The sequence below is a fragment of the Gigantopelta aegis genome, chromosome 4 (genome assembly GCF_016097555.1).
Source record: "Gigantopelta aegis isolate Gae_Host chromosome 4, Gae_host_genome, whole genome shotgun sequence".
NCBI lineage: Eukaryota > Metazoa > Mollusca > Gastropoda > Neomphalida > Peltospiridae > Gigantopelta > Gigantopelta aegis.
This window is the reverse complement of record NC_054702.1, coordinates 70,831,073-70,975,251: the sequence shown is the minus strand read 5'-3', so window position 1 is coordinate 70,975,251 and position 144,179 is coordinate 70,831,073. Positions and strand designations below refer to the sequence as shown.

The following is a 144,179-nucleotide window of genomic DNA, read 5'->3' as shown; positions in this document are numbered from 1 at the left end:
GACAGCGGGTTAGTTGTTAGTTGGTTAGTGGTTAATGAGAGAGAAGAGGGTGTAGCGGCCTTAAGAACTCGCTCTGTGTTGGAGCCGGTACGTAGCTGCTAACCCTGTACCTACCAGCCTGTAGTCCGGTGGCTTATAACCACTGCGCCACCGAGGCCGATGTTTTGTTTTAGAATAACTTTTTGCACGGTAATGATTTAATATACAATAAAGAGTTTTAAAACGTTCATTCTGTAGGATTGGATGAGATCGTCTTCTAGTTCTGTCACGATTCAAACATCTGAAACTGAGAGCGACTGGGAAATAATGTCACCAGCATCTGTTTGATATAATCTCGTGCCCGGGGCCACGTCGACGTTCAGAATACAGAGTCCACTGTAAAGGACGTTTGACAAGACGACTTTTTAAATATCGAAATCATGTCAAGTTCCAGTGGAAAAAAAAAAGGTACTCAGAGCCACCGGTTCGGGTGTCAGGAGGAAACTGGGGCTATAGAGAATATGACGTTTATTTTTATTGCACTCATCTAACTAGATATCAACAAAAGCTGTACATTATCTATACCTCGTACCAGTCTCCACTAAACATGTTTGTCAATAAGTTTAGTACGCCTTGGCGTAAAACGAAAACTGTTCTGAAAATAACGTAATTGTGCTATTTTTATATGTAATTTGTAAAAAAAAACCCCACAATAAAAATAGAACAAAAATAAAACCATCATCACTCCCCCCCCCCCAGCCACCACCACCACCACCACTAAAACCCTAAATTTAAAAAACCCCAAAAACCCCACCCAAATAAATAAATAAATAATTGATCACGATACAAATAAAGCAATAATACATAACGATAATAAAGAATGTCGTCTGCCCAATGAAATTGACACATTAATATTTTCTTTATTAGTTCAACAAAAACCGTTTAAATGGAGGTTGGGACGGCGTATAGGTGTGTTGTAAACATGTCTATCCCGAGATATTAAATAAACGTTTACAACAAAATACTATTCTGCTAAGTCACTGCGGATACAGAAGAAAAAAAAATTAAGTGGTCTTTTGTTCTGGGTTCCAAAGTACTAAAGAAGTAATAACATCTCGACGCAGTGATACATAAATAACCTGTACTTTGACCGATGTACTTGATAAAAAAACAAACTGTGAAGATTTTCACAAGTCAAGAGAGAAAAATGCCTTAGAAACTGAATCCACGCTTAGAAATAGCGCGTTCATGTACAATACTTTTCTTGTTTGAAAACATTCAGTCAATTAAATCTTCCAATTGACTGCTCGAGTTGTCATTGGCATCTGCGGGAGATTAACATGATCCAAAAAGACCCCCGCGTGTGCCTGTGGAAGACACAAACGCCAAGCTTGGGGAGATCGTCAGTGGGGAGTGGAGAATTTTTTTCTGTCTCCTTGGCTGCTCCTGAGGGCCTCAACCAGGGACGAAGACGGTTTGACAAAAGGGATGGATCGCAGCAACTTGTTCCTGTTGTGCTGATAAATCACTCTAATTCTCTCCTATTACTAAAGCATATCCATGCTGATGAGTCAGGTTACCGGTCGACTTGAGTTTGTCAACGATCTTAATCCAATCTACAATGCTTTGACTGGTGCTCATGTCTGATGGCCAAACAAAGGATGGCCAACAGACTGTAAAATTGGGGGACTCGTTCAGTTATTTTTAACTGGTACTACTGCAGTTTACGTTTTTTTCCAGGTGCAGGGTAACGGAAGTAATTGATATCGTCTGATCCCTCTTTATGTTCTGTGGTATTCTATAGCTTCTTACCGACTACAGACTGTTGTGTTAATTAATACACGTACACGTACACGTGCACCCAGACTCATTGATGCTGCACTAACAACAGAAACAAGTTAATAAATGAATATGTTTCAAAACACGCTACTAGTAATAATATTACTATTACTACTACTACTTAAGTTTGTTTTGTTTAACGACACCACTAGAACACATTAATTTATTCATGATCGGGTACTGGATGTCAATCATTTGATCATTCTGACATATAGACTTTGAGGAAACCCGCTACATTTTTCCATCATCAGCCATGGATCTTTTATTTGCACTTCCCCACAGACAGGGCAGCACATACCACTGCCTTTGGTATACCTGTTGTGGCGCACTGATTGGGTGGGGGAGAGCAATCAGAGAATGGGTCCATTAGTGAGGGTATTCGATCCTGCGACCAAATTACCTCAGGCGAGCGTTTTACCGACTGACGTAAATCCCTGTATCAATACACTACCAGTAGTATTACCACCATTAATATTACTGGTACTATGAAAATGAGAAATTATATAAAAAGTAGTAATTGTTTTAGTAGTAGTAGTAGTATTAGTAGTAGTAGTAATAGTAGTACTAACAGCTGCAGTAGTAGTAGTAGTAGTAGCAGCAGCAGCTGCAGTAGTAGTAGTAGTAGTAGCAGCAGCTGCAGTAGTAGTAGTAGCAGCAGTAGTAGTACTTGTAGTAGAAACACTCCTTTAATTATTTATTTTTCTTATGATAGATATAATAACTTTTAAATGTGTCTGGAGGTGAGTGAAATTATGTTTTAATAAATATATTTTACTGTGTATATTTATAATATACTAGTATATCATGTTGTAACCTACAGGAACACACTTGATATATGTAGTTACCCTCTAGGAATATTCTATTATATTTTCAGTTGAACACAGAGAGTCACTGTGTAATCATTCCAACCAGAGTCACTCACTCTCTACTTTCACTCAAAGAGTCCTCATTTTACGGGTTGAGGTTGTAATAATTAGAAAATACTAATTCAAAGTAACGTCCGACATGGGTAATTCTCTTTTAATGAATAATGTTCTCCTAGGGACCCACACGCAAGGACAATATAGTTGTGATCAAATTGGCAGCCTTTGTCACGTGACGGCTCTTCCAAGACGTCAACCACAGTGATCTAATCCCAGCACGCCCCCCTAGAGACGATTCGTGCCACAACTAAGAGTTGTCGTTCTGGATTTTTGGCTCCAGTTAGACTAGGCAATTTGTCTGTTAATTTCGCATTTCACTTCATTGTTCTCTTTTTGTAACGAAGAAGATTTTAAACGAAAGACAAAGCTAAATCTGAGAATAGATATTCCTGTTTTGGGAATATTGAGTTGTTCAGTAAAGTAATCATTTCACTAGGTATATAAAGCAACTGCATCTAAAGTTCACTTAATCAGGTGGTCAGTAGGAGATCCTAAAACAAATGACTGCTCATTTAGCAGTTAAGTTTAAGAGCTGTACTTTTCAACACTTTGGATAATAGATTTATAACTCTAAAGAATAGAAGAGAACATAACAGATTCGACGTGTACTTTCTTGACTTTACAATTACCAACTTCTACTGCTACGGTAATGCCATATTCTAGACACAGTGGTAATTACCAACATAAATAGTTTTGTCAAACAAAGAATTTCTCTGATATATTCTTCCTTCCTTCCACAGTTACATTATGGCATAATTCATCGCCTAGAATGAGACAGTTTTAATGTTCATCTTCCAATAATATCAAAAGACATATAAAAATGTCTGACCCAACCACAGTATCCAGTTTTAACGAAGGCAACAGACACTGCCCTGTCGACCCTTTGAGTTATAGTAATTTAAATGGTCATACACGGTACGTAACGGTCAAACTAATATGTGTGTTTGTGGGAGTCGCATTGAAGGCTGGACACAGAGTTTATGACTTTGTTCATCGTATCTAAATTATTCTAGCCACAACTGACTAATATTTTGTCATTTGGGGATTCAAACGTAAGTGTTGAATAAAATAAGATTACATTAAAATCTGTTCTGAACGTCTCGAGTCCTGTTAAGCATTTACTTTTCATACTCCTTTTTCTTCTTCTTTGTGCTTCTGAACTTCATATTCCAAATAATCATGTTGTTCTTTACATAACATATTATTGTAATTTCTTTGCTATGTTCAAGTAAACAAAATATATTATAGTAAAACGCTATGAAAAGCCTTAATACAGACTATTATCTGATGGCAATCTCAAACATATTGCATGTAAATGGTAATAAATAATAACGTTTAAACCAACCATTCCCGATGTTTACTTACGAATATCGCAAAGTCACCCATCTTCTCACCTATAATTTTTTTTTAAACTTGCAATAATTAAAACAAACATATCTTAAATAACAACCAGATTCAGAAGATTTATAACCCTTTTCTTGTGTCCAGACTCTCCAACAGATCACATGGACGAAAAGAAAGAAAAGAAATCTATCTTCCAAGGGAACGTATGACCTTTTCATCTTCACACATCCGACATTAGTCATCAAGGCATTGTTACGAGCAATGCTACACAGTTTAGTCCATTAAACGACGCATTCAATGCAAGTGTCACCTAGTAAAGAGCGGAACTGCGAGACACCAAATAGCTTATTGAATTCAGCCAAAACCCCGAACCTGATAGTCTAGAGGCCAGGCAGGCCAACTGGTGTCCCGTCACAGGCAAAAACAGAGCCTAGATGTGTTTTATTTTAAAACTTACGCTCACGGGAGACGTGTAATGCCCTTCGAGCAGACTTTATATCAGATATCAGCCAGTTTGTGTGAGCTTTTTGTTTACCCGTGACAGGATTTTAGTTGGCAAAACACTGAAACGCGGCAACGTATCTCATGATTTGACACGAATCCTTTGTGAAACTTTACTGAAAGCAATTGAGTTATAATTACTAAGATTTGCAGTAGTGTGGTTTATAAAGAAGGAGACGTGGCGACGTGCGGCAGTCTTGTAGATATGAGCTTCCTTGTCACATACTGGACACACAACGCTCGGCACTGTCATTTCTCCCCAATAATGATTATTTGGATTGAAATTTATGATGTATTTTGCTTACTCCATTTTCCTGTCAGCACTGGCAATGCTTTTGCATGTCTTCGACTTTTTAAGCATTTCCAAATTTCCAAAATTATCATAGATTGCTTTTATACATCTGGCTATGCACCGAAACCCTTAAATTATATACCAGTGACCTATCCATATTTTAATATTAAGACTTCTCTTTGCGTTTTCAAATTTCAAAAGGAGCATAGATTCTATCTAGAGATCTGGACCCATATTCACAAAAAGGTGTAAATTTCGTCTACGACTAGCACTTACGTCTGCCGTAGATTTACGTTTACGTGCAAGAAGCACCTTATTCTCAAAGACGGTCGTAAATGTAAACGTAACTTAGTTGGACGTAAATCCACGATTTAACACTCTCACTGGAGTAATTAATAAAAACACATTAGAAACGATGGCTACCGGGTAAATAACAAATGCGCAAAACGCAATTTTGTTTGTCGTCTGCTAACAGTAACATCGCGAACAGTGGGACCATAGTATTTTAGTATTGGTGGTGATCCGCGTTTTGGCACGAACTTTAGGACATTTCTTAAGAAGGAAAAGATAACTCAGGAGAAATTGGCCGAGTCGAAAACATCCGTTCGATCACCAACAGAAATATGTTCAATCCGTGGGCGTTCGCCATCGCAAACTGCTTCATTTATTGGAAATGCTGCTAGTTTCCGTAAATAATAGTAAATAACGGCGATCGTGCTTGATTTAGTATATGTACACGACTTACGTGCAGCGTTAGTTGCAACCTGAGGCACTCTTATATTTACGTCCAACTTTACACGTAACTTACGTTTTCGTTGTTTCGTGAATAGCTCTTCAGTCGTAGATTTACGTTTACGTGTAAAACTAGGCTTACGATGTTTTGTGAATATGGATCCTGGCTAGGGACCATAATCCTTAAATTAAATACCAATTAACTAACCATCTTTGCAAATTAAGATTGCTAATCCCTACCTATGGTGTATAATATGTATATATATTATTTGACAACACAGTCGTAAACCTGCTGTCAGAACTAGTGCTATAGGATTCTCCTGATAGCGTATAGTCCTTCACAGTCACATTTTGTCGACACAGTAAAGCGAATGTATAAATGAATGGATATTTAACGATACTAAGCCTGATTGGCGTTTCTTTTATTGTTCAGTATATAACCGGTGTGTCCTAGTCCAGTTCTAGTCGCCATGCTCCGAAATCCCTGATATCAGAAGAAAAAAAAGGGGAAAAGAACAACGCTTTGTTTGGTGTCCATGCGGCTAACACTGCCGTGATGACATTAAATATCACTTGACAGGTCATCTAAAATCGGCGCCGATTCTTTCAGACATTCAACGTTTGCCAAACATCTTACACGTCTTTAATGGCGCACTAAACCCTCATAACATTTTACTGGCTAGCGAGCGCGGTTACAGGGTGTAGGTAGGAAGCAGGTATAAGATATGGAATGCCGATTTTAAGCGAATCGGGTCACAAACAAAAGATAAACCAATATTGTGTTTGAACGAAGTTACATAAAGATAATAAGCGTTGTAAATAAAGTGTGAAATCAGATTTTAGAACAACAGATCTCCAATGTCAGAGACAAGACACGGGTTAAGTGCAAATGTTTGATAATGATATAAGTGTACCAGTTTTAAGGCACTTAACTTGTAGTTTATTGGAAGGCTTAATTTATTTGTGGTGATTGATAACAGTGATATCATTTAAAAGTGAACATAGAACTCGTTGTAAAAATGTTCTCTGAAGAAGATCGCCTTGACTGAAGGCATTCGGTAGTTTTCTTCGACAACCTTTCCTCCTGTTCTGGCATTGTTCAGTGTTAACCGCTTTTTTCTTTCCTTGGATTCGTTTACATTGGACTTAACCCTCTATGAATTTCACGCTATAAATAGCTACTTTCTGGATGGTATAAATCATCTTAAACTGTTTTTGTTTTCGTTTAACTTACATGTATTGTCATTTCATGAAACGATCAACGTTTTACATTTTCCTTAATCTGAGAATACATGTTGGTAGATTTACGAAAAAAATATTCTAGTCTATTACATTTTATCTATTATTTTATCAAAATATTCAGCAATAATTGCTATTAGTACAACAATCGTGTGTGAAATAAATTTCAATTCACTTGCTTTTTGTTTCCAAAAATTCACCAAAATACAACAATTGAATGGAAAAAACCTATAAAAAACACTCGCATTTATTATAGATATTTTAAAACTTTGTTTGAAATGAACTTGTCATAATAAAAGTTGAACACTGAGTTGATCATATACTACAAGTAGCCAGATAACGAAAGAAACATGATATCGACTCATGGGCGACGTTTTCCTGTTTGTATCAAATGATCTTGTACATGTATTGGCATTGTGTGATATGAAATATTTAATTGCTTATAAAAAAAAGAAAGAAAAAAAAGAGAGACATTGTGCTATAGAGATGTAAATACCGTTATTATACTATGCTGAAACATCAGTTAGAACAATTAAAAAAGAACAAAAATACTACAAAACCCCCCACCAACAACAACAAAACAAAAACAACAACAAAATCTCCATCTTAAAACATCAAAAGAAATCTGAAGATATAAATGGGTTGAAACTTTCAAAAAGTTTTCAGAAATTCTCTTCTATCTGACTTGTCCAGATGAGTAGGTTTAATCCACATCGCTTGTTGCCCTTTGAACTGAAAGTAAATCAGCAAACGATTGTTATTTGTGGTTTTGCATTACAATAGCAGCAAAACACCACAACAATCCAGTGACCTCGTGAGCGATTCCAGAGATGCAGCGGTAAAAACATATCGGCCTGGTAGTAGTGACGAGCCATGCGTCGAAATGGCACACAGATCAAAGACGAGCATCGCCATGAAAATTTTATAACACTGCTTAATGGCCCTAATGCCTGTTACGTCAACGTCCCTATATTATTTGAAAGACAGCGCCCGCTGGTCAGCCTGCCAAAATGATGTATTTGTGACATTTGAAAAGCGACGATAATGAGAGTTTGTTTGTTTTTCGAATGTTTCCTGCTATGGTGTTTGAAAGTGTGATTTGCAGTCTCCTGTTGTTGCTGTGACCCATTAAAAGGGCATTTACTACTGAGGGTAGATCGTTCGTCATGCTCGACTTGTATCAAAATGTACTACTTCTAATTCTTCTTCTGGGTTAGTATTAACAGCTATAGCCTATAAGCACAACAAAAACAGTATGATCGTAATCAGTTTCGACATCATCATCATCATCATCATCATCATCATCATCATCACCATCATCATCCTCCTCATCATTATCACTATAACAGCTATAGGCACAACAAAAATAGTATGATCGTAATCAGTTTCGGCATCACTATCATTAATACCATCACCATCATCATCGTCATCAACATCATCATCACCAGCAGCATCAGCATCATCATTATCATCACTATAACAGTTATAGGCACAACAAAAACAGTATGATCGTCATCATCATCATGATCATCGTCGTAGTAGTAGTCGTCGGCATTGCTGTTGTTTTCTATTTAGATATTGCATGTATGTTATTCAGAAGATGTTGCCTTGATTAAAACTCGCTTGAAATCACATACGCATTTGTCTTTGATTTCCTGGTCAAACAAGTGGAATGACACAAGGTTGGGTAAACAGTTTAACAACCATGTACCCATTCCACATGTATCTGTGACATATTATTTATACCAGTATAGAGATTTACTTCCATACTAAATGCAAGCAGTTTCAGTCCAAACTTTAAATTCCATACATATGTTAAATTACAGTCAGTCAGTCATTCAGTCAACCATCACCCAATAGTCAATATGTATGTTTGGTCTGTAGTGTTGTCAAACATTCATCCAACGTACCATTCCTGTTTGTGGGATGGTGTGTATGAAATATTCCTTGCTACTAATGGAAAAATGTAGCGGGTTTCCTCTCTATGACTGTGTCAAAATGATCATATATTTGACATCCAATAACCGATGATTAATAAACCAATGTGCTCTAGTGGTGTCGTTGAACAAAACAAACAAACTTTATTATCAGCCAACCATTTGGCACGTGTTTACATCCATTGACGGTTCAAGCACGTCTGTCTTAGGCACATCCTCAGAATTTCTCGGCGGATGTGTTCATGCAGTTCAAACTTCATACCATACAAACTAGGCATAATAATAATAATAAACATTACTGAGCTCAAAACGTTATCTCTCTCTATATTTTACAAGTTTTAAAACATGGTTTTTAACTCCATACAAGTGGAATAACATAACCATTACTGAGCTCAAAACGTTTATCTCCATGCGTATTTTACAATATCTAAAGCGTTACTTATAACACCATAGTTAAGACTAGACTTTAAATTGGAGCGTGGGAATTAAACTAACGTATCATAAATCATGGGCCACCCCCCCCCCCCCCAACACACACACCAAGTCACTGTTCATTACTTTCATTTATACTTATTGTCGTTCTTATATCCAGTTAATGTTCAATCACGCTGTCCAGGGCACGCACTTCAGCTACCTGGACAGAACAAGAGGATTAGTTGTTAATTTGTTCGTGGTTAGTGATAGAAAAGTCTTATACCTGCCTACCCACTAGGCCGGTGGTAGTCCATTTCCATTTCAACTTATTGTCGTGCTTATATCCAATTAAGGTTCAAGCACGCTGTCCAGGGCACGCACCTCATCTACCTGGACAGGACAAGTTGTTAATTTGTTAGTGGTTAGTGATAGAAAAGTCTTACACCTGCCTACCCACTAGGCCGGGTATATATCCAATTAAGCACGCTGTACTGGGCACACACCTCAGCTGTCTCTCCAGGACAGTGGGTTAGTTGTTACTTGTGAGTGGTTAGTGAGAGAAATGAGGATGTAGTGTTCTTACACCTACCTACCAACTGAATCGTTAAACTCGCTCTCGTATGTGGGAGACGGTGCCGGAGTGACGCGAACCCATTACCCGTCAGCCTTGCATCCGATGGCTTACCCACTACAACACCTAGATCGGTGGCAGTCACTGTTGTCCTCAGATGGCCTTTCACAAAGTATAGTCTTGTCTTATCAGCAGGTGTCTCGGCGATCGTTTAGATATCGGCACACACTTTTGTTACCGTTCAGTGATTTCCACGCTTCGGTACCAACAACTATGGGCCTTTTATCCAGACCGTCGTAGCGCAAAAGGTAAACAGCGTGTTATCTATCAGCACTTAAAGGCGTTGAAAAGGTGGTACAAGACTTATTTACCACCAGCCTCGTTTATATGGAGTGACGAGTAGACTCCTTATATTACCGTGTTGCTTCGTCGAGCGCCTAAACCCCCGTAATGGCTTGCCCAACTCCTATCTTGATCGGAAGAAAAGGAGGGAAGATTAAAATAATTCAGGTGGGCAGTTGTCGATCTGTTACAGTAACATTTCAGCATCATCAACAACAATGGATTGCTCTCTTTCCTCCCCTTTTATAGCTGGTCATACAGAGATGATGATTTTAAAAGTGAGATTTGCGCACACTGATAAGAAAATGTGTTCTAAAAAAAAAAACACCAAAAAACCCCCACAGTTTGAGCGGATAGATTGTATAGCGTTTAATGTGTGTACGATTTTTCAACTTGTGTGCGTTAATTAAAAAAAGAAAAAAAGAAAGAAAGAAATGTTTTATTTAACGACGCACTCAACACATTTTATTTACGGTTATATAGCGTCAGACATATGATTAAGGACCACACAGATTTTGAGAGGAAACCCGCTGTCGCCACTTCATAGGCTACTCTTTTCGATTAACAGCAAGGGATCTTTTATTTGCGCTTCCCACAGGCAAGATAGCACAAACCATGGCCTTTGTTGAACCAGTTATGGATCATTGGTCGGTACAAGTGGTTTACACCTACCCACTGAGCCTTGCGGAGCACTCACTCAGGGTTTGAAATCGGTATCTGGATTAAAAATCCCATGCCTCGACTGGGATCCGAACCCAGTACCTACCAGCCTGTAGACCAATGGCCTAACCACGACGCCATCGAGGCCGGTCTTAAAAAAAAGAAGAAAAACAGCCTGTGGAATGATATATATGGAACAACATATCCACATATCACTGGTTTCAGTGCTTATGTATATCAAACTATGCTTAAAACAATAGGTTGTCTATCCAAAGCGAGAGTTAATGTTATGCTAGTCTAAAACTACCAACCGTCACTAGGGAGTTGGCCAACTCGCCGATATCTCGACGTCTACGACTGCCCACTCGCTAGTCTGAGCACTATTACAACGCGATTATCGTCGGATACAACTCCTACCACCAATTAGGAAAATTACAACGCCGCCGTCGAGTTGGCCCACCTCGTTGTGACAATTGATAGTTTGATTCTAGCATTAGTTGGTAGTTATTACTGTAATATAAGTCTATGTGATGATGACTTTACACCTCACCGTCGAACTGTTAAACCTCACTCTGGTTTTGAGCCGGTACCGGGATGCGAACTCAGTACGTACCAGCCGGGTCCCGCCCATTGCGTTCAAAACAAAAACAAAAAAGCTAAGTTATTATTATAATAACATATGGCAAATTTAAAACAGGCTGTTAACCCATATATTGTATTTAACCACTGTTATATATATATATATATATATATATATATCAATTATTTTTGTTAACAATAGAAACCCCTGATGATCAAGTTTGTTAATTTATCAACATATATCATCATCCATGTAATTATATTCATATTGCTATTGCTAACTAATACGAGCTATATTACGTAATGCTATATGCATGTCTGAGTTATATATGACAGTTTAATAGATAAAAAAATAATTGTAGATTAACCATTGATATCGCGGTGAGGTCTTTAATAATGTCTATACCAGTCAAGATAGGTGAGTTTTGTTCATATTAATTAAACATCTGTCCTGCATTCAATGCGTCTTTTGACAAACGTTTTTTTTCGTAATTATGACACCGCTTGGCGTTAACACAAAGGCAGGTTTAAATCCGTTCGTCAGTTATTGGAGTACTTTTGTATTCTACGAAGCCAGAAAAAGAATAGATATGCCACTAATAAACCCCTGCAGAACATTAACGCTTTACGTGGATTTAGTATAATTTCACAGTCTGTGATCATAAACTGAAATAACGGCCCGCAATGTAAGATCTAGATTTGAACGTACAATACCGTCCTTTACATATATTGCTTTCTATATCTGTTCAAACGGATTCACGCAGTGCGGATATCTAATCAAATGGAATAGCGCATAAATCACTTCGAGCTTTGAACCATGTACAGTATTAAAAAAAAAACCCCACACACACACACACAACTACACAAAATCACACACGTACATACGCACACGCACACACACATAATTATGTTTGTTAACGACATGTCAACGCTTTGCGTAAGTAAAGACTTCTAAAAAAGAAATAATTTACGTTATTTAATGTCACTTCGGCTATTTGGTGTCTAAATCTGGCTATTTTAACATTTGGTCGACAGAGAGAGAGAGAGAGAGAGAGAGAGAGAGAGAGAGAGAGAGAGAGAGAGAGAGAGAGAGAGAGAGAGAGAGAGAGAGAGAGAGAGAGAGAGAGAGAGAGAGAGAGAGAGAGAGAGAGAGAGCAAACAGAGAAAGAGGGGCGGATAGAAAGATAGAAAGGGAGAGAGAGAAGGAGACATGAGAGAACAAAATAGCAGTGTGAGAGAGATAGAAAGAAGAAATAAAAGAGCAGAGGGAGTGTGTGTGTGAGAGAGAGAGAGAGAGAGAGAGAGAGAGAGAGAGAGAGAGAGAGAGAGACGTGCTGCAAGAGATCTTTTATATGTACTTCCTATAAACATGACAGTACATACCACGGCCTTTGATGTACCATCCGAGGGGCGATGGCGATCGATCCTACTGCTGACCGTACTCCAGTCAACTACTCTGCCTTTAAGCTACATCCCGCTCCTCTTGGCTTCCGTGTTGCCAAGATTAATTTGTAGCACACGATAAGATGATTATAGTGAAATATGAGATGTACTGTTGCCATATACTATTACTTACGCTTCTTTAGTACTCGTAACTGTAAACGTGTTTTGTACATACTTTTTGCTCAGATAGGATAGCACGCCGCATGGCCTTGGATATATACTAGTTGGTTATACAAGTTAGAACGGGAAACGATCCGACGACATTTCACACCCTAATCTCTTTTAACTACAGGGGCGGGAGTTAGCTCAGTTGGTTGAGTGCTCGCTTGAAATGCTTGCGTCGCAGGATCGAACCACCTTGGTGGATCCATTCAGCTGATGGGGTTTTTTCTCGTTCCAACCAGTGCACCACAACTGGCCGTTGTATGTGCTTTTCTGTCTGTGGGAAAGTGCATATAAAAGATATCTTGCTGCATGAGGAAAAATGTAGCGGGTTTCCTCTGATGACTACGAGTCAGAATTACCAAATGTTTGACATCCAATAGCCGATGATTCATTAATCAATGTGCTCCAGTGGTGTCGTTAAACAAAACAAACTGTTTAACTACATGAAGACAGGCCTCTGTATTGTTTTATTAATAATATTTGGGTTTTTTTTAAAGTATTTTATTCTCTATAGTGTCTGTCTGTTCGAGTTGTACACTATTGTACAGAAGAATAGCTTGGGATAGGTTGACAATACAGAAAAGACCAGGGGTCAGTTGCTGAAAAGTTAGTTAGCTTAACCAAAGGTTAAGAAAAAAAAAACCCCACTGAATTAGTACAAAAAATAATTGAAAACATAATGTTGAAGTTAGTACTAAACCAAATAACTTCCGAGTGGGTTAAAGTTCGAGGTGCACCCAACTTTTGATAGAGCAGTTAATAAACCAAGTCATGTTATTGGTGATAAATGTAACTGTGTGCAATTTTATTTCATCTAGTACCACTGTGTTAAGTAGCCTTGTCCTTGAAGCATGTATGGAGTATCTGTAAATAAAAATATTCAAATTTTGTGCGGAACTAGGGTAGTCATAGACGCTACCCGTTATATCTAAATGAGCAGCTTGACCCCCAATAATTTTTGATTCACTTTAAGGGTGATGGGTGATAGTATTTATATCCGTGGTGTATATGTCGATTGATACGCTGCATGTAGGAGTTTTAGCCACATATGTTACTATTGTCGTCTATGGGATTTGATTTGGTGGTATAAACCCTGAAACTTGATTTACAAGAATCAAAGGTATCGATACATAATTAAACCTAAAGTTCATTTTGTATGATGAAAAAAAAAATATATTTGAAAGGAAAATATTTGACTAACCCAGGATTACTTTAACTATGCTTTGAACAACAAGGCCCTGATTATTATACAGAAAGAAAGAAAGAAGTGTTTTATTTAACGACGCACTCAACACATTTTTATTTACGGTTATATGGCGTCAGACATATGGTTAAGGACCACACAGATTTTGAGAGGAAACCCGCTGTCGCCACTACATGGGCTACTCTTCCGATTAGCAGCAAGGGATCTTTTATTTGCGCTTCCCACAGGCAGGATAGCACAAACCATGGCCTTTGTTGAACCAGTTATGGATCACTGGTCGGTGCAAGTGGTTTACACCTACCCATTGAGCTTTGCGGAGCACTCACTCAGGGTTTGGAGTCGGTATCTGGATTAAAAATCCCATGCCTCGATTGGGATCCGAACCCAGTACCTACCAGCCTGTAGACCGATGGCCTGCCACGACGCCACCGAGGCCGGTGGTTTGATTATTATACAGATGCCTCGAAAACAAAAACAAAAACAAAACGAAAACCACAAAAACTGACTTCAATTAATGAAGAAAAAAACCCCCACCTATCTTTTCTTTTAATTCCTCAAATTTACATATTATGAATTCAAAATAAAAACAATTACCATTAAAGTCGAGTCCCTGCGTTTATGTCTGTGCGCATGCATGCGTATGTGTGTGTCCGCACGTGTCGTTTTGGCTATTGGGGTGAAACAAAGTACAGGCCATCTTATTTTAAATGGTGTAGTGTCTTACACTTAAAACGTTTTTGCACCTGATCGGATTTCTTTTAGATGATATTTTCCACACGACAATGTGGAAGTCGTCATCTATACATCAACTAACGAAGCGTCACCGTTTTGCGTTCAGCGCTCAACAAAGAGCAATTGTGCGATGGTTCCGAACGCGAAAACACAAACTAATGTATACCTGTCAAGTAGTTTTGATGAATGGAGATAGAGCCGGCAGATATTCAATGAAATGGGTTTCTTTTTAATTCTCGTGCATTCTCGTTGCTGCGAGATAAGAAACAACTGGTGAAGCATTTTTTCGTCTCTTTTTTTCATGAACGTTTACTGACCTTGAATCAATACTGTCTACACATTTAAATTTTGATTTCATTTTAAATTTAAAGAAAATTTAAATGCAAGATTTGTCATGTAATCAGTTGATGTCTGAAAACTTGATAATACGATTTGAATTTCAGTCGCTATTTCGATATTGTATTTCTAACGTCGGATGGTTATTTTAGTTATTAGGTGCTAATAACACCAGTTACATGCGTAAATTAGTGCATGCATGGATTAGTTATCGGTTCGTTCGGTGCAATAACTTTCTGCTTATATGATTGGCAAGCGCAGGTAATAATACATGACAGTCCCCTTAATATAATTAGTATAATTTATGGTATAAAAATATCAATTTAAATATCAGATAACAATAGGCTAGCTCATACCATTAAAGGTTTTTTGTTTGTTTAACGACACCTCTAGAGCACATTGATTTATTCAGCATCGGCTACTGGAGTCAAACGTTTGGTAATTTTGACATATACATGTAGTCTTGAAGATGAAACCCGCTACATTTTTTTAAAATCTTTTAGTAGCAAGGGATATTTTATATGTGCTATCCTACAGACAGGATAGCACATACCACGGCCTTTGATATACCGGTTGTGGTGCACTAGCTGGGACGAGAAATAGCCCAATGTGTTCATACCCTTAAGGTTAAAGAAGCATTGTAAGTGTCGTCAGTTATTCATAAAGGTATATTAAACTACCTACCAGTACTAGTGGCTGGATAAAACAGCTCCACTAGTGCAATAAGTCAAAACGTTTGTTTTGTTTAACGACACCACTAGAGCACCTTGATTTATTTTAATCACCGGTTGTCAAACATTTGATAATTCTGACATATAGGCTTGGAGGAAACGCTCTACATGTTGGGTTTTTTTCATTAGCAACGAGGGATCTTTTATATGCTTTTTCCCATAAGCAGGACAGCACATACCATGGTTTTTGATATATCAATTGTGGGACACTGGTTGAGATGGAAAACTAAAAAAACAATAAAAAACCACCAAAAACCCGAACCTTTTAGTACGCCATTAAGAAAATCTGAAATATGGTGTACTCTACAGATATTGAAGCACTGAACCCTGTCGATTAAAAAACCAATTATCTTTTGCTGTTTTCGAATATAAAACGTGTTGCCACGCACACTCGAATTCACCGCAAGATAAAAGAGCAGAACGATAATAAACGTGTAACATGTTGATCATTAGTTATCTTCGGAAACTGAAACCTGGGCCGCGATATTGTTGTGAAATGTTTTTATTTTCTAGTTTCATTCAAAACTAACCAGATCGTGAACCATCTCCACTGAAAACCTAATTAATTGATTAATGGCGGCTGTCTCTATTCCGTGTTGCTAAATGGTGCGTGCTGAAGGCATTCAAATAGATACCCGGAGTTCACACCATGTGTTTTCCTCCGAGCTTTCGCCAGGACGGTTGGTGATGATTGTTCTAATTTTGTACAACATAATAGATTATTGGCACGCGATAGTTTCAAAATTGTTTTAATTTGAAATAAGTCTCTCATCCATTCAGAGAAGCTGAAGCCTTGGTCAGACTGAGCTACGACGTCGTGCGATGGGATGATATTCTAGACATCTATGATTGTCACCGACTCGGCTACAGTATTACAATCTTAGTTGTGTGATCACACTGGAAACGATGGGTTTGCGACGTATCTGAGACAATCTTAGGGAAATCGTACGACATCGTACGACTTCACTACGATTGTCTGCCGAGAAGCTGACATCATCGTGGGAACACGATTAAAGTCGTGCGATGGTCGTGCACAAGATGTCGACGCTTCTGAAGTGATGCCTGTGGACCCCAGTATATATACCCTGGTCAGGTAGATAATTTGTGAAATAAATCTCAAGTTGAACGCACGACCATCGCACGACCATCGCACAACATCGTATGAAGGTTATGCGACGTCTTTAATTAATATTTCCAGCTGAGAACATATGAAAATGTCGTACGATTAGCCGCGACGTCGCACGATACCCTACAATTCCAGTAATTGCAGCCAACTTTTTGAACATGACCAAAAACCGCCAAGACGTTGTGCGAGGACCCCCGATGGTTGGGACGTCGTGCAACGTCGCACGATTAGGCACGATTCACCCCCCGATGGTCCGCGATCACCCGAAATTCACCCATCGCAGGTGGTCGTACGACGTCTTAAGGCCGGTGTGACCGTAGCTTAATGAGATTCGCCAGTGTCCCACGACTGGTAAATCGAAGACCGTGATATGTGCTGTCCTGTGTGTGGGGAAAATGTGTACAAGAGATCCGTTGCTGTTAATGGAAATATTTAGCGGGTTTTCTCCGAAAACTACCAGCATTAACAAATGTTTGACATCTAACAGCCGATTATTAATTAATCGATATCTAGTGGTGTCATTAAATAATAACAACAACACACATAAACACACACACATACATACACACACACACGCACACTTATATAACTTCTTTCTTTTTACTTATTTTCGTGCTTATAATTCAATTAAGGTTCAAGCACGCTGTCCTGGGAACACATATCAGCTATATGGGCTGTCTATCCAGGACAGTGGGCTAGTTGTTAGTTGGTTAGTGGTTAGTGTGAGAGAAGAAGGTGTAATGGTCTTACACCTACCCACCGAGTCGTTAAAACTCGCTCCGGGTGCGAGCCGGTACTGGGCTGCGAACCATGTACCTATCAGCCTTATGTCCGATGGCGTAACAAATATTATTCTTTATTGCATTAGGCCAACTGGCCCTTGAGCATACAAAATAACATTAAGTAAATACATTATAAAACAGGAGGTGTATATATACATGCACATCATTATATAAATGCTAACAATGTAATAATAATAAGAGGATAAGCTAATTAATACAACACAATTAAATAATTTAGGATATAGACACGCACAAATAATATTAATATTATACATGAGTTATGCTGGAGAAGCTTTAAATTAATTATATAATATATTATTTCGGTTTTGAAATGCTCTATAGCAAAACAGAGCTAGTATCCTCAATAACTGAACACTTTCACTGTTACATAATTGAATAAATTTAAACATACTAGGATTTCTTGTATAAAATTCAGGAATATATCTTCTACGGATGGTATTATAAACAGGACACATAAGTATAAAATGGTATTCGTCTTCAATAACGTTACAGTTATAACATACTCGGTCTTCGAGTAATACAGCATTTGGCTTTTCCCACCTTCCGGTTTCGACAGATAGCCTATGTGCTGATACACGAAGTCTAGTCAATGCAAATCTAAATTGTTCAACATACACACAGTCAAATGACCCTCACTCTAGGCACTCTGATCATGTCTTGTCTTAAAGCTGCAATCTCGCCTCACCATAGTATAGCATCGTTTTACTAATGCAGAATACAAACACACCTACAGTTTTAATGAACTCATGCGATATTGTTGTCAACAGTGATCGCCAGCTGCCTTCATTCAACACAGTGTTAAATTGGAACAGGCTTTAGCTCAGTCGGCAAAGCACTCGCTTAAGGTGTTTGAATCATAGATCGAACCCCGTCAATGGACCCATTGTCTGATTGAGTTTACCCGTGTCCCAACCAGTGCCCTACGACTGGTATATCAAAAACCATGGCGTGTGCTGTCCTTTCTGTTGGAATTTGCATATAAGATGTCCTTTGCTACTAATGAAAAACATTTTATGTTAGAACTGACATCCAGTAGTCGATGATTAATAGGTTAATGACTTCTGATACAAAACAAAACAAAACACACGCACATACACACACACATATATACACACACGCATGCACACATACACACGCACATACACACACGCACATACACACACACTCTCTCGGTGTGCGAGGGAGAGAGAGAGAGAGAGAGAGAGAGAGAGAGAGAGAGAGAGAGAGAGAGAGAGAGAGAGAGAGAGAGAGAGAGAGAGAGAGAGAGGAGAGAGAGGGAGAGAGAGAAAGAAAGATAGACAGACAGACAGACATAACACAAAACGAGTTAAATTAGAGAATAATACATTTTAGGTCACCTAGATTAGCGACAAATAAATGACTCCTATCAACAGAGAACCTACATTAATATTAATATACAGAATCCAACTAATACAGCATTCCACTACATGTATACGTATACTGTGCATAAGAATTTCACACCAAGCATGTCAAAATTAAAATAATTGGGGCAGGTTTAAAATAATGGTCAGGTTCCAGTGATACCTAAAAGTAACACTTACTAGCGTCCAAGGCTTCTACTCTGCCGTTTATAATATATGCTTAAAGTTGGTTAAAATTTGCCTATCGTCAATTCTTTGTCATTCATTTCATTTCTCGCTCTGGGTTGGAGCCGGTACCGGGCTGCGAACCATGTACCTACTAGCCTGTAGTCCGATGGCTTAACCACTGCGCCACCGAGGTCGGTGATTCTTGGTCAGACCTCGATCTGACTTTCTGTCCACGATCAAATCTGAACATATAATGTATCTTAATTTATAGCGAGCGAGCGCGAAATTATAGCTAATCAGTTATAATGATACACCAAACAGCAGACGTGTGTCGAACCAGCGCGTGGCCAATCACGGTCACGTGACGATAATTGAAGACAAACAATCGGTGCTCCGTTCAGAAAGGAGGAAAGTAAAACAATATCGACAATTTTCGACAAGTGATGTCTTTCAGAAGTCGAAGCTCGCGCGAGTGAATCACAAATCCTTTTCACAACTTGACTAAAATTGTTCAATGTGCTGATATGATATGATATATTATAATTGCAAAACCGTAATTACCCATTTCATAACACGAATTAAAGGCGAGAACACATTTTTGTTAATTGTTGTTAATTTAATACTTTTCCTAAAGACGTGAAATGAGAAGCACAAAACGGTCTCATTATTAAAGTACAAAGTAAAGGTTTCAAGACATCGTTTTATTTAGAGCTGGACTATTTCTATTTCCCAAGGACAGCGTGCTTGAACCTTAATTGGAGATATGCATGTCAAATACTTATAAGGAAGTAAGCATGTTTATTTACATTTTTTAAAAACTAAAATTATTTGATCATCATAATTTAATATTATATGTGGAGTTTTTTATTTATTTGTTTTGTTTTTGTCTTTAGTGGTGTTTTATATAGAAAAGATGCAAATCCTACTGTTGACAATCATGAAAAAAAAGAGCCTGGAACCTAAGCAAGTCTAAATAGCCGCACACGGGTGAGCACGAAATTGTAGTGTCCACGGGGAAACGACATTTGTCATTAGATTCTCAGCGGGACTCGGCAGCTGTCATTTGACCACTTTCAAAACAATATCAGCCGTACGAAATTTAATTTGGCTATGATTCGCGCTTTGTGAGAGCCGTGACATGCATGAAAACCTGCTAGTTGCCTGGCCCGGCCCGGGGAGGTTAGTCATCAATTACCGACAGGTTCCATGTCGTCTGGAGGGTCACCCCTTGTTTTAAATTAGTACAAACTGGCTAATTGTGCACTGTCCCCAGTCTGAAGTTGAAATGGCGGCTAGGAACATGCATAGATCTGTTTTAACACGGCATTGTCACAGAGAGAGAGTGGTATAAACAAAAATAGTATTTTTGTGTCTTATTTTTCCTCTCAAAGACACACTTAAAAGTCACCAAAAGGATTATTTTTAGCGTGTTTTTACACTAAAATATTCCAGTCAGGTACACAACACATGTAATTGGATCTTGCCAGAGACGACTGTAAGGCACCAGCGACGACTGTAAAAAGGACCGGAAACGACTGTAATGCACCAGGGACGGCTGTGAAGGACCGGAGACGACTGTAAAGGACCGTAGACGACTGCAAAGGACCGGGGATGACAGTAAAGGAACAGAGACGACTGTAAAGGACCGAGAAAGACTCTAAAGGACTAGATACGACTGTAAGGCACCAGAGACGACTGTGAAGAACAGGAGATAATGGTAAAGGACCAGAGACGATTGTAAAGGACCGGATACCAGTGTAAAGGACCGGAGCAAGGTTTTGATTGAAGAATAACAGCCTCGTGTAGAACAAGGGAAGGGAGGTGTTCGTACAATTTAAAATCATATCGTATAATAGCACACTAATAATACTATTAAAGACGTTTCTCCTTTCAGGGCGTCGATACAAATGAACGTCTATTGACATACTAGTATATGCATGGTAACTCAATATAATGATCATTGTCGACTAGTTCAACCCTGCTTCATAAGTAAAACGTAAATTACGGCCTTGATTAGTGATCATCCCTCCACCAAAATACCCCCTAAAAACACACAAAAAAGCCTCCAAACAAACAACAAACAAAGAAACAAGATAAAAACCTAACCAACTAAACAAACACAAATATTTTTTTCTTCATGATTCAATATCTGAAACTGTTATTCTTGGATTTTAGACGTATTTTATGTTTTAGGCCTTTTCGAAAATTAATGCTTTTATTTCTTTTGTAGTGAAGGTACAGATCTGTATTCTGCGAACATGTTATTGGAACTGATATACATAAATGTGAAGGATCTTTTTTCAACTTAGAATGTGGTTAATGAACTGACTCAGTTAAAATAAATTCGAATAATAGCAGCACAGTGTTTTAGCTGGACATATTCCTTAGTCCCCCGTAAATATAGGCGGGACGTAGCCCAGTGGTAAAGCGCTCTCTTGATGTAAGGTTGGTCTAGGATCGATCCCCGTCGGTGGGCCCAATGGGCTATTAATCGTTCCATCCAGTGCTATCCTGTCTGTGGGGAAGTGCATATAAAAGAGCACTTGATACTAATGGAAAAAATGTAGCGGGTTTCCTCTCTAAGACTATACTTATACGACAAAATTACCAAATGTTTGACATCCAATAGCCGATTATTAACAAATCAATGTGCTCTAGTGATGTCGCTAAACAACAAAAAAACTTTTTCTGCCTTAGATATCACTGAATTAAAATTTAACAAACGACTCATTCTGAATGGAGTAACGTCAATCTGGTATTTACGAGGCAATGAACAACTTGTTAAAACGGTAGGCTATAATGTTTGTTTTTGTATCATAGCCATTATTAATATCTGACAATTAATTCTGATGACATTTGTACCAACTGCTCTTTACAGTTAGACTAGTTATTGGACAGATTTAGTTTTCGATGCCATTGTTTGTGTGTCGCTTGCAACAGTTGACCCTGTTGGTGTTGAAAAGTCAACCAAATGCCCGAACACTGAATTACATTCCATGTCAAAGAGTAGCATCAATTGTGTACGTCATCTCGACTTGAGATTCCTATTCAGTAGGACTGTATTGTCAATATTTATTTATTTTTCAAGTAAATATACTATACAATCGCCGACACAGCATGGGTTTTTTTCTTTCTTTTTTATTTTTTCATTTGTTAAAATACTTCATTTCATTTTTGTTATTTATATATTTTTTTTCGTACTGGGGCTATACATTTCATTTATAGTCTATTTTCTAGTTCAGTCTTTATTCCATTTCAGGTTTTTTGACCATTCGTTTCGTTTATTTTTTTAACTTAAAAATTGATCATCCCTACTATGATGGCGGCAATTTTGTTTCCTCGTTGTCAACTAATACTTTTATGGGTTCACCCGGGCTTGCTACAGTTAAATGGAATGCGCCAGAGCCCATGTGACCGCTGACGACAACGAAACGCTGATCAAAGATTTGTCCTATTGTGGGATGTTTTATCAGGTGCAGGAGATGCCACAAGTTAATCAAACATGGTTCACGGAAATAATTTGAAACTGTCACGTGACCCTCTTTGATGATGGCGCTGATCTGACCCAAATTCCTCCGCCTTTCCGTTGCTGTGAAAATTCGACGGTATATTTAATTATGTTGTCTGCACAACCGCTCCTAATGGTTCCGTAGTGTTTGTTCATTTTATTTTCGACCGTGGGATATGATTTTCGCGTGTTTATTGCCCTGTGAGGTTTAAAGTGTCTTTCCGAACTAGCACATTATCTCCACTAAATCGGTCCATCTTCGCTAACGAACTTGCTGGTAGTTGTATAGTAATGTTAATACATGAAGGAAACATTTTTTTCTTCTCGTATTGCTGCCAACATTTGTACTAATCGACGCCAAATTCTCCTCTAGCGTGCTGCATGGGAATCAATTACTTTGTTTCGTTGAACACGCAACAGGCCTTAATTTGTGGGTTATCCGTTTACTTGAGACGACTATTAAATTATGTCATCACCTTAGTTTGTGTTTTCCCACATTTGAGATTCACTGGAATCTTCATCCTCAGTGTCCAGTGTTGGACGGAAGAGCTGGTGATAGTCAGAATCTGTGCTCTGAGTTACCATCCGTGACTAGTAACTGTGTCAGTACAGCTCTGTGCTACAGTCATTCAACCGGCCTCGGTGGTGTCGTGGTTAAGCCATCTGACATAAGACTGGTAGGTACAGGGTTCGCAGCCCGGTACTGGCTCCCACCCAGAACGAGTGTCAACGACTCAATGGGTAGGTGTAAGACCACTATACCTTCTTCTCTCTCACTAACAATTAACAACTAACCCAATGTCCTGAACAGACAACTCAGATAGCTGAGGTGTGTGCCCAGGACAGCGTGCTTGAACCTTAATTGGATATAAGCATGAAATAAGTTAAATGAATGAATAGTCATTTATACATATTGTTAACACTACATTCCGACTCTGACCGTACAACGTTCTTTTAACACTTTTAACAAATAAGACTTTATCGTATCTTTACCGGCCTCGGTGGCGTCGTGGCAGGCCATCGGTCTACAGGCTGGTAGGTACTGGGTTCGGATCCCAGTCGAGGCATGGGATTTTTAATCCAGATACCGACTCCAAACCCTGAGTGAGTGCTCCGCAAGGCTCAATGGGTAGGTGTAAACCACTTGCACCGACCAGTGATCCATAACTGGTTCAACAAAGGCCATGGTTTGTGCTATCCTGCCTGTGGGAAGCGCAAATAAAAGATCCCTTGCTGCTAATCGGAAGAGTATCCCATGTAGTGGCGACAGCGGGTTTCCTCTTAAAATCTGTATGGTCTTTAACCATATGTCTGACGCCATATAACCGTAAATAAAATGTGTTGAGTGCGTCGTTAAATAAAACATTTCTTTCTTTTATCGTATCTTATTAATACTTTCAAAGATGAAAGTTTGTTTTGTTTAACGACACCACCAAAGCACATTGATTTATTAATCATCGGCTATTGGATGTCAAACATTTGGTAATTTTGACATATAGTCTTAAAGGGGAAACCCGTTCAAAGATGAATTCACCTCTGATCTTAACACATTTAACATTGTAGTAATGTATCAAATTGCAGTCAATTAATGTTTCACAAATTTGCAGTTCCTGGGATACCTTAATGAAAAGTCCATTCCATATCGGATGCAAGTGTTGGCAGGTCATTGTGACACACACGTTGTGTATTGAGGAGCATGGCATCCAAAAATCATTCGGTTAATTCGCAGACTTTAGAAATGGTTTCTGTTCTCTACGTGATTGCTATCTAATGCAACAGGTCATTTTGACCTTGCACATGTAAGTTTCACCAACTGGGCTGAAACCTTTAAGCTGACAACCAAATCCTGTGCATATGACAAATGTGACAAGATATGCTCATCTTGAAAGAAATGCCAGCTATTTTAACTTTTTTAAACAATGATTCACGAGAAATATGCTCTCAAATCTAAGTTTTTAATTCCGTTCTTGCAAGCAAATTCGGATCTGTACACGATGGATTTGGTTATCTTGTATGATGATTCAAGAAACATTTCTGTTGCTGCCTTTGCCATGATATTCCCTGAATTCTACTGTTTTCCATGGTGTATTATTTTCCATATTGTATGTAAACAACAACATATGTCATGTTCCGTGAGACTCCATGTAGCAGTATACATAAAAGCATAATATCAGGTACAAATTCCGTGAGACTTCATGTAACAGTATACATCAGGTAGAAATTCGAAGTACTGCCATGCCTGCCATTGTGTTGATACGTAGCAGGTCTTGCTGTAATAAAGTGTTCTTGTATGTGATTATGTAATTGGATTTTGACCTAATCTCTGCGCACTAGATACTACTATGCTTGGAACGTGTACGAGGTGTTAACAGAATTAGGATGCCACTGTTTTGTCTGAATCTGGTTGTTTGAACTGGTGCATATAGAAATTTTTGCCACTTATACTAATTTCCTTTGGTTGTATGCACCGTTAGTTGAAACGTTTAGTCTTATAACAACCGGTGGTCACTAATGGATAAGAACTATATTATATATCAAAATAATAATAATAATGCACTGTACTGGATCTTCATTTGACCAAAAAGACCTATTGGTGATGGTAATAATTAATAATAATTACACAGTTCACAGTTTTGTTTGGTTTAACGAACCAGCATAATTATGGAAACCAGATGATTAAGAAAGAGAGGCTAGCATTACCTGTGGCTTTGTTTTTACCCGTATTATAATGATTAAGCGATGTTGCTGAATGTAAATAATGAATTCTGAATCAGAATTACTGCTTGAACTTTAGAAATTACAACTGAAAATCTTAATTTCAGTTGAATATTTCCAATACACAATTTTGAAATTAATTTGCTTGCATCATTTACCATGATATACCATAAATTATATTATGTTCTGGGTATATTATTTTCTTTCTTGTATGCAAAAAAACCCAGAAAGTATTATATTCCGTGAGACTTCAGGTAGCACTATACTCCAACTTTTAATAAACTATTTAATATTGCCATGCCTACCATTGGTTTATTTTTGTTGTTGCTTGGTTTAGACACAATAAGTGCTTGATGCAGGGGTTTTAAATTGTTTTATCAAATTGTCTAAACTGACATACGAGAAAAATAGTAACACACAAAACTTGGAAGGCGTAGCTTGACATTTAAAATTATCCAACTGTTTCATCGTTTTATTATCAGCATGTTAGTGCTCAGGACCACTCTCACAAATTACTCTACAGCTAGCTAGGTACTGTCGTTTTGTGTAGGAACTCGTATATGTAAGATCTGTTAATGAAGAAACCTAACATCACTGAATGATAAGAATTTATATATATATATATATATATATATATATATATATATATATATATATATATCGAATGTTTGTTGAAATGTACTTCTTATATAGAAATAATATATTCAGAGCTCATTTAATAATAATAATAATAATAATAATAACCTGATAATTTAATTTTTGATTTATATATTATATTTTATGTTACATACATGTAACTCATTATTACGGGGTGATCATCCCTAAAACAAATAAACTATTTTGAATTGAATATTTTCAAGACTAATAATAGCATTATTATTATTATTATTATTATTATTATTATTTATTGTCATTATTACTATTACTAAAATTAATAATGCTATAATAATTATTATTACTTATGATGATGATGATGATGATGATGATGATGATGATTATTATTATGATTGAATATCAGTATTTTAATATGTATTAAGCATACGCAAACATAGCTGCAGTTTCAAAGCTAGTTCTAGAAGGCAGATTTAATAAGATGAGATGTCCATCCACGATAGGGCAAACAACGTGTAACTGAGAATGTATTGTGTTTGACGTATTGTCCGTTTGTGACTTTATTTCGATGGTAACTAGGTTATGTCCTTGACCGTACCATGTTTAACAGTCTTCACACCAAACGGCGATGCTGAATCCATTGAGGAGGACCTTAGTCAGCATTCGCTGTGCATAGACGGGGTGGTTTGAGACTTAATAAAGCGATTATTGTGGACACTGCAATTTCTTCAGTGTGTTTCCTTCTTTTATATTCTTGTCAGTGTTCGGGCATTAGAGAACGGTTTCTGAGGATCGCTTTATCGGGAAACGTGAGGCTAATCGCATATTTATATTATTCATGAGTCACTTTTAGCCCATTGTCTGAGTTGAAAATTAGGCAGAGTGATGCTCTCTCAAAAACTAGTTAATTTAACGCTGCTGAATTTTAACCACCTCGGATTCGTAATCCGATCGGGAAGTCAAGTCGTGAATAAATTCTCTAAACCTTCTTTCAGTTGGGTCTTAGCCATTGTAGTAGAATGTTGTAGTCCGAGTTTACACGCACGAGGTATACTCGCGAGCGCATACCTTTTAGCTGTGGTGGTATACTGTCGACAACAATGCTGCAGTAGCTATCGTCTTCTTCTTACGTTGGCTTTAACCGATGTCGATAACAAGCGCAAAGTTTCAGGTAGGAAATTTAAGTTTTATATTTCGTTTTTTCTTTTCTTCTTTCTTTCTGGAGAATTGTTTTCCGGGATCATCATCGTCGTCGTCGGCGGGGCACTAGTCCAATGATCCTCTGCGAGTATTGTTTGCGTGAGAGTCTGCAAGGGTGTGCTGCTGAGAATCGAGGTTTTACCCGTCTGGGTTCGAGGCCGGTGTTTCTACAAACTTTGAAAAGAGAATGTGTGCTGTGTAAATTGACAGCGAAGCTCGTATTGTATTGCTCGTGGTACGATGGGTTTGCGTCTCTGTTATGCTTTCCTAAGGTATTTCACTTAAAATAACAACACAATCCTATTACCCTGGCAATAATAATGTTTACTCTAGAAGATTTATCGAACAGCGTTTAACATTAATTAATTCTGGAATAGAAAGATAAATTCCTGCATATTCCATTTGTTACTGTCGTAGAAGTGTGGCGGGGATTCTTTTTTGTTGTTGTTGTTGTTGCTATCCAGTCTTTCTATGATAAATGTTTGTCGTTAAAGTGAGCAAATTTCACTCTTATCATTCACGATTTCCGAAATAAGAGTTTATCTTTATCAATTTGGAAGTATCCATAGGGGTGCAGCATTCATAAGCGAGTCTATTTTATACTGGTAAAGAAGACTTTCTTGTTTTTAATGTGAAGTTGATTTATTGACACAACGACCAGTTTTTTTCTTCTCCAAAATATCTTTCAAAGGATTGGGTCTTAGAGATGTCTTTGGATTGGTACAAATATCCCTCTTTGTATTCATCCCGTTCTGGCTGATGATGTTTTTGATGTTCGGAATAAAAGGAAAAGTGTTAGAGGCATCTCTGATGAATGGTCTTGATGGATCACATCATATCTTTTCACTGCTATTATACTTAATATCGGTCGCTGGAGAAAAATATCGTAAATGATTGTTTATTGCACTGCTTCAGTTCCGCCAGTTTGACCCACATCAAACTAGTTTTGTAATTGTAGTAATTTAGTATCGTTTGATCTCGTGTGAGGGTTGCGGGGGTCCTAATGTGTTACATTATATCACGTGTTCCGTGATTTTTAAATGTTAATGCTGCGTGACAATTCATTATTTTTTATTAACAACGTGTTGGGAGTCGGGTCCAATTTCATTGATGACGTCACGTGCTTATAGCTGCCTTGCAATGATGACATCACTCAATTATTATGAAGCTCGTTTTACAGTGGATAATGCCAGGATGCCAACATTTGACGTAGATTTTAGTGTATGGAATTCAGCCGATATGAATTCCACATGCGATTACCCGAGAAGTCTTTCTTAACAGAGACATTGTTTGTTATAGTTTCACACTGAAAAAGTCACGTTATAGCAATTATCGTAATGAGTGATTTGCGTAATGTATGTATCTATTTAAATAATGTATGTATCTATTTAAAAAATGTTAAAGAAAATTAAGCAGCCAGGTTAATAAAATACTAGTAGTATATTCCGTATAAGGTATCAGCTCATCGGAAACGAAGGAATATCCTTTCAGGAATTTGGTTCATGTTTTTTGTTTTAAATATTTTAGCATAATTATATAATGTACGTAAATACACGTTATTAGCTAAACAAAATGGTTATCAAACAATGTAATCATAATTTGTCAGCTGCTGGAGTAAACTCGATTAAAGTGAGGTCATGGTCCACAAAAACGTTATATCGTGTGATGTATCTAAAAATACTTTCTAGTTCAGGGTAAGTACGTAGAATATTAATGGAAACTAAATAATGTGTGTTAACTTCTCCGGATAGTTTGCATTTGTTTTATAAAATATATAAAAAAGACCAAAACACGTATTGATATCTCTTTTTTTTTAACAAATTCTATTATACAAACTAAATAACAGACAAAAATGCTAAACAACCAAAATAGTTTGGATTGTTGTTTTAGAAATTGAAATTCACTAAACGATTTTTTTTATACTTTTGATTATTAAAGACTATATATATATATATCATTTAAAATGTTATATTTCAAATATTTGTTTTAATTGTCTCATCATTTTATTTACAATACGCTTTTATCATCATCATCATCATCATCATCATTATCATCATCACTCACCGTCATCGCCGTCTGAATAATGATGACGATAAATGACAACATCATGTTATTATTATTTTGGAGGAGAACAAGTTACTGTACGGAAGATCAATAATATGTATTTTCCATAATAATACATGTGCACAATGCATCCAGTTTGGGCGGGACGTAGCCTAGTGGTAAAGCGCTCGCTTGATGCGCGGTCAGTCTAGGATAGATCCCCGTCGGTGGGCCCATCGAGCTATTTCTCGTTCAAGCCAGTGCACCTCGATTGGTATATCAAAGGCCGTGGTATGTGCTATCCTGTATGTGGGATGGTGCATATAAAAGATCCCTTGCTGCATTAGGAAAAATGTAGCGGGTTTCCGTTGATGACTACGTGTCAGAATTACCAAATGTTGGACATCCAATAGCCGATGAATAATTAATCAATGTGCTCTAGTGGTTTCGTTAAACAAAACAAACTTCTTCTTCTTGCATCCAGTTTGTAATGATATACAGTGTTGTTGTCTTTAGTTCAGCAGTTATTCTTTTATATTCTAAACAACATGGATGGCGATGATAACGATAACAATAACAGCAGCAGCTAGAACAACAAGAACAACAGCAACAACAAAAAACCCTACTTCTTTTTTTACTTACATATGATCTTTTTCAAACACAAAGAAAGAAAGAAATGTTTTATTTAACGACGCACTCAACACAATTTTATTTACGGTTATATGGCGTCAGACATAATTATGGTTAAGGATCACACAGATTTTGAGAGGAAACCCTCTGTCGCCACTACATGGGCTACTCTTTCCGATTAGCAGCAAGGGATCTTTTATCTGCGCTTCCCACAGGCAGGATAGCACAAACCATGGCCTTTGCTGAACCAGTTATGGATCACTGGTCGGTGCAAGTGGTTTACACCTACCCATTGAGCCTTGCGGAGCACTCACTCAGGGTTTGGAGTCGGTATCTGGATTAAAAATCCCATGCTTCGACTGGGATACGAACCCAGTACCTACCAGCCTGTAGACCGATGACCTAACCACGACGCCACCGAGGCCGGTCAAATGTTTTCAAACACAGACTAATTAAAGCACCACGTCACCATTCGTTACTTGTAGCAGCGTAATGTAATCCGTTTTAGGAGATTTTATCATTTTAAATACAGAAATGCCTTTTTGGAGATTCCTTTGGTGATTACAAGTAGGTTGACCTCTGTAGTGTTTAAATAGTCCATTGGTTTAAAGTTATTTGACATTTTAGTACTATATGGTACCCACTGTGCAAGTGGTATGCTGCCACTTATATTATATAACAACAAAATGAGGTGGCGCTCTAGCATGAGGGTGGTTAACTAAACAAATGTCTTTGTCAACCTATGTTGGCTTTTTTGCATGGTAGTTATCAAGTGAGAACACTTCTTAAAAATATCAGTAACTTTGCCTTCTTAATATTTTGTCCACAGAATATATTCTGACACAGAAACTATACTGAAATGCATACAAAAGTGAACGATGGCATGCAACCCCAAGCAACATAGACTGCCTTTTAAAAACCTAATCTGGTAACATGGTACTGAAACTCACTTAGCCACAATGGAAACAGTGGCAGTCATAAACCTAGCAGAAAACCGACTGCAAGGAGGCAATATTTCTTTCGCAGCACAATTGCTTTATGAAGAATCATTGCAATGCTCACACAATAATATCATTAACGCAATAAAGAGAGCACATGAAAAGAAATTTAAAATCGATGGCCATCTTGCCCTGTTCATCAGGACGTTGTTCATTAAGCGAGGGAGAAGTCGGTTTGCCGGCGCACCGTTCTAAAGAGAACTGTCAGATGCTGAGGCCGCACCGGCAGAATTGCTTCTTATCATTTCAACATTAATCGCAACTAAATCATCAATCAATCTCGTTAATCTTTCCACAATGGCTGACGGCAAGACACTGTCACTCAACGGCAGCGAGAAAACCCTATCTTTGCCAGTTCCGGCAAACATTACTAATTTTCTATCTTCATGGCTTGACAGTTTGGTATTGTGTTCTCAAAATGGCAAATTTTTACCGGGTGGACCAGGCTTTTTTCCCACCGCTTTGTACAACAGAAACTGATTTTAAATTCAGGATATAAAAAAACCCAGTTTGATTTGTTAAATTGACTGATATAATATGTGCTCCATATGTTTAGTTTGCCTCTATAAAGTCTAGCAAAATATGTTTTGTTGTGTTGTTTTTTTCGTTATTGTTGGATTAAGGTAGGAGGTATTAAACGTTAATCAAAATTGAAGTTATTGAATTTGTAATATTTTTTATCAAGACCATGTCTTTATATATTTCTTGGACATGGCCTGTTGCAAAAAATGCAGTTACAAATATGTTGCAATTTAAAAATATATTTATTGGTTAACAGGTAAGATAAACTAAGATAAAAATTTAACTTGCTAATCAAAACAAATTGTTTTAACACGACCGTCATGTGCATAGGTTCTGGACTGCGCATGCGTTCAAAATGGAGTAAAAATAGGACGTTTGAGTAGTTGCAATCTGACAGAGTAGTAGAGTGAATCAAGCAGGAAGCAGATTGTCTGAAAAATGGAAAATGTGAATTTTGACTCATTACATCATTGTTCTTGATGATTCGTCACCAAATGTGTGTGTGTGTGTGGGGGGGGGGGGGGGGGATTGTTGTTTTTGTTTGTTTTTGTTTGGGGTTTTTTTTTTTTTGGGGGGGGGGGGTTGTTATGGTTTGTTGGTGTTGAAGGGTTTGAGGGGTTTTTTTTGTTGGGTTTTTTGTTGGGTTTTATTTTTGTTGTTTTGTTTTTTTTCGGTGACGTTCTTGTCATCCATTATTGTATAAGTAGTTTCCTTCTTGACATATCCGCATTGTTATCACGAAGAAAACCTAATTTTAAAATAAAACGAGTCCAACCAGGAAAAGAACATCTATCAGAACATATCCTTAACATCGTTGTATAAAAAAAACCTACAGTTTATATAAACGTCTTTACTGTTTGCCTTTTTTCTCTTCATTCACCTTCTGAAAGGCTCTCCTTGCGATGATACCAGATTTACCTGCAGTCATCAATACTAAATACTGGGGCTGGTGTTCAAGGTAGTGTTTGCCTAGTAAACGTACCCAGTATTTCCCTAATACCCTCGGCGAACTTATGTACACAGAGTCGACCCTTCCCGCTGTACTCTTAATACGCATCGTCTGCTCCGCTTTACAAAAGACCGAGGCTTAGGCCAGATCTGATAAAATGGCTCTCTCCCTTTTCCACGTCGTCGCTGAAAGGTGCAGGGTCTGTGATAAATCTAACATCAGTTTACAACATGGTGTCGCGTTTCCACGACATCAATGTCCGAACAACGTGCGAAATCAACACTTTTCATCTGGACATTTTACCACCGGAATGAGAACTCGTTTGACGGAAAGAACGAAAAGGGGTGCCCCACCTCGGTGGTAGAGTAAAGTAGGCCGGTCGCTGATCATACAGTAGTCGAGTTACGTCACGAGGTATCGTGGGGTAGAATGTTTCATACTGAACCTACGTTAAAACTTTGTTTTGTTTAACAGCACAACTAGAGCACATTGATTTATTCATCATCGGCTACTGAATGTCAAACAGTCTCAGATGAAACCCGTTACATGTTTCCAACAGCAAGGGATCTTTTATATGCACTTCCCCAGACAGGACAGCACATACCACATCCTTTGATATACCAGTCGTGGGACATTGGTTGGAACGGGAAACACCCTGAGGGGGTTCGATCCTGCGACCAAGGCACATGAAGCTTTCATTCTACTGGCTGAGCTAATCCCTGCTGAGAAAAAAGTTTGTTTTTGTTTTGTTTAACGACACCACTAGAGCACATTTATGTATTAATCATCGGCTATTGGATGTTAAACATTTGGTAATTTTCGACATATAGACTTAGAGAGGAAACCCGCTACATGTTTCGCTAGTAGCAAGGGATTTTTTATATGCACCATCCCACAGACAGGATAGCACATACCACGACGTTTGATATACCAGTTGTGGTGCACTGGCTGGAACAAGCTTCTGAGAACAAGTTGTAAACTGACATTTTGACTAGATGGTGCTCTTACGGTTTTGGCGAAAATAACCACTGAATCCTTTCTTGTGCAATGATACGATTTTGAATATTATACCCGTTTTATTACATTGATTAAAATATATTTTGGAAATATCTACGAATTATATGTGTCCCATTACGGATACATATCGAATACATTATTAAATAATATTTTATTATTCAACTTGATAAATTATTCCTAACATTCGCATTACCGCGTTACATATCGTAGATATCTGATATTAATTTCGCCAGACCAGTCATTTATGTGAAATTAGTTAGTGCAAAAAACTATTTATCAATTACAGAAATATAATGAAATGTAATTTAAAGAATGAAAATGCAACACTGAAATGATTTTGTATTAATCAAAATGTAATTTTAAGTCTTTTTCCAATATGAAATATACAATGTTAAAATATGCTTTGTAATTAACAGCTATCCATACATTATGTTCTACTATACCTCTATTCAGTAAATATTACAATATTACTTGTCTATATGTCCTTGTATTGTAACAATATTACAGATGTACGTAAAAGTACTTTTATTTTTGTTAGGTTTTTAAAAATGTATTTTATAATATTCATCAAACAAAAATTAGTTAACTATAAATAATATAGCAAATAGAGCTGCCAGTAACCTACATTTAATTCAAGTACAAACCGTAGAAGGTATTAGTGTTTAGAAAATGTCACACACACCATACATTAATTTAAACTTTCAAAGTAGTTAGTGTGTTTATAATCAATGTTTCTTAAAAAGTGAGATGTGCATTTGTTTTGAAAATTAGTACTTACTCTTAGCACATTATATATATAATTGTGTGTTTAATCTATAAATAAATATTCTCTATTTATTACTCAGTAAGAAAAATGGATTAATACGTACATCTCATGTATACTACTTACAGAAAACAATGGCAAAAAATGTATCTCTTGTGCTAAAACAACCGGATATATTTTTGTACTTCTTGTAAATTATTAAGTATATCACAACTGTCCGGACTCTTTTATTTGTGAATTAATGTGGGAATTACTTTCTCTGTTTTATTTTTGTAAATATTTTAATGTCTTCTAAAATGAATAAAAATGTTTACTATATATCCTGTTCTTTTGCTGTTTGTAATTCAATATTGTCTACAAAAAAATGTAATTTTAACATTTTACATTATTAGTGAAAGGAAGTTATTGTCTATTCCAATAAATATTTTTTCATTTATTTTTGTTTCATTTCCTTTTCAAACTTTTATGTTTATACATTTATGTATATGTAGTTTAAAGATAGCTGGGAATACGCCCCTTAATCCAACATTTCATTCAAATCGTGATTTTTTTAAATCATTACTTTTGTGAATGAAAATATCAATAAAAATGCATACAAGATTATAACTGAATACCGTTTTACTATATATATATATTAATGTCAAGACATTTATGCATGAACGCAGAACATAGCCAAACATAGGTCAACATGATAAATACGTTTCATTTAAATATAAATAATTAAAACAAACTATTTTCGAAAATGTGATACCAACATATCTGGTTGTCACACAGTTTATTTGTGAAACGTATATATTTTGTAATATGCAAACTACATAAATTGAAACTTTTGTAAAGAAGTATTTATAAAAGCTAATACACATTCTCTTTTAATTGTAAGATTATATATATATATATATATATATATATATATATATATATATATTCGATTGAAAATAAAATATGTCAACAAGAAATAAATAATATTTGTTAAGCATTTTTTAATATATATTTTCAAAAGCACTTATTATTTTTCTACACTCGCGCAATAATCAGGCTTGTCACAAAAACACGATATCAAATCTGTCCATTTCGATTTAAAACACATACATTGTACTTGAAAATGAAAAAAAAAAAAAAATCCTGAAAACCCCCAGAAAAAAACAATCATTATCTTTTCTCAGTTCATGGCCTTTCTTGATGATGCACCGACAAAACCAATCTTAATACTATTTTAATACAACGATACATACAACAAGAAAGCGACCAAACACCAACTGAATAATATGACATAGAAAAATACGTTTATAATTTCGTCTAAAATCAGGGCTGTCTGTGTGTGTACCATTAGATCCAGTAGGCGTGTTGCTGCCTCTCTGATCAATGGCCCGACTTGACCATCTGTGTTTACTCTTGATTCGTGACCACGAATAAGTAGCATTGTCTGAAGACGTTCAACAAATTCTGGGATTTCTTTCAATGCTTTTATTCTAATACGGGATTTTCTTCCTGCTCGTCTCGCTAATGTGGCAGTTCTTGTCTACTTGTGTGACCATAATTCACGTCTTAACAGTTTCTCCACTGTTTGCGGCTTCGCGGCTACATTCGACAGCGCATGTGTCAATTTTCTTCCTTCCAAAGCAAGTGTTCTTGTTCCAAGATCAAAAGATCCACTGGCAATGGAAATCCGATAATGCAATTTATTGGAAAATTGGTGTCTGCAATTGGCAAAATTATTAATTAGCGAGAGTTGGAATTTGGAGACGGTGTACTAACGAAATTATCCACAAAACTCTAACTGTGCTCTGAACGCTGCAAGTGACTCCGCGACTAATTTCAGCTATCGTGATAAAATTGCGTTCTTTAGGGTTCAAATATCACGCGCAAAAAGTTCAAGTATTTAAAAGAATCGACAATTTGGGTTAGAAAGTTATTTATCAAAACGTATTTCGTGAAAGCATAAACTTGCGCGGTGTTCCATTAGACGAAAGGTCTGTGGCCAAGGAAACATATAAATCATCGCCCTTAAGTGTTATATTAATTTTCTTCTCTTGAAACGAAAAGCGCCTCCATCAGAGTGCTGGCCTCGGAGGACTTCAGTGTGCGCTAGTTAGAGAGCCGCGTAATGGTGTTCTTGCCAGGCCTTGTATTGACTTTCCCACTGTTTCAAAGAGACCCTTTGTGTCCGCCAATGATCTGCAATAAAGAAATCCAATCAGTAGGAAAATTAATTTGAACACAATGAGCGGGAGACAATTACCAAATATATCTAAAAGATGCACGACTCACAAAACTGCCCCGAAGTGAATATATTTTTTGGCAGGCAACTCACGTGCGTGACTGCAAGTATTTTCAAGACGTAACGAAGTGTAATGTATTTAGCAGCAGAACCAAGTTCATTACGGCAACGGGAACGTACAACTGCGCAACCCAGCAACTGCTATTGTTTGCGAGAAAAATCATTTCGGCTCGAATTGACTCGCGCCTCAAAAGAAAGCAAACTTCCCCTCTGTCCTTCCACGGCCACACACCTCGTGGTCTGCACGTGCAAGACGAGAAAGCGGATTTCGAGAATATCTTTACAAACAGAGCTCGGTTTAATAGGATCTACGGCAGTGGATTAGGCAGGGTGTCAATGGATCATATGATCATAGCTTCGGAGTTTGTGAGGACGTGAATGAGTCTTTTCCTTGGTTCATTGAAAGCGCGAACAATGCCGAGTCTGAATGCTTGCTCGATTCAACGTTTTGTTACATTTGCAGTCTGGCTTTATGGCTTTCGGGCCATTGACTTCCTCCTTTGGGACAGCGGAAATAAATAGCAGCCCACAGTCGCATGTTGACCGGTGGATGTATCAATAATAATTGACACTTCTCAGACGAAAGCTGAAGACGTCGAAGTCGTCTGCTTGGGACAACCGCACGAGCGTACCGGTTGGTTTTGACACCCAATAACAAAGACTCGTCGAGTTCCTTTCAAAGGCCCATTTGTTGGCGCTATCTGAAAACTTTACCGTACACCCACCCGGCAAGAACTATTCCTCGGCTTTCAATTTTCTTTCCAGTCTGTTTATATCCCGAACCATTCAAACTATTGTCTTTGCCTTTTCCCAAGGAAGTTGAGTACGTTAACGCTCTCGCTAAGTGCTTTCTTTCTTTCTTTATTTTTTATCTCCGTGTTGAAATATCTGATATGGTCATTATAGTTTCATGCTCTGCTGGTTACAAATAGTACATTTACTGTATCCGTTACACTAGTATGCCGTTCTTGTCTGAACGTTTGATTTGTAAAGATTTGTAATCGAAGGTCTGGAGAACCATTCATACACACTGACGTAGGATAGGGTTGTTCTATCAAAATGCCTGAAATTTAATATAGTTAATGTATTATAATTGTTTCATCCCTTAACATTGGAGCATCGTAATAACCCCTTGTCATCACTGTATAAAGAGGAAATTTTCAAATGCCACCGACAGGATGGGGTTTTTTAAAATTAATTTTAATATCACATACATTTTTTTTAATTTAATGCTTTCTTTTAAAGCATAGACATCAGTTCCAAAGATAATTATAGATATTGTTTGGTGTGTGTGGTATATTGATTTGAATTAAAAGTATTAGAATTGTTTTATCATTTAAAATTGGAACATCGCAATAACACCTTTTCATCAGTGTTCAAAGAAAAGAACATTTTTAAATGCCATCAACAGGATGGGTTTTTAAAAATAAGGCATGAGGATCAATTCTAAACATAATTATAGCAAGTTTATTATTCATTATATTTACTTTTGTAGTCGAACACCTATGATGTTCTAGTTAGTGTTTCTGCAATATACAATATCACAGAGACCTCTGTCCCTCGTTACATGATCCTAGAAGATAATCCTTCCCAGCTCACAAATGAATGACCATGTGAGAATTTTATTCACGAGCCCCAAGCCCGTGCTATAGGCAACAGCATCATTATACTTTCAGTAAGCAGAAACCAGCACGGTATTGAAGAATACAACTTTCCTATAATATATGTGGTGAAATTAATATCACGGTTCTTACTGCCGCTTTACAGCTATTCAGTTAATTATTACTTGTAATACCATTGTCTTAATATGTCAGTTCCATTCCTCGTTTCCTGAAATCGTGTATAGTCTCAATTGTTTCTAGCTGTTGGTTTCAGCTTCATGTGAAGTCAACCAGGTATCTGGTATGTTCTGTTTTCATGAATGCATTTTAATGGAGTGCTATTTTGTCACTAGATTACACAGTATATGTTTGTTTTACGTGCGAACCGGAGCTGGATGCCATTAATTTTATTTATATTTTTTTTTATATCTCACTCCCTTCAAGCAGGGATTAACATTTTGTACATGTCCGTCGAAAGGCTAAACATGTCTTTTTAAAATCTAATTCTAGCTATTCACAGTGATGCCACTTTATACTTTTTAAAAAGTATTATACTTTTTTCTTGGAAATACTACTTTTTAAATACTTTTTTTACATGAAAATACTTTTTTAAAATACTTTTTTCTTCAAAAAATAACTTAAGAAATCCAATTTGAAATTTGACCATCGTAAGATTTGTACCTGGCTAGTCTTTTTGTTCAGGAGTGGTTTGTTCTTTGTTGAGTCGAGTGTTTGTAGAGCTCTCTGATCCTGCTGCTCTCAGTGACCAAGTCACAGGGTACTGAAATATGCAGAACAGAGTGTTCAACAATCACAAATCCACACAACATGGTACACACCATTCCTTGAGGTTGGCCATAAGCAGCAAACATTAGTAGGAAAAAGGTAGCGAATATCATATGGTTACCTATCGGGGTAAGTTGATAAACAATTATACTTTTTTAGTAAAAAAATTGTTACCCATTTTGATACTTTTTTTTGGACAAGATTCAATACATTTTTTTTTTAAACTGCAGAGTGGCAACACTGCATTCACAAACCATACATGTATATGAAAACTATCTGAAAGGCAAATGTAATTGAAATATTGCACTTAGAAATGGAAAATTTAAATACCTGCAATACGCAACCTTCATTATCATTTGCATAGAATATTAGATGTTCTAAACATTATTAACCTAATATGAAATGTCTTATTATAAATTTTCAAACATATACGTCAAACGTTACATATATATTTAAATACACAGACTTGAGTTTTCATTTTTAAAATATGAGCGTTTTCGTGGTGACTAAGCTGCAGGTTATTTAATGTACTATGAATGGCAGGGTTTTTCCAAGTGTTATTGATTAAGCAACACCAATTTGTTTGAACGCTCAGAAATACAACATTCTTGTCTAAAGTATTGCAAGCCGGATGATGCTACTTTAATCCATCTTTGACCTTAACAAAAACCAACTTTGAATATGGGTTGACTGTTAACCTTTTTAATCCCCAGCCATTATTTATTTGTAATGTCCCGAAGGAAAAACTGTTTTGTCAATACCATGCCAGGCAGTCGCGGTCCTGACGTTTGCCTGGCGCCCCAAAAAGCAGATGAAATAATGTTTAAGGTAAAACAGTTCGACAAACTTTCACACAATCCTGCCATGATGATCTTATGACTGTCTCAAAGAGCGTGGCACGGTTTATGGCTACGCTTTTCTTTCCATTCAGAATGCAACTTAGTTGTTTCGCTTTTTTAAACCTTGAGCAAAAGGCATTACCACCCAACTATTATGAAAGTTATGGCTTTCAGAGGCGAGAGTGGAACGTTTATGGTCAGAGTTGTCAATACAGATTAAAGGTCAGTCTCTTTTATTGAAAGGGTGGCAAAGGGAGCACATATTTCTACCAAAGTGAGGAACAAAATGTGCTGATCTTTAAGCATTTAAATCGTAATGATAGCCTGAGATCGAATCCTGCTTAGAACATTTTACAACCAAGTCGTGTTCACGCTGACATGAATGTTTTCCATTCACGACTTATGACAAAAAGCATTCAATGTGTCTTTTCTCTGTTAGTCTCTCAGTATAGCCTTTAGAAAGATATGGTATCTCTCTAACATTAAGCAAATATATGTACACATATCAGGGTTTGTATTTCCTGTTACAGACGAGGCTCTAGATAGAGATTCATGAAACTAAGCACTATTTTACCAAATGCCCATTGGACTTTGCATTATGCAGAAATACGGCCTTGGTCGTGTACATGTATTACGGTTATGTCGTTCGGATTTAATGAGTCACCATGTTAAATCAGTAATGAAACTAAACTTCTAGAAAGAAGACATTAATTTAACTATTGTTCTTTGACAAGTTTACCTCTGTGTCTGTTTTCGTTTGTTTTTACTTCTGTTCCCGTTCCATAGAAAACTTAAGGTTTTTCGATTCTGAAGAAAATTCTGACACTACACAAAGTGTGAACAGTAGTTAATGAGATTAATGCGCGATCTGGTTGCCGATTTCATATAGGTCAACATGTGTGAAACGTGCTCATCCACGTTATGAAAATATGTCAACAAGATTTCCCTCGGAGGACCCAATCTGTGATTGTTTTCCCCCGTTCAAACCAATGCCCTCAGATTGCTATGTCAAAGACCGTGCTTCTAGTATATTCTGCTCTGTCTATGGAAAGTGCATACGAAAGACCCCTTGATGATAATGAAACATATAACTGGTTTCTTTTAAAACTGGTCAGAATTGTCCAATGCTTCACATCCAATAGCCGATGATTAATAAATAAATGTACTCTAGTGGTGTCGTTAAACAAAACATAGTTTTTCATAGCAACTTACCCATGTTTCACAGTTATGGTCCTTGAACTTAGGAGATACAAAATAAAAATAGTTTTCTCGGAATTTTGTGAATAGCTTTATCATGTACTGTTACAGATCAAGTCTGACGTTCATAGCGATTTACTCCTTGGCCATTGGACTTAGCAGACACGGAAATGGTGTCGTTAAACAAAATAAACTTTAACTTTGTTAACCAGATCTGGTCAGGTCAGGTCAGGTCAGAGTGTTTAACATGCACATTCAGAGCAAACTGTTGTAGCGCACGCCTGTCCTGGGTACAGGTGCCGGCCTCGGCCGGCTCTTCCGTCCAGGACAGGAAAACACAGAACTGAAATAAATTATATGTTGTAATGTCGATCTGCATTGTCATAATATATTGCGTAATCCTGGTAATAGACCACTGCAGTGTTCGATGGGTCAGTAGATTATCAGTAGACGTTTGAGCATAAAGGCAAATTGTCGTTAGTTGCAATAAATAAAATACCTTTGGTTTTAGTCAAAAGATAACTAATTTCGTTAAGTTTTCAATTCCATTAACACGACAGTAGTACTAGAGGGGTATATACTGATGGAAAGAAATAATGGAACACATCGTATTTGAGACCAAATTTAAATCACAAGCAAATTATACATGCCTGTATAATCTATAAAGATGTATTGTGGAAATGAATATTATACTGTGGGATTGACTGTCAGAAATACAGTTAACTTTCTAATACTGTTGGGGAGGGTTTTAGTTGCAGTTAATATTAGCCTTTACTTTTTATATGCTTCATTATTTCTTTCCATCAGATATTTAACAGAAAAATACTATTTCCTTTATGTATTATATCGCTACTATGACTAAATAATTCACTCAAACAAAATACAATCTTTAATCGATAACTTACGTATGTATATAAAAGCTAATTCGATTGGTTGCTTTTTCCTTTGGGTGTTTTTGTTTTATTTCCGTTCTTTCCTTTTTATTTCCTTCTTTTTTTGTTAATAAAAGATCTAAAGCATTATTAACGTTCTTTGATTAAAACACGCATCAAAACAACGTGACGCTTAAATTATCAAATTTAACTGCCTGTTGTAGCCAAGAAAACTCGAGTTCGGCCGATCCGGAATTCCCCGAGGCAAAAACCGACAAGGCCAGACTCTGTCACGTTGTTCTGCCGTAACATGATTTTACGTGTGGATGCGTACAAATCAGTATCTGTTATTAATTTCAATAACACCATGTCCCCCTGCTCGGTGAAGGGGAGTAATTTGATGAGGGTCAATGCTGCCTCGAATACCAACCCCCAGGAGATGGTTAAATCACTTTACTTCTACGCGTACGCTCACAATTTCTTTCAATTTTCTTAATACGAGTCTCCGAGCGTTCGCTTCTGTGACTTGACGAACGTTCCCGAGTGTTATTATTGCATGCTAAACGGTCGACGTATTCACTTCCGTCAAATTATAATATCTATAGTATGGTACACATGTTACGCATTATATATCTGTATTGTACTATACTTTTCCAACATCTCGTTACACTGTGGTTTTACATAATTGTATGAATAATATTTTCATATTTCTGACACCCAATAGCCGATATGTATTTTTGTACTGGTGTGTCGTTAAACAGTCATTAATTAATTTGTTACGCATTACACAACATTTTGCGGTGGTACACAATAATTATGTCAGTCATATATAACTGTTTATTCATAAAAAGGCTTAATATTTTAAACATGTACGCTATAATACAAAGCTTTCATTATATTTTTTTCAGTAAAAGCAATATATTTAATTATAACGAAACATAAAATATGTATGTATATGAAATTAAATAAGAGCATACAATATACAATTTAAGACCTCTTGTTTATTTATTTCGTTTGCACTGCGTTGGTATCCAAACAATTCGATTTAAATTATTCTAAGAGAAAGCTTTTTTGATAGAAAAGAACTAAGATTATTACAGGCCTTTTAAAAACACATATCTAAATATACAGCAATTAACTTAAGTATATGTGTACAAGTAATATTACATTTGTCTTGTGTTTGGTAAATAATTATACTAATTATTTCTTTTTCTCAAAATGACGTGTTGTTTGTTACAAATTTACAACTGAAACAGCTATACAAAATGTATGTCTGTCTATAATGCGACATTGTATATTTATAGTTTTGTTTTATTATTTGAAAAATAATAATTTTGGGACATATTTTTATTTACAGATATCACAGTGTATTGTTTAATAATAATTCCATTGTTTATGCAAAAATAATGAATATTAATTAAGGTAATAACTTGCAAAGGTCTTGGGTTTTTTTCCTCAAAATAAAATTTTAAATCAAAGTCTTAATATTTTTAATGTCACAAAAAGGATCTATATTTTGCCTTCCGCCATCATATACCCCCCCCCCCCCCCCCCCCCCCCCACCAAGTAAGAATATCTGTTTGTTTGTACAGGCCTGACTGATGATCGATACTCCAGTTGTTAACTAGTCCGTTTGTTTTGTCTTGAGTTTCAGTGACGTTGTTGTCGTATTATGTCATGACGTATACATGTCGCGCTGTCCTCGTTGGTCAACACGTGGGCACGACAAGCAGCATGGTGTTTACACTGGTGTCTCCAAGGACACGCGGTTGTCAAAGAAACCAGCAACTGAGCATAATCACATGCATCTATTCATGAGACAGTGTATTGACCTCCACTCAAAGTTTTACCTTCACGGTACCTTTGTACGCTGTGTGGATGGAGGAAGCAGTTACAGAATGTTTTCATTTTACATGATTATTTTAATGTTATACGAAATTGGATCTATCAGCGAAGACAGAAAATGAGAAACATTTTTATATAATATTAATTTTTACATTATATATTTATATTGCCATTTTGATTACAGTCTAATATAACGTAACATATGTGTAATATCCAAAGGTTTTATTTTATTTTAATATTGTTCGTAATATTGAAATAATTAAACACTATGATTCAGTTGGATCTATTGAGCACTTTCTTATTAAAAACTTAAATTATATTTGCATAAATATATATTTTAATGTGTTGTTTTCATCCTTGTTTATCTTTATCTTTTTAATATAAAATAAAAATAATGATTTGAGCTGACAAATTATTTGATTACCTTGAATATTTTTATTTTTTGACTACCATCACCATACATTACTCCGGTTGGTTTCTTATTCTTATTTATTTAATATTTATGCAGAAGCATATTGCGCTAGCTGTTTGGACTAGATCGTGCTGGTAACTTCGTGCCCACCGTGCCACGAATTACTGAATCAGTTTGCTGTTTACGGTCAATCTAAGTATCGTGATTAGAAGACATTAGTTCACAACAAGCCTAGAATAAATTTAAGATTCGGGTTGCCGATTTATGGAAATTTTCATTCATTCGAGTGGTAGGCGATGTTATAACAAGTGCCGAAACGAACTCCGCAATACAGGCGCTGTATAAATGCATAACAATGGTATATTTATTAGAATCAGCTGTGAGAGTCCGGTTATGTCGTATTGATTTTAGTAGCCATGTTTTATTTATAAGATGCATGTGTGTGAATTCTTATGTGTGCGACAGACTTCCCATAATATCACCATTTGCCGATCTTTGCTCATTTAGTTCACATCCAGGAACGTGGCAAGAAGGGGAAAGTCGGTAGGATTTTCTAGTCTGTTATTGTTGTTCATTTGTACGTTAGTATATATTTCTACAGCACGACCGTCATATTACGTTATGCGCTTATTACGTTATGCGCGTATTCAGTGTTAGATTTTTAATTTCTGTCCTGGTGTGTCGTTAAACATTCATTCAATCGTTAATCAGTGTTGATGTTGCAGTATTGTTTTATAGTGAATAGAAAATAATAAAGAAAATGTGGCTTATAGTGACTAATATTGGTAAATACGCTTTGGAAATGCATGTGTTTTGAGAAGTACACACACATCTTGTAAATTTATATAGCCTAAATGTTAATAATATTATAAATAGTTTAGTTCACAGATAGAATTATGTAGTATATTATTTATCTACCTGCACTGTATTCTTCATTATTTCGGTTGTAAGTATTTGTCAGCTGTAAACAACATTAGCATAAATCATAGTACATGCATTGTTGACAAATCGATAGGGAAATCATACCAAAGAACAAAAGAAACAAATATTAATTTAATTTTCTTTGTTTTTTATTATTCAGTTTCAATCCCAGTAGTTGTTGTTTTTGTGTGTGTCTATTAACATTATTAGTTTCGTGTCCACATTTCAGACCGGTTTTGAATACTAGCAATTCAATTATTCGCGTTTCTTGTTCTAACAAAGCAGTATTATATTTTAGTAGCTTAATATGCTTAGAATGTTGTAGGATTTAAAACGGTTTTAATTAGAACATTATAAAAATTATTAGTAATAAAAATAATTAACATTAATTTAATTATTATTTTGCATTGATAATTTTGTTATTATAATTCAAATGTTTATAGGTTTGATACGTTTGTATAATGTACCAATCGAAATTAATATGTAGTATAAAATTAGTTTAAAGGATACAATATTTGAAATATATGTAAAACTATCATTAGCTTTTAATTAATAAAGTAATTTAATTATGAAATTTATTTATTTATGAAATGTATTTATTTAGGAAATTTATCTCTTTATGAAATTTATCTATTTAGTTGTGAAATTTTGTTTATTTATAAAATATATTTATTTATGATTTTCGATTAATAAATTTGTTAATCACACACGTTATATATGTATCATGAACGTACATATTTCCGTCATTAAAACAGAACATATTTTAGTACTAATCTTTCTATTGCTCATGTTTTTAAAACTAATTATAATTGAATTATATTTTGTAGGTTTTGTGGGTGCATAAATAAAAATCTCTCTCTCTCTCTCTCTCTCTCTCTCTCTCTCTCCCCTCCCTCTCTCTCTCCTCCCTCTCTCTCTCTCTCTCTCTCTCTCTCTCTCTCTCTCTCCTCATCTCCTCTCTCTCTCTCTCTCTCTCTCTCTCTCTCTCTCTCTCTCTCTCTCTCTCTCTCTCTCTCTCTCTCTGTGTGTGTGTGTATGTGTGTGCGCGCGCACCTAATAAGTCTAAATAAAAGAAAATATTTAGTACTTGGAGATATAATGTTAGTAATAGTACACTAAACTAAATTCTTTATTATGTATATGTGTGTTAGGAAATTTTAAACTTACTTGCATATTATTGTAATGTATTAGTGCAGTTTTAAGTGTCCCACTTTCAAAATATGTTGGGTTTTTTTTGTCAAGTTCGTATTTGTACTCTGTCTTTTTTTTAAATTCCTACAAAAGCAAAACTATGCTTTGTAAAATACACCAATTTATTCTGAAGAAAAAAGCCTGAACAATATCAACCAAGTCAGGATGCTTACTACTTTTTCTTCCCCTTTAAAACGTAAAATTCAACTATCATGATTGCACTCGACAGATGACATTTTATTGTTTAAACTTTTGTTGTATTAGTAATAAATATTTAAAATGTTAGATTAGTACCTGTGATGTTGACAATGGGATTACAGGATGATTCAATAATATATATTATATATATATATTTTGATTTACAAATAAGCAGAAGTTGTTTTACGCGTTATCGATGAAAACGCGAGCGAGTAGCCAACAAACGTCTCTGGAGAGATTGGCTGTGTGGCACGAAGATGGTGAAAAGTTATAATCTTTACTAAAACCCCATTACGACATATCAGTACCAGCAGCACTGAGGTCCTCTTAAGGTTGGCGCATTTAAAACAAGACAAAAACCTCTAAAATGTGTGGATTTTAAATATTTGTCTTAATTCAAGCTTACAAAATTTACAGTACTTGTACTTCTTTAAAGAAGCAATATCAAATTAAAAGTTTGTTTTGTTTAACGACACCACTGGAGCGCGTTGGATGACAAACATTTGGTAATTGTGACACATAATCTTAGAGAGAAAACATTCTACATTTTTTCATTGGTAGCAAGTGATCTTTTATACGCATGTACATATACGCATGTACGCATGTCTTTCATACACAAGGCGACAGGCGAGTGCTTTACAGAGCAAAATTATGTTCAGATAATATTAGTACACGTTATATACTATTTTAACATAATTTATTTTGTGATAACAATTTTTTTATTTACAAATTCATTTGCATTACAGCTGACCCCAATGACAACAATTTAAGCAAAGAAGTTTTTTTTTGTTTGTGGGTTTTTTTTTTGCATCGCATATTGACACTAATCAACGCTGATCCACGTTGTTTATGTGATGATGCTATACAATTATATAGCTGGATTGACCTGATTAGTATTGCATTAAGCCGGGATCCCTTTGCTTAGCAGTTTTTATTGTACGAGGGGCGGGTTATAGCTTAGAGGTAAAACGTTTACTGGACTTGTGATGGGTCATAGACGAAATCGGCCCCTGCGGTTTTCATTGGTTTTTTTTTTACATCCAAACCCGTGTGTCAAAAGTAGTATATCAAAGTGTGTGGTATGTACTGTTCTGTTTATGAAAAGTACCCCTTCCTGCTTTTCAATAGAAGCCTGTGTGGAGGTAAACGTGTTTCATCCCTTATTCAAGTAACAAAATAAACCAATGTTAGAGACCAAACAACAGTAATATAAGATGTGCTGAGGTGTGGTTAAACAAATACTAGTATTCCGTTTCATTCTTTGTTCTACTGTTATCTCAATGCAATAATAGTGTTGTTGTTGTTGCTGTTGTTGCTGCACCACAACTGTTATGTACTGTCATGTCTTTTTGCTTATGGTAAAATGTAACGGGTTTTGTCTGAATGTTTGACATCCAATAGCCGATGATTAATTAATCTATGTGTTCTAGTGTTTCCGTGAAACACTTCTATTCAGTTCGTGTATTGCTTTAAGCTACCGGCCTCGGTGGCGTCGTGGCAGGCCATCGGTCTACAGGCTGGTAGGTACTGGGTTCGGATCCCAGTCGAGGCATGGGATTTTTAATCCAGATACCGACTCCAAACCCTGAGTGAGTGCTCCGCAAGGCTCATTGGGTAGGTGTAAACCACTTGCACCGACCAGTGATCCATAACTGGTTCAACAAAGGCCATGGTTTGTGCTATCCTGCCTGTGGGAAGCGCAAATAAAAGATCCCTTGCTGCTAATCGGAAGAGTAGCCCATGTAGTGGCGACAGCGGGTTTCCTCTTAGAATCTGTGTGGTCCTTAACCATATGTCTGATGCCATATAACCGTAAATAAAATGTGTTGAGTGCATCGTTAAATAAAACATTTCTTTCTTTCTTTGCTTTAAGCTACAAGTTTATCAGCACAACATATTTACACAGTGTATATAAACACACAGGAGAATTCAGTTATTATACAATGAATCACATGCTTTTGATCTAACATATTAAGTAACAATACATTAAATACGTACATGCATGGAAGTAATACATTCACAGTTATAACATATGCGTCTGAAAAGAAATAACTTTTATAATAGTAGACAATAGATGAGTGCCGTTACTTGTATGCCAAACAAATATATTTACCAATATTAATTAGACAAAACAAACGTTAACGTTGGTAACAAATCCTTTATGCTGCGGCGAAACATACAGATCTGCAGTTTTAAAATGGTATGACAATGACAGACAGATATTATTGCAATTTCTCCGCGATTCTCTGTTATGTAAATCATATTGTGATTCCAGTCCATGAATTATTTGTATTACTTAAACAAAGAGTTTCGTCGCAAAAACAGATAAATGCTCATTTTGAAATTTGTCTCGACTTTAGTTAAAATCTGGCTAACATCTGTAACAGACATCATGTGTAGACAGAAGTTATTGACGGGATCAATGTACATTATCTTGATTCTCGCAACTCTGTGTTCAAAATATACAGGTTTATAATATATTGATTGCGTCATTAATTATTTCAAGTACAGAAAGTGCCTTTGATAATGGCCCGTATTTTGTTCGTACCGAGGGTCATTTAAACATTCATGAACACAGTATGAAAACGTCACCAGTGTGCAGCACCCATCAGTTTTACTTCATTCAAACAGTCAAACACCGTTATCTCGACTTCAGATATATAGCCAAACGTGTTATCTCGATATTGACAGTATCGAGGGTCTAGGGCTTAAGGAACTGTAATACAAAGTCTCGCATGTTTTGCTTGACAAAAAAATTGTATTAACCCTTTGTAATGTTGGCTTTTTTAATCATTCGCCTGATATACATAAAGAATAATACATGAGTGGCCGTTGGATACCATTTGTCTCACTACGAGCGAAAGCGAGTTTGATACGTTTTGAAACAACGAGTTGTGAGATAAATGGTATCTAACGGACACGAATGTATTATTCTATTTCTTACATATCCTAACACAAACAGGTTTTAAGCAAATTTTAACATCTTTTTCGACTGAAAGTTATTTACAACCGTTGTACTTGTAGCTAACTTGCGCGTCACAGACACATCATTGTCAGGTTAACTATACGTCACAGTGTAATCTATTTCCACCGTGTTGTTTTTCATTGAATGTATGGCACTGGTGACCTAGTCATCACCTAGGAGCATCCAGTCATATGTCTTGAAACTGTTAACACACGTACGTGTGTAAACAACTATGTGCTATGAAATATAACGCATGATGTTCTCACCAACCGGTGTGTAAGAATTATAATTAATGATTTTTTAAATATTTATTTGGATATATCATGTGTCTTCCAAAGGCGGCCTAGGATAGATCCCCGTCGGTGGACCCATTAGGATATATCTCCTTCCAACCATTGCCTTGCGACTTGTATACCAAAGGCTGTGGTATGTATTATCCTGGTTTGGGATGTTACATATAAAAGATCCCTTGCAACTAATGGAAAAAAATTAAGCACGTTTCCTTTCTAAGACTATACGTCAAAATTACCAATTGTTTAACATCCAATAGCCGATGATTAATAAATCAATGCTCTAGTGGTGTCGTTAAACAAAACAAACTTTTCCTCTTTAAGAGTATACTTCAAAATACCAAAATGTTTTATATCCAATAGCAGATGATTAATAAATCAATGTGCTCTAGTGGTGTCGTTAAACAAAAGAAACTTTTCCTCTCTAAGAGTATACGTCAAAATTACCAAAATGTTTTATATCCAGTAGCCGATGATTAATAAATCAATGTGCTCTAGTGGTGTCGTTGAACAGAGCAAACTTTTAACTTTAACTTTAATGGACGAATGTGTTCAGTTGTTTTATTTTTAATGTTTGTATTTTCCCGAAACCTCGAGAAGGCCTAGTGCCTGAGTCGTGCACGTCCCAGCGTTCGAGTTCTGGGCGACGATAATTGCATCGACCATGTTAGCTCTTTCCCGATTGCGTGAACGGAATACGGCCGAATCCCCAATGATAGACTGGGCTCAAATTGTATGTTTCCGCCAATGTAAAGCAATTAGACATCTCTCCAAGGATTGCAATAAGGTCATGTTCAAGTCTTTGTCATTACCGACACCATGATACAGAATTCGCCGAATAGTGGTCTGCTGATCCCGAGATGAACACTCATATTAAATGTTATGTATAAAATAATAGTTACCTTTTTCATATAAGACACACACACACAGAGAAAGAGAGAGAGAGAGAGAGAGAGAGAGAGAGAGAGAGAGAGAGAGAGAGAGAGAGAGAGAGAGAGAGAGAGAGAGAGAGAGAGAGAGAGAGAGAGAGATGATATCTCCATCTTTCTCTATCTTGTACATTTTAGTTATCCCTAACCCTAATTCCGACATTGTGCAGATTTCAACACTGTTATTAAAAACATCAAAATTAAAAAAAAAATCGGAATAAATTCGACAACTAAGAAACCCCATTCCATAAATTACATATATCAGGGTATTCAAAAATACCCTAAGACCTTTTGGACTTTTCGGTTAAATAAACACCCCCAAACGTGTCTGACTAAGATATATTCCTAGACTAATTATCCCAGCATCAAGAAAATTCATTTCCGATACTGTTTTGTACTTGTAACAACTATTCTTTCATTTTTTAATCACTGAAAATACTCGAATCGAAAATAACAACAACAACAACAACAAAAACCAAAAACCCAACATTTTTCACGAGTTCTACAAAATGATGAGTTATTGTTCTTGACTAAAATTATCCGGAGAACCAAAATAGCTCGGCCTTTTGCAAAAACTATAACCATAACAATACCTAGTTTGAACTAATTACCATGGAAGTCTTTTACACACACCTGATACAGACCGTGCATTTATTACTTGACTTTTCTGCTCTTATCAAATGGACACATTGATAAATTCCAGAATTATATTTGCTTTGGTTGGTTAATATCTAGCGGAAAAACTCCCAGTTCTGCTAAGGAGCACGCGTGGGTTTTCCGGTGTAAAAAAAAAATAATAAAAAAAAATAACAAAATTGAAAAATTAAAAAAAAAAATTACATGACACAGTGTAGGCTGAAATGAGGCGGTCTTATCAATGTAGGGTGGGTGAGGGTAGGGTGAGTTGGGGGTACTGCTGGGTTTATCAGGACAGAATAAAAAGGTCGAGATACTTTGCTGTATAACATGAACATAATATGTGGCATTGTTCGCGGATGCAGATCCATTTTACACAGAATAGAACAGAACGTTATTACATGCGCTCTACGGCATTCTACAGAGAAATATGCACACTTAAAAATATAGGGCGCATCAAAACGTACGTAATTTAGTTCAGAACAGAAGGTATCAAAACAACAGCAGCAGCAACAAATCCACACAAAAATAAACTACCCTTTAATTCTGTATGTCTGTGATAGTTTATAGTTTCATTATATTGTTTGGCTTGCAGCGTAACTAAAATATCAATAGCAAAGTACAAACCTTAACAAAAGAAAAATCAAACATTCATTAAAATATTGTACATGAGTTTATTTTCCCTTTTCTAAGTTTTGCTATTACTAGTTGTAATATCCAAAATACAAGGTATTTCCCATGAAATGTGCTTACAAATTTAACTGTTCCTTGATTTTTACGAACGTTTACCTCTTGGTGTCATTACATAAAGATTTTTTTTAGAAACGTCAGTTGTGTTACCTAGATTATAAATCTGTTGTAGATGATGATTTTAGTTCTGTGTGAATATACGGATCTAATGTCAACATATTGTAGAAACAAAGGTCCTACCTGGCCTAAACTAATTAAATGTCCATTACATGTGTTACAAATGTCTTCTTTCTTTTTTCTTTTTCTTTTTTTTTTTGGGGGGGGGGGGGGGGGGGACCTGTATTTTTTATGACCCTTGAAGTTCCTGTGGTGCTTTTTGTCTCTTAGTCCACTATTTAGAAATCTTGGTTTATATTGCTCTAGAAATGTCCAATACACGTGTTAGAGATATATTCTGGTTAATCGAGAACAGCTTTGGACTATAACGACCTCGATTAAAGACAAAGCAATAAAAAGCAAAAAGGTTCTGAAAGCATTCTTCCCGGTGTCTGCTTCGAAGCCGGACGAGACTGTCTGCCATAAAATCGAAATATAGTTAATATGGCTTAAGTCATATTGCCGATCGAGAATAAGTCGAGTAGAAGTATCGCCAACAAGTCTGGTCATAAATTAGCGTAGCAAATCACCGGGATCACAGTTCGACTGATGCCGCGTCGTGCTGGGGTACAAAGGTGCTGCAACCAGTCTAATGAGAACCATAACTTTAAATCTTCATTCTGCTTTTACGAGGAATCAGTGGAATTTTATTGTGTAATTTGTATCCGGCATAACGTAAACGTCGGTCTCCCAACATAAATAAGCTCAAATGAACAATTTTGGGCTGTATTTGTTAACTCAGTTAAAGTTTCTCTTAATTTACCAACTGAAACAATGACGATCTCTGATCTGTTTGATCACGTGGTATTCTATCCCTAGTGAGTCTTTCTAAAATAATACTTTTGGAGGCACGTTTTGCTGGTTTATAAAGTTGTTAAAAGATATCGTTGTTTTTTGTGCAGTATTAATTTTTAATAAAATTAAAATAAATGCTGTAAAAAAATAATAATTAGAATAATAGTGTTACATGCATTTTTCTGTAGGTTTTTCAAGTCATTTAATTCGAAATAGTTAATATTTTTAAAAAGGTTATTTTGTCGATGTGAACTTTTTTGTGTTTGATCGCTCCTTTTCTTCCATTTGTGTGTGTATGTGTGTGTGTGTGTGAGAGAGAGAGAGAGAGAGAGAGAGAGAGAGAGAGAGAGAGAGAGAGAGAGAGAGAGAGAGAGAGGATAGATAATGTGTGTGAGGTGTGTGTGTGTGTGTGTGTGTGTGTGTGTGTGTTTAAAAGACATTATCAATGAAATGTGTGTTCAGTTTGCACTTCAGATTTTCTTCTTTTAATAAACTGAGCAAATATAGTGTACTAATGCATTTTGTTTATGCTTTGGACATGACAATTAAGACGACGCGCTAGGGGCAGCAAGTTATTAAAATAAAACTCCATTCTCCTTTTAAGTACAGCTATAAAAATTAAAATGATAGAATAAAGAAACACAAGATAAAATATTTCCTTTGTTTGTACATCTAAATCAAAACAGCACTGTTCAGGTTCTACAATTTGTTTGGAATCAAGGTTACACCCCACCACCACACTAATACACTTCCCGAATAACAAATAAATATATAAAATCAATTTTCAATAAGTACAGATTTAAATTTGAATTAAACTAAAACACTCAGCCGTCCATGAATCCGTAAATAAAATGTGTCGAGTGCGTCGTTAAATAAAAAAACATTCTTCCTTCCTGGCAATCTTCAGGCGATAAACATTAAAATTTGAATGATTAATAAACACACACACACACGCACACACACGCACATACGCACACGCACACGCGCGCACACACACGCCAGTGCACCATGACTGATATATCAAAGGCCGTCACATATGCTATCTTGTCTTTTGGATGGTGCATATAAAAGATCCCTTGCTACTAATGGAAAAATATCTCGGGTTTCGTCTCTAAGACTATATGTCAAAATTACCAAATGTTTTATATCCAGTAGCCGATGATTAATAAAACAATGTATTTTAGTGGTGTTGGTACACAAAACAAACTTAGACCTGAAATTTCATCCTTCCCTTTTTTCTTTCACTCTTCGGCGATTTGTGTCCAAGACAGATGTATAATTGTCCTTGTCTGTCTTGTTTTCTTCAGTCCACGCTGAGTATGAACAGTGGATATTCGCAGGATGCCACAATCAAACAGCTGAAGGTATGTTTTATCACTCTACGTTATTACTCTGTCTGTACAATAAGTATTGCATGACAGGTAAACATATTTGAGAAAAAGAAAGAAATATTTGTTTCACGATTGCTCAGCTCATTGCAAATTACAAATATTTATTCAACACTAAACTGCTAGAGTAGAAATCCACAGCCTTCAAGTAGGCTACTCCTACCGAATCTTATATACATGTGTTATAGACCGAGCAGGACATACCACAGATTTTGATATATATCAGTCGTGGAGAACTTGTTGGGAGTGGGGAAACATGGCGGCCCATCGCATTTCAGGAGATCTAGAGAGCTTTAAAGCTTCATCACGCCCCCGCACAATTACAAGTACAATGAAATGTTTAGTGTAAGATATAGCTGTTATAATGAGGTTACGCCGGTTTCGGGTTATAACGTACTGATTTTACAACTATTCTCATGACAAAGTCATTATATACAAACCGGATATTGATGATCAAGATAATGTGATTGGGCTTGAAATAATGAATAAATGAATGAATGAATGAATAACATCGTTATATATATAGTATGTATGCCATGTATGTATGTATGTATGTACATTATATATATATATATATATATATATATATATATATATGTGTGTGTGTGTGTATGTGTGTATATATATATATATATGTGTGTGTGTGTGTGTGTTTGTGTGTGTATCTCTGTCTGTGTGTGTGTGTGTGTCTGTGTGTGTGTGTGTGTGTGTGTGTGTGTGTGTGTGTGTGTGTGTGTACATGCATGCAGTTATGCGTTGTGTGTGTCCGCGTGTGTGTGTGTGTGTATGTTTATGTTTATAAATTACAAATAATTAATATATTCTTACCACAAGAGCTTAAACAAAATACAGGAAAGCACCACAGAAGCTAGAAATGTGCTTATAAAATATATGTCTTCACATGTCTTGGGGTTTTTTTCATACTTCATAAATTACTGTATATCCCCTAGCTGTCAAAAGGTCTCCCCTGCTGTGTCTACTATAAGACATTGTTTACGACTGAACACAGCCGGACAGGTTTTTTCGGTACACCTGAGCGGCAACTTCAAAGCCGGAGTCAGGTATATGGCTTATGGTGACAACACTAGAGTTTTTCTGATGATTTGTTGAAGCTCCAAGGATTAATTGCGGAGACAGAAAAGTAGGTACGAATGACACTGGAAGGCGAAAGTTGCAAACGTAAAACACTTATAATGCACATGGTACATATCTTTGCAATGTTTATAACATCTTGTGAAGTAGGTTGTATCTTCTTTTTTGTGTGTGGTATCCATCGTCCACGTTACTAACATTACTGGTCCGAAGTCATGTTCGGTTCCAAAAACTCTGGTTTCAGACCAAAGCTCAGATTTTGGGCTCATACGTTTTTTTAAATTTATGTTTTATTTCTGTATGTATGTTTGTTTGTCTGTCTGTCTATCCTTAGATTTTGTTATCTTATTGTATTTCTTTTCTCTTGTTTTTTGTTTTCTTACTGTATTTCTTCACGATAACATTAATTATCGACATTTGATGACGCCAGGTGTTCGCGACCAGCTGATATATCCTGTTCTATCGTTAATGTCATGAGCACAATCTGTAATGTTTGTTAGTGTCATGAGCGTGATAAAATATTCCCATGAATTATATGTTGGTAAAAATAGTGTCCCTGAAATATAGTTTTATTCATCATATTGTAGTGAAAATGCAGTTCACAGCACTGACGATTCATTTAATCTAAACACCACAGCAATGTTTTCATTGAAGTAAATATTAAGTGTTTTTTTATTTGCATTAAATGTGTTCGTTAATGTAAACAAATTAATTTCTTTATTGGTTTCTCTGGGGTTTTGTGTGCGTTGATATCTGTTTTGAGGGGATATTTATTTTTTGATTGATTGATTTTATTTATTTTGTTAACATTTTATTTATTTATTTTATTTTATGTTTATTTATTTATTTGTTTATTTATTTATTTATTTATTTATAGACAATCAGCATCACTATTTATTTATTTATTTATTTATTCCTTTATTTATTTATTTATAGACAACCAACATCACTATTAATTAATTAATTTATTTATTTATAGACATCCAGCATCACTAGTGTATACTTACCAAACAAAGAGTTCGCTCCAAATTAGAAACGTTGCCGTGATATTTGCAAACAGCATGTATTAAATAGTATGTACATTGATTGATTTAAAATGTAACTCTTACAAGGAAAAAGAAAAAACCCACAAAAATGTAGACTAAGGTCATACAAGTACACTAAAGACGACACATAGAGGTGCAGGCATGTGTGTCCATGTTGATTTTTAATTGCACTTACTTTGTCATGGATTCATTAGATTCAAAGCCACTTCAGTTGACCCAACTTACGATGTGGGCGTGTCCTGTATGTAGACACTGACGTATCAATTACAGTGGGCGGTAGGGCTATTAAAGATAAAACGAATTCTACAGTGTGTCTGCTTTAATCCTTTTTGTCTGACCGATATCTACCTGAACGTGTAATTATACAGATTTCTTTATGGCTTAATCTCTTAACGAGACTGTTCGTAACTTTGTGTGATGTTGTAGAGGTTAAACCATCAGATATAAGGTTCGTAGGTACTAGGTTCGCATCGCTGTACCAGTCATCACGTGTAGAATATTTTATATGTATATTTTTATGGCTTAAGCTCTTAAGGAGACTGGTCGTAACTTTGTGATATTGAAGTGGTTAAACCCGCAGACATGTGGGAAGGTACTAGGTTCTCATCGCTGAACCATTTCATTTTCAACCTATTTTCGTGCTTATATCCAATTAAGGTTCAAGCACGCTGTCCTGGCAACACACCTCAGCTATCTTGACTGTCTGCACAGAACAGTGGGTTAGTTGTTAGTTAGTCAGTGGTTAGTGAGAGAGAAGAGAGTGTAGTAGCCTTACACGAACCCATTGAGCCCTTAAGAACTCGCTCTGGGTTGAAGCCGGTACCGGGCTGCGAACCCTGTACCTATCGGCCTGTAGTCCGATGGCTTAACCACTGCGCCACCTTTGTACTAGCCAGCCTTCACGCATAAAAAGATATAACGGATCAGTGGAACGATGTAAACCTATTACACCGACTTCTCTCTCACCAACGAGAGACAGCCCAGATAGTTGAGATGTGCTCGGGAAAGAGAATGTTCGAATCTTAACTGGATATAAGCACGAGAATCAGAATTAGTTCATGTTTGTTTAACTACGCTTCTAGACCAAATTTCTTAATTAATCAGCGGCTGTTTGTTAAAGTTAAAGTTTGTTTTGTTTAATGGCACCAATAGAGCACATATATTTATATATCCTTTTGTGGTATATGAAGAAAGTGGCTCCTGTGACGTCATTCTACTACAAACAAAATCAGTTGACCACCTAAAATTTGAAATATTCCCACTCTTTACTTCAAGAGGTTGAAAAAGTGAAGCAACTCTCATTAAACGTCAGAAGACCAGCAGCACCACATTGTGTGGCATTCAGTTCCAGATACAGAAATCAACCGTGTTTTAAGACCATACCATAATTATGGGATGTGGACCCCCGTTCAGTTTTTCATAACTTAACAGTCAAATCAGTTCTGATTTCAACAAACTAAAATAAAATAAATAAAATTTAGAGTGACCCTTTTTAATGGAACTATATTCAAACCGCTTATTGGGTATAATAGCGGTAAGACCCCTACATTCCTAGCTGTTAAACTTGTTTTGTTTGTTTGTTGTTGTTGTTTGTTAGTTTTTTGGGGGTTTTTTCATTCATTCATTTACACTTATTTCCGTACTGGGCTTCAAGCACGCTGTACTGGGCACACACACACACACACTCAGCTATCTGGGCTGTCTGTCCATGACAGTGAGTTAGTGGTTAGTTGTTACTGGCTATTGAGAGAGAAGTCGGTGTAGTGGTCTTACACCTACCCATTGAGTCGTTAAACTCGCTCTGGGTGGGAGTCGGTACCGGGATGCGAACCCAGTACTTACCGGCCTTATGTCCGATGCCTTAACCGAGGGCAGTACTTGTTTTTGGCTACAACTTGTATATATAGGTTGTTTAGTATAATAGAAAGGTATGTAAAAGCAACATGCATGTCCAAAAATGAGTAGCCACTGGCTATTTTGGCCACTTGTGACGGCGGAACACAATAGATCTGGACCGCAACAAAGGCACAATATATTGTTTACAATATTTTTCAAACGCCCCAAGCGTTTCTTGTTGTTTTTTTATCGTTGATGTATCACATATGTCACATTTAGGAAAATAAACTTCTCAGTTATCCATACAAATACTGTTTTATGGCAAAAACACGACACCGCATATTATCCTCCCTCCACCACCACCACCCCCCCCCCCCCCTCTTTTGTTTGCCATTAGTCATTATAGTCAGTAGAATAATACTTTTTTCTCTCTCTTATACCCTCATCATGACTGCAGTCATAAATCTTCCTTATAAAACATGCTTGTACAGGATTTAATCCAATTTAGTTGGTAGGGTGCTTGCCTAAAATGCTTTAGGTCATAGGATCGAATCACCTCAGCGGACTCATTTGGGTTTTTTCTTGAACCCACCAGGGCACCTACGACTGGTACATCAAAGGCCGTGGTACGAGCTTTTTTGTTTGTGGGAAAGTGCGTTATAAAAGATCCCTTGCTGCTAATGAAAACGTGTCCTCTGAAGACGTCGTGTTAGGGTTATAATATGCTTGACATCAAATAGCGGATGATTAATTAAGCAACGTCCTTTACTGATGTCGTTAACGCAAAACATTCTTAAAACATGCTTTTGTTTCCTGGCTTTTTTGACGCCTTTTACTCCACTATCTACCATAGAAAAGGAAAAAGCGATATACACCAGTGTTTAAACTGGAATGATGATTGTTATAGGTTGCATAGTACCAAAGAAGAGAGTACCGTGTCAAGGTTCGACGTGCACCGTCAAATATTTACGGAGTAAAAGCAGCTGTGGGTGTGATTGGTAGTAATATGTGACATTGATTATTTGTGCTAATACTATTATCCATTGACAATAAATAAATACACTTTTATTTGTTATACAGTTGTTATGCAGTATATACCAGAGGTTGAAACTAATGCGGGGTACCCCCAAAAATGGAACTGCAATTTTCAGCAAAAATGACGGTTGCTATTAAAAAAATAAATTAAATCTCTTAAATGATACGTGACCCCCCCCCCCCCCCCCCCCCCCCCCCCCCCCCCCCCATTTTCTTGCAGCTAGATTAGATGTGAGGTGCCACACTTTCTATTGCTGTACTTCCTGGGTGTGTTGAAACGCTGCTTATATCAGTTTTATTAGTAAACGTTAACATTACCGGCAATAGGAATTGATTTGGTCTAATGGAACCTATAGTTATGTACATATCTTCTGCCTGTATTTCTCGCTCCAGCCAGTGCACCACGACTGGTATATCAAAGGCCGTGGTATGTGCTATCCTGTCATCATATTTCAGATTTTCTGAATGGCTTTTAAAAAGTGTTCTTTTAATTTTCTATCTCAACCAGTGTCCCACAATTGATATATCAAAAACCGTGGCATGTGCATTTCTGTTTATGTGAAAGGAGCATATGAAAGATCCCTTGCTACTAATGGAAACATGTAGCGGGCTTCCTCTCTAAGACTATATGTCAAAATTACCAAATGTTTGACATCTAATAGCCGATGATTAATAAATCAGTGTGCTATAGACGTGTTGTTAAACAAAACAGACTTTCTTCTACTTGTATCTTCTACCCATGTAATACTGCATTAATAAGATACCCGGACAACAAAAGCTAAAAATATATCTGTTACTGAAACGAAAAATAATGAAACAAGTTAAAAATTGGAAAGTTTGAAAATATGTTTAAGATGTTTAGGAAAATTCTCTATTTCGACTTTATCATTGTGATCATAATTGTTTTAAGTTGTAAAGATTTGTTTTGTGATTTTAGTTAAGAGTATTATTTCAGTGCAATAAAATATTCTAATGATATATTTATTATTTATTTTATTTTTGTAAATTTCATTTCTTTCTTTTAATATTGAGCTACTCGTGCCGTCGCTATCATCTTCATCGTTCTTATCAATATCATTGTTATCATCATCATCATCACCAGCACAGTTTTATTAATATTTTGTATTTTACATCAATTAATAATTTGTTCAGATAAAGTAAAATATCACAATTTTATTTTTGCATCTTCCCGCCAGCATTTATTATTATAATTTTTTTAATATTCGTGATATAAAGGGTTAATTGAATATTCAGATATTAACACCCATCACGATGAGACCCAATGAACATATATATTTGCTTTCTCCTAATCTAAAACATTAATAAAACGAACAATATTGCAAATGGCAGCTCAAAGAATCGCCCGAAGGGTATGTATCTGCACGCACGTAACAAGACGTATTTAAAATTACAAAGGTTTCTACGCACGGATGATGCGTCTTTTGACCCATTTTTCTGCCGCTACAGTCGATTGAGCTCCCGACAGTGGGCGCGCTGTTCCTAGAACACAAATAATTGTTAGAAAAACGCACTGGAGCTTGGTTAAAACAACGCAACAGCCGTTGATCATTTGTCGCGGTTATCGCGTACAGATCACTTACCACAACACGTGCGACACGTGGCTAGCATTCTCTCCGGTATCTAGCTAACATTGCCAACAATATCAGAGTTTTTAGTGCCAGATCCAACAGATTATGATTATTTCTTTAATCGCATAGCTTTGAGGTAGACAATAATTCGTTGTGTTTCTCTCGTAAGGTATAAACTATTAAAATTGGGGTTATACAATTCCATCAACCCGATCCTTCCTAAGCAAAACAGGGCAGACCCTTTTTTCGATTTAGGCGGAAAAGGTACATATAGGCAATCCATCCACCTCACATTCAAATATTCAGATATTAACACCCATCAACATTTTAAAATTATTTGTTTTTTAAGCCGAACTGCAAGATTTTTTCGGCACATTCTCTGAAATACACAGGCGGTTTTTTTCCTTATCAATTTACAAGCAGTTGTAACACAATTTGTAAAGCACTGAATATATTGCGATGCAAAGCAAAGACAAACAATTTTTAATTTCTTGTAGTCTATATTTCGTTATGTATGAAATTGTGCATACTTTACCTCCATCCTCTTATAGAATGTTCATCCTCAAAACAAATTCACACCAATAAAATTTGATATAAATTCTATCAAAACAGATAAAATTTAATGGAAATGATCAGAACATTTCCCCTACCCCCCCCCCCCCAAAAAAAAAAACCCCCAAAAAAAAAAAAAAAACAAAAAAAAAAAAAAAAAAAAAAAAAAAAAAAAAAAAAAACATAAAAAAAACACGTACAAATAAACCACAACTGAATCCAGAATGTAGTAAACTGTTTAAAAGTGGTCTAAAACCGCATCTGTGCATGCGACCGAGGTATAAGCGCTATGTAAACAAGGTGCTATCACGCTGACTATCGGTTCAGGTAACGCAGAAGACCCAGACAATGACAATTGTGTTAACGCCAGAAGCCATAACAGAGCTAAAGGATACCAGTCGGTACAATACGCCACACTGGCTACTAATCTTCTATAACTAAGCAATATTAGCGAGACAATTTACCAGTCCTCTCCCCGCTGGGTCGCCTTTTTGTTTTCATTGCCGTTTTGGTGGCGAGCCCACCGAGTCATGGCTTTAGTATTGGGCTCCATGAGACGGCCACCCGGACAGGATCCGTCGGGATTCGGGATGTACCATTGACTGCAGAAACTCTATAAAGATTTCTCAGCCGTTTATTGACTAATAAAATTCTTTTCTTACAGAATAAAACACTAGTTATACGCGACGGATATTTTCGTCTATGAAGCAGTGTCTACTTGGCAGCCATTTCTCATCGCGGTTTTGTCGCCCAACAAACTGAAGCGTGTGGAGTTTCACCTGGCTAAATCCTCGCGGGAACGCCTTTAATGTCGTATTAATATGTTTCTTTATTCGATCTTATAAGGGATGCCATTTTTTTCCTTCTTCGTCTTTTCTTATTAAAGAGCCTACGTCAAGTCCGAGAGGTCGAATGATGAATCTACACTTCGTAGACCTATTGCATTGTTTCGCTTTTCCCACCGGTTATTATGACACGTGCATATAAAAATTCCGTGGTATGTGCTGTATTGCCCGTGCAAAATGAAATAAAATAATTTAATACCCATTTATATTAACACTTTTTTCTTCTAAATTAATTGCATGATGTCCATGAGTGTTAGTAAGTTTTTAGCAGATTACTTAGTAGCGACACAAGAGCATTAGATACCAGTGAATATCGATGGTTGGAAATATTAAAACAGTGTGTAGCAGTGAACTAATACTGAGTTATATAATACAGCATTGAAAGCTTAGTGGACAATAATGGGTCATGCCATATAATATAATATTAATATAATATAAGGGTCTTCTTTTTGTTGCGTTGGGAACAAAAGTTTGTTTTGTTTAACGACACCACTAGAGCACGTTGATTTATTAATCATTGGCTATTGGATATCAGACATTTGGTAATTTGACATATAGTCGTGGACCAGTGCTGTACATATACAGCATTTTGATTCTACAATCTTCAGATATTTTAAAATTATTGGCAATAAATTGAGTGTTCCAGAATGGATAAAAAAGGAGACCTTTATGTAAAATGGTCTTAATGATCTTATTAAATAGCAATTTAAAAATAACGACAACAATGACAGAATACAGAACAGCATGAACAATGTTGGACTGTAGTGTCAGAATACAAAGCATTGACAGCATTGAACCGCAACGACAGCATTGAGCCGCAACGACAGAATACTGGATAGCATTGATTAAAAAAGGACAGCATTGACCATACTGGACAGTAAGGACATTGCTGGATAACAATGGTAGAATGATAGAAAGTATTATCAAAATATCGAACCGCACTGGTAGAATAATGGATGGTGATGCAATTTTTGGATAGCAATAACGAAGTGCTTGATAGCAAGGACAATACTCGATGATAATACAGAATACAGGACTTTAGTTGGCGACGATGTTCACACTTTGGGCAACAAGGGGCCGCAGTGATATAAAATATATTACTGGACAATGGCAGAACATAGAATAGCACTGACAGAACTATGGAACAAGTTGTAAAGATTGGTTTCTGAGGTCCATCTGGTAAAAGACAAAAGGACGAACCGACATCATGACTGTAGCTCTTGGTATCTTAGGCCAGAGACCTAATGAAGTGATTGCCAACTGGAGCTGTTCAGAACTCTACCAAAAAGTGTATACCATACACTGGTAGCGTGTTAAATATGAACAGGTTCAAATAGATACTAAATTATACAGCAATGATTATGACTCCTAAAACCAACCAAGGGAGTGGTGGTATTTGTCACACATTCGACGGACATGTAACATCTGCCAATGTGTTTAATCTGAGATATTTGCTGCAGCTAACTCCATTTCATTGGCCATAATTTGACAGAAAATGAGCGAACAGAGGAACGGCAGACTCACGCCATGATCCACGCACGGTTCCAGCGGAGGGCTCCGGTTATTGCCGGGATAAATTGCTCTCTATTTGAAGATAAGAGACTAAATTGCCTTGCGCACAGGGGGTTTCCTAATGCTTGCGGCACTAAATAGAATTCTATTTTTCTTTTGCCCTGTATGCGATGACCCAGCCCTTCACGCCATGCGCAATATCTGTGCCATGCATGTGTGGTAATCTTGAATTTTGACGGACTGTAATTTATAAGTCGCTTCGTCGATCTGTATTTTTATCTCGGACACTTAACATTTGCGTCATCTTGAAATGGCAAAAGATGTTGAATGTTGATCTGAACATTACTTAATTCGTAAATAAAGACTCATCAGACTTCCTTCGTTCGATTGTCAATTTGTTAGTCTTCAAGTTTACGTATAATTAAGCATTGCTTCTTGATCTGTGAATGTTGGTAGCTATAATGTGCTGACTAAATATGTTGGATATGTTTTAATAAAATGTTTTCATTAAAAAAAAAAAGGATTCGACAAATCCACTAGCATGGGTCCTGGCTAGTGAATATTTGGTCTGGGCTAGTGGAAATTATCAACAGTATTACTATAATACATAGGGAACTAGCCAAAGCTTCTGTGAGGGCTAGTGACTTTCTCAAACATAATTTTGTCAAACATCACAAAAACCCTAAATAAATTAATAATAGTTAAAAAAGAAAACAAAAACAAAAACTTTTAAGTAGTATTAGTGAAACACAGATGCAATGCATTGTACTTTCCACTTGGACACAGAGTAGTTGAAGACAATGCACGCATTGTTGGGTTTGGGTAAATCATGTAATGTGTTAGAGCCGGTTTAGTTATTGGGATCGGCACAACAGTTTCAGTGTCCATTAATTCTATTAAAAATGATGTTGGTATAAAAGTGTTTTCTCGGAGACATGTTTTATCTTCAACGCTAGCGTATCTTTCAACAGTATTCATCTTCCAGGTGCATATTTGTGTTTTTATAATAGGAAATATTAATATCATAAATTAAGTTTAGCTGAAAAAACCCCACCCAGGAGCGTATGCAGACATTTTAGCAGGAGGGGGTCTAGACTATGGCGACCGAATTTAATAGGGGGTCGAGTCATGCTACCCCGGGAATATATATTGAGAGAAAAATCTGCTTGAAGAGTTTCGACTTTTCCCCATGCACACGCGCCTTAAAAATTACGAAAAGCCACAACGCTTGTAACTTGAATTTTACGTTTTCCTATTTTCTAAATCTGTGGTCAATTCCGTTCATAGAATCGTGATTTTTATTTTGTATTAGCACGTACGATTTGTCTGTCTAGCAATCAAGATCGCGTGGGATCCAGTGTCATTCACAATCTTCAAGCATTCCCCATCAATGCACACACGCAAGAGTTTCGTCATTTTTTGAAAATTATTTCCATCTCCAATTCCCCGGAATAAAATTTCTCTAAATTGTCTTTCTCGGTTTTCTCGTCAACTCTGACAACAAAGATGCAGTTGAATGTCACTTACAAAAGCAGATTTGACATGTCATCAAACAGCGTTGGAACCTGTCGCCAAAGTCCACCAAAAAACAGAGTTATTTTCCCTGGCTGCGGAATCAAACCGTTGTAATTGGAGCAGACGAAATACAGACAAATAACCGTTCAATTAGCGACTGGTAATGCCGTCCATCGTCTCCCAAGACAAACTATCCGTAGCGCAGGAACGGCTTGCAGAGAAACCAGTCGTTCCTCGATGACGCTCGTTCAAAATAATCGGCCCTGCCACAGGATTCGCGTTTCGTGAGAAGTTAACTCCCCTTAATTATGGTGATCGCCAAAAGAACACGACTGCTCTCCAACAAATTGGTAGGAAGAAGTCACTGCGGGGACATTAGGTTCAATTATCCCCTGCACCGATCGCCAGCTAGCCGCAATAAAAACTAGAATATTATTTTCTAGAATTTATGGTTGGTAAACGGACCCGCTGATTTTATTAATTTTAGCGTTGACGCAGATAGCGAATGTTGGCATGATGAAACACACATGGACAAAATTACACACAATAACATTTTCCAGGCCATCTGAAATATATGTTGCTAAATAATCAAATAAAAACAATAGCTTAACTGTGGCAAATGTGGAAATAACAGAGATGCATGGTTTATAACAAGTTTGTAAAAAATTTTTAGAAGCAAAACATATTTCTTGCATTATGTGCATGCATGGTTGGAATTAAAATCACTTTAAAAGTATAGCGGTGAGATTATTTCTTTGTTGTGTATATAGTACAATATATTTGAATATTAAAATGTGTTCAGATACTATATAGGCTTGTTTAATAGTTTTTGATCTTGTACACAAGTATATCAATGTATTGAAAATTGTGTATGGAAAATGTCCCTGTAACGAACAAGTCATGTAGTAATTTAAATTCGATGTCGGAATTATTTGGTTTCTTTAAAACAAGTTTATGTGAATCAGAATGCTTGGGATTATTTCTTTATTTTACATATACAAGGATATATTCGAATGAAACTTTCTTTAGGTATGATATAGGCTCGTATGATATGTATAATAATGCATTAGTAATGTACTAGTATATACATGCATATACATAGTATACTGTTACGTAACGGCCATATTGGCAATATATATTCAATATCAGAAGTACATACGTATTTCGAGTCACAGGAATGCTTTGTAACATTTCGATGGCTCTGTGTTTATGTTTAAATGTTTCAGGTGCGCTGACATACATATAACATTTACATTTTGTTTTGCTGGAAACAGTCAGTGTCACGTAGTTATCAGGCACGGCGGAGCTGGGGGGGGGGGGGGGCTGAATCAAAAATATTATTGGTAGTAAATCTTTAAGCGGAGATGCATTTTACTTGTAGAATGCAGGAAACTGAGGACATCTAGTTTTCAGAATTGTACGGGGGAGCTATGCGCCCTCGATCTCAGTCAGCTCCCACCCCCCACCCCACACACACGCACACACACACACACTCATACACTGTCTACTTGCTTCTGCCGTGTCTGGTTGTGGAGAAGCATCCATCCAAAGCAGTTCCTCGATAGACAACGGCTCTCTGTTTATTATTACAACCCGTGCCATGTCATGCTGGAAATGAAGAGCTTCATCAAGTAGATTTACAACATTCAACAAGCGACTTTAATTTATCACTTTAAGCCCTGCTATGTCTTTTTGACACTTGAATGTCACATGCATTGTGTACGGCTTCCCAAAGGTATTGTAGTAGATATTTAAAACCAACAGTAACTGCATATAACAGTAAATACGTTTTAATCTGATCATAGCTTCTGATCAAACTCAATGTCTGTCTGTCTGTCTGTCTGTCTGTCTGTAAATACGTTTTAATCTGATCATAGCTTCTGATCAAACTCAATGTCTGTCTGTCTGTCTGTCTGTCTGTCTCTCTCTCTCTCTCTCTGTCTCTCTCTCTCTCTCTCTCTCTCTCTCTCTCTCTCTCTCTCTCTCTCTCTCTCTCTCTCTCTCTCTCTCTCTCTCTCTCTCTCTCTCTCTCTCTCTGTGTGTGTGTGTGTGTGTGTGTGTGTGTGTGTGTGTGTGTGTGTGTATGTGTGTTGTTTGCTTGTTAGTTTGTTGTTGTTGTTTTATGGCGCTGGAGAGTTCTGTTTTTGTTTTGTTCTTGATTTCCCACAGTAATCCCGAGGTTTCTATCTTATCTGTTGGCGATAAAACCAAATGTAACCGAACAAATGAATATTTTAAATAAAGGCATCTAACATTTTAATAAAGCGACTGACTGATTACGTATTTTGGACAAGACCGCTTTTACTTAATGTCTCATCTGATATATGACCATATGCCCGTGTGGTCGTTAAAAAAATACGCCATCACGCAGACTTGTTTGTTCTTTGTACTCTGTCCGACAACTCAATATTTACTTCATATCGATTATGGAAATATAGCTATATTTTATTCATTTACAATGGATAACTAGTCTGTAAATATGCTGAAACTCATTTAGACCATATCTCCCTTTCCTAAAAGATGAGCCATAAGAAGATTAAATATCATTTTCTACCCATTTTAGCGCTGAAGTCTTTGCAACAATTTGATTCGCTGTGGACAAATGGCGATCTTTAGCCGAGAAACAATATTTTACTTACGAGCGCGATGACCGCTAGACGCTAATGGTGTGTAGATAGTCATATCGGTATTCCAATTAACCATCTTGGATAAGACATGAAATATTTTACATAGTACATTCTATTTACATAAACATTATAATAATATATCTTTTGGGGAGTTTTAAATCACAGGTAATTTTCTAAAATGGAAGTAATATTTTGAAACTTAAAAGTAAAATTAGAAGTAAAGAAAGTAGAAAAAAAAAAAAAAAAAAAAAAAAAAAAATTAGAGAAGCAATTTCGAGAGAAATATGAACAATCGTGCATATTGTTTTTCTAAAGTATTCGCTCTAACCAAATAATATAATATAAAATAATATACCCATAACTGATTTTGTCCCCCCCCCCCAAAAAAAAAAATAATAAAATAATAACAATAATAATAATAATAAAAAACAAAATAATAATAATAAAAAAAATAATAATAATAAAAATAAATAAATAAATAAAATAAAATAATATTAATATTAATAAAATAAAACAAATAACCTTATAGTGTTCGGTAGTTTCACACGTAATGTTTTAGACTGAAGGCAAACTTTGTCAAATTGAGGATAACCTGTCTAAGCTGTTAGAAATTAAATGGAAAGGCTACTGAGCAGCAATTTCGATCCCACGACCCCCCCCCCCCCCCCCCCCCCCCCCCACCTTTCCGTGCGATTTATCGTTTGAACTACATTTCGCTTTAGCAACCTTGTTAATAAGAGATAACTAACTAAATGTTATACGTATCTCCCGATGCACGTCTGACATTCTGCGAAGATTAAAAACTGCACCATGTCTATCCCAAGTCATCATTAATCAATGACGAATAACTTTAGCAAATTAGAGGAAATAAATGACAGCCATACGGGACTGGTTCCCCAAGGACGGATCCAACGCACTCCACGCGATTTATAAACTGTAGAACTCGAAGACCTTTACCCTTCTTCGTCAAGTTTCAGGACAGTCCTATCGATCATTTTAAAGCGTCTATTTTTATACGGATTTTCGTTTGGACATTTTTGGACAAAAGATAATTTTGAAGGCTTCTAAAATAGCGAACTAAGAGTTCTTCCAAAAGATAGTTGTTCGAAATCTTTCAGTGCACTCCCACACAAACGTCAATATCAATATGACAGTAAACCCAATCTGATAAAAACTGTGAATAAATCTTCATTTTTAAATGGATCGACCGGGCCACTTTATCTTCATAATAAGCTGTATATCAGGCAGGCAATGCCTGCAGGCCTAATTTGTAAGTACGGCCCTGGTGGCTTGGTAAATTAGCGAACGATAAAAGATAGCGATTCGCAATCCTCCGAGGACTGTTCGTCCGTTACACAGCAGCGCGGGAGATGAATGTAATATTTCATCTTTAATAATTTGCTAACTTCTGTCTGTGCCCTCTGTCTCATCCTCTTGCACATTTGTCATTGACAATGACTGGAACTATAGACCTAATCAAGACCATCGCCTCATGGGTACGACTCCAGGGCCAGCGAAAAGGTGATTACAGAGGCACGCTGCCGTGCAAAGACAGGATACCGGATAAAGAACCACGACGGATTTTCAGTCATAATTGTATACTAGACAAAAGGGCAGTCATGTTACGAATATCGTTCAAGAGTCGGTCGCCTCATATTTGAAATAAAAGGTTGGAATTGTAGAATATCTATTTTTAAAGTTGTCATATATGAGACGAATTTTTAATGATGGCTAGCAACAATAAATAGCTCTTTTAAAAAATAAAAATGAAAAATAAACTTATATCTACATCTTTTATACATATTTTAATTAAAATGACAAAGTCATAATGACTCGCACTTATATTTTGGATAGTGAACTATGAAATGATAAATCATTCCACATTCTAAATAATTACTCAGCGACAATATTTTCTTCAGTAGCCTAAAACTGTTTAGTAGATTCCTTTTAATGTGTGCATAGGCATAAGACAGACATGCACATACTATTGGTGGACACACATACCAAATAAAAAAGCCGTTTCGGAAAATAATATAAGTTAGAAGAATTAGGGAAACGAATTAAACAGATTACAAATTACCTTGACTGTGTCATAGGGTTGCATTTATAAGACGAGAGATATAAAACAGCCATACCATATATGGGACTTACATTAGTTACTATATGTATTATTAAAAGATAAAAAAAGGTAGGTGACTAGTAACGTGCTCAACCAACTGTGTTATTTTGATGTGTCTGTCTTTTGTTTCAAATAAACATTGACCTTCTTTTTGGGTTATATTGTTAGGACTGGGGGATTTGGAAACACACACCATGTTGATGAACAAGCATATCAAACGTCAAAGGATGCAAGAGTAAATGGCAATTAGAGGAACTTTAAGCGAACACCAACTAAAAGACCGTATTCTGGGGTCATATTCATCCATGGCGCTGGTGGGAATACTTCTAATTGTTGAACACACATAACACTCATCCATTACAGCAATCAAAAGTTGAAGCGGTTAGAGAAATCATGTTTAAATAGATTAATAAAACATGTAATTAAAAACATAACCAACATGTAACACTAAGTCCAAAAACAGAAGAAATGTGGTCATGTTATATGGACCTAATCTGACTATATATTTTTGTGGTCAAATGGCCAGTTGGAAATACTTATTTTATTAAACTCAAGCTATAAATTCCACCGAAATTGTTTCAATGAACTTTTATTTTGTTTTACGACAAATTGATTAATTAATCATTGGCTATTGGATGTTAAACACTTGGTAATTCTGTGGAACCCTAAACATTTCCCCATTAACAGCAAGGGATCTTTTATGTGCACTTTCCTACAGATTCCGCAAAACTTGTTATGTTTGTTAACGTTTGTTTCATTTTATTTTATTTTATTTTTATTAATTTTTTACAATTCATTCAGTGATCAGCCTGCTATTTTATTTTGATAAGTGTATCACTAAACGATTTAATATTAACATATTATATTTAAATTCAAAAAGCATTGCACTTATGTTATGGTAATGATCTTACTCTAATGGATATTTGAGGAGATTCGACAGATAACCAGCTTCTTGATGTTTATCAGCGTAATGTTCATTCCGGGGATCAATGGAATACATTTAAAGCTAAAATAATCTGATATAAGAGAGCTTGACTCTGCCATCTACTTCGATATTATCCGCATATTTTTTTTATTTCATTGGGCGAAGAAATTGAACGACAGATTAAAGCTGCCAAGCAGGTGTCGGTGAAGACCAAAATTATCGTAATATAATTGGCCACCTGTGTTAAGCAACACCTGCCTTGAGAGGTCGCCAGTGGTGATATAAAAATCACAGGTATCAAGCAGATGACGTTATTTGAGGTAAAAAAAAATCTACTGTATTTGAATAAAAAATAATCTTATTGTGCAACGACCTGTCTTTACATGACACGAATTTTATGTTTAAAGTTACGTAATAGTACATGTGCAAAATAAATGTGGTAAACAACGACCTGTCTTTACATGACACGAATTTTATGTTTAAAGTTACGTAATAGTACATGTGCAAAATAAATGTGGTAAACAACGACCTGCCTTTACATGACACGAATTTTATGTTTAAAGTTACGTAATAGTACATGTGCAAAATAAATGTGGTAAACAACGACCTGCCTTTACATGACACGAATTTTATGTTTAAAGTTACGTAATAGTACATGTGCAAAATAAATGTGGTAAACAACGACCTGTCTTTACATGACACGAATTTTATGTTTAAAGTTACGTAATAGTACATGTGCAAAATAAATGTGGTAAACAACGACCTGCCTTAAGACTAACGAGGACAAACACGTTTTAAGTAATAGCATGTGTTCAAAGGAAAAGAGTTTAGATCCCAGATTATGTAATACTAATATTAACAACATCTTTTAAGAGTTGTGTTTTGATGCTCTAGTGGGCGACCATTTAATACTGTTTTGAATATACTTTCCACATTTCAGAACACCTGATGGTTTCACGAGTACTTCATTGCCATACATTGTAAAGACAACGATTTTATTGGTCTTTTTAATTATGCCATCTTATTATTAAACCTTCCTCTCTCTTTAATTCTCGCTTGATACGCGGTCAGTTTGGGATCGATCCCCGTCGGTGGGCCTATTGGGCTATATCTCGTTCCAGCCAGTGCACGACAACTGGTATATCCAAGGCCGTGGTATTATTATCAATAGTAGTTAACAATACTGTACCTTTATATTAAATTATATTATATTACCATATTACTATATAATACTACATGCGATTTTAATTATAGCTTAACAATATCTGTGTACAAGTTTAAGTCACTCTCCACCATTGCACTACACTACTGTATATACATGTATATATTAATTTATATGTTCAATACTGTTTTTATGTCATTAAGCTGTAAAGCTTAACGCAATAAAGAACTTGAACTTGTCTGTGGGATGGTGCATATAAAAGATCACCTAGCTACTAATGGAAAAATGTAGCGGGCTTCCTCTCTGAGACTATATGTCATAATGTTTGACATCCAATAACCGATGATTAATAAATCAAAATGCTCTAGTGGTGTCGTTAAACAAAACAAAACTATCTTTCATGAAACACAAATATTTAAAAGTCTGGAAATGATTTTAGAAGAATGACTGCCACGTAAATGCATGTAATCTGAACGACAAGACCGTTATCCGTGATCAAGACCGTATCTCTGCACAATGCAGAGTCCAATGATACTTTGGCAAACTAGTGACAAAATAGTGACAAAATAGGACTAATAATGCAGTTAACTGCAAAACCTGTTCTAAAACTGCAATTTATTTCTACAGCTTTAACAAATTTTCATCCAGTACAATATCATAATACCTAACTACTTCAGAATCTGTTGTAAAGTGAACTATGTCTCGTGTTCCGTCATTGGAAAACTGGTAGAAGGCGGAAGACTACATCTGCGAGTGAAATAACCAGAGGAGTTTGATTGGTTATCGATTAGCTGTAGATCGGTCAGCGAAGGATTAAGGCAGAACGCCTACTGAATACTGATGTGTCGCACTTCACACGAACCGTGTTCCCGTGTTTTCGTCTTAGCCAGCTACATCCGTATTTGTCAGCTGCTAAATAGACTGGTCCAGGATGTGTGCTTGTGTTGATCTATATTTTTTTTTGCAAAAACTTCAGTTACTAATACTGCCTATATAATAATAAACATAAATAAAATGTTTATAAAAATTATTAGGCATAGGTAAATTATTTTGTGTTTGTTTCTAAACGCAGAAGTCCATTCTTTTTCTTAGAATCATTATTGCTATCATCATCATATCATAAAAATAATAATCAACATTTAAAATTTTTTTATTATTATTTATTATTGTGTTTATTATTATTATTATTATTATTATGTTTGGTTATTATTATTATTATTATTATTATTGGTGGTGGTATTGTTGCTATTTTTATTATTAAAAAATAAACTTATCACTAATAAAGTACTATATGGATGTTTCAAATTCGTCGCTAAGATACATAATTTCCTTTTTCTTGTTTGAGTTATTATTTTTAATCTTTAAACATGTAATAACAATAATTTTAAATGATAATGATAATAATAATAATAATAATAATAATAATAATTTGTATTTAAAAATTAACCCCTGCTATAATTTGCACATTGCTCACACAAAACACTTCTCTGCCCCAAGTCAACTTGGTCTTCTTCTGGCATCTCATTTTGTATTTCACTTAGTCGAACCATCTTGCCGATATCCAATTATTTGCACATGGCCGGATAATCATATGTGGGAGTCAGTGAAGCCCGTTTTATTGCCCCTAGGTATCGTTTTGCCTAATTGATATGCCAGTTTGCTAACACTGGTACAAACTAAACGATAGCTCGAGTTAATCAGGCTTGGTGGGTTCGTTGTCCTTCAGGGACCTAGCGAGTTGATGCTACAGACGCAGCAGCCGCGAAGTGGAGCCAGTCATAATTCCAACTTCACAACAGATGCTCACATCAACTGTTGCAGGTTCGCTTCTCTTAATCAGAGGCGGTTAAATAATAAAATCCCGAATAATAGACTACCTACTGTCAGCATGCATAGTGTTCAGTAAAGCATACTACTGTGATGTGAGATAGAGGATCTTTAAAAGGCTCATATTTATTGCATTCATCATCATTAATTATTGCTGGTGCTGTCATGTGTAGCAGTGGAATCATTCGTTATAATGATCAGTATCATTTAATTATTATCATTTATTGTTATGTTTTTTAATATGTTATTATTTCAGATATACTAAAATATATTTAACATATAATAATTTAAATAATATTAATTGTAACAATTATGATGATGATGATTGATGATGATTGATGATGATGATAATAATAATAATTTTGTTGTTATTATTTTTTAAATTATTTATTATTATTATTATTATTATTAAAAGTCTCTTTTATAACTATTGAATTTATTTTATTTTATTTTTGCGGACTGCTTTGTGTTATAGCGTTAATGTTTTAATTTTAAAAAATATCTTCTTGATTACTACGCTGAATACTTTTTAAATTCTTACTCTGCAGAAAAAAATGGTGCATGGAATTAATAATGCCCGTCAGACTTAGAAGGTTGTTACCTAAAGTAGTTAAATACAAACAACAACATTTACTAGAAATCATGATATCTTTAGATTCATTATTTTGTGTTAAGAGGTTATTGGATTATGGAAGTTCATATATAAAACATTCTCAGTTTCTCGTTCGGTAATTTACTTTGTATAAAAACTAAAATATAATGCTTAACGCAGTGTATTACCAGGAGACAGAAGTCTTCCCATTCGCAAATGCCAGCATTCCTTTCTTAACGTATTGTGTCCTTTGTTTTAATATTTATTGGAATAAATACAATCCGTTATTGCAGAGATACGTTCATTTTAATTCAAAGGTTTAAACTTCCTAATATCATTCATCTAAAAAAATGAAATCTGAAAGAATATAAGAAAAATAAATGTTTAATTTTTAAAAATGTATTCAAGTATTCTTGATCCAAACGATTGTTGTTAAACGGAATAATGAGCATATCTACCAAAAAGGGTCTGCCTCGCTGGGTTCAGCTGGTTTGCTATCCATCGTTTAGAGTGTAGTAGCCCTCCAAATGAATGATTGCGCAGATCAGAACATGCGTCGGAAATAAGAATCGAACAAAACCCGCAAATCGTATCACCTGGTCGATAGTATGAAAAGAAAAGAAGAATAAAGCATTTCATTGGACTCACTCGCATCCATTATGTAGACAGTGAGTAAACAAATCTTTAATCAAATATTACGCTGAAGGATTTGTCCCGAACCCTATCGGATTTCAAACTTAGTTTCATGCTGACAGGCGTTTGTCGTTTTAAATCCAGCACTAGCTGTGGTTACCTGGATGGGCGGGCCTTCTGTCAGATCGGGAAAAGCGCAGCACAAAGATGGTGTTACATAGATTAATTGAGACAAAACTTTAAAAATACAAAACACCAGTCTGTATCTGCTCATGTTCAAGGGTTGTGGTGTAGTGCAGCTGCAGGCGATTACGTCATCGCTTTATTTTTAAAAATAAAGCAATGAATTGTTATGATGTTTGTACAGTGTGTGTGCCTTGTTGTCGGTTAATTTTATAGGTGGATGGATGGATGGATGGATGGATGGAACGATGAATGCACTGATTAAAAATATATTTTACAATATTAATATACTCCAATAGGTTCAGGTTAAGTTAATTAATCTTACTTGGCCCTTTTGGATGGGAGACTGGATGAATGTCCCAAAAAATATTTATACACCTACGTTACCTATGTTAAAATTTAAGTAGGTGTATGCATACATCTATGTACACAAACCAACAAACACACATACACGTGGACTGGGTGAATGAAAGGAAAGATGAACGTTTTAAATAGATGAATGAGTTACTTAACACGATTGCCACGTATACGTTTTGAATCTCAACGAAAAAACCATTATCCGCGATTAAGACTGTATCTCCGCATAATGTAGAGTCGAGTGCGAATTTGGCAACATAGAGGACAGCCACTCTCCAGGGATCCTTTACTGCAGAATTCATCCTTCCTACACCGCTCAATAGAGGACAGCAACTCTCTCCAGGGATCCTTCACTACAGAATTCATCCTTCCTACACCGCTCAATAGAGGAATGCCACTCTCAGACAAGATTAGACTCCTATAGACGAGGCACAAGAAAGATAATCATGGAATTAAGCACTATTTTTTTTCAAACATCCATTCGACTCTGCATTGTGCAGATATACGGCCCTGATCATGTATTACTGTTTCGTCGTTCAGATTTACTAAATCAAAACTAGCACAGGAAAAAGCTCATTGGAATAAATATAGCTGTGATGATGTGCATATCCTGCCCCACCGGTGGCATCCGTCATATGTACTGCCACCATAGCTGTCAAGTCCGTCACTCCATTTAAAACGGTGAAAAAATGTGCAAGAGTTTCACCAAAGAGATTAAAAGGTATGGACAAGTTCAAAATATGGAATAAACCATCGTATTTGGTAGATATAACTCGTAGTTATTGTTTTCTTTTGGTGATGCCAAAGCTATATATAAAATAGCTATACCGTAAATTTTACAAGAGAATCTGGAGAGTTTGTAGTTATTATGCTGTTTTTGATGATGTCAAAGTTATGTGTAAAGTATCTATGCTTTAATAATTTATCTCTTTTCTATTTTCTCCGACAGAAATACTGGAGAATGATGCCTCTATGTGTGGAATACGACTACAATGGGGTGAACTGGACACTACTACAATTAATGGAGGGACGCTACTTACACACATCGTCTTGGCTGGATGCTGGTTAGCTTTTCCGGTTAGGTAAGTTCACAGGATATTAACTTTTCAGAATCATTAAGTAATATTTGGTGACCAGCCCATCACGATGATGTACCTTATATATATATTGTCACCACGCACAAAACATGATAAAAACAAATAAAAGAGAATCAACTACCAAACAACATAAATGGCATTACTAGATGACAATGAAAACGACAAACATGTTAGTATGTTTAACATTTTATCTGTACAAAACAGTCATGGGTATTCTTACAAAGCTGTGGCACGCTTAAAGAACCAGTGTATATGTATATATAACATACATCACTTTCGTAAGGTAACAATACACGCTAATACAATATAGTTTTATGAAAGTATATAGAAAGTACGAGTTGATGTTTAACGGGAGAACAGTTGGTTGTGCTTAGTTGTTGTTTTTTTCCGTTTCAACCCACTTCTTATAACAAACCTGATGTCAAAATGATATACAAATGCCTTCTGCAATGTCCATCTGTCCTCAGATGACTTTCAGACACCCAAAATAAACCACCCACCTATCCAGCAAGTGCCATTCATCTACATAAAACCACTGTAATTATCACTGGCCAAGTGTTGCCCGAGGTTAAAAAGTCACCGCAAGTGGAGGATTGAAATCACGATTTTGACAGATCCTTCTCCTCCAACACGTCGACAACTCCCTCGAAGACAATAACCAGAGTTGATGTACTCACAAATATATAGATGGAAACTAGCTTGCTTGGAAATCGATATGTTTGTTCTTTTGTTAACAAATGGGAGTTGTTGCTGCCGACATATCATTTTGTGGTACACTTCGAGTAGGTCCAAGGAAGACAACTCATTAGGGTCGGAAATGTCATTAATAATGCAAAGAATATTCGTGACAGCATATGATCAGGGCAAATTTTAGTGAAAGTAATAATGGTATTTATTATTTGTCTACAAATATGTTTGTGTTATATTTTTTAAAGAATATTAATTTTGTATATCTGGGAAAAAACTGAAACAGTTTTGTAGATAATTTTTACTGTTGATGTTAGTATTAAAACAAATCCGCTTATTTTGTCATTATTATCATTTGCTGACAAATGTCTGTTTAACCAGTCCTTATTTTGATATCTGAATTGAATGTAAAATAACGATTACCAAAATACTCTCGTAATTGAGTATTAATTTATCGAAAAGTCTTCTATAACCGTAAAACGTTTGTCATAATTATTCTGTAATAAATGATTATTTTTGTAGTTTTCTATGTCACAGTATACAATAACGCAAGTGTCCATACATAAGTGCTCTGAAGATTTTTATCGTAATTAAATGCACACACTGACACATAAAAAACCCAGTCGATTTTAGATGTTGACAAAGCAATTTAATGTGGACCATCATCAAATTTGTTTTAGCTGGTCTCTTGCTTTACGTTTAAACAGAAGAATCTCTTCACCGATACGTCTCAAGTTTTATGTCACCAGTTACGATTAAAGTGCCATTTATGATATTATTATTTTTTCGCGCCAGATATTCACTAGCCTCCCACTCTGCCGAGTCAATCACGGTGACCGATGACTAGTTTTCCGTTGCAAGAACAATAGCGCAGCATTCAACATCACGCTCAGTCTGGCCTGGTGCATGATGGTGAATTTACACACCTAATTTGAACACATCACTGACTTCTTGGTATTTATGGACAGTGGAACAGCAACAGACTTCAAGTCATGCTGGACTCGCATACTTCTGTTTGTCGTAGGTGATGCCTTTTGCCACAAACACGGCCGAGTTTTGATTGTCTTGTTCAAGGATAATTGGTCGTGATTTTTAAATGGCATTGCTTCGTGGTTGTCAATGGTAATTCGTCCCCTGTGTGTAGGTCTTATTGATGTGGATGTTATGTTAATACCTCTTGAACTACTTTGATCTTGTGGTTATCTCGATTATGTTTGTAGCACCTTATTCGGCTAAATATATGTGGGGGGTTTGTCATGTGCATTTCATATAGCTTGTGATAAATAAATCAATGTGCTCTAGTAATGTAGTTAAACAAAACAAACTTTACCTTTTAATTTTTTATGTTCATTTCATATTTTACTTTCCATTAAAATCAGCAAAGAAATTGTGCTCGTATTGTATGTAACTAGTGGGATATTATGTTTTACATTTTATTTTAAAATATATGAAATTACACTGGTTATGAAAGTACACAACAAAGTATGCTTAACCACTATTGCTATGTACATTGGCGTTTCAAATATGTTTCGTCTGATTACTGGATTCACAAACACATTTGCACCTGGTTTTGTTGTTATCAACGCAGAATTTTGTCCATCCGTTTGAGATGAAAGTATTATTTACTTCCCTTGAAGAATATAACAAACAAAACTGCCTGAAACTAAAAACAGAATAATCCGTTTAGCAAATTAGCCAGCCGAACCTTGGCACCAAAACATCTCAGTAACACTACATTGGCATATTACGTCGTGTAAATCAAATGTTTTACAACATTTTGTTTTAATTTACAACTAATTAAAATATACCACTAAAAATATACATACATTTCAATAATTAGTGTTGCTAACTGAGGTGTGTTGATAGGAACGCTTGGACAGATTATCAATATAATTATTATTTGTTTACAGTAAATAAAAACATTTGTTCAATGAAAATGGTGAAAACGTACAAATACAAACTATGGCTTCGTGGGATACTATATGAGAAACACCAATATGGACTCCTTTTTTTGTTTTTACCATGTAAGATTTTAATCTGTCTAGAGAATCTATGTGTGTTCATCATTGTCTTGGCGTCGCTGCACGGGTTAGAACACGAGGCACGCGATGCTCTGTTTGACGCACAAACGGACAAGCTTTCGCGACATAACCCGGGGCGATATTCCGAGCACCAATCTCTTGTGTTGGGATTCATGTGGGAGAAAAACATATCCTGATAGAAAACTGCGGAACAACACCTCAATAAGAAAATTAAAAAGGTGGATTAATCCATGTCGGCTTGCTTTGATCTTGTTATGCCAATTTCCGCATGCCATCATCCGATTAAGGTGGCTTTATTGTGAGATTGCCTTATTTCAGGGATGAGCGAGCAGCCAGAAGAAATGTTTGCTCTTTAAGTTAGTTCCCGATTTCTTCCTTTTCATAGAAACTATCTCCATCATTTCCCTTTGAACGGCATATAGCTGCATTTAAAGGTTTTTCGGTTTCGTGTTTTTGAAAGCGATAGCAATCTATGCGATCGTGCAGTTGCGACTTTGCGCCCGATTTTGCTCTTCCTCTTAAAAGGAATTAAAACGGCACATGTCTAATCGGCCCATGGTTTTGAGTTAATGAGCTTGTATTGAATATCGTTGTGTGAAAACACGCGGCTTTTGTAAATATCTGTATACATTTTCAACCCGGATTATTTTCAATTCCAAAAACGTAAAGCATTTAGCTTCTTGGTTCGTCAAAATAATTGCAAAGACTATGTACAGGTCACCTTGCATGTAGGAGCACATTTGAAAACTACAAATGAACCGGGTCTTTAGACCACCTCGATTATTCAATCCTTCATTTCAACTTATTTTCATGCTTATATCCAATTAAGGTTCATGCACGCTGTCCTGGGCACACAACTCAGCTAACTGTCCAGGACAGTGGGTTAGTTGTTAGTGGTTAGTGAGACAGAAGAGGGTGTGGCGATCTTACAGCTACCCATTGAGTTGTTAAAACTCGCTCTGCGCCTCGATTAAGTCATATCAATCATGATATAGGTACTGAATTAACGGCTCAGTAAACAGTTGCAAAGCTTTACGCCAAGATATCTCTCGTTATTTACTCTCAATCCACTATGATGAACAGACAGTCCTGATAACTTAGATGCGTGTCCAGAGTTTGAACCTTAATTAGATAAACGCACAAAAATTAAAATAACATTAGTTTCCACAAAGACTAATTGACGAAAAAGTAACTCAGTGCCATTGTTCAACTATATGATTGGGTTATGCGCATCTGGTATTGAATCTTTCAGTGTTTTAATTTTGGTTCCAGTTAAGGCATTTTATACTATGACATTATTTATGCTTTGATATATATATATATATATATATATATATATATATATATATATATATATATATATATATATATATATATAATGTGCATTTCCTGTTTTTGTTTTCACAATTTATTTAAATTAAATAATTGACTGGTGAAAGACATTGTATGACATATATGATATTATTATTGGTAACTAGACAAATGTAAAAGTAACTTTTTCCAGGTACATAAATATTGTACACAAGCTAACCTAGTCCTGACGATACAGTATACTACAGCATTACTGTTACTGTAACTTTATTAACGCACCTATATCCAAGAGGTTCAGGCGCACTACAACATTAACACACCAGCAAGGCAAGTCAATTAGGAAACTTTAACATATTTGCATGAGAAACCTATAAAATAGTTTACAGCCGCTAATGGTTTTCAGACTTTTCACAATTATCTGTTATTTTATATAGTGATAACCATATAATGTACATATTAAACTGCGTATTCACCGGTTACTCGCTATTTCAGTACCTGTGCAAGGTAACAGGTATACTGGAGTAAATAAAAATTATATGGAAGTCAGCTAAGACGTATTAAAACTTTTATTCCGTGGTTAGTTTCGTGACCTTTGCTGACTCTCTGAATAGTGCTTATTTTGTTCAGGTCCTACAGTTCAGAAGATTTTGAAAATCGCAAAATCATCAATAACGGGAGGCTGCACAATTTAAATCTCGCCCAAACCATATTTAAATCCCATAACAGTTCTCTCAATGACCTATCGGAAGATCGTTAAAGTGGTTTTATTTCCTGAAGCATCCTTGTTTCCCACAAACCGAGGTATTACCCAGCACGACATCTGACGTACTAAAACGCAAATTCGGTGGCCGTTGGGATTCCTCCCCTGTTGTTTAGACAATGGGACTCACCGAGTTATGCATTTGTCATATTTTTTGTTCACTTGATTGATAGTAAAATGTCAATTTTATGCCAATCAGTGAAGCAATATAAACGTTATGAATTAAACATCAATAGAAACTAATAATCCGGGTGATCAAGTGAAAAATATTACAAAAGCATGCACCGAAGTTTAAAGCTCTCTTTTATATAACCTGTTTTCGTCTGCAGATTTAATGAGTATAGCTGTCTGGATGTTGTGTCACATTTAGTTTTCAATATGGAATAAACGAAAATATTTTTTTTTAAAATAGTTTTACCTTCAAAACGATTTTGAAATTTCAGTTTTAACTTTCAATATTGTTTATACCAAGTATTAGTATTAAGGCAGCAAGTAAATTTGTTTACGTTATAGTAAACATTTTAAACGTTTCCACGACCAAACATTATTTTAGTTTCTTGTGAAATCCGAAACTATATAATATACCGAAATGTAACTTTTACAACAGTGAACATATTGAAAACCAAGTAAATGCTTTATTGATGGGTGTGGGTTTTTTTTATTAATTAATTTTTATATATGCAATATGCAAAAGGTTTACAACGATATTTATTAATAAAACATTAAAAATGTTTTATCCCTGTACCAATATTTAAAAGAAGTGGCATAAAACAAAACTTAGCGTCTCGTAAAAACCTATGATGTGTGAAGGTTTTCAATTCTTAACACTATAAATATTATTAATATCATAAATGTATTTACGCTTATTTTCAGTTGTCTGTTTTATTAGTGAACTATTTTGAAGGCTTCGCAACCGGACAAATAATAAAAATTGACGCTGTAACGAAATTGATCACGATATGTTGATTATTCCTGATAAAGTAAAAATGGTATCCAAGGCTTGTAAAAGATTTACGCCGTGTTTGCTTCACCGTTCAATATGGCTGAGTGTATACTCGTCCAAATACCGAGTCGATACTTAATTGTTAGTATCTAAAATTACATTGAAACTTTAATAAGTCGGAGTAGTGTGTCAAACTAATAGACTGGTCTTTATTTTATTATCTTCAAATGATTTCAAGTCATCCTTTGAATTTAACCTTTATGCAGTTTAAATGTTTGATGACAGTTTGTACATTTTTGCTTTGGAATCAGGGTCGGTCAATAACTTATTTGTGTGTAATTGCATACAAATGATTGACAATACATCTTTTCTCGGGCATTACATTCATTATCGTGTTTTTTTCTGTATAGCATTAAATATTTCATCAGATTTACTGTAGCATGTCATGTGAGATTTTTCCCGTTTGATTAATATTTAATATCCACAGTGCATACAATATTATTGAAAGCCACTATGTTTCTACCCATTATTAACAGCAATTCAATACCAACAGTTTAAACAAAATACTGATTGCTTAAAATGCATGAATTTACTCAGATTATTAACAACATTTCTTCCTGTTACATAGAAATACAACGCATCTAATTACAGAATGCAGCTGTAACCTTATTTGCTGCTTCATAAAGGTATGCGTTTCGCACTGACAATCGATAAACTGTAATTGCGGAAGATGAAATTAAAGAGATACAAATTAGCAACATATTTTCTCAAATACCTTTGAAGTACATGCATATATAAAATGTCACCTTTACTGGCAAAAGAACGAACGAAAAGAAGAAATAGAAAACCCCCCACAAAAAACCTCTTTGTCCTAGCATTAAAGAATATGTATATATATTAGCAAATGAACAGTGGCTATCAGGTGTCTGACATATTATGTTCATACTGACAGTTGGTGTAATATTAGCAAATAAACTTGTTGCTCTCACTTGTTAAATGTTAAAAATAGAATGACAATTTTTGTGCGGACATACGGTAGTCATTCATTCATTTTAACTTATTTTCGTGCTTATATCCAATTAAGATTCAAGCACGCTGTCCTGGGCACACACCAGCTATCTGGGCTGTCTGTACAGGGCAGTGGGTTAGTTGTTAGTTGGTTAGTGGTTAGTGAGAGAGAAGAGGGTGCAGTGGCCTTACATCTACCCACTGAGCCCTTGGGTTGGAGCCGGTACCAGGCTGCGAACCCCGTACCTACCAGCCTGTAGTTTGATGGCTTAACTACTGCGCCACCGAGGCCAGTTACGGTAGTCAAATTCGCTTTTCGTTATGTCTGCTTCCAGCAGCTCAACCCCAATTTTGTTTTATTGACTTTACGGGAGAGGTGTAGTAGTGTTTATATATATGTTGACTGAAACGCTGTATGAAGTGACATGTGTTACCATTGTCGTCTAAGGGATTTAATTTGGTGGTACACCGAGTATAGGCATAAATGAATGAATGTTTAAAGTTACATTCTCTGGTTACCATATTATAACATCATGTACAAATATGAAATACAAGCTCAAATGCACTTTTATAAAACTCGTGTGTGTTCGCTATGAATGGAGATCGTCAAAAGTATACGCTTGATTTGTCGCCTCTGTCGCCATAGCTCGGCAAAGCACAAACGACAGGTTTTCAGTTAACACGTGCGTTTGCCGATTTCAAATTGTAGGGTTCGTCTCAAAAAATAAAAAAATAAATCTTGCGCTGTACGAAGAACGTTCGGTTGAGGATACGGTACTAGAGTCTTTCGTTAAAACCGGTTTGATCTTGACAACGTATGATCGACAATCGTACCTTCCTATTTCAGAATTAATATTTTATAAAGTGTTAGTAGAACTTTCAAAGTTTAGTTTGTATACTAGTAACACATTAATCATGTATATATCTTTTAAAATAAAATATACTAAAGTAGACAATGAACGTTTTCACTTCTTAATTTTACGTGTTAAAATCGACAAATTCAAATAAAATATTCTTTCGTTTGGAAAGGGTAAAGTTAGGGGGGGGGGGGGGTTAACGACATCAAAGTTAGAGCATATTGATTTAATAATCATCCGACGTCATACAACCGTAAATAAAACATATCCTATCCTTCCTTCCATCTGCTGTTGGATGTCTAACATTTGGTAATTTTGACATAATCTCAGAGAGGAATCGGGTGCATGTGCAGGGGAAGGGTTTTGGAGGTCGAAACCCTTACTTGCCCAAGCTTTAAAAAAAATTGAAATGTATTTTCTGGGGGAGCATGGCCCCATATAAACTTCGCTCAACACAATCTGAAATCCCTGCACACGCGCCTTGGAAACCCGCTGCATTTTTTTTCAGCATGGGATCGTTTATATGTACCATCCCACAGACAGGATATCACATACCATGGTCTTTTTGTATACCCGCCGATGGGGATCGATCCTTTTTAGGTCTAAGTAATGAATAAAAATAACATATAGTCTTGAAAAAGTTACGTAAATCGAGCACAATACCCTCTTCTTCTACCCCTAGAGCGTTACATAATTAGTAACACCCCCTTACATGTAACGCGTATGCCAACAGCTGGCCACTGTCAAAATTTCAAGGCAAATACCCCACCCACCGACCCCTGGAAAGGCGTTGTACCATACCTCTATGGATATAAATATGTTTTGGAGATATGAGACGACCCCTCAATCAAGACAGTTAAATTTGTTCAAAAATTGCGAAATCTCACGTGATCTCTTGTTGGGGAATTCCACACTTGTGATAAGCCAGTGAAAACCGAGATCGGTAGGAGCCCGTCAAAAGTGTCCCACTTTCGAAATATCAGCTTTGTTTTTGACCTGGATAAGCCAGCGTAGTGAAACCAATGCGGAGTGAGGCGTCATATATGCACCAAACGTAATTCGATTTTCTGTTCTATATGCTTAAATAATAAAATATTCCGGATACTGCCGCTTTAACGATACTCCAGAACGAAAAATGCATCGGCTATTGGGTTAAAACTATGGTAACCGAGTATAAGCAGACAGAACTTGTGTAATGGTTGAAGTTTGTTTTGTTTAACGACACCACTAGAGCACATTGATTTATTAATCATCGGCTATAGGATGTTAAACATATGGTCATTTTGACACCGTCATAGAGAGGAAACCCGCTATATGTTTCCATTAGTAGCAAGGCATCTTTTATATGCACCATCCCACAGACAGGATAGCACATACCACGGCCTTTGATATACCAGTCGTGGTGCACTGGCTGGAACGAGAAATAGCCCAATGGGCCCACTAACGGGGATCGATCCTAGACTGACCGTTGGTGGATCCATTATCTCATTGGGTTTTTCCCGTACCAAGCAGTGGCCCACGACTGGTATATGAAAATTGTTTTATGTACTGTCATGCTGTCATGCACATAAAAGATGTCTTGCAGCAAATGTTGAGGGTTTTCACTAAAACTATATGTCAGAATGCCCACGTGTTTAAAGGGACATTCCTGAGTTTCCTACATTGTAAGATGTATCCGACTACTAAAATATTTCTACGATTAAACTTACATATTAAATATATTTTCTTGTTTAGAATATCAGTGTCTGTATATTCAATGTGTTTCTGGTCGTCTTAAAGGGACATTCCTGAGTTTGCTGCAATTTTAAAGATGTCATCGACTAACAGAGACTTTTTAACGATTGTAATTACATATCAAATATATTTTTCTGCATAAAATATTAGTGGCTGTATATTAAACGTGTTTTTGATCGTTCTAATATTTGTACTAGGTTAAATTTCCTTTTATTTCTTAAAGTATTGTTTTTTTCGTACGTACGAAATTATTTGAAGATAAAATCCAGTTTGGGCTTCCTAGAAATATTAAGATGACCAGAAACACATTGGATATACAGACACTGATATTCTAAACAACAAAATATATTTAATATGTAAGTTTATTCGTAGAAATATTTTATTAGTCGGGAACATCTTACAATGGAGCAAACTCAGGAATGTCCCTCTAATATTTGTAAAAAGCCCAAACTGGATTTTGTCTCAAAAATATATTTGAGAAAATTAAATGAAATTTAAACTAGTACAAATATTAGAACGACCAGAAACACGTTTAATATACAGTCACTAATATATTATGCAGAAAAATATATTTGATATGTAATTACAATCGTCAAAAAGTCTCTGTTAGTCGATAACATCTTTAAAATTGTATCAAACTCAGGAATGTCCCTTTAACATCCAATGGTGATTAATAAATCAATGTGCTCTAGTGGTGTCGTTAAACAAAACAAATTTTAACTTTTACTGGAAAGACACCAAGCGCTCAGAACACTGTCGGTGGCGATCAGCCGGTGTATCAAATTCGTGGTAAGTGTTGTTCTGTTCGCGGCAGAAGTGCTTATAAAAGATCTAATGCGCTTAATCGTCAGCTTTAACATTAACTCTGAGCTACACACCTTCTTTCACTTTGTGTGAACCCTGACTCGCTTGATGCACTGAACCTAAACACAGATAAATAAATAAATAAATAAATAAATAAAAACTGACAATTCTAGTTGACACTATACTTTTAACTTATTAAACATGCATTGGAATTTAAAACGGCAACAGTTTAAGCATCACATTACGTTGGGAAAGTGACAAATTTAGCCCCTGGGGACGGTAAAGTTATGCGACTGTTAGTGCTAATGTAGTGTCGCTGAATAACTTAGTAGACACCCGATAACCGTGAATAAAAGTGCTTCCCGTGTCTGTTGAACGGCTCGCTGACTTCCACCCTCTGGTTGTCATCTTCCGCTTCACACCGCCCGAGCACCAATGGACACTTTCGTTGCACCCCGCATTCCCAGATAATGCCCCGATCGTGTTCAGTAAAATATACATCGCCCTTAGTATCTAAAGGTGCATTCATACGGTGCAGCTAGCTCGAGCGATCTACCACTCAACAACAAGAGATTTTGACTGACCAAGAATTAGCACACAAGTTTTCGTATAAAATGTCATGGTTTACAAGTGCTATCTTATATGTGGGGAAAATTAATAAATGTATAATACAGACCCTTTGCTGAAATTTCCTATTCAAATATGCTCTGGATAGGCAACCCAGATGGTTAATTTCTGTTCTAACGTTGTGTTTTGTTTAAAACACATTAATTAATCATCGGATATTGTACGTAAAACATTTGAATTATGAGTAGTCTTCAGAAGAAACCATCTACACTTTCCGAAAAACAGGACATATCACAGCTTTTGATATCCTAGTCGTGGGGCACTGGTGGGGACGGGAAAAAAACAATGGGTCCGCCGTGGACGTTCGACCCTAGAACCCTCTACCAACAGAGTTGAATCCAGCTCAGAATTCCATTCAACAACCACACCATTATAATAATTATATTCAGAAAATAAATGGATATAGTCTGTGCGTTCTAGCAGTACAACTCATTTCGCTGTTACTACAAGTCGTACTGTAGAAAGACGCCTTTAGAGAGTGGGTTTATTTTATTCGATGCACCACCATTAAGGACAACTAAAATTAAACCACATGTATTTGATATATGTATACAAGTTATGCGATAAAACGACCTTTAGGATAGGCGCATTCACGACGCGTAAAATTATTATATTTTAAAAGTTTATGGTTGGTTAATATTGTAAGGGTTTTATATATATATTACAAACAAGAATAGTTGCAAATTGTACAGCAATTCATTAGTAATATATCTGTCCTCCTCGGCAGTTAATAACTGGATAATTGGTGATTGTTTGTTATTTTGACAGTACAAGAAGTTGAATAAACATACGAAGATATGCTAATGTATGGCATATTGTATTGGAAGTAATCAGTTCGTGCTGATATCCAATTAAGGATCACGCACGCCGTCCTGGGCATTCGATTGAAAAGTCTAAGTGGCTCGTTCTGGACAAAGATTAATGGGTTAATATCTGATTAGCAACGACTAACATCCTATAAGTTTCTTCCCACAGACAGGATACAAAATACCACGACTTTTGATATGCTATTCATGTGGTTATGGTTGGAATGGAAATAAATTGAAATGGCTCGATTCTACGATATATCGAACTTTAGACTCACGATATTCCCTACATTTCATTTCATTTCAACTTATTTTTGTGCTTATAGCCAATTAAGGTTCAAGCACACTAGCCTTGGCACACACTTCAGATATCTGGGTTGTCTGTCCAGGACAGTGGGTTAGTTATTAGTTGGTTAGTGAGAGAGAAAAGGGTGTAGTGGTCTTACACCTATCCACTGAATCGTTAAAATGCGCTCTGGGTGTGAGCCGGTACCGGGCTGCGAACCTATACCTACCAACCTTATGTCCGATGGCTTAACCACGACACCACCGAGGCTGATTCCAGACCTGGCCTTGTTCTTATAAAACATTTAGAGTCTAGACTCAAGACTCATAGACTTTGAGCCTTTAACGCCATAACACCATACAAATTGCATTGCGTTTGACGTCATTAAAAATGTGAGTCTAGACTCTACAGTTTTATAAGTACGGACCCAGGGCCTACGTTTCAGCCAGCCGTTTTTCGCTAAACTATTTTGACTGATTCCCGCAGTGGTCATTCGGTTTAATGTGTAGCGTAAAACTCAGTCTAGCAAGCGTCATCGACAAACGACCGTCTGAAAACGTGAATTAATTTTAGACTTTCTGAGTGAGGAGACAACGCCAATTGAGCCGTGGACCTACACTCGTTGAGACCACACCAAACATTTGTTGAGCTGCGCAGCCTGATCAAATAGAAGTGCCGTGTAATCAGCATGCGTTGCATGCGCCATTCTTCCAGTCCATTGCCCATAAAATTGGTCTTTCCATTAAAGGTGCAACGTTGCCTAACTGGCACACTTCTAAGTGCCGTTAAAGGCAAAACATTAGGCGAGGGTAATGACAGTTTGATGAGATCTGCGAGAACGGAAGTGTAGAGACCAGGGCTTTATGATGGCAGTGGAGCGAGCTGGCCGATTACCTTCGCCAAGAAAGCAATTGCAGAGGACCGCCGACAAAAGACGCTTGTCATCGCCAATCATAAATCAAAGTTTATGGGGCACTTTTTGCTTCGACACACAATAAAACGCATCACTTGGCTAGCTATTACTTTTTGCCTTCTATAGTCTAAGCCAAAGACTCGTGATCAATGATGGTTCTACTAATGAATCCCGCGCCGCTATACAGGGTGCCCAGACCAGAACGGCGAGTCCTATCCCTTCATGATGATCATTTCGTGGTAAACAGCAAACAACGCGGTCCAGCGGCCATTTCAATCTTCAGCCACCCAGTCGCACGTTATTGTCAAATGATCGATATTTATGAATCTACCGAAGAAACGTTAATTGGTTTCTCTGAAAAGAGGACACCCATTTCAGCTGCCAATTGTTTCCCACAGCCATTACCAGCCTCTCGTCAGCTGCGAGATCGCCGATAAACATGCTTGTCCCCAGAGTGCTGGCTTCATTATCTTTTGACTCGTCTTCTACGTTCAGTTGCATCCTTTCTGTGGCACCGAGCACTCCGGTATACCAAATGACTTGATCTCTTCCACAGACATGCCTAGAACCTTACTACTCTATTGGGTGACGGGTCAGGATGTTCTTCGATGGTAAAGTACTCGGCTGAGGTGCGATCGGTCGCAAGGTCGATTGCTTTCGATGTACTCGGTTTCTTCCCGTCCCACCAAATGCCCCACAACTAATACTCAAAATGTTGTTGTATGCATTGCCCTGCCTATGATGAAATGAATATAAAAGACCCCTTGCTGCTGTTTTTGTCGCTCTATCATTCTCTATATATCTATTTATTATCTATCTATCTATCTATCTATCTATCTATCTATCTATCTATCTATCCATCTACCCATCTACCCATCTATCTATCTGTCTGATTACCTATCTATGTGTATTTCTCTCTATCTATATATCTGTATGTATGTCTGTCTGCCTAGATAGACTGGCTTCACAATGTGCTGAGGTGACATAATCTTCATTTCCTTTATGTTTTCGTTTCTGTTGCAAAGTGTCTGAAAATCCTAGATTAAATACAACAAATAACTTATTATTCACTGTGGGGGTTCCAGCGGGTCTCGTCTGCAGTATCTATTATTTCAAGATTACATGTGGAGAGTCTGAACTGGTTGAATGGCCACTTCTGTACTGATTGAGCCAATGGGATATTTCCACTGTGCTATATATTCAGTGCTAAAACAAATGAGCAGTGTTAAATTTTTTACTGACCTTTAATTTATTTTCCATCACAAAAGGTGGCTTATTTATTTTCTTTTTTTTCTCTTTTTAAAATCAGAGTGGTGGCTGGGTTTATTACAGTGCTTGCTAAGTAAGTGGAATGTGTTTTTGCAATTATAAGAAAACGTGTTGTACATAGTCACGGGATTAAGAAAATAATTGTCACATAGATCATTCTTGTTCATTTGTATTCGGTGTAGTTGGACTGGTTGCATTACCTGACAAGTGACGAACTACACACATTGCATTACATATTGTATGCTATTATGTCACCTAACTTAGTCGTTTCGGTTTGTGTGTGTGTGCGTACGTTCGTGTGTGCGTGTGTGTGTGCGCGTGCGTGCGTGCGTACGTACGTTCGTGTGTGTGTGTGTGCGTGCGTGCGTGTGTGTGTGTGTGTTTACATTGTAGTCCAATACGTGCAGCGCTAGCGTTACTTGAAGGTATCTGGTTTGAATCTTCGCAGTTGAGTTTTACCCATAACTATACTCAACCTTATAATATATAATAATAACTCAGAAGCGGCAATACCTACATATAATGTGTCCGAAGTAAAAATTACACTAGAGCACAATTTTGTTTATGAATTATCGGCTACTGGCGAGAGTTCCATCTAGACCCCGTCACGTATGTCTGTAATAGTGATATGTTGTATAGCATCTTGTACTCAATTCAGAAGGCAGCAAATGTTAAGTCATTAGTGGTTAGTGTGCGTGTTTTGTATGTATGTGTGTGTGTGTGTGTTTGAGCGTGTGCGTGTGCGCGCGTGGGTGCGCGTGTGTTAGAGACAGACAGAGATAGTAGGGTGGGGGAGAAGAGAGGGTGGGGTGGTCAGTGTATTGACCTAGTCCATGAAGTGGGGAAGCCAGTATTTGGATACGAACCTAATACTAGTATCCAACATCCTTAAAATATAGTATAATGTAGTTATAGCAAATGCCTCTGGCGCTGCTATTCGAACATGCTTACACCAGCATAGGGGAAGACATTGTTTTAAATGCTGCATATCTACTGACAAAACACATTTAAGGTGAGTAAATAGATGAATAATTGAAGCACTGATTGAGAAGGGGTAGGGTGTTGTCTTTTGATGATGCCAATCTCACGACCTCAGAAACCGCAAAACCCGCCAATGGGCGTGATATATCTTCAGTATTACATCCCGTCTCATACTGTTTCATTCCTACACAGCCTTTTACCGTTACTCCATCTGTACCTTAGCCTGGGCGTCGCACCCTGCCACCTGTTGTCTCGCACCTTTAACATCACAGCATCCAAATGATTGAAACTTACTCAATTGTACAAAATATCCCATCCAATGCACCCAAGTCGTGCGTGAGCGATGGTTTTATTTCACCGAGGATCATACAGCTCAACGAATTTGCCAGGGGTATCGGCTGCAAACATTCTGCATCTCACGATGACGATAATATTTTAGAACAGTTACGACCACTGACATTTCAGTTTGATTTATTTTGCACCAATGATCGGTGTTACATCAAAGAAACGAGCTGTTTTTCGTACACCAACGCGCCACAAATATGCTAATGATATGTTTAATTTTGCCAAGTGCAGTGCGACAGGGGGTCGTCTTCTAGCTGTGCTTTTTCTTTCAAATGCTCACATGCTAAAAGATAATAGCTATTTGGGTCGTTTATCGCCAATTAAACTCGACAGTGAACGCGCAAGAACACTAGAATAAAACAATGGGTGTTCCAGTCATTTAACAAATTTATTTAAACAATCAATAAGAGTACATGCCTGAAAATCAAATGGAAACTAATGTATTACTAAGAAAAAAAGAGAATGTTATTTGTATGTGTTTATGTTGCCATTTTAGATTTTGATATACATTTGTACAAGTACTTATTTTTAATTAATTGTTTTTAGTTCTAACTAGATCAAAATGTTCATGCTTTAAAAAAACCCATTTAAACAATCAGTAAGAATATGTCTCAAAACAAAAATGAATATATTGCATAGAAGAGAACAATATTTGAATAGGTTTGAACGTGGAATTAGAAGACTGGAAATACGGTTTACTCTGTTTGAATTTGTTGTTGGATTCTAAATAGATAAACAATTTATGGGTTTCAATATAATGAGATCATCATTGTACCTGTTTTAGAATTAGCATGTCGTTATCATATTTTATTTAGGACGCAGATTATGAAGCAAGTAAAAATACAAAAATCAGAGCCTGATCATTGTGTTATTTTCCGTGATAAAAAAAAATTATGTTAACATATTCACAGAATGATGTTTTACTATAAATAAAAATATAAACTCCTTCTTCACCCCAAACAAGTGCTACTGAAATAAAATCTCATACATTATTCTGATTTTATTGTATTACTATGTTTTATTCATTTTGGTTCGCACAACAAACATGACAGTTCAAGCCTGAAGTAATACCACGTGTTACAGATTGTTCAGTTAAACGCTCATTTTCTTGCTAACTACAATAATCATTGTTTAGACTGTACAGTTTTGCGATCTGATTGTTCTTCATACAGAAAACTTTAGAATCATATCATGGTTGTCTCGTCCTTTCACAATGAAGTATAAAAAAACAGATATTTATAAATACTGTTGAAACACGTTTCTTTTTCTTCAGTTTTGTTTACTGGCATCTATATCGAGACGTCGGAAATTAGTATCTACACACTGGAAGCAAGACTAATTCAATGGGATGAAAACGGTAACTCGTGGGATGGCGTCACTAAGCTGGGTTCAGAAGCATAATCACTGGCTTATACAGGAGGACGGGCCCTCGCGAAGAATTTGGCTTCTACCATAACATTCTATCATATCACTTTGATTTAATGTTAGGCTCGCTAGGCTGGGTGTTTTTTTTTTTTTTTTTTTTTTTGGGGGGGGGGGGGGGTGCGTCTTACGTTAGATGAACATAACATGAAAGAAGACGATAGTACCAGTCTAATTGTTCGTCGAGCGCTCGGCCTTCTGAACACATCACTGTTCTACTGGCCAATTCAGAAGCAGCACGTTAAAACTGCTTAACAGTTTGAACAGCCTAAAATGGCAGGAGCTAACTTCTGTTAGACTATTCTAAGAATTAAACCAATTATTGGATTGTTCGTTGTTATCTGAGATATTATTAATTATATTATTTATATCTTTTGATCATTTGTCTGTCAGAGTTGATGCATTCCTCATTCTTCCACCCCCACCTTAAGGAAACAGTAACCCTGTAGTTGCCGCATCTTCAAAACTCGTTTGCAGTAAGCACGCACCATACATTTGGTAGTATTTCATTAAGAGGTTCAACAAATAAAAATTTGATACCACACGCCTGAACACTTCCCCCCATGCAGCAATATAATCTCTGTTGCCCTAAATGTTTCAAATCCATACACGCGCTAATTCGCAACAAGCATTTTAAATTTACCCTGAGGTAGCGTATTATAAGATGGCTGCTCTACTAACTCCCATTCTCAACGATTTCAGTCTCCAACGTCTCGTTTTGGCAACAAATTGTATGGCGCTTTAGACAATTTCATAGTAGCGGAAGCATAAGCCACGAAGTGCCCTCTTTGACAACTAAATTCGATATTGAGGCTCAAGGGAGCGATCAATCATTGGCTGTTACTGTTTTTGACACATCACGTGATGGCATATCCCATCATTATTTCTCACGAGGGTACTTATTATTGCGCGTTTTGTTCTTTGCCGTTTCTGCCCATAGAACGTCTCTCGGATCGCACTTCCATGCTCTCTCCGTCCATATGTCATACGGAAAAGACCCCCTCAAAATAAATAACTCTCGCTGGATAATTTCTGCAGTCAATTTTCGCTATTGCGCGCAATTTATGGAGATGTGGTGTGCAGAGTAGCGTATAACTCAGGCGAAACAGTGTAATGCGTATGCGCAGCGTTCGGCTAGCGACCGCTACCAGTAACACAAGTCAATCGCAATTAGCTAAGATACAGTTTCTACAAAATTCGATTATTTGCCCGCTGCCGTTGTTCCACGCATGTCTCGTTTAGTGAAGATGTCTGCTATTATCCTTATCGCACGAGGAGGAAGCAAATGGTAAAAATATGCATCATCTCATCATGGCAACACAATGATTACCGCGACCTCTGATGGCAAACAGATACTGCAATTGCCTCACAGAAGACCTATCTTGAATCTGTTCCCCGTAAAACTAAACCTCCAGCGTTTAAAGATCAGATTGTTCGGCGCAAGTCATTTAGCACAAACGTCCTGTCTAACGACTGGCATGTTGCATGTTTATGACGTGAATTTTCTTAATTTTGGATGTTTAAAAAGAAAATCTGAGATTATATTAATTTTATTTGTGTTCATATATGCTCGCATGCACTTCCCCCCCCCCCCCCAAACCCCCAACTACAACCCCCCCCCCCCCAAAAACAAAACAAAAAAAACAAAACAACAACACTATTTTATTGTGTAATTTGTTATGTCCAACCCTTTCAAGTGAAGGATCTGGGTATATGACTATTTTATTGTGTACTTTGCTACGTTCTGCCTTTTAAAACGTAAAAAGGCTGTGGAGAGACAGGGATCAGGGATAACAAAAACAAACCCAAACAAACAACAACAAAAGAAAAGCAAAAAACAGCAACACATATATATAGATACAAACACACTGTCCAGTATGAAAGAAAACGTTTTTACTGAACTAGCACCAATTTTTTTTCTTTACTAAACCATACATGACATTATGCAGGGGTGGGGGGTCTAGACTGTGGGGAGCGAAGTTTTTACAGCTAGTGGTCTCGTGTCAAGCCTCACTGGAATATATATATATATATATATATATATATATATATATATATATATACTAGTATATAATATTCGCTTTAAGCAGAAGAGTTTCGACCCCCGGACCCCCTCTGCACACGCGCCAGCAATACCGTTTTAAAAATAATTTGATAAACGACTCTTTCATTCCTGTCTTTCATTTACTTTTCTTTCTTTCTTTCTTTCTTTCTTTCTTTCTTCTTCTTTCTTTCTTTCTTTCTTTCTATCTATCTATCTATCTATCTTTTTACATGTGCATGTACTAGTTATTAAAATTGTGAGATATTTTATTATTTCACTTATAGGCCGTGTAGTATGCCTACTTAATAGAAAACTGGTATCGCTTAGGCCTAAATAAAGCTGAAGCATTTTAGACGTCGGAAAACAAAATGTTACAGATTCACCCAGAGTAACAATTACCAGAAGACCATTTCGACGTGCCATATTGCAGATGTCTGTACCTACGTATTACGTGTTTTACTGTTTTCACAAAATGACACTTGATTTGAAATTATACGTTAAAATACGAATCTAGCGCAAACGCGACTAGCTCTGCTTCAATCTGTGTTATCGTGCGAGACCCTGCCACTGTCATGGCTGCCAAGACACAGCGGTTGTTTCTTATAATTACTATAATTTGGCATGCTACAGTATACCAAGCTGCACAAACCGAAAAAAATTGTCAGAGTATTATCATAAGTATTAGTATTATTCGTCCGTACAATGATTGATATGAAAAAGCAGGCGCGTGTGCGAGGATGAATATTGGGGTCAGGGTCGGGGTTTTGATCAAGCGAATTTTCTTCCTTTGTTTTTTTTTTTACATATATTTTCTGTCGGAACATGTCTCAACCCCCCCCCCCCCCCCCCCCCCCCCCCCACCATCACCACCACCACCACCCGAAACTTCGTTCGTAACAGTCTGTATCTTACCCAGAGCCATGTACAAACTCCTGCACATGCGCCCGAAGAGGTTCTTTGACTTGTCCACTTTCTCCAATTGGGTTGTTCCAGCCAGTGCATCACAACTGGTATATCAAAGGCCGTGGTATGTGCTATACTGTCTGTGGGATAGTGCATATAAAAGATCCCTTGCTACTAATGGGAAAATGTAGCAGGTTTCCTCAGACTACATGTCAGAATTACTAAATGTTTGACATCCAATAGCCGATGATTAGTAAATCAATGTGCTCTAGTTGTGTCGTTAAACAAAACAAACGTTTTATCCACTTTCTAGTTCGTTGACTTATCCACTTTCTCCCATTGGGTTATTGCTGGTTCCAGCCAGTACACCACAATTGGTATATCAAAGGTCGTGGTATGTGCTATCCTGTCTGTCGGGTAGTGCATTTAAAAGACTCCTTGCTACTAATAGGAAAATGTAGCAGGTTTCCTAAGACTATATGTCAGAATTACCAAATGTTTGACATCCAATAGCCGATGATTAGTAAATCAATGGTGCTCTAGTGGTGGAAACTTTTTAATATTATTTTTAAATGAATAATATATCACCATAAAGTGTTTGTTTAATGAATTATCTATGTGTTACGAACCTTTAAAGACATTGGTACTCCTTACACGGAATCCATATTTAAAAAAAAAAACTTAACTTTTATTCCTTGTTAAAATACTGATATTTAAAATTACATTTTTTTGTTAAATATAATGTGATTTTTAATTAATGAATTCTGACATCTTATACTGTTTTTACATTTAAACCTTGAAACCTGTTAAGGAGTTGTTTGGTCGTGTGTGTGTGTGTGGGGGGGGGGGGGGGAGGGGGGTAAATCGTGATTACTGTTGAAAAAACGTTACATTTCACTTAGAAGAGACAGGCCATGCTACCCTATTTGGTTTAAAAAAAACACATTCAGTGCATTTTAAAATGAACTTTAAAAAAGAAGAAGTTTAATACTCGAATGAGCCAATTTGATATATAGAGCGGTTGGGGTGCGGTGGGAATGTTCCATATGGCATACATCATGATGGATGTCGTCTGCTAGTCTGATATATTATCAATGCCATACCTTTCTTAAAAGTGTAAAACAAAATCATATCTTTTTGTTTGTTTAGAAAACAACAATAAAAAAGGAACCAACAACAAAGCAAAAATCAACCCCTCAAAACAAGAAAAACATAATATAAACGTAAAACATTAAAATAATAATAATAATAAATAATAATAATAATAACGTGTATTGAGTTTACATTATAAAAAAACATAATGCAATAAAGTCTAATACATTCTCAAAACAGCTGATGCTTGTGAAAGAAAAGAAAAACAGCTTTTATATTCACGTAATGTAAATATTGTGATTTAACTTCAAAGCAGCTGTTATATTCACATAATATAAAAATGTGATTTCAGCATCACAAACATGCTCAATGTAGATATTATATTAGTTCACCGAACACAGAATTCCTAATTAATTCTAATTTTACATTCTAGAACAAGCTGTGATTCGGTTCGGTAGTGAGATCAGATCACTGTTGCAGCCGATCAGCGAATATAGTTCCAGTAAAAGGAGTGCCTCTTTTTTATTTTATCTTGTTGGAATCAGAACTGTTTTTATTGTTAGGTTATGCAGTGTCGATAGGGGTCCAGTTCTCATAATTATGGTATAAAAACAAGGCTGATTCCCTCATCTAGAACTGAACGCCACATCATGTGTTTTTCCTATCTACCTAGGTTTAATGAAAGTTGCTTCCCTTTTCTGACACCTAAGTAGGGTGGTTATCGCTGCTTTCAATCTCCAGGTGGTGAACTTTGGTGTTGGGGAGAATGATCCAATCCAATATTTATTTACATGCTCATATACCACGAAGGTTTCAAGCATGTCTGTCCTGGGCATAATCTCTGGCCTTTGCCAGTGACTAAGTCCAGGACAGAAAAGGGTGGGGGATAAGTTTGAAGTGGGCAGATTTTGGAATAAGAATTTAGTTGTGTCCAGCGACTGCGCGGACCGACTAGTAGACACCGAAAATGGGCCGTGTTCTGACTGGCTGAATTTCGATTCCTTCGGGTCTAACTAGAAAAAGCTAAAGTCTACGGAGAATAACAGCACCTAACATCATGTCCGGACTAAGAATTTAAACCCAAAAATAAGTTTGACTGCTCGGCCAAAAAGGTTTTAAGGTGATTTGAGCAATTGAACGGGCGCCAAAGTAAATTGCGTTGGACTATTTATAAAAAAATAAACATAAAGATTTTGAAGCTCGATCGAAAAAGTTTAAAGTCCAACTAAGCCCAAAAAAGGAGGATACCTGTCCTAGGTAAGGTTGTACTACTTCGGGGAGCTTGGAGTGTCTCGGAGCGACGGCAGCTTATCCCTGATCTGCTGTAGATGTTGGAGCACCTTGGAATAGTCGGGGCCGCAGACCGCTTGTAGCATCCTGTGGATCGATCTGTTGTCGAGTTCAGCAAACAGGATGCACTGTCTGTAGGTCTGGTCCCTTCGGTGCGTAACGACTATTCCCTTGGTTCCGTTGAAGATCTTGGAATGAAGCTCGTAACTGCTGCCGTCGTCCATGGTCTTCCAGTGGTGGTTCGAATATCCTCCCCGAAGTAGTTGTGGTTTCTGCGTGTCCCCCTGTATGTACTGATGGAGATGACGGCGAAGTCCACTGATGGCAATGGTCCATTCGTCGTCAACAGGGGGAGCGGATTCCGGCGGCGGCTTGGTCTTGGCTGGCTGGGTGGTCGGTGATGTTGCCTTCCTTTTCGTCGCCAGAACAACAAGTCCATGTGGCGACTCGACGGGAGCGGTCGTTTGTTGACCGCTGCACCGGAGTCGTCGTCTTTGGGGTGGAGGTTGAAGTCGGTGGTGGCACACTCGTCCGTTTGAATCTCACGATTTCCTGGGTGGTGTACGGCCGTTCCGGGGATGCAGGCTCCACAAGTGGTTGCGTCCTCTCCGGAGGACTCGGTGGGGGCGGTATCACAGGAGGGAGCGCCACTGGCGGTTGAGCCGCCAGCTTTGTCCCCCCCTGGGCCTTCCCTAGCACCGGTTTCTTCCTTCTTCTTCCTCTTCCAGTCCCCCCTTTCCGTTTCTGTGGAGGCGGGTCACCATACACCAAAGTCACGGTCGCCCGTGACCCGGTATACGTGACCCGGAACTCCAACATCGGGCCGAAGCTGGCAATCAGTCCCCCCAGGTGGGGGGGCATCTCGAGAGCGCACGTTGACACGTCCACCTTCATCGAAGGACAGCTGGAGAAAAAAGGGGGAGAATGATGTCACAGGTGGCTACTCTCTTCTACTAATGTAGAGACGTGTCCAAAACCCTAGTGGTATATGAGCACGTTAAACTAGTTACCTACCTATCTAATGCAGAAAACCCCCATTGTTTCCCGGTTTAATTACTACATAGGTTAATGTTTGTATACTCGGCTATACAATGTGAAAACAATAATGGGAGATACCTAATGGAAATGTTTTATTTAACGACGCACTCAACACATTGTATTTGCGGTTATATGGCGTCGGACATATGGTTAAGGACCACACAAATATTAAGAGAGGAAACCCGCTCTCGCCACTTCATGGGCTACTCTTTTCGAGTAGCAGCAAGGGATCTTTTATATTCACTATGCCACAGACAGGATAGTACATATCACGTCCTTTGTTACACCAATTGTGGAGCACTGGCTGAAACGAGAAATAGCCCAATGGACCCACCGACGGGAATCGATCCTAGATCGATCGCGCATCAGGCGAGCGTTGTACCACTGAGCTACATACTTAATGATTTTACACATTATAATTATCCATCCATGTCGGCTGATGGTTCAGTTACTTGCACTTGATTAGTTATACCTTGTGATTTAGATTTTTTAATCCCAAGTACACACGTACTTGATTGAGTACTTAGTTACATAGTAGATTAGTTCAATGTACTTAATTCTCATGAACAAGACCCACTGACCTGGTAACTCAAATACTTTTTAATTCATTCATTTCAACTTATTTTTGTGCTTATATCCAATTAAGGTTCAGGCACGCTGTCCTGGGCACACACCTCAGCTATCTGGGTTGTCTGTCCAGGACAGTGTGTTCGTTGTTAGTGGTTAGTGAGACAGAAGGGGGTGTAGTGGTCTTACACCTACCCAATGAGTCGTTAAAACTGGGCTACGATCCGATACTGGGCAGCGAACACTGTACCTACCAGCCTTATGTCCGATGGCTTAATCACGAAACCACCAAGGCTGTTGGGTTTTTTTAATTCATTTATTTACGTGCTTATATTCGGCTAAAGTTCATGCATGTTGTCCCGGGCACACGCCTCAGTTATCTGGGGTCTTTGTCAAGGACAGTGATTAATGATTAGTTGTTTGTGCTTAGTGGGAGAGAAGTACATGCAGTCTGGCGTTACTACCCACCTCTCTCCCTTTGGGCAACTAAACTACCTGTGGATGCGAACCCAGTACCTAATCGGTGTAGTTGTCTCCCTATATCTACTACCCTAAAGACCGATAGCATAACGGCTCCTGCCTCGTGGTTAAGCCATCGGACATTAGAATGGTAGGTACAGGGTTCGCAGCCCGGTACCGGCTCCCACAGAGAGCGAGTTTTAACGAGTCAATGGATAGGTGTAAGACTACTACTACGATTACTTTTCTCTCACTAACCACTAATAACTAACCCATTGTCCTGGACAGACAGCTTAATTGGATATAAGCACGAAAATAAGTTACAGTACTCCGATAATAACGTCCTTGGGTAATTGTTACATGAACTGACCTGTGAGTGTTATGGTTCCAATGTACCAAATCAATTTCTATTGTCGATAATGTTAACGTTTTCTAATAACACTGATATAAGACAAAACAAGACGAGCTTCATTCAGTATTAAAGTCATTGGCCCAAAATGCATAAGTACAAAGCAAATAACTTGTCGCATGGATGGTATAAGCAGCGTATTGAAATACCCAGTCAGTACACCAATACAAAATGTAACACCTCACATTTAATCTACCTGCAAGAAAATGGGGTCGTGTGTGTGTGTGTAGGGTAGAAGGGGAATGTGTGTGTGTGTGTGTGGGGGGGGGGGGGGGGGTCACGTACCACTAAATGACTTTGATGAATATTTTTACTAAAACAATAGCAGTTACATTTGGAAGAGGTGGAAGAGTGGTACCCTGCACTGGTTTCAACCTCTTGTGTATACTGCATTACGATTGTATAACAAATAAAAATGCATTTATTTATTGGCCATGGATAATAGTATTTGCACAAATAATCAAGGTCACATATTACTACCAATCAGCGCCGCCGCTGTTTTCACTTTGTGAATATTTGACGGTTCGCCTATTGTATACCCTGAACCTTCGTCTTTGGTGGGGGCGGGACATGGCCCAGTGGTCAAGCGCTCGCTTGGTGCGCTATAGGTCTAGAATCGGTTCACGTCGTTGGGCCCATTGAGCTATTTCTCGTTCCAGCCAATACATCACGACTGCTAAATCAAAGACCGTGGTATGTGCTATCCTGTATGTGGGATGATGCATATAAAAGATCCATTGCTACTAATGGAACTATTTTGCGGGTTTACACTTTAAGACTATATATGTCAAAATTATCAAACGTTTGACATCCAATAATCGATGATTAATATATCAATGTGCTCTAGTGGTGTCGTTAAACAAGACAAACGTTTAACTTTCTCTTCTTTGGTGTCGTGTTCGTGGGCGCAGGCGAACAATTTGACTGGTATCATCGTACGCGTGTTGTGGGGCGCAGGCGCAGATGAACAATTTGACTGGTATCATCGTACGTGTGTGGTGGGGCGCAGGCGCAGGTGAACAATTTGACTGATATCATTGTACGCGTGATGTGGGGCGCAGGCGCAGATGAACAATTTGACTGGCATCATCATACGCGTGTTCTGTTATACAACATACATTTACCCCCGTCTTGGGCACATCCGCCTGGAAATGCTGAGACAGGCGTGCTTAAACCTTCAGTGGGTATAAGCAAGTGTCAAAGTGTCAAGCTTAAAAATCAGGCAAACGAACTCTCGCGAGCGCGCGCCGTCCCGAACATCCGTTAGTTTCTGCACAGTAACAGGTTGCTATATAACAAAGTTTTACCTATTATTTTTATATAAATATATATGTAAACATTTCGATACGTTTCGAAGAATACAAAGACCCACTGAACAACATCAAAGAGAAAATGATGCGTTAGAACCATATACTATGTGCATGCTGGGCGCATTCGAACGTGATAGGTAATGGTTCGTTCATTTCATTGATAGCAAATTAGTAGAACATAACGATATGTGACACGTGGATGCTAATTGAATTTTGTTCATCCTTCGTGAGTTATCAACTCTATTATACTAAATGGGGTAAAAATGCGTTGTGATTATATAGATAGCAGTGTGATTTTGTCGTTTAGGGCTATTTCAGATTTAGTAAATGAGGTGTGGAGGGTGGGGTCACATTAATATGCTTTTATTGTAGTTAACTTGTGAATATAGGTACTCATAGATTCATGTGTGTGTCTGTGTATGTGTGTGTGTGTGTGTGTGTGTGTGTGAGAGAGAGAGAGAGAGAGAGAGAGAGAGAGAGAGAGAGAGAGAGAGAGAGAGCGTGTGTGTGTGTGTGTGTGTGTGTGTGTGTGTGTGCGAATGCTTGTGTGTGCGAATGCTTGTGTGTGCGACTGTGAGCGTATGTGTTGTGTGCGACTGTGAGCGTATATATTGTGTGCATGTTTGTCGGGTGGGATAAAATTTGCATGGGTATGCATTTGTGCATATATATACGTTTCCCTCTCACGCGCTCCCTTTCTGTCTGTATGTCTATCTCTTTCACGTGCTTGTGCGTGCGTGTGCGCGTTTGATGTTTTGTATATATCGGCATCACGGGTAACTATGGCGGACGATGTCATAGGTTTGAGTGCTTGAAACCTAGTTGGTTGTAAACACGAAATTAGTTCCATCATGACCATCGGTGTACGTGATATACAATGCATTTTTTAAAAATTCCACAAAAACAAACACACAAACAAAACAAAAATAAATAAACAAACAATGGCGTGGAAAACAAGTCTATGCTCAAGACATGGACCATGGTATTGGAGCTCTGTTATCTGCCCCACGTCATCATCATTTATCAAGTGTTTGATGATCAAGTCTTCACTTGAGAGGGAAGAGCTGTGTGGCGCGGAGTCTTGATTCAAAGTGACGGAGCGAAACCCATCTGTAGAATTGCAAGCAATTGATGACTTTCAGTTCGATTATCTCACTTTATGGATCATTAGCCCAATTTCAAAGCAGCTCTTCGTTTAATAGCCTAAACTGATGATTTCATTGCTAGAACGAGCCGCTGTCATTTTGATCGTTTTTGATGGCAGTTTTTGCACGATGATAATGTTTGAACTTTTGACCATCATCAAGGCAAAAAGACGGAGCGGTCCTCACCATCGTCCGTCCTTTCAGTGCCACTGGTGGCTGTCCTGCACGCCACTTGCTCATTTTTAAAGCCTCCTAGTGCAAAATGGGAATGACAAGCGAGGATGGATCGGCCTCTAAAAGAAGTTACCAAACGTCTGAACTGAGAAAGCCAATAGTGAATGGTCGGCACGCAACGATGGCCGCGTGGCGTCTCGGGCGCTGGCTGACACGCGAGGAAAGCGTCCATCACACGAACCGTTTACACCTAAGCAGACAAGAAACTGTAACGCGCCTCGGAGGAAGAAGACAAGTCATAAAACTAATGCGTGGAAGTTAAAATGAGCAACCTTTATTGTTCCCTACGGTGGAACCAAATTTCTCTTCTAATGATTTAGACCGCCAGAGGACGGAGCGTGGAATAACGCTAAATAACGAAGCGTTGTATATGGCCAGCGGCTGTTGCGTCTCTTTTGTAGAGATCTCTGCTCAAATCTTCATGGAAATTTGACAAATGATCTAATGAGAAAGACAGAACCAATATGTTTCTGAGTTCTTTTTCCATGGAATACATAATCAGCTGCCTTGGTCTGGCTGTCGCCAGATCAATAAGCCAGTTCCGTTGTGGGTATTTCCCAAGCCTCGTCCCGTCTTCAACCGACGTCAGCAGGCCCGTGAGTTTTATTAAGCGTTCTACGGCCAAATACGTTTTTGACAGTTCTAATCGGAAATATAGTCATCTCAGATATAATTCGCACGGCCCTCTAGTTACCATTCCAAATAATCGTCTGCCCATGTTCCTCCTTTGCGTCTCTTATGCTGAATGTTCAGTTTTCGCACGTCTGCGCTAAGTGAGTGTTGCTTGTTTGGAATAATTTAAGTGCGTTGTTTTTTTTTACTCAATTTTGTTTGCTATATAACTTTTTTCTTTTTGCCAAGCAAGCTTTGAGTTCAGATGGATGGTTCATTCTTTTCCTTGTCTGTTGTCGTTCAGAGAATTACCTTCTAGTTTGTTATGAGATGAAAGATACGACTTGCTCATCAATGTATTTAATAACTTACAGATTCATATAATGTATATATTTTTTGTTCACATCAGACTAACTTTATTCTACTTGTCTTATTATAAAAATCCAATACCATCATATGCATTTTAAGCTGACTGTTAAAAAACCCACTGTTGTTTAGTTGGCTGAATTATATATTTACACATTTTTGTCATAATTGTGTGTGGTAAACTGCAAATTGCTTTCAAAAGTGTGTAAAATAAGCTGGACAAGAAAATACCCATTAGATGTATATTAAGAATCATTGGTGATCACTTCAGTTTGTTTTTGGGGGCTTTGTTGATAGCTATTTTTGTTAAGGGTTTTTCGTGGGTTAAGTTTTTCTTTAATACTTTATTTCTTTTTGGAAGTTGGTAGATTGGTATTCGTTTGTTTATACTGGTACATCAAATGCCGTGATATGTGCTATCCTGTCTATGGGATGGTGTATATAAACGATCCCTTGCTGCCAATTGAAAAGAGTAGCTCATGAAGTGGCGACAGCGGGTTTTCTCCTTCAACATCTGCGTGGTCTGACGCCATATAATCGTAAAAAAAATGTGTTGAGTGCATCGTTAAATAAAACATTTTTCCTTCCTTCCTTTTCGTTTGTTTATTTTATTTTGTTTTTCTTCTTACATTATAGTAATACATGTAGTACAATGCCAGAGCCAATTCTTCATTTCCCCTTTGGTTCTTTGTTTCTTGTTCATTATAATAATGATGATGGTGATAATGATGATTATGATGATGATGATGATGACGACGATGACGACGATTATGATATGTTAAAAAACTAAATAAGGATGGATGCCTGCATTTTACTTTTTTAATAAAACTGTCCCACACAGTCACGTAATTGTTAAATAATAAAATAATTTTTTTTAAACATTAATAATAGTAATAATAAATATGGATGTATGCATTATATATTATACATGTATTATTATTATTATTATTATTATATATTATTTATTATTATTATCATCATCATCATCATCATCATCATCATCATCATCATCATCATCAACATCATCATCATTATTATTATTATTATTATCATTATTATTATTATAAAGGCAAATTAGGTCAAATTCGTTTCCGTGCATGATCTAATTTTAATCTAATTTTACGACACATTTTAATGAAGCTACACTGGGCTTTCCAAACATGTCACTGGTGTTTGGTCTCTCGCCTGACATGACAGTCTATCTAATTCCCGCCGTAATAACGTTTACTCATCCCATTAGCCCAGTCTGTGTAAATGTCACGTGCTCGGCATTGTTAGCTCTTTGGTCAGTATACATAAGCACCTGGTTCGGATAACATGCGTTTATTTCTTAAGTGCTTCGAATGCTTTCACAACAACCCTCAAACCCACTTGTCGTCCACTCAAAAACGCCTTAAGCCTTTTTCCTCAACTGAGCAACATCGTGACGTCATCGTTCATACGCAGGTGCAGTTGACAAGTATTCTTAAGATGATTGGCTAAATATGTATTCGAGTTATACTATTGTAAATGCGTATAATGTATTTATTCCATTAATATATATATATATATATATATATATATATATATATATATATACATACATACATACATACATACATACATACATATATATATATATATATATATATATACATACATACATACATACATACATACATACATACATACATACATACATACATACATACATATATATATATATATATATATATATATATATATATTAAGAATTTAATTTTAAGTAATTTATTTAAATGCACACCAAAAAAAATCACACACAAAAACAACAACACAACAACAACAAAAAAACCCATCAACAAAACAAAAAACGTTCTGTTCCCTTATCCCACCCATCGCTACATATAGCTCTTCAGAAAATTAGAGTACTGTAGTTGCGATTTCAAATAAAAATTTCGGTTGGGGATTAGCATAACGAACATAGTCACGAAATTACGACATGAACAGATTCGATTTGTCCTTACATTTCACCAACTATTATACCTATTATTGCACATGTAATACGCTTCAAACGTTTACGTATTAATAGTTTAGTGGTTAGTATATTCGTCTGACATATTATCGATGGACCGACTATATTCCTTAATTCTGTTTTCTAATCTGAAATTGATAGTCAAAGGCAATGTTCAGGAGATCGAGCGCACGCGGTCTCTCGCTAGACTGTGTTTCCCCCGAATTACGACCATTGTTAATTTAAAGTAAATAGATAGAATAGGTTGGAAACCAGTCAAATATTGTTCGCGAGCGCTCGCCCTTCTGAACGCACCTACAGATTTCTTCTCCAATACTGTAAAAGAATCATAATGACATACGTTTCTCTCTTTTTTTCTGGGTTTTTTCTCTCGTGTGTATTCCTTCTTTTTCTAACAACCGAAAAATAAGTTATCCTTTATTTAACAAACACGCAGAGTAATAAATAGCGTCTAAACCTAACAAGACGTGACTGGGTAATTTTTATGACTAAGACAATGTTATGGTTTCGGTATTGTTTACAAATATTCAGTGCTAAAACCGTATTTGAAAGAATAATTAAGATGTATCACCAAATTAATACCGATATTTAGTAGGCCTAGACCTCACTAAAGTGAAAACAAAATTACAGCTTATATAATTTCAAGCCCAATTGCTCCCCTAATGGCCAGTGTACATTTCCATTGAAACCGCCTAATCTATTTATATTGTGACCACATGTCTGTTAGAAAAGCGCCATTGTGATGTTGATATCTCTCTCCAGTGACCAGTCGGCATGTCAATTTCCATGTCACTTTCAATAAGCCTGCTCTTGGTCCGAGGAAAGGCGGTTCAATCGATGGACAAGAAGCGAGTCAAAAGTCACAGCTTCAGTCAGCTAGTCGATCGCGGAATGGCGATGAATTGCCCTGAAATGACCAATTTTACACACTTCATTTGCGACAAAAACGATTTTATAATAACCATTACATTTCATATTTCATGTGTGATAGCAAAACAGAAGGTTCTTTTGCAGCACGCTGGGACGTACACAAGTTGGCTAATAAAAAAGTTGTACATAGAATGTTCATTAAATTTTAGATTGGCGTTGTATTGCGATAAATGTGATGGTGATACAATCTGTTACTGGTTTGTTCATTGATGTTTTCAAGACTTCAGAAATGACTTTCATTACAATCGTATCTCTGTATAATAAAAGTCCAGCCTTAATAGCAGCTAGTGAAGCGTGATCCTTAATCAATCAGTAATGTTTATCACAAAATAAAAATGAATAAAATGTTAAATAGTTCAATTAGTTTTTTGAAAAAAGTCAATGTAAACTAATTAGTCATCAGACTTAGTCACTGGCGATGTCAGAGGTTAAGTCCGGGGCGGGCGTGCCTGAATCTTAAGTGGATATATATCGGCCTCGGTGGCGTCGTGGTTAGGCCATCGGTCTACAGGCTGGTAAATAATGGGTTCGGATCCCAGTCGAGGCATGGGCTTTTTAATCCAGATACCGACTCCAAACCCAGTGGGTAGGTGTAAACCACTTGCACCGACCAGTGATACATAACTGGTTCAACAAAGGCCATGGTTTGTGCTATCCTGCCTGTGGGAAGCGCAAATAAAAGATCCCTTGCTGCTAATCGGAAAGAGTAGCCCATGTAGTGGCTACAGCGGGTTTCCTCTCAAAATCTGTGTGGTCCGTAACCATATGTCTGACGCCATATAACCGTAAATAAAATGTGTTGAGTGCGTCGTTAAATAAAACATTTCTTTCTTAAGTGGATATGGCACGTTAATAGTTTCCAGTCCAGTCCAATGTGAACTATGATTCTGTAGAGTGTCTTTAAAATCTGAATACAATCTACACCTGGTCGTCATTATACAGCATTCTATAGAAAAACAAAGCGACACGGATACCATCATAATTAAAGGGGTGGTGGGGATGTGAACGTCCATTTCTTCAGTAGTGTCACAACACACCCTCCGCAACAATTAAAAATATAATTATTGTTAAACTGTTTTTGTGTGTCATATCCCCTCCCACCACCATCATCCCCCCCCCCCCAAAAAAAAAAAAAAAAAAAAAAACACAAAAAAACACACAAAAAAACAACAACAACCACCACAAAACAAAACAAAAACAACAACACAAATTCCTTGAAACAAACACATAATAACAGCAATAAAACACACACACACACACACACACACACACACACACACACACACACACACACACACACACACACTCAATTACAACAAAGTAGTTTATCGTTTATTGTTTTGAACACAATCTCAGTTTTATAAACAATTTTACGGAAAAAATAATATGCTTTTGTAATACCACCCTACAAAACTAAATATGTTTCAAATAATCATACAAACCATCATACAGACATAATCGACTGGACTGACTTAGAAATCAAACAATAATCAAATGGTTTATTGATCTGTTGCCAGCTAAACAAAAATCATTGTCACCACTAGTTGTCTAGTGCACGGGGCACGTTATGTCAGTACTTTCCTTAACTTGCGGGAGACTTTTGACGGTTGTCGTTGGACGATTTATTTTGTTAATAATGACACTAATAAGTACTTCAATCAGAATTTAGTGGGTACGGTAGGTTATACATTTTTGGTTTGTGTGTCCATTTGTTGCTCTATTTCGGCTAAGAAACGTTTGAAACATGGTGCCACAAGTTTTGAATACCAGCTACATACCAGCTAGGTTCGGACGTAGAAGAACTACACATTCTACGTCCCCTCGGACTACAAGTTGCCTTGATATCGATGTATGTCATTGTCACCAAACACACGTTTACTGGAATAATGTTTACAGGAAAAACTTGTAAACAAATTGATATTACATCTTGGTATTTGAGCCATGTTGTTTATGATATACGAGGAAGAATCATAACCGTATACTACATTTAAAAAAAACCCCAAAACTTCACCGGTAGCACGAGACATCGGAAGTGGAACACAACAACGCTTCATTTAACTGTGAATAACCATGTGCCAGAAACACAATAAATTGCTTTTTCAGTATAAAATAAAATAATACTTTTGTTTAAATATTTGTTTACAACAATTTCAACAGAATACGGACTGCAAACCTAAAATAGTACAGCTCTCCGGTTGTTTAATATAATACATGTTCTGACGTTATTATATCTTTTTGATGAAAGACGTATGTTAAATTTCTTTGACTAATTTAGGAGCCTATGGGCTAACGACTCTAGCCTAAACACTAATCAGTAAAACGCTGCTCCCGAACGCAATTATATTATTCTCTTCTTGGTCGCCAGATTGCATTGATACTTAAACCATAGATAAAATGCTAGTAACTCAGACACATTTACCCATTATCTGTGCACGAAAGTAATGTTAAGAGAAATATGACACATCGCACGATTAATAAAATTATCGCCGTGTCAATTACGGTTCAAACGCAACTAAAGGGAAATAACCCCGAGTTCCAAAAGTACATCAGAAAACTTTTAAATCATTCCGGCAAATTGATCTTTCAAGAGTGCTGCCACTGGGCGTCCAATAAGATAAAATCGATCGACGAGAGGGGATCACCGAGGTATCGAAGCATCGACGTCAATCATGACAAGCTCATTTGACCTTTGACCCGAATTTCAGTATACTGTGGCAGACCAATAATGGTGGGAAATTTTATTTGTTCTGCGCAGCGGCCATCTGCTTCTGTCCCGATACCACAATTTTTGAGTGCTTTATCTTGGATTAGGCTGGTCTCTTGAGGTAATTTCTTCTTCTGATGCCGTGTATCCTTGATCGGAAAATTATCCTTCAGAAGGCCTTATCAATAGCGCCAGCTAAAGACATTTGCCTCGTTCTGCTCCCCACATCATGAGAGATCCGAGCAGACGTCAAAATGACAAATTGATTGAAAGACAGACGACAAGAGAGGCTAGTGGCGCAGGCGTCAAGATCCAGGGGGATTTGCCAAACACGATCGTGTAGTTTCGATGCTAACAAGCAGGGGTTTGGCAAGAAATTAATATGTCTTGTGACGGAGACCTTCTCTGGAAAATGTCAGAAAATATAATGGGCGATTTGACAGATATTGTCAGCAGAAATGTGAAAACTTAGACAAAAGCGGATACGGAGCTGGCTTTCCGCTGTTTGTGGAGCCTCACTGGGCATATCTCAGCTTCTTGGACGCCATAGGCTTCCAATATCAGGGGACCCGTACCTCGTAATTTACGGATCTCCACACTCCGATACGTATGCGGTGATGCGCCCCGGGAGGCGTTGCACGTGCATACGCATACTGTTTCGGACAAAACAAATTAGACAAATCAAAGGTCTTTTTGTGGAAGTCGCCCTTCCATCTGTTCGTGTGTACAGCGTCATCTTCTCGCACTGATCCTGTGAGAAACTAGCGATTTTTCTTTCAGAAATATTTGATCTCCCCATTGTGGGTTTTATTCTGGTCACGCTTCCAAGATGACCCCCCCATTGTCAGGTCATATCTAAAACCGATATGTCTTCAAATTACATCAAAAACATCATTTCCTCTCTCGAACGTTGCATCTGTACCTTGTTTTATTTTGATTACATTTAGCCAAAGAAAAAATAACAGCATAAGATGCAAGGTTTTGTCGTTTCATATACCAGGTTTGTAAAAGGAAAGAAAAACTATAGGCTTATGAACTTTTTAACATTGAAGTTTTTTTTATAAATTTAACGATATCTCACTCAGGACTTTGTCGCAGACTACAACGAAACCAACCTGCTTAAATACAACAGAACAATTAATGGGTCGCATTCTTTACATCGAGATCTAGACTCATTTGTTTTAAAAGCGTTATTATTAAATGTCTTTCACTTATATGCATTGAATATGTTCATAACAGCTGTTTGTGATCTGCAAGCAATACCTATATGTTTATCTGTTATAGTCGCTGTATTGACAAATGATTCATTCAACCATTGCTATCTCGTGCAAAGCTACACTTCTTCCAAATAATGTGTTAGTCCTTATGATTGAAATAGCCTGTATATCGCCAAAGGGATACACAACATGAAAATACACATAATGCACGCACATACAAATATAGAAACAGCGAGACAGACATTATTAGGAGAGAGAGAGAGAGAGAGAGAGAGAGAGAGAGAGAGAGAGAGAGAGAGAGAGAGAGAGAGAGAGAGAGAGAGAGAGAGCGAGCAACAAAAACAGGTACACATGTATACGTCAGATACGAGTACAGAAACAGTTGTAGTTAATCGCGTCGTAAATTCTCTCACACTCGACTTCCTTATTGCATAAGGATTATGGAGGCCGTGTTAATCTCGTACACCAGGAACACTTGTATCCACGTACACGTACACCAGAAAACAACACTGTAACAAGATGTGGCACACACGTGACTGTTTGTTTGCGTGTCAACACAAAACACAAAGAATGGTGTTGGTGCTCATTTGCCTTCTGAAGGTCGAATAGTTCCAACGGTGAATTGAATAACGGACAGGCCGATGTTACAAGGAAATTTGGTTACATCGATTCATAGATTAACTTATATATTATTATACAGGGGTACCTGCGTCGTTTTAAATTACATTATAAGCCATTGTTTTTGCAAACACACGGTGGTTGATGGGTGCCACGACAAATGCTTTGGACTTTTTTATGCTACAAAGATACAAGTTTAATACCGCATTGGTATATTTCCAAAGTTAAATGTTAATAACGAATGTAATATTCTTGCAAAATGTCATGGTACCTATAATATACTAAAAATATCTTAGGTGATGGTAATACATTGTCAATAGTAAAAGTCTGTTATGATTGTAATACACTTGCATATATGCTTATACTGTTGGGGTTATAGTTGTAAAACATGAATTGCAATAAGTGTATATTTCCCCAGTCCTTTAATACAACGACGACTCATGTCAAGCGATAAGTAAGAGCAATGTGTATATTAGTAAATGTTTAAGTTGATTGTGATACTCTTCAACATGCCTATGGTTATTGTTGGAACGGAATACCAACGTTTTCCTTAATGGACGTCTTCACTTTCCAAGGTCACGTTGTCTCCTTTTCACGGAAGTGAGATAATATCAATCCATTGTAAGGGAAAGTTTAATCTGCCCAAACCGTGGCCATTGCGGGTGATAATATTCTTTGATTCCACCTGATTACAGGTGCGACATCTTTGAAGGTGTTTGGCGGACCTTGGCGAACAAACATACCCGATCAGCGACGGGTTCGCGTAATGAAACGGGAACTTGTACTGTTTCTTTAAGCCGAGCCTGAGTAAACAGGTGCTTATAGAAAATACCAGAAGCGGGTATTTTAGTAGGTCAATTTGGCGGTAAACTATCGCCTGTTTTCTCTAAACAGTGTGTAAAGATAACATAAAGATGTGAGGATTCCTCGACATTTTAGCGCGTAGTCAGACTGTTTGACAGTACCTTTGGCAAGTTTATGTAAAGAGTAAGTAAAGTTTGATACGAGGTGTTTGCTCACGTGAACCCTTAATTCGTTTGTCTGTGTATGGTTTTACATGCACTTGTTTTAATAGCTTACCTCAGAATGCAATCTAACTGCATTGCTTTGATGTCCACTGCTCTGGTACTAAGACAAATATTACAGTAGATTTGCATCACAGGTAATGAGATATTTCAAGTACCAGAAATCAACAGTGTTGGGATAATTAGCTGAGTGTGAAATCTAGCGATAATGCATTTGGTATGCAATATATATCTGATTTAAGATGCGATATCACTAAATTGAAGCTTACGCATAATGTTTAGACTATTAAACTAATGTTCTACTCTGCATTTAATCTGAGCTTTAAAACAAAATACAACGATAAGATGGTGTTGAACACCACTCGAGAAATGGATGAACTGATTGATGGATATTTGGATCGATGGATGCATGGATGAATTCATTAATCATTGGATGTTCTAAACGATTATTATAACAAAAATCTAGGAACTATGTGAAATCTTACACAATGCGTACAGTAGTAATAGTAATAATTATAACGTAAAATGTGTACAGAGTATAAATAAAATTAATATATAAATTATCTTTTATGGAGTTGAAATATATTCTGAACGAAATTCATATACAAAAAACTTCGGAAACTTATCTCTTTCGATAAATGTTTAACGTTGAACAGTTGACGTTTAAAAAGATGTCACGTACAATTAAATCAATAAAATAGATCAGGGGAAAAACATGGCGACAATGTCAGTCAGACAGTGTAAACAGAACAATGTGAATTACTGAACACTTCAATATACATTAACGTTTTGTCGGTTCCTTGGACACACGTTTGCATATTCTTGATAAAGCTATTGTTTACTTAGCGAAAAGCAGGTGTTCGTAAAACACACCGGAACAAGAACAAACAAAACACTTAAAGCGAGATGTTGGTGGCATACCACCTACAACCAGTGTAAAACATTACATAAATTATGTTACTACCTTTTTAACAGGAATGGGAGCTGTATGGTAATTCCGTGCAAAGCAATATATCTGCTTCAAAGACGTTTTTTTGGACAGCACCTGACACATTTGTTTTGTCTATTTTTTTTAACAGTCAACTTGAGTTCAGTTGAAGACAGCCAATCCAACAGCGGTGATTGCTGATAGGACCGGAAGTCTCCCGTCTGTGACAGGTCCAGCTATTTTGGGGTACGTATGCCTGGATGGGTGATCTTTACTGCCATTCCATGTAGTTCTCCTTCCTTTGTAAATTGTAAGTTAGGATAATAATATATAAGACAGCTTGCCACGGTAAATGTCATGTGTAATCAAAACTATTTTTAAAACCCACAACATATTTGCATTTAAAATCGTATTTCAATACTTAAGACCTATTGCAATTACATGTGTATTATTAAAATCGGTTAAAAATATAATATTTAAAAAAGAATCCACAAAAATGTCCACAAAATAATCAGTTGCAAATTCTTCACGTTGGTTAATTATCTTTCGTTTTAGTTGTCATTTTCCCTATATTTTAGACATATTTTCTCTAAATTACACTTCATATTCTACTAATAATAATAAAAGTAATAATGTTACTGCATTGTGTAATGTAAGTCTCACGGCAATACTTTGCAGTTAGTTGCTAGAAGCACGTCTTTTAAAAATAAGTACCTTATATGTGCTTTTTCAACTTTTAATATTGTATTTTATTTCGTGCTAAATTTCATCTTCTTACTGTAAATATTTCGTTTACACCTGGTCGTATTAAATGTTGTATACTAATTTTCAACCTGTGTGCAACTTTAAAATTCAGAAAAACAAAATGTTTAAATTCGCAATTAATCGAAGTGTTGTTAATGGTCCAACTTCCCTGCATTTCAATAATGTGTATTTTACAAGGCACTTTTGGAAACGTTTCACAACCATTCTGAAGCGCGCCAAACGGTTATAGGAGAAGACATCCATAAAGTATGGAAGAATCAGGAACACACTAGATGTAAAGTAATGAACAATGTAAGCAAGAAAATGCTACTTTTAGTTGCATCCAGTTCAGGAGGTGGAGCGTTCGCCGTCTTCTATTATTTCATATTCTTCTAACGGCATGCTGAACATACCCCAGGAGTACTATATACTACTGTAAGAGTGAAACAGACCTAATAGTTTATCCAAAATATCTTGTTGAAATTATTTGGAAGATCATATAAGAATATACTAACCCAATTACAAATATATGAAAGTATATATATATATATATATATATATATATATATACATACATACATACATACATACATACATACATACATAAATGTATTTGTTTTTACTGATTTCATTTCTATTCTAATTTCCAGATGTTCCTGGCCACACTTCAACAATCATGACCATGATCGAAGAATATCTACAATTCACTGATATTCCTTACTGATGGATGTTTCTCACAGTGAAAGGAACACTCCAATTTCTGTGAACATAAAAACACTAAAACAAATACCACTACCACCACCACCACCACCACCACCACCACTACAAACCAAAACAACAAAATGTAACTAAAATTCATAATACCCAAGATGCAATATGAAAGTGACTTTCCTTTGCAAGTGGCCAGATCGTTCTCAGTCGGTAGAATGCACGACTGGCGTGTTTGGGTCAAAGGATCGAATCCCATCGGTGGATCTATTCCCTGACTGAGGTGTTTTCTCACAACCAATGCCTCACGACTGTTGTTTTAATGGTCGTGGCATGTGCTGTCCTGTCGTTGGGGGATGCATATAAAAGATCACTTGCTGCTAACAAATATGAAGCTGGTTTCCTCTCATGACTCCGTTTCGGAATTACCAAACGTTTGACATCCAGTAGCAGATGATTTATAAATCAATGTGGTGTCGTTAAACAAAACAGATTTTTTTTATCCCCCCCCCCCCCCCCCCCCCCCCCCCCCCCCCCCCCCAACACACACACTATTCAAAAATATATGGTGTAAATTCAGCTCTTGGGATTAAAAAAAAAATGTTGGCCGCAAAAATAACTTTACCAAAGTTACACGACACTTTATCTCGAATTATGCAGTATTGTATATAAAATATCACTGAATATCTGGTGCGTGTTAAACTGGGTTGTTGTTGTTTAAAATAAATTTTAAATGCGAATATGGTATAGGGCCCATAATTTACATGTCGTATTCTTCCGGCTGGGAAAATGTCCTCTCCTTTTATTAATACAGAAAGAAAAAGGAATTTGTTTAACACCACAACACATTTTAAACTATTTCTGCTTTCTGTCTAGCGTATGTCTAACATATTTGGAGAGAGAGAGAGAGAGAGAGAGAGAGAGAGAGAGAGAGAGAGAGAGAGAGAGAGAGAGAGAGAGAGAGAGAGAGAGAAACCAGCTTCCACCAAAGTAAGCAAGAATCCTCTATATGCACCACCCCACCATCCCCCCCCCCCAAAAAAAAAAGAGGAAAAAAAAGAAGGACAATACATACCACGGCTTTTGGTGTATGAGGCGTATGGAATTTTTAATTTTAGGGGACAAAAGGTCCAATAAAACGATAGACCTTACGACTCATTACACCTCTACCATAGAGCTTCACACGGAGGCGGCGGGCGCTCGCTCGACTGGGTCTGTTTTTAACGCGTAACCCGAAATGAATGTCATGTGATACAAGACAATGATGGTTACTAGTCCAACTCTTCGCGAGTGGTCAGCATCCTGAACACGCCACTTGAGTTACTCATTTTGCACGTGTATATTTTGAAAGTGTGCGGCATGTTCTACCTTGGTCACACGCAAATGCCTGCATTTTGCATGACCTATTCAAATCCTCGTAGACAATCTTTCAACAAATGTGGGGAGAAAAAAATGTTTTCAGTTTTGTGTGGGTTTTCTTGCTAAGAATAGAGGTGGTCAGCCTATAATGATATTATGCATGTTATTTCCTTACAAGGTGTAAACAAAATATATTTCATAGAACTCCTGTTACAAATCTTGTAATATTTTTAAATAGAAACATTATCTATACTTTTATATAATAATGTTTTTATGTAATAAAAATTCCCACAAACACCACTACCCCAATTATGATATGATAATGCAGATGGTTGCAACACCACAGAGCCATATGAAAATTTTGGAATATCTCGTTTAAGAAAAATGGTATATGAGAATAAATATATTTCAAACTGTTATTGTTTTCTTTTCATTTCCTTTTTATTTTTTGTTTTCACGAGAGTGTTCCCTAATTATGTTATTTTCTGCATTAATAAACAAGTAGCACCTATACATTGCCCTTGGGAATTGTAAGGTTACGCCAAAATCTATTGGGGTGATTGTAGAATCTGGGATGATCTGGACTAAACAACATATTGCTCATGGCAAGAAAAACAACATTCGACAAAGGAAAGACATATTTAAAAAACACCCAGGGAAAACGCATGGCTATTTTCGACATTTTGTTGAGAAGTAGGGACGCGGGAAAGTGAGGGGAGGGCGGGACGGGAATGAAACGATACAAGTTGCGGGAAAAGATTATTATTGGCTGTCCTCCTATAGGCTGTGCATAAGGGTGAAACATGTTATGGATCTAGTAGGGTGTGGTAGTCCTTCTAAGGACGAGCACCTGAGAGCGCATCATAACAGCAAACACGACTTTGCCATCACAAAGTGACAGAGACGTCAACTATTTTGTTTTAGTATAACCATGGTAAAAGACCAATTCACATAATTGACTAAAGTAGAACATCTTCATAGACATGAAACCAACGATTTAGTCCTTCAGTTGCATGTTCGTTAATATGATCTGTTAATACACCATAGGTGTTGGAAACGGGAGGGGGCAGGGTAGCCCAAAGAGGTGCTGATTTCCCAACTCTGTAACTGCAGGCTACAGGGTATGTTTCGGCACCTCAGTTGAAATACGACCTAAATATCGATATATATATATATATATATATATATATATATATGTATCTATGTATGCATGTATGTCTGTGTGTGTGTCTGCGTGTGTCTGTGTGTGTGTGTGTGTGTGTGTGTGTGTGTGTGTGTGTGTGTGTGAGCGCGCGCGTGCGTGCGTGTGTATGTATGTTTATACATGGTCCCTACCGTTTGTCCCCTCCCAGTTACCGGCATCGTACATGGCAGCATGTTACATAACAAGCAAAATCATGTGAACGATTTTGCCACAAATCGCGACATACCCATTAGAATGAATGAATGTTTAACGACACCCCAGCACGAAAAATACATCGGCTATTGGGTATCAAACTATGGCAATGGAAACAAACAAGGTGATGATCAACATCAACAGAAAAATTCAAGATATAAATAAAAACAGTGTAAAGAACTGTGCAAAAATACAAATACAAATATCACAGATAGATACTGACTTTTACTCTAATCTTCAAATTGTGCTGTATTGGCCATTCTCAAAGAGAATGTTACACCCCTGCACCACGGTGAGGTTATAGCACGCGCAGGGGATACCCATTAGAGACTTAAGTCACTTGTTCAATATTAACTTTTACGAAATCCAAAACTTACAGGTTTTGCAAAGTAGGAAGTTTGCAACAAGTATATGTACATCAGAGATATCTTCAACCTATGAATTGTGCATGATACAGATGGTCACATCATTTGCAAACAAATTCAAGAACATTTTCAAAATTGACATTTAATTATGTTTGTTGTGAAGGTATTCAATTTCTAACCTTACGTTTTGTACACATAAATATTGCTGATAATATCTATTTGTTTTCTATATTTGTGTAATCTACATTTGCACAACTCAGATCATAAGTGCCCTTTGAAGGACGCATTGGCTAGATGAAATTAAAAGTACGTTTCGTTCTAATCAATCAAGGTATATTAATCCATACCATGCTTTGAACACTTTGGGAAATGGATGTATAGTCACGATCAGAAAACAAAAACGCTTGCTATATGACCGAGTGACAAATGTGATACCTTGGAAAGGTCCCACAATGGGGGAAAAGGTAGAATTTCTCCCACTTTAGAACGTCAAAAGTATGCACAATGGAAAATGAAAAGAAAAATGATTGTTTAAATACACAACGATTCCTCCACTTCACTGTGATCAAATCCTATTTCTCTGTTTACATTCTCGGATTGAGGCACAAGCTCCCGAGTCCCTCATTCTGTCATTCAATACCGTTCAACAATCTTTCTCACCTTTTTAATCACAGCGATTCGTTGGTCAACAGACATGCACGCGCACCCATTAAAATTGTCGCGCAGACGTCGCCTTCGCTTTTATGCCATTGCACACTCGCGCGTGCCTCTGCATTCCTACCTCCAGTTAAAAGGAGTTCCAGTGGTGGCAGAGAATTATTTCGGTCCCTCAGGGTGTGTGCTATCTGGATCGCGCGCAATGATATCAAATTTGCAGAAAACACATCCATATTGTCTTTTGAAGATAATTTGGAAACGGTCCGATTCAGTATGATCGACTGATATTTCAATTCTTTTTGACTGACGGAAAGACAAGAAAAGTGGATCCATGAAGAAGGGACCCCAGTCTTTCAAGCCCACTCCGGGCACGATTTTGGCCGGATCAGAACTTAGACTCAATTCTGATCATTTCCCATCAAGCACGTTCGCGGGAAGTATTCTGTTGACAGGGAGAAGAAAAATCGATCAGATATGTTTTGAGAAAAATTAGTAGAAAATTGTTTCTTGTTGAATAATTAAGATTGCATCGTGGAGTATGCGTTAGAGGTTTTGAAGTAAAACAGAGAGTTGTCAACGGCAACACTGTTGCGAAAATATGTGTTTTAAAATAAGATGTTCCCAATAGGGATGTGATACACTTTTTAATATATAAACTGAATTTATCATTAAAAAGTTCGATGCACATACCACACTTAAATAAAAGTCATTTTGCACTTTTCAGATAAAATCCAGTCCACTTTGTTAAAGTGTTTTACGCCCAGCCCTGTGGATATTTATTATTTTTAAACTGACATATTCAATGGATAAATAATGCTGTTTAAAAAGAAATGCACATAGTAAAAATTTATTTGTGCACCAATATACATGTACTTATAAACAGTGCCATATCCTCACATTTTATACATCTTAATAAGGATATTCACATTAAAAAAGATCCCAAATAGGAAAACATTTGCAGATACAATAAGCAAATATATTTTTTATGATGATGCAGCTGAGACTCAGATGGTTTCGTCGGACGTTGGTGTAGAATTTAATAATGCAACATTGTTGTGTTTATGACAATTAATTATTGATTTAATGCCAACATAAAACTGTCATAAATACCTTTTTAATCCTGCCTTGTTCGAATATGCGAATTATGTTATAATCCTAATAGCTTGCTTTAGAATAAACTAATCTTCACAATCGTGATTAGAATTTATCTTCGTAAAAGATGTCTCTCGCTATTCTTGGTTCTCTGTCAGAACTGGTGAACAATAAAACATAAATAAAATAATAATAATAATAGATATTTTAATAGCTCTATTAGATTATTCAAGATTAATAGACCAGATATTAATCACAATATACTGAAGGGATTTGTTGGGGTTTTTTTTATTAGACTATAAAACAATATTAAATCTGAGAAGGGAACAGGCAAGAGAGAGAGTAATGATTCATGTTTACAGAATATTCATTTACTTGGATGTCCTATGGGAGTTAACTCTTTCAATTGATTTGAGTAAACTATGCCTACTATATTTAAGTTTAGTGGTCACTTTAAATTAAAATAACACAATATAATACAGAAAGAAGCAATATAAATATAGGGGACGGGTGGAGTGGAGCTGCCTTTTTTCCTGTGTTTTTTTTTCTGGGTTTTTTGTGGGGTTTTTTTTATTGTTATTGTTTGTTTTCTTGTGGGGTTGGGGTTTTTTTTTTTTTTTTTTTTTTTTTTGGGGGGGGGGGTCGAAAATCCATTTTAACCCTCCTAAACAAATCAAATTCATCAATTCGATAAATATTTTGACTTCCAAACAGTTAATAAAAAATCTTGCTAGAAAGAAAACTGTCGATAAAATAAAGCACGACGTTGTCTCGCGGTGTTACATGAAATAACAAGAAAATACAACGAACCGCTCAAAGAACACCTCGAGCGTTCAAGAGTAATTGGGGATGATTGCGTCCACGGGACTAAAATCACAACTTGACGTTTTTTCGGCATCGATCCATCTTCTGTACGCAATGTACTCCGTCGCTGTGTTTGCCACCAGATGTTTTCACTAAGAACATGCAAGTTCGATTAGTCGAACCTGTCGGGCCTTTTAGACAGTATGGTCGTGCCGATCACTTGATCCTTTGGGCAAATTTTTCAACATATATTTTCACCCACATAGGGCTGGATCGAATTTTCCAAGCTCTTTAAATACCACAAATTTAAACATAATTCTGTTTAGTACCATTCGGTGAAAATATACCCCCAGAAGCCTAGATATTCCCTAGATTTTCAGTTTGCTTTATTAACCATAGTTTATCATTATTTGGTGTAATATTATATGCCATTCTGGTATGAAATTAAATATTTTGGCATTGTGCTAAAAACTGAAATACTGGATGTAGTTCGGCAATTTCAATTAAATAAACTGAACACAGTAGATCGAAAGGAATGATATTCTTTAAATTCATCTACAAATAATAAAATCTCAAATGATGAAATCGTTGTACATCTAGGCTTAATATGCGATTATGGTTCTGAAAGGAATAAACCGCTTTAATTGCATGACACATAAAAATATCATACGAACACTGATATTGCTGTCGCCCCTCTTTACAACTGTCTCTCTGTCTCTGTCTGTTTATCTGTCTCTATATCTTTCTGTCTCTCTATCTATCTCTCTCTCTCTCTCTCTCTCTCTCTGTCTGTCTGTCTGTCTCTCTCTCTCTCTCTCTCTCTCTCTCTCTCTCTCTCTCTCTCTCTCTCTCTCTCTCTCTCTCTCTCTCTCTCTCTCTCTCTCTCTCTCTCTCTCTAAGTTTCTATTTCTCATACACTGTCACACATGCACGTACTTTTTATATATTATTAGTACTTCAGATTATTAAAGCTTGAGTTTACAGAAGTATGTTATTACAAAAGTAAGAATATACGGTCGTTCCAAGTTATTCCTTGATTCTATGAATTTGTTCAGTTCCATCAGATACTTTTCTTTTATTTGTACAGTGTGATTGGTGAATTAGATTTTTGTTTTGAAATATAATATACCATTGTTACACAAAAGCTGGGGTGTTTTTGGGTGGTTTTGGTTTTGTAGTTTACCAAAATATAAGCTAAGTAGATGTAAGCTGACACCCACAATATCCTACCAAACTGATGCTCAAGAATTTATCAAAGCGAAAAGTGACCACTGAAAGGAAATACTGAGATAGTTATCCATGCAAGAGTGACAATTTGTTCCAATTCATTTGTTACAACCAATAAGTCTCATGGCTTCACAAATTTGATGGCTACTTTATTCGTTTCCCTGAAAATGTCCTAAATGTGAATTGAGGAAATTAAGTCAGTTTCGTGGCGTAAATGACCCATCGTGATCTTGGATTGCTGAGACTATTTCCGTTCCCGCGTGTATCCGGCCGGTCATCACTTCGCCCAACACACGTCAGAACGAGCCACCGAAGCCACGCCAAACCAGTACAGCATAGCCGTTGATTGGAAAGCTTTGCAGCTCATTAGACAAAGCGAATAAATATTCCTCTTGCCTGGGTGAGCATGTCGCAAAAATATGTCTCTTCTGCCTGATCTGGTCTTCGCTGCCAGATGCAATAAAATATCCGTTCTGATTTAGTCCGCGACGGAAGTGTCGTTAAATGAATTTGTTGTAAAACTTCTGCAACAAAACCATTGATGGCCAAACAATGCAAGCTGGTCGGCCGTGGTGACGTAGCGGTTAATTAGACATCATCTCTAATGTTTCAGGTTCATAGGTCCTTGGTTCGTATTCCGGTACCAGTTCCACCCTAGAGTGTGTTTTCACGTTTCAGTGGGGAGGCGCAAAGCTATGCACCAATGGTCTCTCTTAATAACAAATAAACCATCAACCATTATAGACACAAATTCCGGAGCAGTAAACAAAGTTTTGGCTGTTGCAGCTTTTGTATATTTAAGTTACACATTTCTTACAACTTATTGCTTAAATTATAAATTTTGGTAAAATCTAATGTTTTTCTTCGTCCTGGTGTTTATAGTAACTCAAAATGCCTTTTACGAGAAACAGAAAAGGAACGTACCTCGAGAACTAGGGTCCGTGACTTTAAGGTCCATTCCGGACAGATAGCTCATGTATAACTGAAATATATGTTCAGGACAGCATGCGTGAATCTTATTTGGTTTTAAGAAAAACTGGATAAATAGTGCCAACACTCCACATATAACATGGACCAATTTCACCATAAATAGAACATAAATAAGTACATACTGGCTACTACATTAACCATTTAGTAAGTGCGAGACCTGTATGATTAATATAGTCCAGTGGGCAAGAAATATGTATCTAGTCTAGCAGTTCAGCACTTTGGCAGATTGTATGTACATGTATATATGTATAATCATGTCTGTTACTCTATTTTCTGTGATAATTAACAGCATTAGCCAGTGTTCAAAACCTGGTGTTGATTACTCGTTATATGTCGATAATTTTCATATTTCTTCAACAATGAGCAATGGCCAGAAAAAAAGATCACCATTTACATCCAGAGCGGTTTCTAGACAAAAAGAAGGGAAATTATTAATAAACAACATTTCATGGAACTCCAAGACATGTACCGTGATTACATTCCAGTTTATAGGAACGGATCACGGGCTAGGAATTCTGTTTCCATCAGATACAGAAATTACCATGCGATTGCCTTATTCAGCATTCATATTTACTGCTGAAATTTGGGCAATCATTAAAGCCCTGTAAGAAATTAAGGATTCACGTGCATCGAAATATATTTTAATTTTATAAAATCACTTTTGTATCTCCAAGGTTTACAATACATGGAACTGGAGAATTCCTAGGTAGGGATCTTGATACCAAAGTGTGTCTTTTTATCCATATCCAACAAGGATGTTATATGTTGTGGGATACCCATCTGTGTTGGCCTTAAGGGCAATGAAAAGTTTGAATTTACCCCATGCCATTGTTGATGTTCCATACACTTATTTTAAAGATCATATTAACCAGTATATATTTCCGACTTGGGAACATAATTGGAACGGTGCTGTTGCGAACAAGCTTCATTCTGTCAAGCTAGTTCATGGACAGTGGTAGTCCTTCTACAGGCGGTACAGTAAGAATGAAGTGGTCTTGTGTCGTGCTCGAGTCGGCCATATAATTTAATGCATTTATTGTTTTTGAAAAAAGGGCCATCCCCTTGTGTATAAACATTGCCACATTTTGGTGAAGTGTAATCAACTGAAACCGGTGAGAAAAGATATATTTGGTATCAGAAATGTTCTAGATCGAATCTTTTAAATTCCACTCAAACTTAATTTTAGTTTTCAAAACATTTTCGTTTATACACAAAAATTTTAAATATACTTAACCTTAATATTTGTATTATATTCTATCCCTCCCCCCCCCCCATATTCACCCTATATATATATAGTTTTTAAAACCGTTATATATATATATATATATATATATATATATATATATATATATATATATATATATTTATATATTTATATATATATATGCGTAGGGATTACAAACCACGGGCATCTCATCCATTTCTAACGTACATGAACCATACACCCGTGCGTTCGTGCGTGTGCATACTATGATACATCAAAAAGTTAAAGCTTGTTTTGTTTGATGACAACACTAGCACATTGATTTACTAACCATCGGCTTTTGAATGTCAAACATTTGGTAATTTTAACATTGTCGTCGAGAGAAAACCCGCTGCATTATTCCATTAGTAGCAAGGGATCTTTATATGCACCGTCCCACAGACAGGATAACACCTACCACTACATTTGATATACCAGTCGTGGTGCACTAGCTGGAACGATAAATAGCTCCATGGGTCCACTGGCTGGGATCGACCCTAGACCGACCGCGCATCAGGCGAGCGCTTTACCACTGGGCTATGTCCGCCCCCACATGAATGCACGACTGTATGCTTTAAAAAGCAATCGATTAAAATGTGTTTGATAAATAGGTCTACACTATAAGCAGTTCTGCAGAATGTTACAATAAAAAAAATTACGTTTTACATCGTTTATAATTTCTTTATTTAGATCAGTTTGTACAGAACAAATCACAAAAGCAGGCCCATATGAATGGTATGTGGAGGAGTTGGGAGGCGGGGGGGGGGGGGGGGGGGGGGGGAGTACACAACATAAAATGTGGAGGAGGGAGGCACATGCCACATTTCTGTTGGTATTTATACAGCGTACGGCAAAAAACCACGTATATTTTCGTCATCAAATGGTGGATACATCCCCCCACTTCCGCACCCCATCCCCGGTTCCTAGGGGCCTGAAAAAGCTAATGCGCTAAAACAGACAGACATCGTTAGCCGATGTGTGGGGTTTTTTGTGTGCTGATGTGTCGTTAAACATTCATTCATTCATTCGTCCATTCGTCCATTCGTCCATTCGTTCGTTCGTTCGTTCGTTCGTTCGTTCGTTCATTCATTCATTCATTCATTAATTCAGTATATTATATTGTATGTTATTACTTTGAATACAAAAGTTTGTTAAAAGTTGTACATTTATTAAAGTATGACAAGAGACCGTTTCAAGGAAGTTAATAGAGTTACTTCCCATGTATAACTCTTGCTGGCAAAAGTTTCATTTGGTATCGATTTCCTGTTTTAATTTTGCCATGTGATATTATTTATTTGAACAAAAAAAATATATATATTTTAGTGTAATAACAGACGACCATTTCATTTTATTGTCAGTTATGTCTTCATACAAAAATGCCAGCAAATCAAGACAGAAGACGCACAAGGAACGATCACAGGTTTGTACATATTCATGATATTGAAAGTCACCGACTCGTTCAGAGAGTCGTTGAAAATTGAAATAACTTAAGTTAGAGCAAACATTTGAAGGTAGGCCTTTCCTTTGGCACTGTCACGTATAAAGACCATTATAAATACTTATAATAAATAGAGTTAGGGTTAGTGACAGTGTCACGGAAAGTCCTTCCAAAGTTTGACCCATACCCCTCTATATATCAAAAGCTCTAGACTAAAGCCTAACCTTAAAAGTAAAAGTAAAACTAACCAGGGCTAGCTCTGGCACTTGCCAAGTTCGCCAATTGCAAATTTTAAAAACAATTGTCGAAATTTATTTTAATTTGGCGAATACATTTCTTGTAATAATTGTTATTTTATTAAAAAATATCTGCTTTTTTGCTATTTTTGTATTTTAAATAGATGATTTGTCGAAAGTTTCTGATCACCCAGGGCTAGCCCTGCTAACCCTAGTACCACCCTTTCAGTGGTTAGGTAACCATTGAAAGGGAGTTACAGGTTGAACTCATGCCGACAGTTTTTCTAGCACAGCTTTCTAGAACCTTTCTACTGGCTGATTGAATTAGAAAGAATATTCTATATTTTGCAATCAAATATATTGATAATAATATTCCAATCATTTGAAAAAGAAACAATATGAATATAAAACCAATCCAGTCTAGTAAACAATGAAAGTAAACCTTTTTAAGTGCATGTGTTGGGGAAAAAATACCCTTTTTTGTTGAGTGCATGTACAGTAAAACATTTTTAGGTTTTAAGGACATTAAATTGATTAATGAAATAGGTACAGTAGATGATTGAAGAGGGGGTTTTTTCTTTCAAATTAACAGAGAAAATTTTAGAGAGACAGGGCAACCAATTAAAAAAAAAAATCGGAATTCCAAAATTAATGCCAAATATCCAGAATTTGTTTTTAATTAACTAGAATTTACGCAACTAATTCTTGTTATTCATAGAATTAAATATTTTGAAGATTCTTTAATATATCTCATTTTAACATGAACTCGATCTATTGTCTACAGAGTTTGCTGCCATTACTAAGGCATGTGTCTATTGGCTGTATTTGTCAAGAGCTGACTTATAATCTCAGGGCTTGTGCTGCCAGTAGCCAAATTAGCCATTGGCTAAATTAAAAGAAAAATGGCTAATAATATTTTGAATTGTCTAAAATTTTGGCTACAACAATGTCAACATTTTCTGTCTTCTGACGTGAACAAACATTTACATATAATGATAATCTATCTGACACCTCAAACATAATTATATTGTAAACCAAATGTTCAATTAGCGATCTTGCAACTGATAACAAGAAACAGTATTGATTTTTAATGGCATATGTTCAACATGTATGAAAGCAAAGATCTGTAGCTTGTTATAATTATTCTAACTTTTATAAAGTCCTTGAACCAAAGGAATAAAAACGTACTGACAATACATGTCTATTTCAATACACATGCTAGTTAAGGCTGAAAGACAAGTAGACTATCCCAGGCTGTCAGTCACACTTCACAGTCAGGTGAGACCACATGTGTCAACAGACAATGGTTGTGGACATTACACAATACGATTACACACAAGTAAATCTTGATGTAAATTTGTGAGAAAAAAAACCCCAATAGGTGTTCGCATCAATGAATACTTAAACTGCAGTTTCATTTATTTTCTTTGCCTTTGTTATAATTTACATAATTAAAATATTTGTGTGGATTAAATAGAGGATAATAAATTAGTTACCAATTATTATCAAATTTATGTTCCCGAGTGGAGTCCTTGCCTTTTGAAAAACAAAGGTGAGTGAAAAATCGCACGCCTCAAAAATCGCACTCATCAAAATGCTATGGCGAGTGAAAACCAAGCATTTATTAATTTATGAAGTAATTGGTACATGTAAATGCAGAAACATAATATGTTGCAAAAATTAACCAATAAACCAATAATGTTTTCTTCTAGTTTTATGTTGTTTGGTTCATTAGTGTAGTCTGACTTCTTTTCCCTTTCAGGAATGGAGTTATAGTTTATTAAAAAGTTTCAGGAGTAGTACTATAGAAATATAATTATGACATGTATACACTGATGCAGACCATTTGATTTTTTAATTACAGTATGTACTATTCAGATAATTTCATGCACAGAATTATATATATATATATATATATATATATATATATATATACCTGTTCAGTGTTAGATGGTTTGATGAACGTGCAGCCAAAGAATCAGCTTGTCTTGAATTTCATTATTATGTATAACGAACATGATTAGAATAGTTGGGATGGGGAAAAAAACTGGTTCCGAGGAGGTGGTGGTTCAACCCAAGCATCTCAGGTGTGCACTACTGATTCATATTATTAAAACATTTTTTATTTTAATAACTCATGAAGTGTAGGCCTACAATTACTTCAACTGATAGTGTTAGTTGGGACATTGACATTCATGTGGCATTTGTAATTCAACAATTATGCAACCAGTCTCCCTCCCTCAACATTTTGTAACACGTCATTTGACCTACCACTACAAGTTACAAACGGCTCTAATGGCATTACGTCATTGATCTAGAACGGCCTCATTGTTGTTAATAACAAAATATACAAACTCTGAAAAAATGTGTCATTACAAAGGATTTTATTCCAAACGTGGAATGCCATAATAAAAATAATAAAAAACCCCATAATTTTAGACACCATCATCAATGCGTAATAAGTTGTCAAGTAGACCAGTGAGTGCGTGCAAAATTCCAAGAGTAAAAATAATCTGACCTTGATCGCTCTGATTGGTCAATATGCCACAGAGTACTGTGCATCAAATCATGTTCCAGTCACATGGTTGGTGACTTTCTAACAAACGAAACAAAAATTAAATAGTCGGAAATGACAATTGATTACTGTTATTATAGTGTGTACATATATACATATTTTAATAATATACATGCATATTCATTAACCTCTGGCTGAAATACAAATATTTAAATGAAGTTTTTGTTTTTTTTTTTAAATACCTAGGCTTATTCCTACATACCTATTATCATTTCTTTTCCTTCTTTTTATTATTCAGTCTAAATTTCATTTCTTTCTTTCTTTAAACAAAGTATAAAGTTACACAATTGCCATTTTCGTGACCTCACGTAAGCTTTGTAGGCTAACAGTTATGAACTAATTGAGACAATTTTACCGACTTCGCTGATTTCCGTAATGAGTTCATTTGTGTAGGCTACAGAAACCACTATTTAATTCAATCCCTTTTATCTTTTTGTCATAACTATATTCATGAACAGCATAAATGAGTTATTCTCATCAGACGTGATATATTACCTTACAAAAGTGGACTGATTCTAATTAATAATAAATTAAATAGGCAAAGAAGTTTTGATCGGATTGGTACGTCTTTGAAGATGTCTATGAAATCTGTGTTTTCCAATTTATATAGCAAAGATAAGTACCAGTCATGTATTAAAATCTTGCATGGATGCTACCGTTCTCGTAACATTTTTTTCTGGTATTATTAAACAGATCTTTCTATCAGCTACATACGGTAAATAGTGGCAATCAATATACAAAAGTATTTTACGTGCGCTGTTTGTTAAGTGTAACGTGCATTATTTTTCACACTCGCCAGACTGAAATTATGTGCGCTGTACGAGCGTGATCGCACCCGCGCACCTTAAAAGGCAAGGTCTGCAAGTGAAATAATTTGATGAGGTACATAAATTTTATAATAGCTGGTAGTATAATGAATTGTTTTAAAATAACATTTTATTACAAATTTAACAATGAAAATGGAGAGTCGAATGATGATGTCATTTTTAGTACCGATGTGGTCATTGGTTTGTAAGCGTCAAATCATCCAATAGTATTGTTCATTACACCAATGCAGAATATTTCTCACTAACAAAATATGAAAACTATTTCTCCCGTTATGAGTGACCATTGCGGTAATAATGAATAATATGTAACCGTGACTCAGTTCAGATACACATTTACACTATATCATGACTATTGTACATCAAATTTTAACACTTGTGTTTTTTTCAGCCTCAAGATCGTGCACATCTGGGTTTCTTACAGAAGAAAAAAGATTACAAAGCTCGTGCAGAGTAAGTAATTTAATGATTGAATTTGGGTTGGTAGTCATACATACATGTGTGTATATATGTCTATAATAGTATGTAAAATTATTTTGTCTTTGACATTTGAAAATTGAATATAGTCTTACATGTACATGTGTATATTAAATGATAGAATAATTACTAGATTGCCTATGTTTTTAAAAATAGTAACAAGACAGTTAACTATACTGCCATGTAGGTCAGTTGGTAATAACAGCAAATGCCTGAAATAATTAAATGAAATAAGTACAAGATGAATCGGACATTGTTTGTTTGTCTGTCACATTATAGCAAACAATGATGTCAATATTATTCATTGATATGTTAACAATAATTTCTTTCCAGAGATTATCAAAAGAAACAAAACACTTTGAAAGTATTGAAACGAAAAGCACTAAACAGAAATCCCGATGAGTTCTACTTCAACATGGTTAAAACGCAGAAAGTGGTGGGTATTTTTAAAACACTTTTCGTATGGTCTTCATTTAGTTAACACACCAAATAACCAATGTATGGCGTCGTTAATCATCTATTCTATTCATTTAGTTTACAAAACAATGAAAGCTTTCAAACCACACCCAGGTTTCTTGACAATGAAATATTTGTGTCTTAGTTTTGGACTGACAGTTTCAGGTACTGTCCAAATTTCTTTATCTTTTAACAGCTTGCTATTCTAAATATGCAGGTAAGAATGTTAAGTCATGTAATATATATACAGAACAGGTGTGGAAAAGCCCTTTTTTTTTCCCAGTCTAAGACAGATTTTTGATTTCCGAGACCAAAATTATTTTTAAAAACATGTTTGCTGGTCCCACTTTTGTCATTCTTGTTGGTCCGAAGCACCTATCCATTTCTATTATTGGAACAAATTCCTATCTGTCAAGTCGACCGGCCTGTCCAGACATCAGTATCTTATGCATGATTTAAAATAATAAATAAATAGTGGTCGATATGGCTGGTGCTTCAGACGTTTGTGATTTTAAAGCCTGCCATAAGTATATATCACCCGTCACTGAAGTCGGACCTACAGTAGTATCAATCCACTGCCACAAGGCTAGACATTTGTCGTTGAGCTGGTCACGAGATTAAACAGACATTAACAATAACACCATTCTACAATCAACACCTGTTTATGGAGCCCTGTTGGGTCGAGTGTTCAAGTCCAAGGCAAAAGGCTTTTGTGCAATACAAAATGCTTGAAATAGCATAACATACACTGAAATAATCTATAAAGGTATTTATTGTTGACTGTTCAATGTAGTGTATCCAATAATTATAAAGGATATTAAAATTAACAAAAGGTTTCCACCTTTTTTGTTACAAGTGGGAGTAAGCAGAACAGCTACACTGGTATCTCTAGAGCCAGTAGAGGTCAAATGTCATCCAGTCAGTGATAACGTTATTAATCGTTTTGTCTAAACATGTGCTAGCTCAAGCTTCACCGGTGTCGTCTTTTATTAATTTTCAGGACACAGTATTGAATACTCATACTTTTTGTACATATATGAGAGTTAAAATTCATATCTTTTATTCCTTTTTTTTATATTATTTATTCCATTATGTAAAATATATACAATTTGTGGGGGGTTTTCCTTGATGTGATTGAAAAAACTAAATTCATGTTTATTGTTTCACGTTATTGTTATGACATCACGTTGGAATGATTGACAATGTTATTTTTCCCCACCCCTATACAGAACTTCACTTACATTGTTTTCGCTTCTTATTTATTGCACCAATTTATTTTGTGCAAGAATATATACCACTCGGCTGCTACAATAGACTGGTTGTTCTTGCACAAAATAAACAAGTGCAATAAATCGGAAGCGAAAACAATGTATGTGAAGTTCTGCATTTATTACATACCTTCTTTAATTTTTTACAAAACCCATTTTTAATTTACTGTCATAACTACACTTTGTTAAATCTACTAATCAATCCTCCTTTCATAGATTTACTTAAAGGGACTGACCCTAGTTTCAACCCGTGAAAATAAACACTAAGTTTAGTTAATCTACAAAACTGTAACACATTTGGATAAAGTTACAATTGAGTGAAACATGAGTATGTGACTTTCAAATCGTGAAATACCCTCTAAAAATAGACTAAAACTCGACTTTATAACTGTTAATTCTCAGATGCACGTGCGTTTGAAAAAATATGAGAAATGCATTTTGTGATATTAAAAACACCAAGATGACCAAAAACACTTCGAATGTATGGAAATTGGTAATCTAAATAATAAAATCTAAGTAAAGTATGATTTAAGTTACCAAAAATGCTTATAATAGTCAAAAGTATGCGTTAGTGTTTAAAAACTAGGGTATGTCTCTTTAATTTTAAGAATCATACATTGTGCCATTCTTGTGTAATGTTCGAAATACGGTGTGACTTTGTAAATCAGACATGATGTCACTAATAAAAAAGCGTTAATGCCAGTAAAAATAAAAAAATAAATTCCCCATTTACATGTTCTATAGTAAGATTGAATATGTATGTAATACATATATAGGCGAAATATTCCTGGAATTATCTCTTTAATAAAAGTGGCATAATTTTGTTATTTATGATCGTATCACAGTAAAATTTGACATGAGTATGTGACATTGTTCTTGCTATGGACTGACGTTAGGCGTTTTCGTCACCAAACAGTGTCGCATGAGGGCACTGAAATCAGTACCTTGTGTGGCCACCAGCAGGAGCAATCACTGCGCGACATCTCCTTGGCATAGACTGAATGAGTGTCTGAATCCAGGCACATGGAATCCTACCCCATTCTTCCTGCAGTGCATATGACAGTTGTGGAAGCGTCAGAGGCTCCAGGTCACGCTGGCGTACATGTCTGTTCGGTTCGTCCCATAGGTGTTCAGTGTGGTTGAGACTTGGCAATCTTGATGGCCATTGCAGCACATTGATGTTCTCATTCTGTAGGAAATCCATTGTTACAAGTGCCATATGTGGTCTGGCATTATCCTGCTGAAAGGTTGCCTTGTACAAACACAAGTTCACTTCTGCCATTGTATTAGATGGTTTCCCACATCATGACACACCCTCCACCAAATCTGTCAATTTGGGCGATGCAGTTGTTGGCAAAACGTTCATTGCGGCATCTGTAAACATGTTGTCGTCCATCACGTTGCTGTAGAAGGAAACGTCACTCATCACTGAACCATACTCACCACCAGTTTCCCAAGTTCCACCCCTGTACATTCATACACCAGCGAACACGTAAATGTCGATGTTGACATCACAGGACTGGGCCAACATACGGTCTCCTAGCCCGTAAACCAGCTTCTCAAAGTCAATTCCCGAATGGTTTGTGCAGACACCCTTCTCAAACCAAGTATGCATCCAGCAGTGTTCGTTGCTGTGGCAGTTCTGTGAAGCAAGTGCAGAACCCGGATGTAGCGATCTTGTGCTGCAGTTATGCGAGGTCTTCCACTTCTGGACCGGGCTTCAGATGTTTGAAACTGCTGGTACCTGTCCCAGAGACGTGAAATGGTGCTCTGATGGACGTTCATGTGGAGTGTGGCGTGCGACTGCTGACTGCGATTCACCTAACTGGAGGCAGCCTATTGCAATGTTTCGATTCGGCAGGCTTAGTCTTGGCATCTTGTAACTTGTCTACGTCGAAATGGAAATGAGGCATCATTGCAAGCATTGCAGCTTTAAATACCCATCACTACCCCAATCTTTTCACCAAGTTTCACGTGCATTCGCCAAAATCTGATCATTTCATGCCAATTTCCTGCAAGTGTCGCACAACTTGTGTTAAATTTGTTTTAGGGTGCATTTGGGCATGTCCCATTCCAGGAACATTAACAAACATGGTCATTCAGCAACATTGTACAAAAAACCTGATATTTTGCAAAATCAAAAACTTTTCTTCTTTCCCTATCACCTATGCGTTTCTTTTTTGATAGAGTATATATATATATATCTATTTACAGGATGGAGTGCACAAACTGAAGGAGACCACAGAGCCTAAATTCACAGAAACCCAGCTAAAGATGATGGAATCACAGGACTTACGATACGTTAACTTTAAGAGAACTACAGAACACAGGGTATCACATTTAGTTATTTCATTTCATTCCCACTGGTATTTAAAGTGCTCAAATTAAGTGCAGACAGTCTAGGATTGTGGGCTCATTTGACTATTTCCTGTTCCAACCAGTGCTTCACAACTGGTGTAACAAAGCCTGTGGTATGTACTGTCCTGTATTTGGGGTGCTGCATAGAAAAGCCCCCTTGCTGCTAATCGGAAAGAGTAGCCCATTGTGTGGCAGTAGCAGGTTTCCTCTCCCATTATCTGTGGTCCTTAACCGTATGTCCGACATTAAAATGTGTTGAGTGCGTGCATCATTAAATAAAATATTCTTTCCTTCGTTCAGCTCCTTCCCTTTCTGTTCTTTTATTTGAGGTCAATCTTTTTAATTCTGAAAAAATTTCCAAACCATCCACTATTTAATCATAATATAACTTATACTGGTTAAAAAAACTAAAAATAATAAAAAGTGTTAGATAGTTAAATTCACAAGTTCTATTTACGTTAGTATTCACCAAGTGAAGGTATTTCAACTACACATCCCCATGCCAATAAATGTGAATTCGGGCGAAGCTGAAGTCTGACAATTGGAAATCGTTTTTTTGGAAGAATATACTTTGGAAAACATTGTCATTGACAATTATACAATGTTCTAGAGGGAGTGGCATTATGGAATGGATGGGGAGGGAAGTAATGGTAGATAATGCAACCACTACTTAGTACAGCACTTAAGTGGACTGATTTATATTCTAGTTTTAATGTTATGTTAGTATTTTTAGAACCATATTTTAAATATTGTCATAATGTTCCACTAAAGGCATTGTTTGCATCACTGGTCCTGCTCAAATAAACCCCTTCTTGATACTGTTATATTTAGTTTAAATACTGTTGGAGAATTTATTTTTATTTTTTAGAAAATTGAGAAATTAAAGTCCACCTTACATTTGATTGATGCTGAAGACAAACCTAAAAATAAACACACAATATTTGTTGACTCTGAAAAAGAAGGTTTGTAATAACATTTTAATTTAATAATGTAATTTTATTACGTACCAAAATATGTTATGTCGAATTGAATCGATCACTACATCAACAGCTGAAGGTACATGTAATATCAAATTGACATATGTAAAAAGGTTTGGTAAAACACAGAAACTTATAGAATTGTTATTAAGCCTAAAAATGGAAAAATATACCTGTGTACTAAAGTTTTTCACTTTCTGTATGTAATTCATAAAAATCCATTTTTGATTGAAAACCTAAAATCTCTCTGACTTCTTACTACATACAAACAACAAATATAATAAATGTCAGTTTTGTAGATGGACAAACACAACCAAGACGACGTCCAATAGCTGATGATTAATAAATCAATGTGCTCTAGTGGCGTCATTAAACAAAACAAACTTTAACAATCAAGACGATTTGGTGAAAAAATTTCATATAATAATTTGTGTTTCGTTAGGAAATAACTCTGGGTTTTGCATTTTTTAAAGATAATTTGATGAAATGTTTTGCTGACACAGAGCTAGCCCTGAGTATTTATGTGATCTCTTATTTCTTTCCTTCATTATATATTAAAGTTTACTTGGCTTAAAACAATTAATAACAAGCTATTTTGTTTTCAGTGAAAGAGTTTGATCCAGCCAAATACTTTGACACTCACCCCGCTTTACTGTCTCGATCTTACAACAGACCAACGTGGAAAATGCTCAAAGAGAAGGAATTCTTTTCACAGATTGATGATGATACAGTTGAGGTTAGCTTGTGTGGATGTGTTCATTTTTGCTTAAAAACAAAGTTTAGATCCAGTGGCAGATCCAGAAAGTCCATTAGGGGCCCCCCAATGACATGTGGCCAAAAGCCACAAACGTTCCTGAACAAATTGCTTGGATTCACAGATTTATGGGCCCTGGGTCCCCTTAGATCCACTACTGAGATCAATGCATGGTTTACTACAAAAACATTCAATTTCCATAAACAAAATTAACCCATTGTGAATCCACTTTGTGTCTAAAGAAAGGTGACGCATGCTATGTACCTGTAAGATCCTACATCTTAGTTGATCATCTCGTCGTGGTTAGGCCATCAGTCTACAGGCTGGTGGGTACTGGGTTTGGATCCCAGTCGAGGCATGGGATTTTTAATCCAGATACCAACTCCAAACCCTGAGTGAGTGCTCCACAAGGCTTAATGGGTAGGTGATCCATAACTGGTTCAACAAAGGCCATGGTTCATGCTATCCTGCCTGTGGGAAGCGCAAATAAAAGATCCCTTTGCTGCCTGTCATAAAAGAGTAGCCTATGTGGCGACAGCGGGTTTCCTCTAAAAAAAATGTCAGAATGACCATATGTTTGACGTCAAATAGCCGATGATCAGATAAAAAATCAATGTGCTCTAGTGGAGTCGTTAAATAAAACAAACTTTACTTTTTACTTTAATTGATCATCTAATGTTCATCAGTAGTTCTTCCATTCATATCCACATTAAGCATGTAGTTAAGCCACGTTTGGGTGTCCTCACAAATTGATATTTCCCCGAGTTTCCCTTGTAATTACAACTTGTTTGCATTTGTTAAAAATAACTTCTGGTAACTTGAAAATAGTCAGCAGTAATGAATTGCACTTATAAATTTAGCTATTTTCACTAATCATAAAGCAAATTATCTTTACAAATTAATAATAAAACTGCAAAATAATTCTGCTACACCTCCAATTAAAATGTATAATATTTTGCTATTTTATCCACTCAAATGTTTGAAATGTTTATAAATTATGAATTTTCCCAATTGAAATAGTGTGCGGAAAAGTATTAAAATAGTATTCCAAAAGTTTTTCACCTGTCTTTTGTCTTTGACAGAACAATTAAGGTGCATGCTTTATTTTTTATTATCAAAATGGAGTTCAGGCAAACATTTCATCTTCATTTTTCTTCTAAATTCAAAAGGTAAAGGTCACTCATTTAGTATTTTTTCGTCCAAATTTACAAGTCTGAAATACAATTCTGAAGTTGTTGAAACAGTAATTTTGAGTGCACTCAAATACAGACTCAGTATTAATGTTCCTGGTTTATTCAGGGTCTGGTTTAGACAGGTTTCACAATTAATTTATTTGTTGCTTAATAGTTCTGGAAAACATTTTAGATACCAATAAATTTATATTATTTATTTATTTAATGATTTGTCCATCCTAACATTAAAACACAATATAATGCCTCTTATTCTTGGAGTGTTTTCCCCAGGTATAATAATATAAACAACTTCATGTATTTGGGTAACTTTAAATAAAAATCCTATTTAAAGCTGAAGTGAAGTAAATGGCTGAAATCTCTCTACCAATTGTTTTGTGCTTAAATCACTTTTTGAAATGAGATTTAAAAAACACAAAATCTAAAAAATCACTTCTGTTTTGTTAAATTTCTACATTTAAAAATATTGTTAAAAGATTTCTTGTGTCAGCTGTAACATTTGTTGTAGTAAATCTTCCGACTATCATCCACCTGGGGACTTGGTCTTTCCTGCTGATTTATGCCCCAGGATCAGACTGAATGATAACTGCATTCATCTGACAAATTACACTAATAACAGCATTCAACTTGCTCCTGAAGCGTGGCTAGTGAACATGAAGTTGATTCGTTTATCACTTGAAAAAGTAATCAACCTTGACTGGTGCATTGATAAAATCAGCGTTTAAAGTTGTTATGCAAAAATTCGGTAAACTTTCATTTCTCTGTGGAAATGTGTTTGCTACTTCTAATATTGAGTAATGTCTTTCATATTAGTTGGGTAATATGACTATTATGATGTCCATTGACATTATCTTTTACATTTAATATATAGGCCCATCTGTACGAGGTTTTTTTTTACACTGGTTAAACAGCTACATGGCAGAGAACAGCTAAACTGCAGAGCTAAAATTTAGCCTAACCCATGTTACTTGAACACAGGAAGTGTACCAAGATCAGGCTCCATTTTTTTTACAGCTGTAACCATGGCTATTTTAATCTGTGTAACATCTACACAACGTATTAAAACAAAGAAGATTAATGTCTCTAGATTATGATGTCAGTGAATTTTAAAATTGCTTGATGGCATACTAGCAGTACTCCTTAAGGCCAAACAAAATAAATTTATGGTCTCTGGTCAGCGCGCGTCGATTTTGACCCTCACACATCAACATTGTTTTTTAATTTCCCGTGGTATGAAATAGATTTTTGCTGGACTTTTCTTGCTATGATGTAAAACCGCATTTGGAGCCAAAATGCCATCGCGCATGACCTAGTATGTTCATTCTGATTTCAACTTAAATATGCTCCTTATTTCGTTATCAAATGTACCCACCCTTTTTGTGCAATCCATGCTTTAAAAAATAAAATAAAAATAAAAGCAGCATCACTGTATCAATTCTGGAACTTTGGTCTCACCAGAGACAAACTTTTTTTTGTGCCTAATATCAGTATTTTTTTCTTGATCAAATAGATATTATTTTTCACAAAGATTTAATATGCTATCAGAAGTGGAAGTAAAAAAGAAACTGCCATGACCTCTATAGTGGAGTCAAAACACTGATTTTACCTAAATTTTCTGCTTGTAGACATGAGAATGTAAAAGCAGTTAAACTAAAAGCTGAGTTTGACTCTGGTATTATTGCAGAGTTAAAATAGCCCCAGTTAAAATTTCACCCTGCATTGTTCCTGTAGCTTCCCCTCCCTTTTTTTTAATCTTTTATAGAAGATTCACCAGAGTTAACAAAAACCGTGTTTAGCTAGGTCTTGAGATATCTTGGTTTTAATTACTTGTTAATTAGTTGCTTTCAATTTGATTGAAATGAGATCTATTGATGGAAAACCTGTGATTGACCAATATTGAACTTTGATTTGATTTGTCAGTTTAATATTTTTTTCTTTTTAATATAAAAAAGGTACCATATTAGTTTTAGCCAATGGTTATATACAAATATATACATATAATTATGTATAATATATTATGTAATTAATATTATTATTGCTTTCTCAAATTATTTAAATATATATTATATACTTGACTGTGTGCATGTTTAACCTGTCAGTGTCATCAGTTAGGTTAGTATGGGTACGAGCAATTTTTGGCATGCTGAACTGTTTAAGCACACTTGTCATGGGCACAATCTCTCACATCGCCAGAGTTCTTCCGACAACATGGATTAGATTCTAGCATTCACAATTTATATAATTTTGTGTAGTGTTTCCAGTCAATAGGAACAAAATTGTTTTCACGTATTCAAACTATTTGATTAAAATTGTTCCTTGCCCAATCACCACCTTGTTAAAGTTAACAATACCAGTCCAGCTGTGAATGCATGAGTCACCTTTGACCTTTAGCTTTGCCTTGCATCATCAACAAGAACACTTTAAGCCAGAGGACTGAAAGGCCTAGAAGGCAACACATAAACAATGGTGAAATCAATTGTATAAACACCAAGCACTGGTCTATTTCAACTCTGCGTAGATTACTCTAACGAGTTATGTGAATGGGAAGAAATGAGTAAGGTTATCATTACAAACTTTTATCCATTTCACACAGTGTTGAATACTGGCTCTGTGGTCTTGCGTAACTGAAAGAAAATAATCTTTGTCATTTGGTAAATGAGGAGAAAAGATACGTCATAATGTTGCTCCAAGCCAGCGTTTGGCAACCATATTGAAATTGTCCCGAGAAAGTTTTTTGAGAAAATATTGCTAGCTGCTTTCTCAATGGTTATTCAGGTTCTAAAATAAATATTTATTCAGAGTTTTATTGCGATACTGAGAGATGGTTAGATCTGCTGGCTATAGCCCTGTGTTAGTGGTGGACAAATAGCTGTGGGTTATTTAGGTTGTATGTTAGTGTGTTTTAACTTAGGGCATACAATCTCTGATAGCTAATATTTTTAAAGACAATTAAATCATTATACTAAACATCAATCTAATCAAGTCATTAACTTTTTTTTAACTTTAAAATTAGTATGTAACCTATTAATTTTGGTAAATGATTTGGGTTTTTTTTTAAAATGCCAGTAGCCAAATATTCTGGGGACCTTTAGTTTTGACTCCGGGCGGCCATTTGGCCTGTGAAGCTCTATATATTAAATTTTAATTCCTGGTAGCGATGTTCATTTAGATTTGTTTCTATAATGGCTTAACACATGAAAATAAAAACCTATTTTACAATCATTAGTTTGTTTCTTAGTAACCTAGGAACCCAAGTTTATGATATAATGCTTTTAATACGACTGGTTATGTAATTATATCTTTTGCAGCAACTTGGTGAAGAAAGACAGAAGAGATACAAGGAGTTGACAAAAAGAATAGAAAGAGAGAAACAGTTGAAAATTATTGGTGAAAAAATGGAGACCAAAAAACATTTGATGGTGGGTTTTAAAAATTGAACATGTAGGGCCTAATTTACAACACTTTTCTTAAAAGCAGGTGTTTAAAGGGACATTCCTGAGTTTGCTGCAATTTTTAAGATGTTTTCGACAAACAGAGAATTTTTAGCGATTGTAATTACATATCAGATATATTTTTCTGCATAAAATATTAGTGGCTTGATATTAAACGTGTTTTTGATCCATTCTAATATTTGTACTAGGTTAAATTTCATCTTATTTCCTAAAAAAGATTTTTTCGTACGTACGAAAATATTTGAAGACAAAATCCAGTTTGGGCTTCTTACAAATATTAAAACGACCAGAAACACATTGAATATATAGACACTGATATTCTAAACAAGAAAATATATTTAATATGTAAGTTTAATCATGAAATATTTTATTAGTCCGAAACATCTTGCAATGCAGAAAACTCAGGAATGTCCCTTTAAGCATTGTAAATTTGGCCCTTAGATTTTCAACTGCAATGCTACAGTTCAGGCATTTTACCTCACACTGATATGTTAATTAGGAACTTTAATTGTTACAAGTGGCAGGCAAAACATGTAACCAATTGGTGATTATCAGTTACTCATACTAGTTTTTATCATCCATTAAAAGCTTTTGTAGGAGATATTGCTGGCACAATAATTTGCGATATCTTATAATCTTGATTGGTCAAATTTTAATCACAAGACAATGTTTTGTTATGTCACTGTGTTTGTTTCAGCGCTAAACATACCATTAGTGACGTCATGCCACTGCCGTTCTGCTAGTTAACGAGTCGACCGCTGACATTCAACCCACATTACTGACATTGTTTACAACGGTCACAAATGAAAAAAAATGATAATGGATGATAAAAAGAATATCCCCCTCGTGCCTTGTGATATCATAATTTATCAGCACTCGTTGATAATTTATGATATCACAAGACACAAGAGGAGTATCCTCTATGTACCAAGACATTTATGCTTTCCTTCCACTAGGCTCTTGAATTTGTCTGGTCACCAAATGGTTGAATGTGGAACAGGAGGGCTCACTTCTCTTTTTCATGTCTATCTAGTTTGTTGCAGTGAGAATTTTAAAGGCCGATTTTTTTTCTGAAGCATGGTGGAGAGTTTTATCAATAGCAAGTTGCATTTTTGTGCACACTTTACCAAGTCAGACAGACTCAGTCAAAGAATATTATTTGCACAGGTTAATACTATATGGTTAAAAGTTCTTACATGTTTATATAACTTTTTTTCTTTTTAAAAAAATTCAAATTATGTATTTATTTTTACATAGTAATTGCTATTTTAAGTTAACTGAAATTTTGGTTTATTACCGTACATATTTTTTTTTTTTTTTCATTTCAGGATAGAAAAGCCAAGAAAGAAAAATTGGCTGATGAAACAAAAGAATCAGCTGCTCAGTACGTTTGGGCTTACAAACGAAAGAAATGACGACATCATCATTAGCTTGAAATGACCGACTTTTCAGTTCACAATGTCTATATTTCACTAAATTATAATGAGATCTGCATGCAGAAATTGCATATGAAAAGATCTTAGATAAAAGGTTTCATAGTGGTGGTGAAGTTTTTTCATCCCTGTAACAGATTTCGACATAGAGGTACAGGTGAAGCCTTCCATTATCTATGATGGTATGACCATAAGTTCTCTAACTGTAGATAAATAGACCATTTTCCAATACTTTTACTAAGCTGAGCATTTACCAGTCATAACAAGAGATGTATAATATGGTAATTACTGGAGTAACTTCTCAAGCTCTACAAGCTCATTACATCAAATCACCTGTGAAAGTTAGCAAATGACCTACTTTTATGTTTTGTTGCTAATAAATGTGTTTACAACATACAACTATTTTGTGTTTAAAAATCAGTATTTTCAAGTGTTGGGTATAAGGAAATACAGGCCCGTAGGAACGACTTTGGGAGTGGGGTTGGGCGCTGACGGATACAAACTCTATATCAGATTTTGGTTACAATGGCAAAAATTAATGTGTTAAAAAAAAAAAAAAACGTTTACAAGTGAGGGGGGCACGTGCCCGCCCATCCCCCCGGTTCATACGGCCCGAGATACCTACATAAGAACATTGGGCACATATCAATGGAGATCTTGATCTCCACTTTTGAAATTTTACTAAACCCTCATTTTAAAGTGCTTATTAATAATATCTATTCATACAAAAACTTGTTTTCTATTTATATAAGTAGCTTTGGATCCCTCGCCCCCCCCCCCCCCCCCACCGTAAAAAATGCTGGATACAACATATTTACAGGGCCTAAGTTCAAGGGCCATAACTCTGTCAAAAATGGGTAAATCACCATGAAAAATTTGATAATGATGTACACAAAATGTTCGCTCAAATGCTGGAGGCATCCTAAGTCATACCGGTAACTAGTTATTCTCTATTTACTAGTACACACCAAAAAACTTAAGATGGCGGTCTTGGGTCCTTTTAAATACAATAAAGGGGATATAACTACACATTGATTAAACATGAATATTTTTCTTTTTATCTCCCATTTTGTGAATTTGGATACTAAATTAGTATTTGCCAAAATATAAAATGTTTCAAAGTTGCTACCTTTAATCTTTCTAGTCCATTTTTATAAACAATTAAAATAATTTATTGTCATATTCATGTGTTTAGGCATATGTAGATGAGATAAATCCATAGAAAAAAAGGTTCTGTTGAGATGTGGGAGTACAAAGCAGGGCTACCCACCACTCATATATCACCACCCATCTCGTCTAACACTAACAAAATGTTGAACATTTGTTTAACGATATCACTAGAGCACTGATTTATTAATCATCGGCTACGGGATGTCAAACATTTGGTAATTTTCACATATAGTCTCAGAGAGTAAACCCGATTACATTTTTCCATTAGTAGCAAGGGATTTTTTATATGCACCATCCCATAGACAGGACAGCACATAGCAATGCCTTTGATATATCTTTGGAACGAGAAATGGCCCAAAGAGCCAACTCGCAGAG

At 36.4% G+C, this 144,179-nt stretch overlaps 1 protein-coding gene and 2 long non-coding RNA genes across 3 annotated transcripts; 2 read left to right on the top strand and 1 right to left on the bottom strand.

Annotated features, from left to right (window-relative positions):
* Positions 1-35,383: 35,383 nt before the first annotated feature.
* On the bottom strand, positions 35,384-55,282 carry LOC121371028. The gene is made up of 3 exons (XR_005957763.1): positions 55,217-55,282; positions 38,960-39,059; positions 35,384-36,574 (listed from the first exon to the last, which is right to left on the bottom strand). It is a non-coding gene; the product is annotated as an uncharacterized LOC121371028 (long non-coding RNA).
* A 15,988-nt stretch (positions 55,283-71,270) lies between these two features.
* LOC121371029 lies at positions 71,271-94,274 on the top strand. The gene is made up of 3 exons (XR_005957764.1): positions 71,271-71,401; positions 76,785-76,917; positions 93,579-94,274. It is a non-coding gene; the product is annotated as an uncharacterized LOC121371029 (long non-coding RNA).
* Positions 94,275-126,438: 32,164 nt separating this feature from the next.
* On the top strand, positions 126,439-143,030 carry LOC121371027 (probable U3 small nucleolar RNA-associated protein 11). The gene is made up of 8 exons (XM_041496642.1): positions 126,439-126,616; positions 130,661-130,722; positions 131,080-131,182; positions 134,685-134,801; positions 135,697-135,790; positions 136,411-136,541; positions 141,058-141,168; positions 142,530-143,030. The coding sequence occupies exons 1-8, from the start codon at positions 126,557-126,559 to the stop codon at positions 142,614-142,616; spliced, it is 765 nt and encodes a 254-aa protein (XP_041352576.1). The 5' UTR covers positions 126,439-126,556; the 3' UTR covers positions 142,617-143,030.
* Positions 143,031-144,179: the final 1,149 nt, after the last annotated feature.

Excerpts from the sequence above, each read along its gene's own strand:
- LOC121371027 (XM_041496642.1), top strand. The coding sequence starts at position 126,557 with ATGTCTTCATACAAAAATGCCAGCAAATCAAGACAGAAGACGCACAAG. Across the intron at positions 131,183-134,684 it reads TGGTTAAAACGCAGAAAGTG|GATGGAGTGCACAAACTGAA; the intron begins GTGGGTATTTTT and ends ATCTATTTACAG. Across the intron at positions 135,791-136,410 it reads TGTTGACTCTGAAAAAGAAG|TGAAAGAGTTTGATCCAGCC; the intron begins GTTTGTAATAAC and ends TTTTGTTTTCAG.